Source organism: Lycium barbarum, chromosome 6 (assembly GCF_019175385.1).
Source record: "Lycium barbarum isolate Lr01 chromosome 6, ASM1917538v2, whole genome shotgun sequence".
NCBI lineage: Eukaryota > Viridiplantae > Streptophyta > Magnoliopsida > Solanales > Solanaceae > Lycium > Lycium barbarum.
The window spans coordinates 107,968,226-108,089,686 of record NC_083342.1 but is presented as its reverse complement, the minus strand read 5'-3'; the positions used below and the strand labels follow the sequence as shown (position 1 = coordinate 108,089,686).

The 121,461-nt window shown below is 35.3% G+C and overlaps 5 protein-coding genes and 1 non-coding gene across 12 annotated transcripts; 2 read left to right on the top strand and 4 right to left on the bottom strand.

Moving 5' to 3' along the window:
• Positions 1-9,539: 9,539 nt before the first annotated feature.
• LOC132645336 (protein ENDOSPERM DEFECTIVE 1-like) lies at positions 9,540-12,527 on the bottom strand. The gene is made up of 2 exons (XM_060362270.1): positions 12,364-12,527; positions 9,540-11,635 (listed from the first exon to the last, which is right to left on the bottom strand). Exon 2 carries the CDS (start codon positions 11,604-11,606, stop codon positions 9,840-9,842), a length of 1,767 nt encoding a protein of 588 aa, XP_060218253.1. The 5' UTR covers positions 11,607-11,635; positions 12,364-12,527; the 3' UTR covers positions 9,540-9,839.
• Positions 12,528-17,854: 5,327 nt separating this feature from the next.
• LOC132645334 (protein FAR1-RELATED SEQUENCE 3-like) lies at positions 17,855-33,773 on the bottom strand. Of its 3 annotated transcripts, none has more exons than XM_060362269.1 (6): positions 33,530-33,773; positions 26,932-29,270; positions 26,698-26,781; positions 26,385-26,534; positions 25,359-25,469; positions 17,855-18,228 (listed from the first exon to the last, which is right to left on the bottom strand). In XM_060362269.1, the coding sequence occupies exons 2-5, from the start codon at positions 29,155-29,157 to the stop codon at positions 25,359-25,361; spliced, it is 2,571 nt and encodes an 856-aa protein (XP_060218252.1). In that variant the 5' UTR covers positions 29,158-29,270; positions 33,530-33,773; the 3' UTR covers positions 17,855-18,228. The 3 variants fall into 3 exon arrangements, with proteins under 3 accessions (XP_060218252.1, XP_060218250.1, XP_060218251.1); XM_060362267.1 differs by having other exon boundaries at positions 25,355-25,469; positions 33,530-33,772; XM_060362268.1 differs by having other exon boundaries at positions 25,355-25,469; positions 26,932-29,224; positions 33,530-33,772.
• Positions 33,774-52,075: 18,302 nt separating this feature from the next.
• LOC132645333 (AP2-like ethylene-responsive transcription factor At1g16060) lies at positions 52,076-57,365 on the bottom strand. 2 transcript variants are annotated; one of them, XM_060362265.1, is made up of 6 exons: positions 56,830-57,365; positions 56,534-56,616; positions 55,777-55,865; positions 55,416-55,540; positions 54,895-54,971; positions 52,076-52,983 (listed from the first exon to the last, which is right to left on the bottom strand). In XM_060362265.1, exons 1-6 carry the CDS (start codon positions 57,060-57,062, stop codon positions 52,262-52,264), a joined length of 1,329 nt encoding a protein of 442 aa, XP_060218248.1. In that variant the 5' UTR covers positions 57,063-57,365; the 3' UTR covers positions 52,076-52,261. The 2 variants fall into 2 exon arrangements, with proteins under 2 accessions (XP_060218248.1, XP_060218249.1); XM_060362266.1 differs by lacking the exons at positions 56,534-56,616; positions 56,830-57,365 and adding an exon at positions 56,259-56,502.
• A 27,760-nt stretch (positions 57,366-85,125) lies between these two features.
• Positions 85,126-94,784, top strand: LOC132645332 (proline--tRNA ligase, chloroplastic/mitochondrial). 2 transcript variants are annotated; one of them, XM_060362264.1, is made up of 11 exons: positions 85,126-85,479; positions 86,206-86,262; positions 87,244-87,354; positions 87,949-88,035; positions 88,129-88,267; positions 88,388-88,527; positions 90,163-90,300; positions 90,630-90,791; positions 91,153-91,352; positions 94,034-94,117; positions 94,229-94,784. In XM_060362264.1, exons 1-11 carry the CDS (start codon positions 85,189-85,191, stop codon positions 94,368-94,370), a joined length of 1,551 nt encoding a protein of 516 aa, XP_060218247.1. In that variant the 5' UTR covers positions 85,126-85,188; the 3' UTR covers positions 94,371-94,784. The 2 variants fall into 2 exon arrangements, with proteins under 2 accessions (XP_060218247.1, XP_060218246.1); XM_060362263.1 differs by having other exon boundaries at positions 85,128-85,479; positions 88,129-88,242; positions 88,321-88,527.
• On the top strand, positions 86,773-86,875 carry LOC132600906 (U6 spliceosomal RNA). The gene has a single exon (XR_009567369.1). It is a non-coding gene; the product is annotated as a U6 spliceosomal RNA (small nuclear RNA).
• Positions 94,785-95,181: 397 nt separating the features above from the next.
• Positions 95,182-110,543, bottom strand: LOC132645331 (uncharacterized). 3 transcript variants are annotated; one of them, XM_060362259.1, is made up of 8 exons: positions 110,119-110,541; positions 108,515-108,691; positions 108,328-108,426; positions 107,062-107,172; positions 106,205-106,336; positions 105,689-105,826; positions 104,534-104,743; positions 95,182-95,911 (listed from the first exon to the last, which is right to left on the bottom strand). In XM_060362259.1, the coding sequence occupies exons 1-8, from the start codon at positions 110,449-110,451 to the stop codon at positions 95,507-95,509; spliced, it is 1,605 nt and encodes a 534-aa protein (XP_060218242.1). In that variant the 5' UTR covers positions 110,452-110,541; the 3' UTR covers positions 95,182-95,506. The 3 variants fall into 3 exon arrangements, with proteins under 3 accessions (XP_060218242.1, XP_060218245.1, XP_060218244.1); XM_060362262.1 differs by having other exon boundaries at positions 108,328-108,421; positions 110,119-110,259; XM_060362261.1 differs by lacking the exon at positions 107,062-107,172 and having other exon boundaries at positions 110,119-110,543.
• Positions 110,544-121,461: the final 10,918 nt, after the last annotated feature.

The window sequence follows — 121,461 nt, the reverse complement described above, 5'->3', positions numbered from 1 at the left end:
GCGTGGAAAAGGTCGTGGCCCCAGTCGTGGTCATGGCCGTGGTCGAGGAAGAAATTTTAATCATGATAATCGTCTTGCACCAAATAATATCCTTCACCACTAGCAGTGTAAAAAAAAAGGATGAAAAGCATGAAGCCGTGCAAAAGAAAAATTCTGAAAATAAATGCTACCGATGTGGAGGAAAGGGACACTAGTCACGTACTTGTTGTATGCCAAAGCATCTAGTTGAGCTTTATCAAGCCTCCCTCGAAATGGCAAAAAAGAATGCTGAAGCAAATTTTATTTCTGAAGATAATGTTGAGCCCATGCATCTATTGGCAGATTTTTTGAACTCCCTGAATGAAAAATAGATCATCTGATCGGTGATGGATCTGTAATAACTTAGATATTTCCATCTATGTTGTTACTATTGGCTACTATAGTTCTGTTTCCATAGTTATGTAAATAAAGTTTATGTAATGCTTTGTTTAATAATAATATCTACTTTAATATTCACTTTGTCTATTCTTTCATTTTTAAAGAATATATGGAAATTCCTCAAATTTTCGTTTGGATCAATGACCAATCATGAAGATATTTGTGTGATTGATAGTTGAACAACACATGCCATATTCAACAATGAGAAATATTTTTCTCACTTGCTTAGGAAAAGTGGAAATGTTAGTACAATTTCTGATAATTCGAAATTGATTAAAGGCTCCGGAAGAGCAACTATATTTCTGCCTAAGGGAACGAAACTTGTTATAGAAGATGCATTATTCTCTTCTAAATCCCCAAAAAACTTGTTAAGTTTCAAAGATATCCACCGTAATGGGTATCACATTGAGTCATTAACTGAAATAAATAATGAATATGTTGGCATTATAAAGAATGTCTCCGGCCAGAAACATGTTTTGGAGAAATTACTAACTTCGTCTTTTGGCCTGTATTATGCAGAAATTAGTACAATTGAAGCATACTCGATTGTAAACTAGAGATTTAATGATTCAAGTACTTTTGTGCTTTGGCATGACCGAATAGGTCACCCTGGATCAATAATGATGAGATGAAATACTGAAAATTCAAATGGGCATCCACTTAAGAACCTGAAGATTCTTGAATGTAGTGAATTTTCATCTGCCCCTTGTTTTCAAGGTAAATTAATAGCTAAGGCATCACCAATGAAAGTTGACATTGAATCCCCTGCCTTTCTAAAACATATACATGGGGATATATGTGGTCCTAATAGACGCATCTTCAAGATGGTCTCATAGGTGCCCCTTATCGTCTCGCAACCTGGTGTTTGAGAAATTATTGGCACAAATAATACGCTTAAGGGCATAGTTCCCAGATTACCTCATTAAGGCTATACGCGTCGATAATTCCGGAGAATTTACATCCCAAGCTTTGGATTATTATTGTTTATCAGTTGAGATAAAAGTTGAACATCATGTAGCTCATGTTCATACCCAAAATGGCCTTGCTAAGTCATTTATTAAACGTCTACAATTAATAGCAAGACCACTACTTATGAAAACACGGTTCCCCACTACCGTTTGGGGTCATGCTATCCTACATGCAACATCTCTTATTCGTCTCAGACCGACTTATTATAATAAATACTCCCCGTCACAATTAGTATTTAGTCATGAATCAAATATTGCTCATCTCTGAATCTTTGATTGTGTTGTATATGTGCCAGTAGCACCACCACAACACATTAAAATGGGCCCCAAAGAAGGTTAGGAATATATGTTGGGTTTGAATCACCCTCTATTATTCACTACCTTGAGTCATTAACGGGAGATTTATTCACTGCTCGATTTGCAAATTGTCGATTTGATGAAACAAATTTTCCATAGTTAGGGGGAGAGAAAAAAGAATCAAAAGAGAAATTGCGTGGAAAGTTTCATCACTATCTCATTTTGATCCACGTGCCCCTATATGTGAACAGGAGATCTAGAAGATCATCCAATTGCAGAAAATAGCAAATCAAATGCCAGACGGATTTACTGATTTAAAAAGAATAACTAAGTCACATATCCCTACTGAGAATGTGCCTATCCGAATTGATGTCCTAAAGGGACAACCTACTAGTGTCATAGCATCTAAATCTCATACACGCCTGAAGCGTGGTAGGGCATTGGGTTCCAAGGATAAAAACTCTAGGAAAAAAAACACGAAAAATGATCAGAATGACATTATGAAAGAATATCACGAAGATATTCAAGATCTGATTAATCCTGATGCTCCTGAAGATATCAGGGAACCCGAGACTCAAGTGAATAAAGAACTATCATTAAGTTTTTCTGGTGATAGGATAGATTTGAAGCGATCGAAGATTATGGTGGATAATGTTTTTGCATATAATGTTGCACTGAATATTATGAAAGACATTGAGGATCAGGAACCTCAATCTGTTGAAGAATGTCGACGAAGATATGATTGGCCAAAATGGCAAGAGGCAGTTCAATCAAAATCGAATTCACTTGCTAAACATGAGGTTTTTGGACAAGTAGTCCAAACGCCTAACGGTGTAAAACTAGTTGGCCACAAACGGGTCTTTGTGCGGAAAAAGAATGAGAGAAATGAAATTGTGATATACAAGCCACGCCTTGTTGCATAAGGATTTTCTCAAAGACCCGGTATCGACTATGAAGAATCATATTCGCCCGTTATGAATGGCATAACATTTCAATATCTCATCAGTTTAGCTGTACATGAAAACCTTGAAATACATCTGATGCATGTGGTTACAACTTACCTTTATGGATTACTTGATAATGAAATTTATATGAAAATTCCTAAAGAGTTTAAAACGCCTGAAGCAATTAGTTCAAAGTCTCGGGAAATGTATTCAATCAAATTACAAAGATCATTATATGGTTTTAATAGAGGCTGTGCGTTCACCAAACAGTATATGAAGGACCTGGTTGTGTATCAGTTCCCTTATGCAGTGCAGTACAAGAATCAACACAAGAATTTTACGTGGAAAACTCCTTGCTCAAGGGATTAAAAATCACGACCTACCCCAATAGGATTTCAACTCCACTACCCGAGTAACTCAGGTTACAACTCTATTGCAAGCTAGAAGCTAACTCCCATAACCCCTCACCCTTACAATAACGCTTATGCAACCCTCACACTTGACTACCCCTAGCCAAACACACTAATACACCTAGACTCACTCCAGCCTCGTGTACCACTCAAGAGCTTGTGGAAGCAATCTTGAGAATTTAGAACACCTACACACAACTTTTTTTTATTGAAGAGTAGGTTTACAGTTTAAGCACAAAAGAACAAAGACTCAACAACCTAAGGACCTAAAACATCTTCAGTTCTGGACCTAGTCCTTCGGGTTGTTGAGGCTCTATTCTTGAGGAACACCTTGAAAGATGGAGACTTGCACTTTGTATGGAGCAATTTTTGGATTGTACAAGAATGAGTCTTCACTTGGAAGATGATGTCTTTATATGCACGGAGAGAGAGGGTGTAGAGATGATCACTCATGAAATCTGGACTGTTTATCAATCGGCCTTGCTGAGGTACTGCTGTACAGATGCGTTGTACTTTTCAGTAGCACACTTTACAGCTGTGAATTTGGACTTTCTGCTTCATTGATCAGAACCTTTATCTGGAGAAACATGGTTCCTCATCTATTCTTCGAACAAGTTGTAAATACTGGATACACTGTCAGTAGCTCTACAGCTGCATTATTGGCTGAGTAGGCTGGAGACCTGATCCCATCTGGTCCTTCTGAACATATCTGGTCTCTCACATATGAGCAAATCCTGCAGGCACCTGATCTTTCAAGGAACATGTTAGAATAGCAACATATGAGATATCATAAGGTTAACCAAACTCAGACAAGTGAACCTAATTGTATCTGGTTCCTTGGGGTTGTCATGTCATCAAAACATATCAGTTCTTATCAGTTTTAAAACAATCAGGGCACATGTGGTATAATTGCCTCAGCGAATACTTGATAAATAAAAGTTATATAAATGACGTCATTTGTCCATGTGTTTTAAATAAGAAAAAAAAAACAGACTTTGTTATACTTATTTTTTATGTTGATGACATAAACCTAATTGGATCTCCAAAATAGCTCCAAAAGGCGATTGAATATTTAAAGAAAGAATTTGAGATGAAAGATCTCGGAAAAACAAAACTTTGTCTTGGACTGCAAATTGAAAATTTAGCAAACGTGATCTTTATCCATCAATCTGCTTATACCGAAAAAGTTTTAAAACGATTTAACATGAACAATGTGCATCTGTTAAGTACTCCAATGGTTGTTCGCTCACTTGAAAAGAGAAAAGATCCGTTCTGACCTCAGGAAGAAAATGAAGTGCTTCTTGGTCCTGAAGTACCGTATCTTAGTGCAATTGGTGCGCTTATGTATCTTGCTAACGCTACAAGACCTGACATAGCATTATCTGTTAATTTGCTAGCAAGATATAGCTCTTCTCCTACACGAAGACATTGGAACAGAATTAAGCATACATTGCGATATCTGAAGGGAACTACCGATGCGGTTATGTTTTATGCTAAGAATGGTAGTGCAGATCTTGTTGGTTATGCACATGCAAGTTATTTATCTGATCCACGTAAAGTTCAATCTCAGACAGGCTACCTGTTTACATGCAAAGGTACTGCTATATCGTGGTGATCTACAAAGCAGACCATTGTTGCTACTTCTTCGAATCATGGTGAGATAATAGCTATTCAAGAAGCAAGTAGAGAATGTGTGTGGTTGAGAAAGAAAGATGTGATTTGAAGTATGATACAAAAATACCCACAGTATTATATGAACACAATGCTGCACGCATAGCTCAATTAAAAGGAGGCTTCATAAAAGGAGATAGAACGAAGCACATTTCACCAAAGTTATTATTCACACATGATCTCCAGAAGAATGGTGATATTAATGTGCAACAAATCCGTTCAAGTGACAATCCTGTAAGATTTGTTCACCAAATGTTTGCCAACTTCAACTCCTGAGAAGATGATATTCAAGATTGGAATGGGAAGACTCCGCCATCTTAATTTTGGTCTTCGTCAGGGGGAGTAAAATACGCGTTGTACTCTTTTCCCCTTATCTAAGGTTTTGTCTGATTGAATTTTCCTGTTAAAGTTTTTAATGTGGTTGCTCTCAAAGCGTATTACTAGATATGTGTACTATTTTTCCCAGTGGTTTTTTCCGAATAAGGTTTTAACGAGACACATCATCTAATTAATAAACATCCAAGGGGGAGTGTTGTAAATTGGATGTCCACCGCGTAAACTTGGATGGCAAGAAAACTTGGCCACCAAGTTTGCTTAGGCAACAAGGAGTTCCATTTTCCTCCTATAAATAATTCATTTGTAGAATGTTATATATACAATGAAATCTCTCATTAGTTAAAGGTTGAATAATATATCAATCTCTTTCTATGTAATTGTCTTTGGTGTATTTACTTTATAGCCTTTATTTTATAACAATTTCAATTAATTTGGGGTGTAGTTGAGCAGATCACTTACCGTAATAATCATATTTAGTTTAAGTACATATTTCATTTCATATACCTAATCTAAGAACTAGGTATTCTCGTCAAAATGCTTCGTGACTCAAAGGTTATAAGTTTAAATGAAGAAAGAAGAATTCTAAATTCTGCTATAGTTCTCTACTAAATAATGTTTTTCAGCATAAGAATTTTTTTATTGTTGGAGGCGAGCTATAAATTTCTGCTTCTTCCAAGAAACAGAAAATCATTTCTTTCAAGAAACAAATATTCTTCTCAAAATCTTATACTTACTAAACACTATTTCTCATTAGTTTAACCCATATATCTCTTAAATATAAATACAATCCTTACCTCCTCTTCCTTTTTTTTTTCTTTTCAATTAACTATATTTGTATTTGATCAAGAACATATATATATATATATATATATATATATATATATATATATATATATATATATATATATATATATATATATATATATATATATATATATTAAATTTTAACTAAATAGAAAGTTAATTAAAATCCTTTTTAGAAAAAGTATTTAAAATTATTTCTCTGGTTAAATAATACTAATGTAAAATGAACCTTAAGACATCTTTTCAACATTTACATTCAAAAATACTTTTTGAAAAGATTGGACAAACACAATCAGTTTATCAAATACTGAAAGAGGTAGTTCTCACATGAATTGACCAAGCACAAATTGCTTATCTCTAAAAATTCATTTCTTTTTTGACAAGTTATTTTAACAAAAGTGTTATCAAAATAAATTATTTTAAAAACTTGGTCAAATAGATTCTAAAGTTGTTGCTCACTCAAGCACTCGCAGAGTTAGGAGTCAATTGCGTTCAATTGAATCCCTTAGCCAGACATTTGTTTTGTGCAAAAAGTGTACAAATAAACTTTTCTTTTTGTTATATATGATTTTGGAATTCTTTTACGCAAGAAAAGGCTATATTGTCCGCCTTAGGTCAAAAGTTAAATTTTTTTAAGTATAACAATCCAGTAGTATTTTTTAAAATCGTTTATGTTCATTTCCAAATGAGTAAAAACTCAGTTATCTTTTAGGGCGTTGTTTTACCATATTAGCTTTCATGTGCCCATCTAGAATGCACCTTGTTTCCTCTAGAAAACACGATATAACAAGATTTGACCAAAGCAATGGCCATTGCTCTGCTGTTTCCATAATATTGTGTCAAGGGTTTACTATACACTATTACACGAGTCAAGCTAGTTAGTTAGCTTTGTCATGCCAGCAGTTAGTTACAGGTTGTTACTTTAGTTAGAAGCAGCTATCAGATTGATTCTCTATAAATCATTGTACAATACATTTATCAATTGAATATATTATATTTTCCTATTGAATTTTATTCTTCATCTTCTTTTCTTTTCATCCTTCGTAGTTTGTCCACTCGAGTTTCTCTGTAAAATTCCCGTCCAAATGCTAAAACCTCGAGTTCTTGTGAGAATCCCTGCATCTTGGATCCCTGCATCTTGGATAACATACACCGGGGAATTAAGTTCCCAGCAATTGTAGTGGTTACTACAACTCATTCCTCCATTTACTAGTCATTTCAATTCCATGCTTGACTCACTAATATTTTGACAGTTGTCCTCAACCTGGATCACAAATAATCCAATTCTTTCATGCTATTGGGTCGTTCCTCATTTTAACTTGGGTTATTTGCACGATTACCCTTCAAATGCATATGTCTTTAATTTTTGCCCTTCGCCTAATACCACGAGGTTTGGGGTTCGAACCCTGGCTCAGTAAAAAAAAAATCGTAAGACAGAGTTTTGTAGTAAAGTTAGGCCTATTCGGGCCAAAGTTAGGCTTCAGGCAGAGTTTTGAATGCAAAACTCTGCCTATAGAGTTTTGAATGCAAAACTCTACCTGCAGGCATTGTGAAATTCCTTCTTTTTTTTCTTTACTAAGCTGGGTTCGAATCCAGAACCTTGAGGTATTAGGCGAAGGACAAAAATTAAAGACCACCAATTTGAGGGACAAAAATTAAAGACCAGTGCTTTTGAGGGTCAATCCGCACAAAAAAATGTTTTAACTCATGGCCCAAGTACCTTTCAGCATCTAGCCCAATAGAATAATCAGAAATGGGCATGTTCACCGATCACCATAACATAAGTGGATATTCATATTTCTTAGCTTTCTCCATTTGAAACTTGTAATCTCCTAGAGTATACTCAACAACTCCTTAGTGCACATCTAGATGCCCACTTCATATGAACATGAACTTGATTTAGAAATCCAGTGATCTTTCACTTCACCAGATTATAGGTTCTTTTTCTCTGTTCCGTTGCCACAGAAAGTCCATCCTCTCCTCATCCATTCTCTTTTTCCGCCCTTTCTAGTCTAGGAGTTGAGAATAAAGAAATAGGTACTGTTTCTTCCAGTTTGCAAGTGTTCTTTCAAAAATTTCCAAAAGTTCTGCCCATATCATTTCTAACTTATAACTGGTCCCAAGTGGAACACAAAGGTATTTTGTTGGTAAGCTCCCAATATTATTGACTAGCTTTTGTGCCAAGTCTTGTATATTGCTAACTTCATTTGCTGGAAAAATGTAACTTTTTTCAGAAGGTCGATGCATTCTTCTATACTACAGTATTTATCATCATGTTAAGACCTTCAATGATCAATACACAAGCAAGAGATAAAAAATCTCTTTGTCTTCAGCCCACCTGGAACTAAGAAGAAACCGGCCAGGGGGATCCGTTGATCAAAAGCCAAAGAGGAAAACTTGAATATTGAAATGCAAATCTGATCCAATAAATTCATTTGCTCCCAACATCTATGTCTATAAGCATATTTAAAGAGAAATCCCCAATAAACATGACTATACACCTTTATGTCAAGTTTTACAAGAATGCTTGTTTTCCTCTGCCTCTTTTTCTGGTGTCTAGACATTAATTAAGTATTGCAGGAACATTAAAAATTTGTCCATCTGATAAAATGCATAAACTTTTGTTTTGTATCGACTTAAACAAACATCTATACAGTGGAAATGAGCCTCTGGACTTGATTGCCTTGTCAAAATGACCTCTGTCATAATAATGCAACTGAGTGCTTTACTCCAAAATGCAAGAAAAAAAAAACATTTGTTTGAGTCAATACAAAACAAAATTTATGCCATTTTATCTCGAAAAGGGAAATAGTAAAATGGGAGCATGTTACTGTCATAAGGAAACCAAATATTTGGGATGATTGTATGTGATCGTCCTACTAAAAGTATTCGATACGACTATCCTGATATACTTGAAGGTTGTTTGAATGCTGATTTGATGAATGATGAAACATCTATTTGAACTTCTAGAAAGAAAAAAATTCTCTTGTTTAACAAAAGGTCTAAGAAATCTGTTAAATATATTTTGTAATGTTGTCATAATCCGTGCCACTTCTATGCTCTGTGATAACGAGTTCATGTCTCAAACATAATGAAATGCCTAAACATATAAATTGAGACATGAGTATACAATGAATATAATAGGTGTAGCCATCATCACATAAGTTAGGTCAAAAAGAACAGTTTAGCAGATGAATTGACAATATCACTGCTAAATGACACTATCAACGTCCATGGGAACCCTGCCTTACTCAAGATAAGCATTAGTTTTAAGTTTCAAGGGTTAAAATTAAGTTAATTGAATAACTACTAATGGCACAAATGGTACTCGAGATCTCCTCCTGAGTAATGTCTAATTGCTTATTTAGTACGCACATATACTCAATGTCCTTATTCCACAGTGCTACACATCAAGTGTGGAGAAATCTTCAAGCAGATCCAAAAAAGATCCAAGAACATTTGAAAACAAAAAGAGAAAAAAAAAACACTGCTTTGGAGTTTGAGAGCCCTGTACTCTGAAGCTTGTAGTTGTTTAGATGCCTATTTTGCAACAAGAAACATTGACATGAAACAAATTCGCAGCAAGAAACATTGACATGAAACCATTTCGCAGCAAGATACATTGACATGAAACAATTGCTAGTTAACCACACACCCAATGTCATAGATAAATTTCGCACGGAGAAAGAATATTTCTAGTAAATGGATTGAGTATGTTCATTTGAGAGAAAACACCTCGTGAGTTGGAACTCATTTACAACGAGGTGTTCAAGACCCAAAGGCAGAACTTTATTATAATGTTGACAAATTTTACCTGTTACATAAACAAAACTCAAGAAAAAAAGTAGATATTCTCAAATCTGCACATGAAATTCCCGCTGATGCAAATGATAGTCTCCAAGATTCCAAAGAACTCCCCTTTATTGGCTGACAAACACCAATCTTAAAAGAATTCCCCCGAGTAGTGTTTTCCACAATAGTGACTAGAATCTTCATTCTTTCTGAACTTGATAAAGGCTGTTCCGATGCATTTGAAGCATCTGTCCCCTTAAACTCCATTCTGTCAGCTGTGAGATATATGTCTTTAATAATAAATCCCCACATTCCTCAACAAGAGCTTTCTCTGCACCACTCACCCTAGCTAGTTCAGAAATTAAACTTTCTGTTTCTTCTGCCTTTCGCATAAAGTTCTGAATTTGCAAACCTATCATTTCCATCACCTTTGTAGATGAACTAAGAGCCTCTCCCAACTCTCTTATGTCAACCTGAACTTCTGCGCCGATAGGAAGTCTAAGAGAGCAATTGCGCAAGGCATCAGTTGTACCAGACAGAGAAGTTGAGTAATCCTCTTCCAGGTTATCCCATTCCTGAAGACATGGTAATTGTGATTCAACAATAGTGGATAAAGCTTTGATCCTTCGCAAAAACCCAAGTTCAGCGCGTTTCTGGTAAACAGATTCGCGTAGATCTGACAACTGGTGTGCAAAGGAATAAAGTCTTCTCTCGCTATCCTGTCTTTGGGAGCGCATGGAGGCCTCAGCTTTGGCATTTGCAAATCGCCACTGAAGGTAATGATTGTAGAGCAACTTCAATGAATGCACATCTCCCTGATCGCTGAAGCCCTTCCTTCCTTTCCTTGCATCTGGTCCCAATTTATTGGAGGTTGGATGTGGAGGCAAGCAAAGACTCCCCATTTTGTAAGATGATCTAGAAGGGATGGAAGCAAGCATGTCATTTTGTTTAACAGTTTGCCAAACGGAGGAATTTTCATTGCCGGCTGTTGGCAAATGCAGTGAACGAGCGCAAGTAGATGAAGATTTATAAGAACTGCATTCATCAATTGTTCTACTGTTATTGTCTCTATTTCTCTCTGTAAGACATCTATCGATCTCGGACATAGACGACCTCATCGTTGATAGTGTCCGCGTCTTAATGCTCTGGGTGCAAACTGGAGAATTCGGGCATGAACTTCCCTTAGTAGTAGCAGTAGCACAAGAATCTACATCATGACTAGTCGAAACTTTTGAAAGCTTTCTGGAGATTAATGCTCCATCATCCTGAGACACCCTACAAGGATTTAAAGGTGTAGCAGTAGCCTCCCGCAATAGTTTATCAGCGGCACTGACTGCTCCTCCAGGGGTATTGGTTGGACAGTGACGGTGTGAAGACTGAGGAGTGAACTTATATCTCGACGGGACAACCCTAGCACCACCAGCCACGGTAGGTGTGTCAAGTCTTGAGGAGGTCTTGCTACTTTTTGATTGCAAAGCATCTGCAAGTTGTTGCTGATGTGATCTGGTGCCTCCATTTTCCTTGGAATTTTTAGTTTGCTTTCTCTGAGTGCAGACCGGAGAATTCGGGCATGAAGTGCTCTCAGTAGTAGCAGCAGCAGCACCACCATCTACAGCATTCCCTGTTGAAACTTTCGAGAGTTTTTTATGGACAATTGCTCCATCACCACTGGCCACTGAACAAGGATTTATAGGAGTACCAGTAACCTCCTGCAACAGTTTAGCAGCAGCACTGACCGATGCATATCCAGGATTACTTGTTGAACTAGAGCGGACTAAAGACTGAGGAGTTTGCCTATATCTAGACGGGATAATCCTAGCAGCACCTGTCATAGGGGTGTCAGGCCTCGAGGACATCTTACCACCCCTCGACTGAATAACATCTGGGAGCTGCTGTGGTTGTATTCTGGCGCCTCCATTTTCCTTCGAAACATCTACAGGTTGCTGCCTTCGCTGAACAGTGGACATTACTGCTTTGTAACTGAGGCAGCTTGATCCTATTGAAAAAATTGTAATCAGTATAATACTATAACATGAACAGATATATCAACAGATCATGCATATATGGATGCTTCTGCTCACTAAAATTAAGAAAATTGAAAATACCAAATACATCTTAATACAAAAATTACTAAACAGCAGCAACCGAAAGAAGCACTTGATATGCCAGACGATCCTGCAGACTAATGACAGGTTGCTACAGAAAAAATACATGAATCCACCTCAAATACCAATAAATTCCTCCAGATAATGCTGTCAAGCTTTAAAAAACTAGCCTTTAGGGCACGCACACACACACACACACACACACACACACACACACACATATATATATACACACCTTTAAGGTGCACTATGAATCAAATGATTTCAAATAACTAGATTTGAGTTAATTAGAAAATGAAACACATACTGCTGAAAACTCATACTCCATACAACAATAATACAGTTCTAATATTTTCTTTTTATGACCTTAATCTCTTATCCATATAGATTTTGACAAAAATATTAAGAAGAAATGTTTACTGCAGCGGAGTCATAATAATCAAATCGGTAGCCAAACAAAATGCACATGTGCATGTAAAAAATCACTAAAAACCCTATGAACAAATAAGAACCCAATTCAAATACTTCTATTCTACCCATTTACAAAACACTCAAACAAAAAATGGATTTGCATTATGTTGAAATTAATAAATTGCGGAGAAAGAAAAAAGGAACTTACTATTCTGAATGCAGCGTATAGAAGAAGTTTGAGTAACTAACTGCCCCTTCTTCTCCGACTAGGGTCAAATGAGGAATTTTGACAAAAAAAAACAAAGGACAGACAGAGTGATGGTATGTGAGAGGAAGTGAAACAGACAACATTAAACTGCTGTGATAAAAATAGCCGTTTGAAGAGAGTGAAATAACTAGCCGTTGGCGATATATCCGGCCGATAATAATGGACCAAAAGGGGTAAAATATCGCCCATTGGGTCCGGGCCCATTAGAAAGGAGCTTTGACTGAGATGGGCCTGGCTGGACAACAATAATTCCAAAAGGGTCATTCACACAAATGTCCCTACTTCGGGTGGTCTTCAATTTTTTCCCCTCAACTTGTGATTTTTTATTTTAACCTTTCAGCACTTTTCGCGCGACATAAGTTTATATTTTCGTATCATAATATCTCACAAGTTATGTCCGACACAACAAAACTTTCAAAACTCAACAAAAAAAAGATCAAAAACACATCAAGCTCAACAGAAACAGGCATGTTATTCAATTAAAAAAGGGACAACTATGTATATATACATCTTAAGGAGAAATATTTACGAAATGTGACGACAGTTTTATATTTACAAAAAAAAAACATTAAAAACCCTATACAAATCATGCTTTTCAAAAAAAAAAAAAATATATATATATATATTTTAAAATGTTTTTTTCGCTCAAAATTTTATGTATGAAGGTTGTATGAAATGTGTATATCTCGCTCAAGGCTTAAAAAGTTCGCTCAAAATTTGGTGTATGAAAACAGTATGACAAATGTATGAAATGTGTATATCTTGTTCAAGGCTTAAAAAATCCACTCAAAATTGTGTGTATGAAAACAGTATGAAATTTGTATCTCGCTCAAGTCTTAAAATTTCGCTCATATTTTCGTGTATAAAGTTCATGTTAGATTTCTGTAAAATTAATACAACAACAACAACATTGTATACAACTTTGATATAACATTTAAGACTTAAAATAATCGCTCCAATTTTTGTGTATCAAATGTGTATATCTTGCTCATGGCTTAAAAAGTTCGTTCAAATTTTATGTATGAAGAACGTATGAAATGTGTATATCTTGATCAAAGCTTAAACACTATGCTCAAAATTTTATGTATGAGAATGACATGAAATGTGTATATCTCGCTCAAGACTTAGAATTTCATTCACATTTTTTGTATATAAAATTCATATTAGGTTTCTGGAAAATTAATACAACTACAATAACATTGTAACAACTTTCATACAATATTCAAGTCTTAGTTTTCGCTCACAATTTTGTGTATGAAATTATATTAAAAATTTCGCTCACACATACACATTTCATTCATTTTTCATATACAAAAACTCGAGGTAATTTTTTAAGCCTCTTGAGCAAAAAAATAATAATAATTTTTTAATTTTTTTTTTTTTTTTTTGCTCAAAAGCTTAAAAAATATTTTTTTTTTAAAAATAAAAATATATATATATTTTCTGAAAAACAAAAAAACAGAAAATATATGAAAATCATCATGTTTCGTAATATATCGTTATGTTTTGTAAATAGGGAAAACTATCTATATATTTTGTAATAAACAGTCTTAAGTAGGTACCCTATATAATTTTCCCATTAAAAAATGATAAAGAGCATATGCCCCAAAAATCATAACTCCAGTTTCTGGGCACTACAACAAATTCTGAAAATACTATACAACTTATGCTGCATAACTTAATTCGTACAGAATTTATGCCAAGCGAAGCAAAAGTTTAGTTTCCGAAGATAAATGTTACAGAATTTATGTCGAGCGAAGCAGATCTAGATATTTTCATTAAATAAGCAGTAGGGACAAAAATTAAAGACCAGTGCGTTTGAAGGATAATCTGTGCAAAAACTTGTTCCAAAAAGTATTGAGCCCGGCTAGAATTGCGTTGGGCCTAGCTATAGTTTGTAGGAAAGTTCGACGGGCAATTTGCAGGATTGTCCTTCGCTGGGCGTGATCTTTAATTTTTGTCCCTCAAATTGGTGGTCTTTAACTTTTGCCCTTCGCTAAAAATTTCTTGATTTCAGGTTTGAACACCCACTCAGTCAAAAAATTTTAAAAAAATTCGCAAGGTAGAATTTGGATTCGCAAAGCAGAGTTCAAAACTCTGCCTTTTGCGATTCCAAACATCTGCTTTGCGATTTTTTTTTTATTATTGAGCTGGGGTTTGAACCCACAACCTCAGGGTATTAGGCGAAAGACAAAACTTAAAGACCACCAATTTGAAGGACAAAAATTAAAGACCACCCCAAATGAAGTCAATCCGAGCAAAAAAATGAATTTCGACGTTCATAGTTGCTTCTTCTTTTTCTCCTTTTTTCTTTTGACAAGTATTGAAATGTGTTTGATTTATTTCCGATTACAGTGTTTGATTTGAAAACAAACCCTATTTCTTTTGTTATTCAAATGAATCAAGTTATTTTCGAAATGTAGCTTCGTGCCTGTGGTTTACAATAATTTAGTTCATTTCTACTATATAGAAGAGTGGGTTTGGAGGTAGGATCGTCGATATGCCTATGTGCTTCTACGACATTAAATTCAACTCTGAGGGACATCTTTGGAATTTGATAGTTTGTCTGCTTTAGGCCTGTTGTATTCAATAGCATTATGTGTGTACTTTTTCCTATTTGGACGAAAATACAAACCATTTTAATCTGTTTGTCCGTATCCTCTTTAAAGAATTGTAGTCATGTACATCTTTCAAGAAATGTGAGTCCCAGAATTTTCATCTTCCACGGTAACTTCCAAAAATTGAGTATACTATAGATTCCTATTTATTTTTAGTTTAAAGAATTATTGCACACTATAATGGTATCCACTTTCTCATACCAATTCACTGATTTATTATATTTTACACATGATATCTTTATAATTACGGGGGAAGTCTATACAAATACAACATTTTAAAAACTAAATGCATCTATTTATTACATTTTAGTCGATCAATTTTTGTTTGGGGAAGGAAGGAGTTTTGTATTAAGCTGACATCAGAAGATGCAACACATGTTATCCATAAATTTCTAAAAAAAAAAAAAAGATGGAATATCCAATAAAACCGTTAGAAAACCAACGCAATAAGAGAAAGTGAGTACTTTGATCTACCAACAAAAAGATCTTCATGTGTGCTCGTGTGATATTCCCTCCATTTCAAAATAAGTGGTGCTTTTAGCATGGTTACATCCTTTACAAAATTACTCATTCCTAAAAAATAAGATATATTTTTACTAACTTACCCTTAAATACCTTGAAAAAGATGTAGCTCTTTAGTTTTAAATGAGTGTAAAATTGGAAGAACATCATTAATGCCTTCTTGATTATGTGAAATACAACTTATTTTGAAACAAAATGTATGTAAAACACCTCTTATTTTGAAACAAAATGAAAAGGTAAAAACATCACTTACTTTGAAATGAAGAGAATATCATTGAGCGCGTGCTTGCACGGGCTAATCCCATCTAGTTGTATTAAGAATTTAAGGTATGGATATTCGGTGCATCAATTAAAACACGCATTTGCATTTTAAAATGGGCAAAATGCGTTTTGGGCGTTCATGTTTTCAGCAAATTTCTTGGCTTATCTAATCATTTAACCAATCTAATTTTGGTTTCATTACCAATTTTGATTAAAATAATTAGTGTAATGTATTTATGATTATCAAAATTTTAATTATAGAAGACAAAGAACATCTTGTAGAGAAAATTAAATTGAAGCATACTAAATTACGAATTAAATAAACAAATAGAACTTCGATGCTACTTTGAAACGTGAAAATTTTATCTTAGCCCATACAACAATAAGAGATATAAATGCAAATAATTCTTAGAGATATTACAAATAGTTGCCACTTCCCGTGACACTAATACTTCATTGTTAATCCAGCCAAATGCCAGCTTACACTTTATGAAACCACAAACAGGGTAAATACTTATCCGTACCTGTTTTTGTACCAAAGTACCAAACCAAGCAATTATACATGACATTCATTTGATGATTTTATACGGACAAGATCAAATCAAACAGGTCTAAAATTAGCATCAATGTAGGTAATTCAAGATCCATCCTCAGATAATAAGGTTGAAATACATATTATAAGTGCAGCTCAAAATAGACTAAAGGTCAGATCAACTCAAACAGGTCTAAAATTAGTAGATAAATCAAGATCCATTTTCAGATAACAAGGTTAAAATTACATATTATAAGTGCAGCTCAAAATAGACAAAAGGCAAATCAACTCAACCCTTCAACCATTGACAACTGTCTTACATATCGTAAGTGCAGCTCAATACCAAATTAAATATAAGGCAAAAGTCATAGATAGCCCCCTAAATTTTGCCACATTTTCCTCTGGGGTACCTAAACCGAGGGTTGTACCTATTGGGTACCTAAACCAGTTCAAATTCGATCCCATTAGGTACCTTTTTCACAATAATCAACAAAATTAAGAGTGTATTACACTCTCCATGACGTGACAACTTTGTCAAATGAAAACGTGACACGTGGCAGTGGGCTCCATCATAATAATTAAAAAATAAATTATACAACCCCCCACTGGCCGCCGCACCACCACTGGCCGCCACACCACCACCCCCAACCACCGTCCCCCCACCCCACCAATAATTTATTCCCCTTTTCTTCTCTTATTTAGGCCTATCAATGTCTTTACAAGACCCACCAACCTTTAAAGTTCTTGCTAAATATAAGTTAACCAATGAAAGGTGAGATAAAAAAGAGAGTCATATTAATGGTGAATCCCCATTTTTTCCGGTGAATAAGATGGTAATGCTACTTTTCAGATCTAAAAAGGACAAAGAAAATGATGGTAAGAAATAACATCCAATTCACAAATTAATTTTATATAAATAATTAAAAGAAATGAAGTGTTATAATGAAGAAGAAGAAAAAAAAAAAAAGGAAGAAGAAGAAGAAGAGGAGGAGAACGTACAGAACATTTTGGGCGAAAGGGAAGGGGTGGGGTCAGGGGATAGACGCGCAGGGAGGGGGGGGGGGGCTTGGTGGGTTAGTTTTTTATTTATTTATCTATTAAATTTTATTTAAAAGAGGTAAAATTTTAATCAAAAAAAAAATTTAAGGAAAAAAGGGCTATCCACGCGCTCAACAAAAAGTGAACTCAATTGCTGCGCCACGTAGGCAAAAGGTACCCAATGGGATTGAATTTGGACTGGTTTAGTTACCCAATAGGTACAATCCTCGGTTTAGGTACCCCAGAAGAAAATGTGGCAAAATTTAAGGGCTATATATGACTTTTGCCTAAATATAATGATTCATAGAACAATAAGTTGCACAAAATTGGTACCAGACTTTTATCTACCAGACTTGACCTGCTTATTTACGTATTTCAGCCTCTTTGTCTTCGACAAAACAATAAAGAATGAAGAGGGAAGAAAACATGAAAAAGCGAAAACAGGAAAAAAGAAAAAAAATGATTACAATAAGAGATGTACCCCTCACACGTGGGATGGTGGGAGTAGTATTAACAAAGGCAGCTTACACAGGTATACAAATAATAGATTACACACACATACCTACCCTAAAAAAGAAAAAAATGATACTCCTAGTTATCTATCAATGAAACAGCAACTACTACTAACCTAAGATGATTACATTCTTTGTTGGGTCCTCCTTACAGACATGGACAACTAATTTTCCAGCATACAACTACATGGTAATTTGTGTCAACTACATAGAATAGTTAATAAGTGCAAACCAAAAATAGAGCAAACTGAGTGGCTGGTAGAGATAACTCAGCTGTGAATATGTGTTCTCTCTGCCTCCAGAAGCAATTTACAAGAAGTTCCTACATAATATGTGGCAAAAGACTGATTATTTTCATACATCAACAATAACACCTTATATGATGATGAGCAACACAACCAACAATTCGGCACTCTGGAGAGCGAGCAACTAACAAAAGAGATGTAGGGAAAAGAAGTCTAGCAATTTTCAAAGTTCCAATATCTCCAATTTGGTCTTTTAAATGGTTTTCTTCTCTGACTTACCATAGACCTGATTCTATCAAAGGATAGCCAAATCATGTTGGACAACACAAAATTGAATATGTGGAGTGAAGAAATAAAAGTGAAGATGATAATTGAGAATTGGTGATAAAAGAATAGAAGATATATCTATTTATAGGAGTGAGATACAATACACGTCTTATATTTAACCCATGAGGGACTGACTTCAAACTAACACTTGAGACTACTTTAACATTCTAATATGGCCCCTTAAACTCAAAATGGGTTACCATGTTGAGTTTGCTTGCTTTGTAAACATAATAAATTATTATTGCACGATCCCAATATATAAGAACAAAGGAGATATCAAAGTTGTGCGAACTACCTAGGCATCTTATGAATCATACGATGAAACTCTGGAAAAGAGTGATAGATTGTAAACTTAGGAACACTACAAGAATATAGAGGACCCCCTTGGATTCATGCCTCGTAGATCTACCATAGAGGCTATAAACTTGCTAAGAAGATTGATGAAGATTACCACGAAAAGAAGAAAGATCTATACATGGTATTAATTGAACTAAAGAAAGCATATGATAGAGTATCAAAAAAAGGTCCTTTGGTGGGTGTTGGAGAAGAAAGAAATCCATATAAAAATATAAGGGGTCGTTTGGTAAGGTGTATAAGAATAGTACTGAATAGCGTGTATTAGTAATGCATAAATTAGTTATGCTGAGATTGTTTTTTATCGACTGCTTGGTGTGGTGTATTAAAAATAACATGCATTGCATAATTTCTAAAAAAAAAAAAATTTGTTTACAAAAATACCCTCCACATTCTTTAGCTTTGAGGGACTTCAAAAGCAATTCTCTCTTTAACCATGCTTAAGCATGTATTAATAATCTTGGTATCGCTAATACCATGGTCTGCTTGTATTAGTTATACATAGGATAATACCAAATAGGGTGTATAACTAATAATCCCTCTGTCCCAATTTATGTGATACACTTTCCTTTTTAATCTGTCCCAAAAAGAATACATTTCTATATTTAGAAATAATTTAACTTAAAACTTTCCCTTTACCCTTAATGAAATGATTTACAGCCATACAATTATCTATTTTCAGTTCCTCTTAGATTTTCCTTTGATTACATTTGTTTAAATGTTTGGTTTGTGAAATTTGATTTTAAGAAAAGGGGCAATTTTTCAGCTTCTCTCTCCTCTCATCTCTCACCAACGGTAAGTTGCAGCTCCCCCCCAACCCCCACCCCACCCACCCCCCAACCAAGCCACCCCAAACGGCCACCGGCGACGACGACCACCACCACCACTGGTAATACGCTTCCGGTGAACAGTATTTCCCGGCAGAGAACAGCATTTCCGGTGGCAAACAGAGATTTCTCGGTGGTGAACAGGTTTTATTTACTTGGAGTTAGTCCCTCCAATAGCCCATTTCCAGTCTTTTAGCCTTATAAATTTTGCCTGCTCCGCCTAATTAAATACCTATTTCACTGCTTATAGACTATTGCTAACTTGTGCTTTAGTATTGATCCTTCGTTTGTCTTAGATTAACCTTTCACTAGCGTATATTTGCTTTACTGGCTTTGGTGAGGGATGGTAGACTAGGGTCATGTTCTCGTTGGGATCGGGGGCCAGGGTTGGGGGGGCTAAGGGGGTTGAGGGAGCTTCTAGGTTGAGAGTAGGGTCTTGGAATATTGAGACTTTATCGGGAAAATCCATAGAGTTAGTTAAGATTCTTAAGAAGAGGAGGATTAATATAGCTCGCGTCCAAGAGACTAAATGGGTAGGACCTAAAGCTAAAGAGGTGGACGGGTACAAGCTTTGGTTCTCGGGCAAGTCGAGGTATAGGAATGGGGTAGGGATCTTAGTAGATAGTGAGCTTAGAGATCAGGTGGTAGAGGTTAAGAGGATCAATGACAGGATGATGGCGATTAAGTTAGTCGTTGGAAGGTTCACCTTGAACATTATTAGTGCCTACGCGCCACAAGTGGGTTTGGACGAGGAGGTAAAAAGGCGTTTTTGGGAGGACTTGGACGAAGTGGTGGTAAGTATACTGCCTACTGAGAAGTTATTCATAGGAGGAGATTTCAATGGGCACATTGGGTCTGTTTCGAGGGGTTATGACGAGATGCATGGAGGATTTGGCTTCGGGGACAGGAATGGTGGAGGAGTCTCACTCCTAGATTTCGCAAAAGCTTTTGGATTGGTGGTAGCCAACTTGAGTTTTCCGAAGAAGGAGGAGCACTTGGTAACCTTCCGTAGCTCGGTGGCTGCGACGCAAATAGACTTTTTGCTTCTTAGAAAAGATGATAAAGGCCTTTGCAAGGACTGCAAGGTCATACCGAGTGAGAGTCTTACGACCCAACATAAGCTATTGGTGATGGATTTGGAGATAAGAAGGAAGAAGAAGAAGAGGGTCGTGGATGACCGACCGAGGATTAGGTGGGGAAGTTTGACTCTGTCTAGTGCCCTAGAGATGGGGAGAAGTTGATGGCTATGGGAGCGTGGGATAGTAGGGGGGATGTGAGCAGTATGTGGGATAGGAGGGCCAGTTGCATTAGGGAAGCAGCTAGAGAGGTATTGGGGGTCTCACGAGGCCGCCGTGGTGGGCACCGAGGGGATTGGTGGTGGAATGGAGAAGTCCAAGGGAAGGTAGAAGCAAAGAAGCAGGCATATGTGAAGTTGGTAGATAGCAAGGATGATGAAGAGAAGCGGACGAACAGGGAAAAGTATAAGATGGCGAGAAAGGAGGCGAAGTTGGCAGTTTCGGCGGCTAAAACGGCAGCCTTTGAACGCCTTTATGCAGAACTAGAGGACAAAGGTGGGGATAAGAAGCTATTTAAGCTCGCCAAGGCGAGAGAGAGGAAGGCACGCGACTTGGATCAAGTGAAGTGCATCAAGGATGAGGATGGCCAAGTGTTGGTACAGGAATCTCGCATTAGACAGAGATGACAGTCATACTTTCATGAACTCTTGAACGAAGGAGGGGACAGAGACATTGTGTTGGGAGACTTGGAGCACTCGGATAGGCGTCGCGACTTTGGATATTGTAGGAGTATAAAGGTTGAGGAGGTTAAGGGAGCTGTTCGTAGGATGCGCAGGGGAAGAGCGACCGGACCTGACGAGATTCCTGGGGAATTTTGGAAGAATGCAGGCAGGGTAGGCTTGGAGTGGCTGACTGGGTTGTTTAATGTCATTTTCAAGACAGCGAAGATGCCGGAAGAATGGAGGTGGAGTACAATGATTCCCGTGTACAAGAACAAGAGAGACATTCAAAGCTGCAACAACTATAGAGGTATCAAGCTGCTAAGTCACACTATGAAAGTGTGGGAAAGGGTGGTGGAAATGAGGGTGAGGAGAGGTGTGTCTATTTCAGAGAACCAGTTTGGATTCATGCCGGGGCGCTCGACTACAGAAGCCATTCATATTGTAAGGCGATTGGTGGAGCAGTATAGGGAGCGGAAGAGAGACTTGCACATGGTATTCATTGACCTAGAAAAGGCCTACGACAAAGTGCCAAGAGAGGTCCTATGGAGATGCTTGGAGGCTAAAGGTGTACCTGTGGTGTACATTAGAGCAATAAAGGACATGTATGATGAAGCTAAGACCAGGGTAAGGACGGTAGGAGGAGACTCAGAGCACTTCCCTGTTATGATGGGGTTGCATCAGGGATCAGCTCTTAGTCCGTTTCTATTCGCCCTGGTGATGGATGAATTGACGCGACAAATACAAGGTGAGGTGCCTTGGTGTATGTTGTTTGCGGATGACATAGTCCTGATTGACGAGACTCGCAACGGAGTTAACGATAAGCTGGAGGGCTGGAGACAGACGTTGGAGTCTAAAGGATTTAAATTGAGTAGGACCAAGACAGAGTACTTGGAGTGCAGGTTCAGTGGCCTACCGCATGAGGCTGACGAGGAAATGAGGCTCGGTACCCAGGCCATTCAAAAGAAAGGAAGTTTCAAGTATCTTGGGTCTATTATACAGGGAGATGGGGATATCGACGATGATGTTTCACATCGTATTGGTGCAGGGTGGATGAAATGGAGGCTCGCCTCCGGAGTGCTGTGTGATAAGAAAGTGCCACCAAAACTTAAAGGCAAGTTCTACAAAGTGGTGGTTAGACCGACTTTATTGTACGGGGCGGAGTGTTGGCCAGTCAAGAAATTTCACGTTCAGAAAATGAAAGTCGCGGAAATGCGAATGCTGCGGTTGATGTGTGGGCACACTAGGAGGGATAGAATTAGGAATGAAGATATCCGAGACAAGGTGGGAGTGGCATCGGTGGAGGACAAGATGCGGGAAGCGAGGCTGAGATGGTTTGGGCATGCGAAGAGGAGAGACACAGATGCTCCAGTGCGGAGGTGTGAGAGGTTGGCTATGGACGGTTTCAAGAGAGGCAAAGGGAGGCCGAAGAAGTATTGGGGAGAGGTGATTAGATAGGATATGACACAGTTTCAGCTCACCGAGGACATGACCTTAGATAGGAGGTTGTGGAGGACTCAGATTAGGATAAAAGGCTAGGTGGCTTATCCTTTCACCATAGTAGTTGTAGTTTTGCTCATTTATTTATTGCCATTTGATTTCTGCATTTGATTGCTGCTTATATTTGTTGGGCCGTTGTACTTTGGTTATCTTATTTATCTATAGTAGTTAATGCTCCTTTCTTTCCGAACTGTTCTACCATGACTTTCTCGCTTTTGTTATTCCTTGTTTTCATATTGTTTTCGATATGCTTGGTCCTATCTGACCTTTTGTCTTGTTTTCCTCTCTTGAGCCGAGGGTCTTTCGGAAACAGCCGCCCTACCTTTCAAGGTGGGGGTTAGGTCTGCGTACACTCTACCCTCCCCAGACCCCACATGGTGGGATTATACTGGGCTTGTTGTTGTTGTTGGGCAATTTTTCAGGTTTCTGTAGTCTAATAAAGTTTAGTACCTTCAAAAAGTTCGTGTCTTTTGTAAAGAGTAGTACTCAAGAGCTGTTAAATACATGTGGGAATAGGCTGGCATTGTTCTCTTCAAGTTGCTTATTCAAAAAGAGGTAAAATTTTGATGAGGTAAAAGAAGAAGAATGCCTCTTGGAAAGTTGGAGTAGGAATCATTTTTTTTTGTGTGTGTGTGTGTGTGTGTGTTTTGGTTTTCTAGTTCCACATAATTTATGATAAGCACAGGATGAAATTTGGAGGCAGTCATCATCAAATAAGCTTAAGACAAATCGAAATTGGGGTTATAGTTATAGGGTTCGGATAACCTCTGTATCCCACTATATCTTCTTATAATTTCTTTTGTTGTTTCAAGCAGAAGAAAGTGAACAAATAATTCATTCATCCTATCCAGGGGCGGAGGCAGAGGGTGCAAGGCAAAAAGTGTCAAAAGTCTTCCTTTCTTTCTTAAACTCCGTGACCAGTCGAACTATATCACATAAATTGGGACGGAGGGAGTACTTGTATTAGTTATACATAGGTTAAAAAGTATACCAAACAACGGATTAGTAATACCAAAGCTAATACATGTACTAATACATCCTACCAAACAAACCCTAAATGTCATAAAGAATATGGAAGAATGAGTCGTCACTAGTGTGAGGAGATATAGACTTCCCCACAACCGTGGTTTTACACCAATGATAGCATGAACCCGTATTTATTGACCCTAGTTATGGCCTAACTTACACAATACAAGATGATGTCCATGGTGTATGTTATTTGTTGATGATATGGTGCTAATTGACGAAGCTAGTGAGACAGATATTGCTAACAAAATATGCATTTTAAGATGGATGTGCGGTCACACAAGATTAGAACTGACCATATTTAACAGAAGGTGCAAGTAACACACTTTGAGGTTTGATTAATGAAAACGTTTACCTGATAATGCGTTAAAAGGGAGTGAGGTAGACCTAAGGTATTCTAACAGTATGATACTGGAATAAAGTCCAGGGAAAACCAGTATAAGTATCAAGTGGACAGAGTTACTTAGTCCCTGTATTTGTAGGAGAATGCAGGTATCCGGTGGAATAGTCGAGGTTTATGTAAGCTGGCCTTTACGAATGTACACCACTGTTATTAACATAAAGAAAAAGAAAATCAACCCCTTGCCTTCCCTTATGACCTCCCAGTTGTAGCACGAGCATCACCTAAAACTTTTCTAGAACATCTATGAGTTAAAATTGCTGAGAGTTTGAGAAGGACATTCCACATTAGTTGGGTTTTACGTGTAAAAAGGCGGGAGAGGAGGTCAATTATTTGTTGCTTCACTCACCCATTGCATATGAATTATGATTATGGTGTGTAGTGTGAATATGTGCAGATCCAATGGATTAGAGATATGCTAAATGGATGTTCATATATGGAGAAAAGAAAGGAAATAGTTCCTTTGGCAATTATTTGAACCACAGAGAAAAAACTCTTTCATTTTTGGATAAGGTAGTGTGAACTCTTTTGTTTTCTTGACACTTTTGGAGCACGTACAATATTCCTGTATTGAGGATTGAATGCTCTTTGCAAAGAATCACATTTCCGTACAAATTTCTCTGCTCTTCTTGTATACAGCTTTTATGCGAGGTTCTTCCCATCAAATTATTATAATTATTAACTTCATAAAGGTCTCGTGCTTAGCTCTCTAAAGAATGCTGCTGATTCATCAGTGACTCAGAACCAAGGTGCATTTCTTTTTCTTGTTTGACTCACATGGATCCTACATACTTTTTCCAACTCTACTGCAGAGACTACCTCTTTAGAAAAAACTCAGAAACTGAGCAAGCCTAGGAATTTAAAACCCAGAGGTTTTAGAATTATTAAAGGTTGATGTATGCAAGATATACAAAAGCAGAAAATATTAACACTATCCAGGTGACAGTTGCAATTTATTCGATTGCTCTTTCATATCTTAAATAAATCAATTGACACTTCTTATGACAAGAATAACAAGAGAAGTAGTATTTCACCTACTCAAAGTTGTTCACGAATGTAAGCCATCGATCTCAACATTGATCCTAGAGTATCCCTTGAAACTTGAAACTTCACTTCAGTCTCTCCGGTAGCTGTCTTAGTATCTTGAAGCTGTGAAGGAAAAGGATAAAAACTATCAGTTCGCATCTTAAAGGACAGTACATCACTGCAATCAACTGACATTTATCCTCTCAATCTACAAGGAGAAATGAGGTTCAAGGCTGGTAGACAATCAAGATGATCAGTTTTTCTAACTTTTACTTCACAAGGATCTAATTATCTCTTCACATTTAGTTTTTCAGTTGTCATGAATGTCACTTTGGAGAGTCATATCAGGGACTACTAAATAGCCGAGCTCAGCAGAGTGTTTCATCAGCATACATGGCCAAGCTATTGGTGCTTTTCACCTGAATATTATGAGATGATTATACACCACAAAAACTCTACCCAGAAGATCAAAGAGAAGAACAGGGAAGGGACAGAGGCCATTATTTCTTGCACGTGATAATTTCGGTATATTCACTTGTATGTTGAATAGGCAGGTGCCAGGTGATAGAATTGTCAAAACATCAAAAGAAAGAACCTCTCTTTCACTTGATAGAGAAATGGCATCGTCCACCGACTAGGGAAAAAAACCTAGAACAGCAAAGCATCCGGAAGCAATTGCAGTAAATTTAACTGTTACACAAGTTTGCCCAAGTGATTAAATTTACAGGAACAGAAAAGCACATTAAAGCTTAATCTTCTCTTCCTTTTTTTTTTTTTTTTTTTAATCAAAAAGCTTAATAAAGCTCATTTGATATACTAATGTTAATAGTAAGAGTAAGAGTAAGAGTGTCTTTGGAATGCCTCCCAAAGTAACTAATCAGAATGTGCATGTTGAATCAAGTTACTTTGCTCCAACTCTGACAAACTTGAAGTAATATAACTAAGATCATGTGAAGCAGAAAGAAAGAGTTCAACTGCTCCCCACTCTTTTAAAGCGATTCTGAAATAGGAAATAATCTCGAAGTTCATGATGCAAACCTTTAAATTAATAACAGCCACTCTATTTGCCGGCAGGGAAAGCTGTTGACTTATGTAAGCCATGGATTTCAGCATTGGCTCTAGAGTGGATCTTGTAACTCTAAACTGAACTTCTGTTTCCCCTGGTGGGTTCTTGCCATAATCTTGCAACTGAAAATCATGTAGAATATGTGCAATAAAATTTCACAAAGGAAATCATTATCTCATCAAATTTATTTCTCAATGGAGGAATAAAAATCGATTCAACTGTTTATCCGTATACAGCCAGAGTATGACCCAGAGGAGAAATCTTTTCTAAAACAATTATACACACCTTCAAATTGATGACAGCCACTTTACTTGCTGGACTCTTGTTTTCAATCACCCATGTCATAGACTTAAAACAAGTATAAACAACCTACATGAAACAAAATACGTGAAGGAGAGAAAAGGCAATAATTCATCTCCTTGGTAGATTCATGTATTGTACTATATATTCAAATACAGATCAAAAATGGAAAAATGTAAATATACAAATTACAAAAGAGGCAAGTTTTTGTTTTCATACCACATTATCAGCAAGGCCGCCATCATGATTTATAGCCACAGGTGTCATAGTGGGCTGATTTAAGTCACCAGTAGTTAAACCGCCAACATTAAGGTTAAAATGATGAGGCATTGTATCTTGCCAAGGCCATAAAGATGGTGCAGCATCAGAAGTAGCTGGAGTTCTTTTTATGCTCTCATCCTGAGTATTTTCACTTCCCTGTGACATAAGAGGTCTGGCAACATTTTTCGCAACAATAGAAATCTTCCTTAACCCGTCTCTCAGAGCACTAACCGCTGCATCATAGGTCTCTGCAGAAACTGCCCCTTCCTCTGCATATCTTAAAGCTTCCAGACATAAGTGGTTGAAACGTGAAGTAAGCGAATTAACTCCTTGCTTAACAATGACTTCATCCAATCCTTGTCCAACTTTTGCATTCCTTGTCCACCTCTTAAGTATATAATGGGATGGAACTGTGAGAACATTAGTCACTGTGAAGACGGTTAAAATGTGCCTACATAAGATGCCCGAATACTCAAACATCTGACAGCTGCAACTTGCTTTCATCTCGGCAAGATTCAACATTACAATGTATGCCTTGTCATCCTGTTCATATTTTGCAACCCTAAATTTGCTTAGAGTCTCGTCACCATCAATCTTATTGGCAGTGTGGGCGAAAGTTTCAACTAGTTCCTCTTGAAACTTTGCAAAAACTTTTCTGGTGAAGAGATTAGATGCTTGCTGTTCCATTGGAGATGGGGTCTTTAGCATTGGAGTGGTGCAATTTGTATCAAAATCAGATGCAATTTCCCTTTCAAGTGAACTTTCTAACGCTCTTTCATACTGCTTAAAGAACATTGGTAGAGTTGTCTGCTGATTCACATATCCATCAAAAAAGAAGGTTACACCCTGGTTGGAGGGAAGTGCAGCAAAGAAAGTATCTCGAAAATATACTGGAGCCCACTGGTTGCGAGCATTATATACAGCTTGAAGCCACTCATTTTTCCCGAGATCATATTTATCGAGTACAGAGGCCCAAGATGATTCGAAATCCTCAATTGTCTCAGAATAGTTAATGCAGCTATACAGCTCCCCATAAAAGGAAGGATGAGCCATATATACGTGAGCCAATCTTTCCTGCCCTTCTCGTAAGATATGCCACTTACAAATGCAATGACGAGTACCGGGTAATACTAGGTTGACTGCTGCCTTTATAGCTCTATCCTGGTCGGTTGTAATAGAAACTGGAGGGCGATTGTTCATTGAAGATAGCCAGGTCCGGAAAAGCCAAGTAAAGGAAGACTCAGACTCATCTAAGAGTAACCCACAGCCAAACAAAACCATTTGCCCGTGATGATTTACTCCTGTGAATGGAGCAAAAGGAACCTGGAATTGATTTGGTCTATACATTGTATCAAAAATAACAGCATCGCCAAAGTGACTATAAGCTACCCTTGATCTTGCATCAGCCCAAAAAGCATTCGTCATGCGGTTTTCATCATCAAGTTGAATAGCATAGTAGAAACCAGGATTTTCCGCTTGCATTTTCTTGAAATAGTCAAGAAGATTATGGGCATCTCTACCAAGAGTTCTCTTTCGGCTGCAAGGCTGAATAAACATTATTGGTATGACAGGACTAAAGTTCTTGGTCACACGATTTGACTCCATAGGAGAAGCATCCTTAACACCTTCATTAGAACTGACAAATACATGATTTCCATCCACCGGAACCATAACATCAGTTGGAGCTCGCGGTATCTCTCCAACAGTCTTGGAAGCACCAGCCAAATGTTTACGAGGTCGAAGGTAATGCACCTTGCTGGGATTCACTATTGAATGATTGTGATCCGCAACGAATTTAGTCACAACCCAACTATCTGAACTCTTCCTCTCTATGCGAAGCATAGCATTGCAACTCTCTATATTCTTCCTTCTGGAAACTTCTCTAGAACAAGAAAAGTCCCAACTAATGATAGGTCCATCAGGCTTAGCTCGGCTGTACTGACCAACATGTATGCTAAAGCCAACACGCCTAGCATATGCGTCAAAAAAATTCTTTGCTGCTTCTTCTGTTTGAAACTCCATCCCCACATATGGCTTCTCTTCCTCCTCATCAACCTCAATGATAGCATCTCTTTCAGTAAAATTGTCCGGCAACCCGTGTTTGAAATTCTGATTTTGTTCAGCAACTCTTTCCCCACTTTTTTGTCTCTTCTGCCCTTCTATGTCAATCACTTCGATATTCATCTTGCTGGGGGACTGACATTGACAAATCAATCTATTTCTTCTCGGTCAAAACATCGCCTTGCCATCTCTTATAAAATAGAAACGAACAATAGGTGGCCTTAACATCATATGAACTGGAACAAGGTAACCAGTGACTCAATATTTTATATTAAGAAATAAAAGAACAAGACAACACTCCAGTTTTAGACACATGAACATACTCCTTCCTCAAAACTTTAAATGGAAATGTTTATATCAATAATGTTTAGGATAAAGACAAGAAAAACTCATACTATTGTATATTCCCAGACACCAGAAAGCAGAAACGTGATACGAATCTCCCATAGTACCAAACGAAAAAGAAAAAAGAGAAAAGCTCTTAATGAAACTGTGTGTTAACAACATATAAGTGTACTCTTACACAGGGGTTTTGAGTTACGAGAAATATCGGAAGTTTCCTAATTCTTGGAATTCTATTATAATAACATAATCATTAAGAATATTCACACAATATTCTTAATGATTCTTTCACTATATCATCTTTCACTCTTCTCCTTCCTTCCTTTCTTCGCATCTCACTTTACTATGACTTCTTACCTTCTTTTTCTTTCTCTAGTACAGAATGAGCCTTGAAGCTAATCGGAGGATTTTACACTTTTCACTATATTAGTGTATTTCAGTTTCTCTTTGCAATGCTTGTTTTTCATTATTAATAAGATTCATTTTATATTTCGATTCCAATCTTTAGTATGAAACTTTTTTCGAGTTAAAGTCGTAACAAGTGATATCAGAGCTTCCTTCCTGGCAACTTCACTAACAATGGAAGTGGCTGACGGAATAAGATCGAAACGAGTGGAGATTCAACTCTAGGCTTGTATCAGAGAATAATAGAAGGACTTATGAGTTGTATAGAAATATAGGAGGAACCAAGATATTGTTTCATAAACTGTTAGAAAGAAGAGGGATCAACTTAAAATCCTGGAGAGTCATCATTTAGGTAAACCATGATGAGGATATGTTAATGTGAAGGCCCAAAAGAGTAAACTGTTAGAGGCAACACATCCTTTCAGAACTCCTTTGAGCTTACTTTTCCAAGCTCCAACCTGATATTTCCATACTTAACGAAGAGGGACCAAACTTGGCTACAAAATGCGAGAGATATTTCCAGTTGTATGAAATCCATCATTCACAGCAGAAATTGGAGATAGTTACACAACACTTAACTGGTACGGCTGAATCTGATTCTATTCCAGTTAAATAAAGGTCAACTAAATGCATGTACGAAGGTCAACTAAATTCCAGCATTATCACTGGAAGTATGTATGTAGGAAGTTTAGGTATGCAGTTCTGGTTCTCTGATTAAAAATTTAAAAAGTGAGCCAGTGAGAGTTAGTTCCAGCAAAACCTGAAGAGCTTAAGGCCTGAGCTTTGATTAGGACTCCTACTAAACTGAAGACAACTTCTTATCTAATGTTATTGAAAACCCTTCAGAGGAAATCGAGTATAAGATTATGCTGCAGCTTCCAAACGAGCTGTCAAGTAGGTTATACAACAGCAAAGACTGATAGAGGCAGTTTATAACAAGAGCAAGGCTCTGAGGCTAAGCTAAGGGAGGCTTTCCACTTGCGGGTTATCTCTCCTGTGTGGTTTGCGAGCTAGTGCACAGGAGCTGGGTGTACCCCGTGCGCACCCAAAGGGTAGCGGCAGCGGGTTCCCATGTCATCCAAAAAAAAAAAGGGAGGCTTTCCACTGAATTTTGGACAAACTAATCTAACCTCCAAGATAATAACAGCTCAACAAGCTAATATGGGGCCAATATAAAGAGTAAACATCGGGGGCAAATCTAGAAGGGTTCACATCATGGGTCCTGTTACAAATGTGAGGACAGATATCTTCTATGTCGTCAAAGCAAGACAAGACAACTTAATGAACTGAATGCTGAAATAAAAGAAAAGAGAGACTCTGTGCAAGAAGCAATGGGATTAAAGAAATGAAGATTGGGGCCACTAGCCTTAATTTTGGGTCGGTACTGCAATACCTAACACAATTAGACTGGTCAAGAAGAAACCTCTGACTATATGGACGCGAGAATACACATAGCTTCTTTGACTGTCGATCAACCAAGGAGGTCGGGTGGGTTATTTTTTTTGGTAAAGTAATAAAATTTCATTAGTAAAGCATCAAGAAGATGCAAGGTTACAGATAGGTGAAAAGCTGCTTCAAACAGAAACATGAAGCAAACTCAGCAAAAACTTGTAGAAAAGCAATCTAAAGATAGTCCATCTCTACCGAACTAGAGAAAGGGAGCTAACAAAATCTAGAAAGTTACCCACACTGTTTACAGGAGCAAAAAAATGCCAACTATAAAGAGTAGCTAAACACCTAGACTTTAGGGAGCAAATAGGAGTTGAGATTCCTTCAAAGCATCTACTGTTTCTCTCCTTCCATAGGTTCCAAAAAATTACTGCTGGAATCATTCTCCAAATTCTTTTAATGGATTTGTCAACTCTCCAGAGTATCCAGCTAGCGTAGGCATCTTTGATGTTGAAAGGCATTGCCCATTGGAGACCAAGCATAGAGTAGAAGAAATACCAGAGTCTAGCTGCTGCAGGGCAGTGCAAAAATAGATGGTTGACACTTTCATTGGCCTGCTTGCACATGGCACACATGTTAACGACGATTACACCTCTCCTCCTAAGATTGTCTTGTGTTAGGCATGCTTCCTTCAGTGCAGTCCAAATGAAGCAAGTAACTCTGAGAGGCTGTCTGGTTCTCCATACAAGCTTCCAAGGCCAAACCTCTAAAAGGCTATTTTGGGAGCTCCAATTGTAACATTCCTTCACAGTGAAAATCTTTTCCTTAGAATTGCCCCAGAGGATTTTGTCCCGAGATTCAGCCACCAGAATACATTGTTCCAATCTTTGTAACAGAGAAAGAAAATCATCAACTTCGGGTGGGTTATTTAAGACGTTATACCATAAGAGTAACCATAGTTGATGGAACTGTATCTGCTGGTAACTCCTACATGAGACACCATTGCAGGTGACAGATTTAAAAGGAGGATCCAAAGTCAGGAGTTTGAAAATCATGTGAGAATTATCAAGGATGAGGGTGTTGTATGGTGCTAGGGGTGGACAAGAAAAAGGTTCATAACCGAAGGACCTTTGAATTTACACTGAAAGATGCAGGTGGAAGATAAGGGTAAGAAAGTGCATTTGAAAGGCATACAAAAACAAGAGGATTTCAGTCCATAAGGTCTCTGCTAAAAGTCAACTACTAAGAAAAATACAAGTTATTCTGACATATGAACATCACTATTTGTCTTAAGCGTGCTTGGGTGAGAGTAGTACTAGGATGGGTGAACCCCTGGGAAGTCCTCGTGTTGCATCCCTCCTTTCTTGATAAAAAAATAAAAAATGAACATCACTATTTGTCTTGGCTTTTGCAGATGCTACCACGAAGATTGGTTATATACACAATCAATATCCATAATATGTGGCATAGCTATGACTTTGAGGTCAAGGTCATAATATGGAGCAACAAGAAATATCTGATATGATGATATCTCTCTCCACCTTCTTTCTCTCTTCTCTCCTTCCTTCCTTCCTTCCTTCCATCTGTTGTCCTTCTTCCTTCAATTGCATCACCTTATTTTCTCTTTCTTATGCAAGAGGAGCTTCGAAACTATAATTGAGGATATAGTGAAGATCATATTCCTTTTGTTCTCTTTTATTTCAATTACTTATGTTAATCTTTGCTCATTGTTAAAGAGAATTGCTCCATCAATTCAATTCTAACGTCATAACAGTTTACAGTTTCTTACGTAGTTTCTACATGTACACTTACATATATAATTATAAAATATTATTTCAAGGAGAGAAAAAAGAAGAAGAATCAAAGAGTCAAATCCAGAAGTAACCTAAAAATTAGATGGTTTGGGCCCCATACTCCAAACCACATTAGTCATTTGTGGATGGAAAGTAGTATTACAAGATCAAAACACCATACAATTTTTAACATAGCAATATCTTCAAGTTCCAAAAAAAGGCAGAAACATTCAGAAAAATGCATAATGGTTAATGAATATGTTTAAAACCATGAGGTCTCAAGTTCAAATCCCAGCGTGGGCTAAGTTTTGGTGGACAAAGATGGCTGTTACTTGGGTTGGGCACAAGCTGGCCCGGACACCACAATTATCAAAATAATAATAATAAGCACCCAGTGCATCATAGTTTGTTGCTCAAGAACAAAAATTGGTAGCAAAACCAGTAATAAACAGATGGGGGGGGGGGGGGGGGGAGGATTTAAAAACTATGCAATTAGGGTAAAAGGTTAGAAGTGAATGCAATTAGTATATATATAGGTAGCTAATTGAGGGTTAAATCATATAAACCTGAAATTGAGTTCCAAAGAGCTTCTTGATAGACTGATAGTGCGTCCAAAATTCTTGACTCTGCGCTCCCGCGCGCGGGCGTGCTGGGTTTATTATTTAACGGGACTGTGGTCCGGTGGGTCTGGGCTATAGCTGAAATCAAACCAAGAAACTTTTTTTCTCGTCTCTTCTTTTTTTCTTTGTTGGCTAGTTTTCACTTTCCAATTGTATATTGTATATTACTCTATGTTTTTGTGTTATGATTATTTTAGTAGTATTTATTGTATTGTATAATCTATTAAGTTCATGGTTATGTAACAATTAATTTGATTTAGTGGAGTATATAGTTAGGTTATTTTACCATTTTGCCCTTAGTTCTATTTAATAATCTCAATATCCATTTACCTAATGTTTTTTTTTTTTAAATACCAAATTTGAGCATTCTTATTCATTTTCCAGCAAAAAGTTACACATTGGCTTGAGGGGGTTGTACTTTTTACAGCCAACTCCGATTATAGATGATTTGAACTTAGTCTAACCCAGTAAGATGAAGCCAATGTTGCAGGTACACAAGTTACCTATGCATAAAACTACTTGAAGATCACCAAAAATTCGCACTATTCATTCTTGTCATTTCCTTTTTCTCAATCGATACTTTTTAAATCATTAGTCTCTATATACTTTTTCTCGATTGATATTTTTTTAATAGGTTGCATGTGTATCCTATGCTATTCAGTACAAACGTTTTATTGATATTTATAGCTGCATACATAATTACATACATACATATAGATAGATTAATGTAAATTGTATAAAAAGAAAGAGGCTATACACACATACATACATAGATTTATACAATTTTAATTTTCTTTTGCCCAACAACTAATATAGTAGTTTCATGTCCAAAACATTTGGTGTAGCTGTTTAATTTTGAGTGGTAATATAAAAAATGTATATATAATTTTGAAATCTCCAAATAATACTCAATAGTAATTTGGTGCAAAAGATCCATGAAGCCTTTTTCTAAAACAACAACAATTCAAGCTCCACATTTTCTTGCTAATTCTTCAACCTCTACGTCCTTTTTGCACAGTTTCATAAGGACTTTTTCCTCAATGCGTGGGATGGTTGAAGTTGATTTGCATAAACCTACTCCAAAATAGATTGCCTCGACAAATCATCCATCCATATTGTTGTATATATCTCTGAAAGTTTTGGAAGGTTAAATTAGTTGTTCAAGCATCGAATAGAAAAAATGATCGTCGAATTTATAATTGATAACGAACAATTTGATAACAAAATTCTAAAGGAAAATAAAGAAAAGGGAAAAATCTAATTGGCCATATCTAAAAGAAAAGCTCTCGTTGATCCATGAAAGTCAATAGTGACAGTGTAATGTACTTGTAAAAATGAAATGAAAATACTCTAAAGAAAAAAGAATTTGACTCGAAATAGAACTCTTTATTGATTCAGCGGAAAGGTTACAAGTGAATTAACAAAGAATGACTCCATAACCATAAGCTTCAATGGGCTTGTAATGATAGAAGAAGAAGAAGAAGAAGAAGAAGAAGAAGAAGAAGAAGAAGAAAGAGGAAGAGGAGGAGGAGGTAGATTGAGAGAAAAAAAGAATTTCCAAATGATTCTTTAATGCCTTCCATTCACATTTTCCCTCTATTTATAGCGATGAGAGGGTGATGACATGTCACTTCCGCTCACGTGACTTTTAATTAACCACGTGCCTCTTAATCAATTCAGATCATAACATTCCTTCCCCCCTTGAAATCAACCTTGTCCTCAAGGTTTTTTAGCAATGAAATAGCCAGCACTTTATTTGAAGATCTCAACAAGTTGGTCCACTACTAGTTTACTTGAAAGAGGGATTGCACAGTAGTTTGTTATCTGTTAGTCTAATTCACTCATTCCTTTAGTGGTTGCTTCCTGTGAAATGTCTACACCCACCAAGATCAAAAATAAAAAATTGTCTTAGTAATTGTTGTCTACTCAATGCTGCTTCTTGTATCAAAATTGCCCTGCATATAAATGTTCAGATCAGTCTGCTCAATGTGGCTTGTTGTATCAAAAAGGCCCCGCTTATAAATGTTCTGACCAGTCATGCTAGGTGCTATTTCAATGTGACAGTTTGTGCAATTTAAATGTCCATGTGCTGTTTCACGAGATGACATTTCCCAAGCTCGCCTTATGAACATCCCACTACCACTATATTGCCAATATTCGATGTTTCAGAATGTTGATCTCGTGTAACTACCACCCTGTTAACAAACTCAAGGACTACAAACAGTACCTGCCAAAATATTTTCTGAACTGACCTCTTACCTCCTTTGCTGTGCATTTTCATGAACTCATGCATTTGGAACATCAAGTATAGAAGTACCACACCTTGCCCCATAATACATTAGCTGATAGTTCATTGCCTGGGTCCATAAGGTTGTAAGTAACAACAAATTATCCCACCAAATGATAGCGGGCATTATGCAACTAAGAATGAAAACAAGTGGTATTGAATTAAGTTCCTTAGAAAATTGTTTAAGCATAACCAGTTGTTCCTAATGCAAGGTAGACCTATTGTTGGTTCTACGAGCACTTGGCCAACAAGTTAGAGCCACTCTTTTGTCCGCATGAACCTGTCACGATTCAGTCGGAGGGCCATGACGGGTACCCGGAGCTAACCTACCGAGCACCACAAAGCATACATACATCTCATATCTATACCTGAGTGGGCTATTGTGATAGCTAATAAATCTCATAATCTGTAGGGACACAAGCCCGAAAGAGCTATATATGTATGTGTGTATATATATACAAGCCGACAAGGCGGTCAAAATGATATAACAAAATATGGACCGGGAAAGTCATAGAACATATAACTGTGCATATCTGTCTACGAGCTTTTACTGGAGTACATAACATAATAAATAACATAATAAGAACGGGACAGGACTGTCACACCCCGAACCATGGCCTGGGCGAAACACGGCACTCGGTGCCTTACTGCATGTGACCAAGTGAACCACATGGCTTGCTGAATCATCATGAGGCATAACATGCGCGGAATATAACGTGAATGCATGATGAGCCTTTATAAAACGTAATAAGTCATAATACTTAATAAAAATACTTGTTTAAACATTAGTGCGGAAATAACATGAATGAGCCAAAATGGCTATACGACTCCGAATGTCTGACATAACATAACTGACTTGTCTAGTATATGAAACCTCTATCACGAGTCTGACTGGAAAACATACTTATTGGGACAAGGCCCCCAACATACCTCAGATGCATAACTAATCATAAAACAAAAAGTTGACTAAACCCTGAATGAGATGGGGCTCACCAATAAGCAGATAGGAATGATGTCCTATTGAGCAGATGTAAATCAGTACCTGCATCGTGAAATGCAGGCCCCCGGGCAGTAGAAAGGGGATGTCAACACAATGAATGTACTGGTATGTAAAGCAACTGAATGAAATAACATGGGACATGGGATAACATGATAAGAATTGAAACTGGACATGAACATGAGCATGAGCATGGATACATACATACATATATACATACATACATATATATATTCTGCCTTTTTTTGGAACTTGAAGATATTGCTATGTTAAAAATTGTATGGTGTTTTGATCTTGTAATACTGCTTTCCATCCACAAATGACTAATGTGGTTTGGAGTATAGGGCCCAAACCATCTAATTTTTAGGTTACTTCTGGATTTGACTCATTGATTCTTCTTTTTTTTTCTCCTTGAAATAATATTTTATAATTATATATGTAAGTGTATATGTAGAAACTACATAACAAACTGTTAACTGTTAAGACCTTAGCATGAAATCAGTTTCATGCAGAAGAATTGAATTGATAGAGCAATTCTCTTTAACAATGAGCAAAGATTAACATAAGTAATTGAAATAAAAGAGAACAAAAGGAATATGATCTTCACTATATCCTCAATTATAGTTTTGAAGCTTCTCTTGCATAAAAAAAAAGAAAAGAAGATGATGCAATTGAAGGAAGAAGGAAAACAAAAGGAATGAAGGAGAGAGATACCATCATATCAGATATTTCTTGTTGCTCCATATTATGACCTTGACCTCAAAGTCATAGTTGTGCCACATATTATGGATATTGATTATGTATACATACATACATATATAACCCCCCCCCCCCCCCCCCTATCGCTTGCTCTGATACCAAAAATGATGTAGACTCAGGCATGAGTTTTGATTCGGTTGCTCTACACAATTTGGACACCTAGATCAATTAATGGAGAAAAATAATGATAGAACCAAGTCAAAAGAGACGGCTGAAGACATTAGTTGAAACAATAATAATAGCAAGAAGACAAAATTAAAAAGAAGATGTTACAGAGAACGAAGACTTTAGTGGAAGCACATTTCAAAAAGGAAAAAGAAGACTTTAGTGGAATAAGACAATGACATTTTAAGAAAAAAAAAAGAAGACTTTTTAGTGGAAGCAATACGACAAAGACATCTCAGAAAAAGAAGACTAATGAGACAACTCAGCAAACGAACAAAAATATAAAGTATCTTTTGAAAAGTTTCACGTGACGATGGGGCCCCAAGAGCACCCGGCTGAACTCAAAAGATTCTAGAATCCAGATTATTAAAAAAAAAACGTAAAAATTGGGAGATAGACAGAAAATAAGAAATATACCTACATGATAAGAGGAATCAAGGAGTGAGGGAGTACCGAGTAGGATTGTTTAAAATATTTTGAAACAAAAAATATAACCCCCCTATCACCTTGGTATCAGAGCGTCTAGCTCTAATACCAAATCCAGATTATTAAAAAAAAAAACGTAAAAATTGGGAGATAGGTAGAAAATAAGAAATATACCTACACGAGAAGAGGAATCAAGGAGTGAGGAAGTACCGAGTAGGATTGTTTATAATATTTGCTAAAAATCACTCTATATATTTCTATCCATATTGAAACAAAAAATATAACCCCCCCCCCCCCCCCCCCATCACTTTGGTATCAGAGCAAGAAGATTTTCGGGCCTAAACCTATATTCTAAACTATATTTTAGACTGTATTTTATGAGACGGCCATTCTCTGCATGAAAGAGAAGACAAACTCCTATGCCTGTTTATAGACAATGTTATATGAGACAACATAGTTTTACTAAATATATAAGTCATAATTATCGTATGATATATTTAACTCGAAAAAAGACTTACAAATTTTAGAAAAACAAGAAAGTTTTTAACTGAATATTGTAGATATATAGATATAGTCCATCGCGAAGACTCGCATGATAATATAACAATACTAAGTTTAAGAAATAACCTTAATTGAGAAATATATTTCACCAACGACGAGATAGTTAGAACCGAAGATCGTATTCGACATCTAGAACAAAAAGTAAAATTTATCCCATTAGGGTAATGCAAGATAACTATTTAGAGGTAAAACAAGAGTTAGAAAGACTGTACCCAGAATATATCAGACTAAGTAATACTAAAAAGAATCAGTTAAGATTACAAGAATTAATAGATATAATATCAAGATTAGAAAATAAATTATTAGGACATATAAGATCTAGGAAATACTCTCAAAAGCAGATCCAGAAGCGATTTAAGCCATACTAGTTATCTTTATATGAAAACACAACCCTTTGTTAGACAAATAACTATAAACTATTGGTATTTATATAGAGACATAGAGAAAAGAAGAGAATATAGAAAGGTTGAAAAGGCCCTAAGTGCATATTTAGAAGTAATAAATACAGAAACTTTGTCATCCCTAATAGAAATTTGTCACGCCCCGAACCTGGGTCTGGACGTAACACGGCACCCGGTGCCTGACTGCATGTGACCGAGCGAACTAATTGGCTGGCTGAATCAACATGTGATATCAAAAACATAACTGAATGTGGAAACAACTAAACACATGCTGATATACTAAAGGTCTGACTGAAATCGTAATGCAAAAATACTTAGACAATCTTAAATATGTGAACGTAGCCAACATGACTTAAACCAAAACAACTAAACAACTGCCAACAAGACTAACATAATAAATATTTGACTGTCTGAACTGTGTCTATGAAGCCTCTAAGAATACTGAATAATAGAGCTGTCTATAAACTGAAATAACTAGATAGCTGACAACGCCCCGAAGGAATTTGGGGCTCACCAGTAGCTGATACGTGCACTCCTAAAGAGCTGAGTCGTCAACCTGTATATCGTTGCCTGCATCGCGAGATGCAGGCCCCCAAGCAATAAAAGGGACATCAGCACATTTGAATTGTACTGGTATGTAAAGCAACTGAAGCAATAAAATACTGGAACTGAAACTGAAACTGATAACTGTAACTGTAATAGCAAGGAAGTAGAGATATGAATACCCCCTGCTCTGTACCTGAATCATCTGTGTTTGTATATGTGGGGCCTCAGCCCAATAATAAATGCACGCTATGGCCTCGGCCTAGTATTGCGTCAGTCAATGGCCTCGGTCATGTATACGTATACACAAGATTGTGCTGTGCCCTTGGGCAAAATCACATATGTTTAATTATGGTTAATTAATAAGGACTGAGACCATAATAACAATGAATAATGCTTAGCTGAAATAGACATGTTGGACTAAATTGAAAACACTGACTGTTTCTGAGCATACTGAATTTCTAGACTGAGACTCATGTGGTAACAATACATAAGTCTATAAAGATTACGTGCTGACTTCATGATATTCAAATTGACAATCATGAACGGATTCTGTAACTGCAACCCTAGAAGATAACAGTTCTATATCATATCATGAAACTAGGGCTAAACTATAGTTTGAGTCAAATTACTGACAAGTATGAAGAATGAGGCGTATGGAGAATCATGAACATTCCCTAACGTAGATAGTTAGCCTCACATACCTTAATTCAAGCCTTTGAGTGTAATACAATGTTCGTCAACCCTTTCAACTTTCATCTATATCAATACAAGTCAAAGGGATTCTATATTAGCAATAATATCCATGCTTTTAGTCATCTAAGCATTTTATCAAATACTTAGTGGGCATAAAGCTCTACAATCTCCATTGATGGTGATTTCTTCACCCAACTCCCATTCTATTACTTCTATGTGATTCTACAATCTCAATTGGGTGTAATTAACATCATTCTCCATCACCCATATGATTATAACAATCTCAAGTCAACAATAAAAAACCCTACTATAGTTCGTGTAATTCTCTTTACTAAACCCATTTACTATTCTCCCAAGAACTCATCAATTCACTATTATGAATGATTAGAGTGTAGAAGCATTACCTTTTGACGTTCAATCCTCTTGAATTCGAGTTCTAGGGTTTCCACGCCCAACAATAATGTTCCACTCACAACTCTATCGATTAGAAGGGTTTACTCAAGTTAGAAAGAGATTAGGGACTTGAATTCAATCTAGAATCATGATAAAACTTACCTTGGAGGGTTCTTGAGGCTTGGTACTTGTTCCCTCTGACTTTAGGGTGATTTTTCGTGACTAGGGGTGTTAGGGAAATAAACCCCAAGCTTAAATATAACTTAAAACGCGAAATCCCGATTTTTGACCCGAAACCGGACCTGTTATGTGATGGGCCCACGATGCACATGCAGCGCATGACCCCCTGCAGGTCAATATTCAGAGAGGGGGTTTTTGTGCGATCGGTGCGCGGCGGGGGGGCCAGCGCACGCGCCCTGCGCCTTCACAATGGACCTGTATTGGTTCTGCACAGTATTCGGTAAAATGGACATAACTTCTTGTACAGAGCTCTGTTTGGGCTCCACAATATACAGTTGGAAAGATATTTCAAAGGGATACAACTTTCATGTTTTAAGTTTCCTCAAATTCCGAACGGATTTTCACTAAATTTTACTGGAAGGCAGACGTATCGAAAACTTAGCCGATTCTATAGAATTTTAAGCGCCTTACTATTAGCCATATTGAGATGGTCATATATCCTTGCTCCAATCTCTGATTGGCCTGGTCCTTGTATCGTTAGAAAGGTAATTCTACGTACTTCAACTTTTATTGAGGGTAATTTCCCAAATTCCCAACTAATCAAGGAGTTTTGGCTGCCCGAAATAGGCCTATCAACCATTTTCGCAAAACGTTCAAACCTTCAGTTTTCCCACTAAAACTCTAATGATACGAGTCTAACCTTAGTTCTAAGATACGGGGTGTAACAATTATCCAACAGAGGCTCAAAGTAAAGAGATAAGGGAATCCTTCCACTACCCAACACAAGTTTTTCCTAGCTTAACCTAAACTCCATAGAAGGAGAACTACATTCAAATGAGTTTCTTTATCAATCCACAATTCAGGAATGAAAATAGGCTATGGCAAGCTTATATAATTTTGCCTTTCATTCCTAGCCATATTTGTCATAACTACTAAGCTTGCAATTGTAACCACATATCAAATGTTTGGGCTTCTTTAAGAGGCAAGTTTTGGGTCTTGGACTCTTGGGCTCTGGAACTCTTCCTCCATGCTATTTTCCATAGCTTGAAAGCCCTCCAATGATTTTCCTCAAGTGCTTCCATAGCTTCATCCTCTATGAACTAGGCTTGTAAAGCTTGAAAGTCCTTGACTTGGCTTCTAATACAAGATCTCGAGGAAAGTTGAGCACTTGAGGCATCCAATATCATATCAAACTTGCTCACATATCGTAGGTTAAGTCTCCACTTCCCGGCATTTTATTTGCGGTAAAAAGAAATAAACAAAAGTTCTTCTTCCCATGTTCAGGACATTACAACATTTAAGGTCTTCCGAAGGAAGAGTGACACGATGATTAAATTAGGCACAATGATGAAACCCAAAAAAAAAAAAAAAAAAAAAAAAAAAAAAAAAAAAAAGAACCAATACAAATAAAAAATCAAGTTCCGAAATTATAAACTCAACCTATGAATAATTCATAAAGCAACTTGCAAGAATTAATGATAAATAAGCTAAACTCTTTAGAAATTATATGAACATACTCTCAACAATCTTCTGTACAAAACTTTCTTCTGCCAAAGGATTTTGTAAATACAGTCAAACCTCTCTATAAGGGCAACATTTGTTCGAAATTTCACGGCTACTATTATGTATGTATACTGACATTTAATGTTTAAATCTCATTTAGCTGGTATAAAAAGAAGCTACGCAAAAAAAAAAAATTGTACTTTTTATGTTACATATAAACGAAAGCAATATACTTGTAATTTAAAATTTCAATGGATTTTCATATCTCGTTAATTAAAAATTGAAAATACTAATAAATTACTCGTAAATTGATAACTAGTTGTACCAATACCAATAAAAAATTAAAATCTAAGGAACACATGCATTTAAACTTAATTAAAAATTTAATATTTCAAATTTGACATAAGAATTTTACAATTGTATGTTGTTTCGTAAATTCGAGTCTCTTAGTGATAATATAAAACTTGAATTGACAAAGAATTTTGTCCAAACTTTCAACAAAAGGGAACTCAATAATTCCCTAAAAGGTTGTCTAAGAGCTTAACAGTTGACTCTTCTATCTCACTTCAAGTAACAATTGACTCTTAACATTAGCTCTTTATTTTTACACATATTACAAAATATTATTACACAATATTTGAGTATGACTGTTATAAAGAGGTAATTTTACAAAGAGTGTACCGCTATAATGAATGTCACTGTTGTTATAGGTAGAATGTTGTTATAGAGAAATAAAATATAACATGAAAGGTCGGTTCTGGAGAAAATCAGACCGTTATAGTGAAATATTGTTATAACGAATGACAATTATAGATAGGTTCTTCTAAGTTGGAAGGAAATAATGGTTGTAGTGGCACCCTAGTAGTAGGCCTGCATATAGTATTCTTTGTGGCTATAGAATAATTGGCATGCATATACTGATATACATATTACTTTTAATATAGATTAATGATAAGTAATGGTGCTTTTAATGAGAGTAAATAGAAAAATATTGGCAAAGAAGCTAAGCTGCATCGGGAAAGGAAAGATGAAAGTTCATGAAAAAACTGTTACTCTCTCCGTCCATTTTTGCCTGTCATGTATTGACTTGACACACCTCTAAGGAGTCATAAAGAGAATGACAGTTTTACTATATCACTCCTAATTATTATTAAGTCACATAACAATTAAAATCAATCAAACATACTTTAAAAGTTATGTAGCTATTAACAATCCCTTAAAGTTTCCAAAATAAAAATTAATAATAAGGATAAAATAGGTATGAAATGGTAAGTTATCTCTTGATTTTTAAAACTGAACAAGTAAGAATAAATATCTATATTTAGTATACATGACCAGGGGCGGATCTATGTAGAAGGTTGGGGATGCCACGGCACCCGCACGTCTCGGTTGAAACTTTGTTTATATATTTATATATATATAAGAAAACGGTTAAGTAATAAGCATGCCACCCGGTGTAGCAAGAGGGCGTTTGGTGCCACTGGCAATGGGTCAAATATTCAGTCTGAAGGGCGGGAGTTCGAATCTTGCTTGATGCGTGTGTCTTGCTCTTTTTCTTTTTTCAATTACAAAGCCTCTTCCTTTCATTTCTCTACTTCTTTATTTTCTTTTTCTCTTTCTTTAATTTCTCTTAACTTGCTCTTCTTTATTAATCCCAGTTAACCTTTTTTTATTTTATTTTTTATTTTTTGGTTTAATTAAATTTTAAGTTTTTCTATTCTTTCTTTAAGTACTAGTCACTGGGTACAATTGTTGCACGTTTACCTCAGATAATAAGTACTATTTTTTTTTTAAAATCACATTAATATTAAGAAAATAAGTTTGATAGTAAAATATAAATTTAAAAAAAAAAGTTCAAATTTTTTAAATGATGAATGTTGATTATATCATATCTTTGAAATTTTAAAATTTTTTATTTTTATTTTTTAATCTTTCACCAAAGTCCGAGCTAAATAAAGATTACTAGGCGGAGGCTACAATCCTTAATTTTCAACTATATGTGTGTAAAAACACGCAGTAGGCAATGAAGTATGAATAAATTGAGATAATGATAGTAGATGGTTTACCGATTTCTAATGTAGAAAATCTTTTTTTTTCCGCAAGGTTTTAGATAATAATGCTACTTGTCTGTGCAAAAAAAAAAAAGGGACTGCTTTGGAATCTTTTTGTTACACCTCGGAAAATTTTCCGTTCATGCACAGTGAATTGACTGAAGAAGGGCATGATGCATATGATGTTTTGATAAGTAAGAAATAATATTTAATGATTCTAAATGAGATTTCAAAGCCATTGGAGGTAGGAGACGAAAGTTGTTAAGGAAAGCAAGGTATATGTTGTGTATCGGGAAATAATTTCGAGTATCGAATTAATGATGGCTTAATGACATTTTGGAGAAGAGTTATAATGTCCCTTATATTGGTAATGAAGTGTTAAGTAAGTGTCAAGAACGACCCATAAGCCAAATATGGGCATAAGCCATCCAAAAGGGCGAGTTAAGGAAAACATTTTCGGATGATCTGATTAGGAGGGGCGAAAACGCTATTATAAAGTTGGAAGAGCTTTCTAACCATAGGTCGTGGGACCTCACAGCTTATCGGGATAAAAAGTTATGGGCATTATACGACAGACTGTCTGAGCAGAGAAGTTCTACGGACCATTTGACGGTCCGTAGAAATTTTTGACGAACCGTAAAACATTTTTACGGTCCGTAAAATGGACCCAGACCAGCGTAAAACGGTCACAGAAACTCATATTTTGCTGGGCAATTTTACGGTCCATTTTGACGGTCCGTCAAACAGTTTGACGGTCCGTAAAAATGGGCGTAGAGTTGCCCGAAGGATCAGATTTCAAGCTTTTAAAAAGAGGACCCAAGTTCATAAATTCATTTCATTTTCCACACCACTTCTCTCTAAGAACCCTCTAGAACCCTCTCAACATTTCATCCACAAGAAAAATCAAATGGAACCAAGATTAACAACATCAAATTCATGAACCCAAGTGTGTGAAACTCAAGTAGGATTCATCTTCTTCAAGAAAATCCTAAGGAAGGTGAAAAAGGGTTTTGGTGATAAAGGGAGGATTCAACTCTAAGCTTGTTCCACCATCATCTAAGGTATGTTTCATGGTTTTATTGTGCTATTTAAGGTATTGTAAAGCTAAGATGCTTGGATTGTAGAAAAACATGGAAAATGAGTTTTGGAAGGATGAGTAGTGTCACTATTGAATGGTAGTTGAATGAAACCATGAACGTTGATATGTTGTGATCATGAGTATGCTATAAATGATGTTTAGACCATGAAATGAGTGTGATGTATGAGAAAAATGTGACGATAAGCTAAAACCACTAAATGTGGAGAAATTGGAGGAAATTGGTGGATTTTGCTAAATGTATATAAATGATGATTGTTGGTTTCTATATTACGATTATGGTTGCGAATGTTTGAGAGCTGAAACAGAATATGGGAAAAGTAGTAGAAACAAAGGAAATGCTGCCCAATTTTCCCTAAAAATAGCAGTCTGTTCTTATAATTGCTTAGCTAATGACGGCATGAATTCTCTTGAAGGTATACATGAGTGCATCATAGGGGAAGCAAGCAAGCGATAAGAATAGTAAACGTCAAAGGTATGTGAGGCTAGTCTTTTATTTCTATGGCATGAATCCGATGGTATGATTCTCCTTTCTTTACATGAATTCTTTATATATATACCCCAGAAAGTCAAGAGTCTATGATCATGAATAGCTATATGAGATAAGAGATATGCTATGAGTACAATGATGATAAGCTTGAGTCTAAAGATTCTAGAGTTCATGCTATGACGCTCCTATAACGCTAATGATGTCGTATGTTGTATACACTCACCTTATGTATTGTCCCTTCAAGGTAAGGTAGAACATTATTAAGTTACAGATGTCTGTTGTGGCATACACTCACCTTATACACTACTTCCTTCATGGTGAGGCAGAATACTTATAGATGTCCATAATAAAGTCGGGGGATCACGACCCTACGTCACCCCGACAAAGTATAGTTGTCCTTGAGTTCTCATGCATGTATTACGATGAGTATATAATGATGAGCATATTATGATGATGATATTACACCGCTCCTATATGGACGGGCAGACATACACACCACTATAGTGGGCAGCTTATACCCCGGACGCGGGAGGCCTGGACGCAGGCTATGATTATCACACCGATCCGATATGGACGGGCAACTTATACATTATCACACCGTACCTATATGGACGGGCAACTTATACATTATTGCATACATGAGATGATGATGATTATGAGTAAGTCAGCATGTGCTATTTCTTCTATAAGTTACAGTCATATACAGTTGCGTCCTTATTGATGCTTCATTCATCTCATCGACGTATTTTCATTGTTATGCCTCTCATACTCAGTACAATGTTCGTACTGACGTCCGTTTTCTTTGGACGCTGTGTTCATGCCCACAGGTAGACAGGGAGGTGAGCCTGATTCAGACTCATAGGAGCTGGCAGCTGATTTGAGAGCACTCCATTGTTCGGAGGTGCTTATGATTATCTTTTTGTATATATGTATTTTGGGCATGACGGGGTCTTGTCCCGTCCTTATGTTTAGCACTCCAGTAGAGGCTCGTAGATACGCAGTGTGGGTTAGATGGTCTCACGAGATGCTATTTAGTATAAATGTTAATTTGATGGCCAAGAGGTATATATATAAGTATTTATGTTTTATATGGAATATGATTTTCCTAAGATTTGAGTATAAAAGTGATAAAAGAGCATTAAATGAGTATGATGAGACATAGAACGATTGGTGCTCGGTAGTTAGCCCCGGGTACCCGTCGCGGCCCCTAGTCGGGTCGTGACACTTTTATCTCAGGATATTTAAAAGAGAACATAATTAACTAAACAAATCTGGATATTCGATAAATTGGTCTAATATTTATCGAAAAGATGCATCCAAACTGAAGCCCATAAACAAACCGACCCTTTAATCCTAGTGTGGCACCCGGAACGTTCAAATCTTAGATCTGCCTCTGTACATGACAAGTAAAAATGGACAAAAAAAGTACTACATAAGTCATTCGAGGGTAAGTACTCGGGAAATTAATGAGTAACTTTTACTTTTAATATATCACATAAAAGTAACTAAGTAGAAATTAAGTATCCCCCTCTTCACCATCCTAAGGTCCCCTTCCCCCTTAACTCCTAAAAAAACCTAAATTTTGTGTCTTTTTTCTTCTTCTTTTGCTGTTCTTTTTTATTATAATTTGTTGTATGTGAAAGGAAAGGAATAGGTAGAATATATTGGGAGGAAGCGCGCGGTAGATTAAGGCCCCGTTTGTCCATAAAAATTATTCACTTTATTCTGGATTTTTTTTCACTTTTTTCCGGAATCAGCGTTTGGCTATGAAAATTCCGAATACAACTTGAAGTTGTATTCCGGAATACCAAAAACTCAAAAAACTTGTTTTTCAAATTTTTTCACTTTTTTACAATTACATTTCACCAAAAACTACAATTTCAAAAACTATGGCCAAACACAATTCCAACTCCAACTCCAAAATTCCAAAAAAAAATGATTTTTTTTTTGGTATCTATGGATAAATGGAGGCTAAAATATTTCTGCCAAAATTGATATTTTGATAGAGTATGACTTTTTTATATGGGTCAAAATTTGAAATGGGGGAGAAAAAAGAAAAGAAAACTTAAAGGTGGATATAAAACTAAGAAGAAGGAGGAGGAGGAGGAGGAGGAGGAGAAAAGGAGGAAGAAAAGGAAGAGGACGAAGAGAAGAGGAGGAGAAGGAGGAGGAGGAAGAAAAGAGGCGGACGAGAATCATCAAGAGGTACAGTCAGACCTCTCTATAACGGCATTCGCATATAATAGCACCTCTCTATAACAACCAAATTTTTTCGGAACCGATTTTTTATGTTATATTTTGCTTCTATATAACAACATTTCATCTATAACGGCAACATCCAACTTCATAACAATACACTCTTTGTAAAATTATCCCCCGTATAACAGCTATATTCTTTTTTTGGTAATATAATAATTAACCATCTTCATAAAAATAAAATATCTACGATTGCTAATAATAAGTGTAGAGATTTTGACCAATTAATACACTATTTATGACAAAAAATATCATATGAATATATATATTTTCATCATTAAAAGATTTCCCCTCGTTATACAAAGTGTGATTATGCTTAGAATTTGAAAATTAAAAATGAAAAATTAGATTTTATGCATCTTTTTTGCCTATAATAGCGAAATATTATTTAAATGCCAATGCTGTTATAGGTGTATAACAACTATTCTCTATAACAGCCAATTTTTTTTGGACCCAACGGTGCTGTTATAGAGAGGTTTGACTGTATAATTAATAATAAGCATATTAAATTATAGAGAATTAAATATGATTAAATAGTTCCTTTTTCACCAACACTCCAGTGCCCTTCCCTTAAGGCCAATTTTTTTTAATTGTTGTCTCCTCTTCTTCTTCTTCTTCTTCTTCTTCTTCTTGTCTTTTTTAGACGGATAGGATATATTGGGAGAAAGCGGTAGATTGTCCTCGGAACATTTTCCAAAAAAACTTTTTCCAACAAAGGTGGTGCTTTTTTATCATCGATGATCGATTTTCGACGGCTGGACATAGAATTGATAGGAAAGACAAAATATAATGAAGAGAGGGAAAAATAAAAATAAAAGAATGAAGAAAAAGTGAAAGAACGAATCTAATGATGTTGAAAAATATCAACTTTTTCCCATCTCTCTCTCTCCATTCGAGAGAGTGTCTGGGTACGAGGTTCCCGTATAATTAAAAGTTGTATGAATTAAAGAGGACCCTTTTGTACTTTGAAGAATATTCAAAAAAAGTGTTAGGACCTCCGAATGGCGATAGATATTCGTCATTTATGGAGTAGTAATAGGATGACGACACGATTCTGCTGGTTCTTGGAGGAGAGGCAGAGGATGATGTGGCCAATAGTGATGAAGCATGAGTCAAGGGAAATGACCTTGACCATGCTCATATTCTTGTGAACTTTTCAGTATGCCTGAATTGTCACATTTAATGTAAAGATTGTCCAGTGTCGCTTTTTCTGCCACTACTATTAACTCTAAATGGCGACATATATGCGTCATTTATTGAGGAGGAATGGGATGATGACACTACTCTGCTGGTTCTTGGAGGAGAGAAAGAGGATGATGTGGCCAATAGTGATGAAGCACGAGTCGTGGGAAATGACCTTGGCCAGGTTCATATTTTCGTGATCTTTTCAATGTGCCTGAATTGTCGCATTTAATGTAAAGATTGCCTAGTGTCGCTTTTTCTGTCGCTAGTATTACCTCCGAATGGCGACAAATACGTGTCATTTATTAAGGAGGAATGGTATGACGAAACAACTCTGTCGGTTGTTGGAGGAGAGAAAGAGGATGATGTGGCCAATAGTGATGAAGCACGAGTCGAGGGAAATGACCTTGACCATGTTCATATTCTCGTGATCTTTTCAATATGCCTGAATTGTCGCATTTAATGTAAAGATTGCCTTGTCGCTTTTTCTGCCGCTACTATTACCTCTGAATAGCGACATATACGCGTCATTTATTAAGGAGGAATGGGATGATGACATAACTTTGCTGGTTCTTGGAGGAGAGAAAGAGGATGGTGTGGCCAATAGTGATGAAGCACGAGTCGTGGGAAATGACCTTGACCAGGTTCATATTTTCGTAATCTTTTCAATGTGCTTGAATTGTCGCATTTAATGCAAAGATTTCCCAGTGTCGCCTTTTCTGCTGCTACTATTACCTCCGAATGGCGACAAATACGTGTCATTTATTGAGGAGGAATGGTATGACAACACAACTCTGCCCGTTCTTGGAGGAGAGAAACAGTATGATGTGGCCAATAGTGATGAAGCACGAGTCGAGAGAAATGACCTTGACCAGGTTCAAATTTTCGTGATCTTTTAAATATGTCGAATTGTCGCATTTAATGCAAAGATTGCCTAGTGTCGCTAATTCTACCGCTACTATTACCTCCGAATGGCGACATATATATGTCATTTATTGAGGAGGAATGGGATGACGACACAACTTTCTTGGTTGTTGGAGGAAAGGCAGAGGTTGATGTGGCCAATACTGACGAAGCACGAGTCGAGGGAAATGACCTTGACCAGGTTCGTATATTCGTGATCTTTTCAATATGCCTGAATTATCGCATCTAATGCAAAGATTGCCTAGTGTCGCTCTTTCTGCCACTACTATTACCTCTGAATAGCGACATATATGCGCCATTTATTGAGGACGAATGGGATGATGACACAACTCTGCTGGTTATTGAAGGAAAGACATAGGATGATATGACCAATAGTGATGAAGCGCGAGTCGAGGGAAATGACCTTGACCACGTTCAGATTTTTGTGATCTGTTGAATATGCATGTATTGTTGCATTTAATGCAAAGATTGCCTAGTGTCGCTCTTTTTACCGCTACTATAAATGCAGATAAATATAACTTAATATAACAGGAAGTTACGAATGCGGATAAATAAATTTTGCACTTTCTGCCGCTGGTATTAATGCGTATAAATACAAATTACTGTTATAGGAAATTATGAATGATATGTGTGGATGCGCCAGCAACGAGGTGTGAGAGGTTGACCATAGCAGGAGTTAGGAGAAGTAGAGGTAAGAACTGGGGGTAGGTGATTAGATAGATATGGAACAACCTCAGCTTACTGAGGACATGACCTTGGATAAGAAGGTGTGGAGGTCGCGGATTAGGCTAGAAGGTTAGTAGGTAGTGAAGTGTTGTCGCTCTTTTTGTGGGAGAGGCAAGGGCTAGCCTCCTTTCTGCTTCTCCTTACTAGTAGTATTAGTTAGTAATTGCGTAGTTTCTTTATTTCAATGTATGTTACTGTTTGTTGCTTCATTTGCTTTGTGTCTTGCTATTTTGCTATCATATTTTCTTGCTACCATACTTCGAATGCTTTTCTTTTATTTCGAGTCGAGGGTTTACCGGAAAGAGTCTCTCTACCCCACAAAGGTAGAGAAAGGTAAGGTCTGCGTATATCCTATTTGTGGGACTGATGTAAGGACCAGATCCTATGATTGACGGCAAAAGTTTCCAAAAAAGAGGTCCATTTCCTACACGAAAAAGTGATCGGATTTAGATTGGGTTTAGGGTCTTTTGCAACCTATATATACAAGGCTTTCCTGCATCCTTGTAAATACATCTTTCATTGAATAATAAGGGGATTTAATGTATTTAAATCCTGTATATGTAAAGTGAGGGTGTCAATGATCTTAGGTTGTGCCATTTCCCATGAAGGTCGTGTTCGATATCAACTGCCTATTATTTGAGTCATCATCTTTAAAACTCAACAAGCAAATTTTTTGAAATTCCTTTACTCATCTAAAAGAAATTATTTGATTTTTCCATGACCCTTAATTCTTCATTCAAAGTGAATAATCCAATACAACTAATAAGAATATTATCAATAATGCAATATGATGACTGAGAAATAACATTACCAATGCACGAAAAAGCAAGCAGGGCTGGGATATCAACAGGCAAAATGAAACCAAAACAGTTTGCTAAGCAACATTTCAGCTAAACTGCAGGAGTTCATATTTGGTAAAGAAACTAATTAAAACACGGTACAAGGGCTTCTGCTTGTGTCCCTATATCTAGGAAAGATTAAAAAGGCATCTAAAACTAGTTCCTATTGAACTTATAATTCATTTCAACACCAAGCTGAGTTCTTACATTGCCGAAGATGCCAAACCTCCAACATCTTTCATGTCGCTAGAAATGGATGGCGTTCTTGACACGGATGACGATGAAGTAGGAGAATTCGACGGATTCTTCCTCACTTCCTCGTTATTAGCTTCAATCATGTCGATGATCATGCTGTCAGAGAATACGTCCAGGTTGAACTCATTCTCACTTGATTCCTCATAGAAATTAAAGTCAAAGCTGCTGTTGTTGAAAAGATCCATCAAGTCCGATGGTTTGTCAAGAGAGAAGTCGGGAATTGGGAAGGAATCAAATGTATCGTCCAAGTACATGTTCCATGGGTTGTCATCTTCCTCCTCGCGGTCCTTCGCCTTTAATTTATCAGCAGCAGAGTCCACCGAAGGGGCAAACTCCAACTTCAAAACTTTTGGTTGAGTCACTTCATCAGAATCAAGTGGACGCGTAAACTCTAACTTTGGTACTCCTATCGGTTCTGCAGCTAATTCTTCTTGCTGAAAACTCAGTTGGTTCTCTTCTTGTTGAAGAGCTAGTTGATGTTGTTCAATTACCTCATTTGATTGCACTTCAGCAGAGGACTCTGTGTTTTCCTCCTTTGTTAGCATATCCGGTTCACGGAGTTTCCTCAACTTGTCTGCATATCTGCTGATGTCGAAGTTGGTTACTGCATTAGGCCCTCTGTACTCAATTGCTGCCATATCATATGCTGCTGCTGCTTCCTCTTGAGTGCCTTCAGCAAGAAGAGAAGTATATAACAAGTAATTTCAAGATTTAGCTTCTCCACACAGTTCATTCCAGATAATATTACCATCATCTATTCAAAACAATTGGCAGATACACAAAGCGTATTTTGCATTTTGCATTGTCCAAGTACCAACGCCATCATCAAGTGAAGCAATTAGTAACAAGGAAACTGATGAATCTTAAATAACCTAAGTAAAAGTGACAATATAAATGCTCTAGATTGCCCTTACTCGTTCTCTTTGGTTAGTAAATATGCTCTAGATTGCACTTACTCGCTCGTAAAAAGCAACAAACTATGCCTCAGTTACAAGCAGATTGGGGTAAGGTCTACGTACACCCTGCCCTCCCAAACCCCACTTATATGTTGTTGTTGTTGTTGTTGTTGTTGCAAGCAAGATGGGATTATATTAGTACTTATTTTGAAAACAACACAAGCAATGTCAAACAAACTCTTTTCGAATGATTATATTATTACTTGTTCAACCCATCAATGTTAATGTTTTTCTTGATAAGGGGCACTTCCCCATTTAATGAACCCCTATGGGGCGAATGATTCAAGTTCGAGTTAGTCGGACCAATGAGTTCCAGATACCGAATGGTTATACTTAAAAAGATAGACATGTTTTTTCTTCTAATGATTTGTTCTTTTATTTTTGAGGGTGCATTGATGAAGAAAAGGAATAAAATGGCAAGGTGCTTTTTTTCTTTTTTCTTTTAGACATTGTACCTTATATATCACCTAAAGTGAAAGAGCATAGTCATAAATGATCAAGGATGATGTGGGTTTTTGCAGCCTTGTTCAACTGACTGATGAGGGTTAGTAGTTCTTTTGGAGTGTAATAGTTGGAGATGAGGATGATGAGACAGTATGCATCAATCCAAAGGCATAATTGTCTACAGAGACTACACTTAAATTATTCATCCCATTAAGCATGAATCAAGGGTCTGACAATGTCACGAGCCAAGATCTAATACAGTCACATTAAAGAAAATCAAGATATTTACTTATCTTAAACAACTATTCAAACTCTCACACATACTAGAGTAATTAATATCTCCCACTTAAACCAATTATAGAGCATCTTACATCATTCTGGTAATTTCATAAAAATTCAAAATTGGCTCAATTGAATTGCCGAATGGAGCAACTTGCCGCTAAAAGGCAATATAATTTTATATCCATATAAAAATATTTTTAGTTTAAGGTGAGCCCCACATGACTCAAGGCCATGTTCAATTTACTTAATATAGGATGTCGGACCCATTGAAAGAGAAATTTGGTCAGAACCGGCCAAAACCCAGGTTAAGCTTTGCTTGTTCATGAGTAACTAGGATCATATTTTAGTAGCAATTATTGATTAATTTTTCTAGTTTAGTCAAACATAAACCACATAACAAAAATGGGTAAGGTCTTAACCCACTAAGAAAAATATAGGGGAATATTTTCAGTTTTTATAAAGTTGGAACAGAAAGTTTTAACTTTTTGTACGGTCCATAAAGATCTGCACAAATATTTAAAATTTGGACCACCTCAGCCTTTTAACTTTGATCTCAGTAAATAATATAAAACACCAATGATCATGTGCCATGTCAGCTTTAATCCTGTTGAATCTATTTGATTTATGTTAGACATGCAAAAGTGTAAAATCTTTCCCAAGTATTAAATCTCCTACATTAATAAAAAAGAATCGGACACTATAAGGGTAGTGTGAGGAGTTGGGATCAAACTGTATTTGTTTTTGATAATTGAATAAAACAAATCTTTATTTTCCTTCTCCCTTTTTTATAAAAGGAAAAAAGCAAACAAACTTGCCGATTGAGAAACTAGTACTCGAAATAAACAAACTAACCACTCAATAAGGTGCAAAATGAAAGAGATATTAAGATAGAGACTTACTGTAAGTTCCCAAATAGAGATACTTATTCCCAAACACCCGTCCAATACGTGCTTCCCATCGACCATTATGGTGGTGCCTGTCAAAATCAAAATTTCCAAATATAACGTGTCAAATTCGCATTTTATCCGATAATAAAGGGGTTGTTTTTTCTCAAAATGCACGGTCTCTCTAAGTAGAATGGTCAATTATTTGAATCTTTAATCACGCTATCACATTACATTTTTCATCATTGCTAGATATGCACCTAAACTCACAGCCCACAAATAGACAGTGAATCCAAATGGGTCCCACTGAAAAACAATGTCCCAGTAGGTCCCACACTTAAATAAACCAGTTATGTTACAAAAGCATGAAAATCCACAAAAATTGTTGACTTCCACTTAAAATGTACCGACCTTGTACTTATAAAAAATTAAATTTGCATGTCTTTTTGTCCTCTTTTTTTTCCTTTTCTAAAAAATGTGTTTTAGACTTTTATTAATATAAAAGCTAATTTAGTAATTTTGGAAATAATTAATACCTTGCAACGCCACGATATTTGGAAACACCCCTAGAGAATCCACTGCTCATTCGCCTTAATGAAGCCAAGTACTCTTCCTTTGATAGCCTCTGCATTTCTTCAAGCTCTTTGCTGTATGTTTCCATCTGCATTGTTTTATTGTACGTCACTATTCAAATGTTGTACAGTAATCTTATTTGTCCATATAGGGTTGGTTATTTTTTGGTCACTTTGCTCCCTTTTTTTACTCCCAGAAAGACAACATTTCTATGAAAACCCCCCCTAATTTTTTTGGTTTTACATGAAAAATAGTTTTAAAAAATCTGTAAATTGTTTTTAAAACAAAAGGAATTTATTGAGAAAAAAGTAAGAATTTAAGTACCGGAAAATTAAGTGTAGTTGCGGGACCCCAGTACTTAAGAGCCGCAAGATCATAAGTTCTGGCAGCAGCTTCTTCACTATCATAAGCTCCTGCATTCAATTGCAAATTGAAAATGACATTTAAAAAAGTAGCAAAAAAATTGTCTTTTATTTATTTAAAAAAGAGTTTTTTATTAGAAAAAAAAAACAGTAAAACAAGTAAAATAATTTTCAGGACAGTTTATGCATAAAGGGAGTTGTACAACATTTGTACATAAAAGTTTTGTTATTAGAAAAGAAAAAAAAAAGTCAAACAAGTAAAACAATTTTCAGGACAGTTTCTGCATAAAGGGTGTTGTACTTCGTGCAAAAACACTTGTACATAACAGTTTTTTTATTAGAAAAAACAGTCAAACAAGTAAAATAATTTTCATGACAGTTGATGCATAAAGGATGTTGTACATCATGCAAAAAACACTTGTATATAAGAGGATTGGTGCTTACCCAAATAAACTAAGCAGCAAAGAGGCGTTTTTGTTAACGTTGCAAGTGACAGAGAGGAGATCATCACAAGAACCAACAAAGAACAAAGTCAGATTAAGGAGAGTAAAAAAATGATTAAATTAACAGAAATGAAATTAAAAGTAAAAAATTACTTTAATAGTAAAAAATTACTGTAGATCTCCTTGATTAAAATTCATTTTTTTGAATCCACAGAATAAATAAAAAATTAAACAAAAGGAAAGAAAGATAAGGAGAAGAAAAAAAAGAGCATTCACTTTGTCGTCCTTTCTTGTTCTGAATGCTATTCCAAGTACTCTTGTCCCATAGGTGAGCTTCATATCTTCCTGTCCATCTATGCCTGTAAAAACAACACACACACACACAAAAAAAAAAAAAAAAAATCACAACTTTAATTAACAAAAAAATAATTAATTTTTTTATCACTCATTTCTTCATGCATGCAAGAAAAAAGAAAAACCCAGCTCAAAAATCAAATTTTGATTTTTGGAGTTTCACATAAAACACCTTGAATGTGTGTGTTACTATGTGAATTTAAAAAAAAAAAACATACCTTGTTACACCTCTGTAAATGGAGCTTCTTCTTGGAGATGAATTATTAATTGGAGAATCAGCATTTAGAATTCTCTTAGCTCTAGCAGCACGTTTGGGCCTGGGCTTTGAAATTGAATTGGGCTTTGGTTTCAGTTTTTGCTTCTCTGTTTCTTCATGGATTTGTTCAATGCATGAAGATGATGAAGAAGAAGAGGAGCAACAAAAAGAAGGAGATGGAGGAGATTTCTTCATAACTTTTTTTGCCCAGAAAAAAAAACCCAATAAAATAAAAATTCAACCTTTTTTTTTTTTTTTGGCAATGTGGGTGTTTCTGGGTATTGAATTTCGTGGATTTTAGAGATTGGGTTGGTGTTAAGAATCAAGAAAAATAGAAAGAGAGTCTCTTTCTTTCTTCTTCTTTCTTTCACTCTTTCTTCTTTGCTTTACTGGTAAACCAAAGTGGTTTACCAAATTAAGAAGTGACAGAGGAGGAATACAAGAATTGCATTTGGGTTGGAATGGAGTTATAAGCTGAACAACACCCACCCACCCACTATGACTTTGGGGGGTGGGGGAGAGGAGTGGGGGCTGGAGTAAGTTAACCCCATGTAGTTAACTTGGGTTAATTTAAACTTGAGTTAATTAATCGTTTTTAACACTTGGCTGAATGCAAGTTCAGACTTCAGTTCAGAGGCCATGATGCTGTTATAACCAATTGGCCTTTCTTTCACTACTTTCTCAATGGGAATCTTCATTTAAAAAAAATTAGTGAAAAAAACCACAAAATAATTTCTCGGCACACTCCTTAAAGAGCAATTAATAAAATGATAATTTAATTATATATTAATCTCTAATTATTCTAAATCATCTAAATAATTAAAATCAATCAAATATACTTTAAAAATTGTACAGTCACTAATAATTTCTTGAAGTTTCCAACCCAATTCCAACATAATGTCACCTTAGAAAGAAAAATATTTTCCCAAAATAAGTCTTACCTTAGGTATTCAAGATAAAAATTGGCAAATATTTTCAATTATGCCTTTAGCGTCAAAGAAGTAGTCTTCTTTAATATTGCTCAATTCTAACAAAAACATCTAATTAGTATGGATAGTTTAGTAAACTCCTTCTTAATGAGCTGTTTTTTTGCTAAGGTTATACTTATTTTGGGATGAAGGGAGTAAATAAGAGTAAAACAGGTGTAAAATGGTAATTTTTTCTTTAATTTTTCAAATTGAACAAATAAAAATGCACACCTATGTTTAGTACAGTGGACAAACATAAACGAACGGAGGAAATACAATTTAATTTTTAATTTTTTTGACTTAGCGTCTAAACTTGTGGTGTTGTCAGTGAAGAATTGTGTCTTCTTCTACATACAGAGAAGGGGATGGACGCGTGGTGTGAACTATGAAGGGGACAGAGGGAGGGGGTGTTTTAATTGTGGAAGCTTATAAATATGACATTGCTTTTTGTAATTAATTACGAGGCAAACCACTGTGGAGTAGAAAAAACTAAAAAAGCTAGCAGGAATGGCGACGAAGCAGCATTTGTCTGGATTCACTTTGGCTGTGTGAAAGGGTCTTCCAAGTGTTCAATCTCATAGCTGTATCCATGCAAATTAATTTTTTTTTTTTTTTTAAATTAATTGTAAATAAAAAGAAACATGAAGAAAAAGCTATGAAAGAGGATGAGAAGAAGGGGACCTTTTGATATTTTTTTAAACAAAAATATCTGAAGGAAAATAATATTGCAAAATTTGAGGAAATTATAATATTTTTTTGAACGGATTGCCCTTCAAAGGCACTGTTCTTTCTTTTTTTGCCCCTCAAATTGTTGGTCTTTAATTTTTGTCTTTCGTCTAAAAATTTATGGGTTCCGGATCGAACTCCTGCTCAGTCAAAAGTTTAAAAAAAAATTGCAAGGCAGAGCTTTGGATTCAAGGTAGAGTTTTGCAGGCAAATTTTTTCTTGCGAGTCCCAACTCTGCTTTGCAATTTTTTTTTTTTTAATGTTTAACTGAGAGAGATTCAAACCCAAAACCTTGAATTTTTATGTGAAGGACAATGATTAAAGATCACCTCGGCATAAGGGAAATCGTGCAAATTGCCAAATTATAATCCAAATGGACCTGAGTAAGTAATAAAGATGAAATAAAGTTACTCTTGGACTTAAGGATCATTTGGATTAAATTTCCTCAAATTTTGCAATATTATTTTCCTCAGAGATTTTTGTTTTAAAAAAAAAATCAAAAAGTCCCCTTCTTCTCATCCTCTTTCATGGCTTTTTCTTAATTTTTCTTTTTATTTACAATTAATTTTCAAAAAAAGTTAATTTCCACGGACACAGCTATGAAATTGAACACTTGTAAGCCCTTTCACACTAAAGCTTCTTCGTCACATTACTCTCTCCATATTCATCTCGGAAGGAAAATAATATTTGAAATGATCCCTCAAGTCTAAATTATCCTTATTTATCATTTGATCTCAATTGATTAGTCTATTTTTCAGCACATTAATCTCTCTCCGTATTTATTAAGTGTAAAGATGGAAACTAATACACCCATTCACTTTTACTTGTCCATTTTACTAAAAGTAAATTTTTATTTTTACTTGCCAATTTTAGTATATAAAGAAAAAGATAATTTCTTTTTCTTGTTTTAGCTTTAGCATTAACTACTCATTCCAAATTAGTTTTCAAGTCTATTAAGACTATACACCAATTAATATGAGTATCATGGTAAAATATGCACTTCATAGGGTGTGGACAGTTAAAAGTGAACGGAGAGTAGTTAATTATACTTAAGAAAATTGACAACTATTTGTGGATAACTACTATCTCCAGGATTGACTCGTCCATTTTGCAATGTGTAGGATATTTCGATACACTCTCGAGTGGGTCTGAGTGATTTTCGATCAATAGCAAAGAATGTGATTGTGAATGAAATATGGAAATTGAAGAATTAAGATAAAGGCATGTTTGATCTCGAATTGGAAGGAGTACGGTGCATCTTCAGAAAAGGAAAGGATTTGAATTCGAAGCAACGAAATTACTTGAGACAGGTGTGAATTATGGTGGCGTTATCTTGCATCATTCAGATTGGGTGTAATTGTTAAGTATGTTGTAAGAAGGGAGTCTACGGAATTTGACTAAGTGTTATGACGAAGTGCTATGGGGTTTTGCGATTCGAGCCTGGTGAGGTGCTAATTTTAGGTTACTGACGTGATAAAATTGATGGGAAGGCGGCTTGCATTGTACCAAGATGGTTAATTTCATAGCATTCTTAAATGAATGGGCTAGAGTTGATTAACAAGATGAAATCTTGAAATCTCTTTAGTTTGAAATTTAAAGTCATATTTTTGTGGAGAGACTGTGTTCGTGATAATAGATTATGTCGAAGCATTGACGACTGGATATTATGGGTGAGTATTTCAAATATTAAAGATTTGGGAGTATTGGTGCGTGGTAAGGCACATGAATTGCAAGATTTGATACTTTTGGATTTGCTAAGCGTAAAAAGGTATTACATTCAGAGATTCAATAGTTGTGAAGGGGGAGTACGAGGCTGCAGGCATTAAGTCGAGGCATTCAGAGTGGTGAACGAGTTAAGAGAAAGCATAAGAAGAGGATTCAATGTATTTAGATCCTTCTGAATTCTATCAGTTAAGTGTATCGGGTGTGAGTTGAAAAACAAGAAGATTCAAAGTCATAAGGTATAGTTCCTCAATACTAAGTTAATGACTTGGATAGAATTCAGTTTTACAGTCAGGAATGACAGCACATGGTTGAGTATTCATGAGGAAAAGATTAGAATCAGTCACCACAAACTTATGAAAGGTCTATAATTTATTTTGTAAGGGTTAGGAGTTAATTCAGGTGACCGTTGGTGACATTCAGGGAGTTGTGTACTTTGCACTGTTCATGTAGTGATGGGTGGCTTATGGATAGATTTCCAAAAAAATGTATGGCTATTGAAGTAACCCTGTAACATCCTAAATTTATTATTGGCATTTAAATAATCTTGCTCTTGTAGTAAATATTTTTTATTATTATTCTTAAGTTTAATATTTTAGTTTTGTTTGGAAAAAATGCCTTAGGTGAATCCCACATCGGTTTAGGCGAATCCCATATCGGTTGGGGAGGAGAACGAAGAGTGTTTTATAAGTGATTGGATACCTCTCCCTTGTAGAACCATTTTAAAACCGTGAGGGGCGAAGTGTCACGCCCCGAACCATGGCCTGAGCGTAACACGGCACTCGGTGCCTAACTGCATGTGACCGAGCGAACCACATGGCTTGCTGAACCATCATGAGGCACACATGAGCGGAAATATAACGTGAAGTACATGATGAGCTTTTATAAAATATGGTAAGTCATAATATTAAACATAAATACTTGATTAAGTCGTGAATGCGGACAATATCATAAATGAGTCAAACCGGCTAACCAACTTTGGAAGTCTAACATGACACTTGTCTTGTCTATGAAACCTCTAACATGAGTCTGAAAAACACGTAACACACTCGCTGGGACAAGGCCCCCAGCATACCTTTAGATGCAAAACTAGATAAAGAAGGATAATGCCTAAACCCCGAATGATATTGGGCTCACCAATAAGCTGGTACGTGCAGATCCTAATGAGCAGAAGCGTCGTCCTGTAAATCTGTACCTGCATCGTGAAATGCAGGCCCCCGGGCAATAAAAGGGGGCGTCAGCACATTGAATGTACTGGTATGTAAAGCAACTGAAAGAAATAACATGGGACATGAAATAACATGATAAGAATTGAAACTGAAAACCTGAACATGAACATGAGCATGAGCATATATAAGCAAAACATAATAAGTAGGGAGAGCATTTTATAAACTGACATATAATATCACCATGTGGGTACGTGGAGTCTGGTACCTCGCCGGACCAGCAGAGCCCTCATACCTTTCCAGGGTATAAGGTGGTAACGTGCCTGATGGATCCATTCAGTGTAAAATTAAGGTATCGTCCTAACTGGGCGGAGCGATCCTTGTCCTACGGTGACTACGTAGTTTCTGGCTATCTGAGCCTTTTCAGTAATTCGTGCAACTCCCAAAAACATGAACATAATATAGTTGGCTAAGAAGCCCATGATTTTCGTGAATTAACTTGTACCTGTCTTGTAATCATGATTTCACGAAATAACTTGCAAACATGGTTTCATGAAATAACTTGTAAACATGGTTTCATGAAATAACTCGGATTTAGTATGTATGTATCTTGTATCATAGCATGAAAGTAATTATATAATATAGTTGCATGAAAACTTGTAGACATGTAGGGTATTTATGAAATAATCATTTTTATTTAAAAACATGCATGCAAGAACCCATGGAATACGAGATATGGGTTTTCATGGATTACAGACTGATTCTCAATAATCATATGGAGTTATTAAGAACACAATGATAGAATCATAGCAATTCATACATAATATAATCATGGACATGGACCTAGGGTTATCATGAGCATAGTATAGAATAGAAGCCCTAGTTTTGTAAAGTTTCATACTTTATGGATTAGGAGGCGTGGGGAAGAACAATGATGTTCCCACACGTAGATAGTAACTCTACAAACCTGGTAATGCCTCAAACTTGAATTAAAGACTCTAACTTTGCCGAGGATTTTTAAAATCTTGAATTCTTGAACCTTGAGATGGGTTTTCTTGAAAACCCTAGTTTATGAACAATGATTTCTTGCTTAGATTACAAGGATATATATATATATATATATATATATATATATATATATATATATATATATATATATATATATATATATATATTAGAATTGACTTGGAGTGATTAGAAGGGTTTACTCAAATTAGAAAGAGATTAGGGACTTGAATTCAACCTAGAATCATGATAAAACTTACCTTGTAGGGTTCTTGAGGCTTGGGACTTGTTCTTCCTGACTTTAGGGTAAGTTTTTGTGACTAGGGGTGTTAGGGAAATAAACCCTAAGTTTAAATATAACTTAAAACGCGAAATCCCGACTTTTGACCCGAACCCGACTTGTTACGCGATGGGTCGGCGATGCAGGGCCATCGTGCAACATTCTGCAGGTTGATACTCAGAGTTGCGCAATCGGCCCGCGATGCGGGGCCATCGCACGCGCCCCATGTGTCGATTCTATGTAGTGTTCGGTAAAATGGTCATAACTTCTTGTACAGAGCTCTGTTTGGGCTGCATAATATACCATTGGAAAGCTATTTCAAAGAGCTATAACTTTTATGTTTTAGGTTTTCTCAAATTCCTAATGGATCTTCACGAAATTTTACTGGAAGGCAGACGTATCGAAAACTTAGCCGATTCTATAGAATTTCAAGTGCCTTACAATTATCCATATTTAGACGATCATATATCCTTGCTCCGGCCTCTAATTGGCCTGGTCCTTATATTGTTATAAAGGTATTTCTACGTACTACAACTTTCATTAAGGGTACTTTTCCAAATTCCCAACTAATCAAGGAGTTATGGCTGCCCGAAATAGGCCTATCAACCATTTTCAGAAAACGTTCAAACCTTCAGTTTTCCACTAGAACTCTAACGATACGGGGTGTTACACGAAGGCTCTAAAGCAAACAATTTCTACAAGCGGTGGCCTGGGCTGTTACAGTTGATAACAGAGCTGGTGCCGGGCCGGTGTTGGGGCAAACCTCAGCGAGGATCCTGAGTCCCAAGGGGGGTGAGTGTAAGGCTTGCCTTAAGCGAATCCCACATCGGTTTAAGCGAATCCCACATCGGTTAGGGGGGGGGGGGGGGAGAACGAAGAGTGCTTTATAAGTGCTTCGATACCTCTCCCTTCTAGACGCGTTTTAAAACCATAAGGGGCGAAGGCTCCAAAGCGGACAATTTCTACAAGCGGTGGCCTGGGCTATTACAAACCCATTTTCCAACATTGATAAATTTTACAGTTCAGAATAAACGTATGGCACTGTTATAGAGTCTCATTAAAGTATGTAAGTGGGTTTGATGTTATTTTTCTGATGGCAACTATTCGCAAAGTTCTAATAGTTTAACGGTATTTGGTGATATATAGAAGAGGTACAAATGATTCTGGGAAGTCTTTAGGGTGATGAGTTGATTTTCTACAGATTTATTACAACAAGGTAATCTATAAGGCAATGCGCATAGCATGTTGTTTGAAGATTTAAGAGGAATTGAATGGAGGGTTTTTACTCAGTAGCATCAGCTTGATGAAACGAAACTAACAGATTTAGAATTAGCACAATCGATCTTGGTTAAGGCCAGTTGTTGACGAAAATGCTTAGAATTGGCTCAGAACAAACATAAATTCTTTTCTGGTTAAAGGTAGTCATGATTTAGACTTGCGGTGTGTGACAACGTGTTTTCTACGGATTCTTGGTACTAAAGGCGACTTTGGAAGGTGAGCAGAATGTAGAATCAGAATATTTCACTGGTACAAGTTTGGTAATGGATTGTAGCTACAACTAAATTATTGTGGTGCCTACGAGGGAATTTGTGGAATCAATCAATTTCGTTCAAAGGTATGGCTATAATCAAAATCAGGTAATTTTGGGTATGGAAAAATGGAAATTTGGATCTTTGAACTAAGTTAAAGGAAGTTTTGACTGACAAAGTGAACCAGGGGTGCGATCGAAGTAATTCTTCCCTGTGAGGCTTGTATGAGGTTCATAATGAAGATGTTTTGGTTGCGTTCGTACTTTTATTTACTGGTCGAGGACAAACGTGTGTTTAAGTGGTAGATGATGTAACGACCCGTTTGGTCGTTCTGAGATTTTGGAATCTTTTTCCCCAAAATATCCTTCCCATAGTTTCATCTTAATGTTTATGACTTGTGGGAATAGATGGAGCAGTTTCTAAGGCAATCGGTGAGTTTCGGGTCAATTTATAAAAAATGAAAGTTTTTAAATTAAGGAAATTAGTTAGTCTGAACAAATTCAAAATCATAGTTAAATGCGTTTTTTTCGAATTTTTGTCGATTCCGTTAGATCTGGAATGTGATTTATGACTTAGTCGAGTCACTGGTTCGGGTCTCGAGGGATTCGAGTGTGATTTGGGTCATTGGTTAAGAAACTAGTTGAGTTAAGAATTTGGAGTTTACCACAGTCAACATCGGGTCAAAAACTACATTTTTTGGTGTTTTGTACGTTCGAGCAGGTTCGTAGCGTATTTTATGATTATAATGCAAAATATGGTTTGTGTCTGGGAGGTTCTGGATGAGTTCCGGGTGCTAAAACTAATATTTTGCAATTGATGAATTTTCTGTTGTGACCATTCTGAAATTACCAATTATGTCCCTAAGCTCGTCCTTAAATTTCAGACATCCTTTAAAACTTCAAACATCATATCTATCTCATTTTAAAGCCAAATTGGGTGATTCAAAAGGCTATCTTGGTGGAAGGATTATGTTTGGCTTGTCAAAGGTGAGTTTCGTGATCATATAACATCAGATTTGGGTTGGTACAACAGCTGCATTTTTTTGCACTTGTTTTGGGATTTAGTCACTTTTTATCACAAGTTTAAGAGCCCTGATTGAGGCGATTTTAGAGGAATTCTTCTCCTATTTTCCTTGGGGGTAAGAACCTAAACCTTAGTTCATGGTACTCCATCGAATTCTTACATTATTTAGAGTTGATTTCATGGTTGGGTGTTGAAATTTTGGGGAGTTTTACCCAATGTTGGATTTTTGGGAAAATAAGAAATTGAAGGTCAAGTTGAAGTTTTTTTGACTTGATTTTCTAGATTTAAGTCTATTGGTACAAACTATTATGAAAGGAAAATTCAGATTTGGTCGCCGGAGTTCGGGGTCACTTTTTGGGATAAGTTAAAATTATGAATTTCATCAAATTGGAAATCGAATTGAGCTTGGTTTTGAGTCATTTTCTATATTTAGACTCTATTGGTTATGGTTAGATCGATTAATAATAAAATGACAGTTTTGTCGTTGTGGTTTCGGAGTTACAATTTTGGGTTCCGATAAAAATAGGCAATATGAGTATCGTTATACTCGTTTAACCTCGTTAAGTACTATTTTGCTAGATTGAACTTTGGATACGGTATAGCTTCGAGAAGACCTAATCTTCGCTCGGATCGAGATTTGAAGCATTTCAAGGCGATTTGAAAAGAAAGGGCTCGTATTGACGGTTTCGTGACACCTGTACGGATTTCAAGGTAGGTTATGGTTTACTCTTAAAACTCCGATTGGAGGGCGTATATAGCATATCCATACTGAAGGGGTGGAAGGCGTGAAAGGGGGTCCTACAATTGTGATTGAGATGAATACTTGTGTGGGCACGATGTACGTGTAAAGGTAGTGTACAGTGATAAATTATTAGTTGTGGGCATTGATACGCGGAAATCTAGGACCTGGTTACGTGCTGGTAGATGATATCATATTTTATGAACTTGTCAATATTTGTCTTCTATGTGCAATGTGCATCCCTTCTTACGTGATAAATTCTCATATTCTCTTATTACGTGAGGCCAACGGGCATGGTGGGAACATTATAAGCTATCTGTCACGCCCCAAGCCTGGGAGGCGTGGCCGACACCCGGTGCCTTACTTGAACCCGAGCGTACCATCTGTAACTCTGAACTCTGGATATACAAACCAACAATCTGGGGCGACAAGGGATAGCTAAGACATGAGGAAAATGATGACAATATAAACAAGAGAACTCTATAATATACTATTTTCTTATACGATCGCTCGACTCTTTCTTATTATAGATTAATGTTGATGAAAGGAAAGGAATAGCCTTTACATACCTTAGCATCAAGCTCTTACTATTTTCAGGGACAATCTCCTCTACGCTTCGATCTACAATGAACAATAATAACACTAGCGTCAAGGTATGAATGATACCACACTCATATATCGAGCGACAAGTTTGTTCTACAATAAATTGACAGCATCTCCCCTGTTTCTTTCACCTCCCTCAAGGTCACAACATCAACAATAACATTCCACCATTAATTTATATATTCATCACCTCAACAACACAAGAGCATCCCAATAAAATAATATAACAATATCTAACTAAGGGAATCTAGTATACAACATATCGAGCGACAAGCTCGACTCATAATCGTCATAGCACTCATCTACACTTTTCCATCATCAACTTAACATCAACAATATCACACATCATATACAAGCTCATTCTTCATACTTACAACCACAACATCTTAAGAACGACTTAAAACAATTCAACATGATACGACAACCCAATTACGATTTTCACCGGTATATTCTATGTTCTAGCTCACATAGCTTAGCTATTACTTGGATTCACTAAAACACAAATGAAGGATGTGAAATCTTACCTCAAAACAATAGCAACAATGCCTAACCCAAGCTTACTTCTCCTTGAAGAATCCTTTTAAATCCAAGCAAATAGGAGGAAAGAAGTAAGACAATCTCTATGAAAATTTAGGGGGTGAAATCACGTTATAAAATCTTAGATCTTGGTGGGCTGGTATGGGAACCTTTAGAGAGTATTTAGCAGTGTTTTGGGTCTGAGTTAGGCGAGAACATGAGTCAAAATGAAGTAGAACTGCATTAAATAAGATCTGAAAAGTTTCCGCCGCCTTAAGTGGGTCCAAAAGGAGCTGCCTGCATAGTCTCGCGAAGACGGAAATATCTCTCTACTCCGACATTGTATCGATGAATGGTTTAATGCATTGGAAACTATACTCATAGACCTTCGATCTGGTGGATAGATCACCCCTTAACTCCAAGTACATTGGGAGAAAATCTCAGTGACATCTAACCCAAATTTCAATGAACTTATGAACATAACTTGCAACAACTTTTGCCGACTTTTGTTTTACAGCTCGCTTGACTTCAAAACTTAACATATGATTATTAAAAACTACCAACACTTTAAAAGACGACATCCTTATCATATTAAGCACTTCTAGTTTTACTCCAAAAGTAGGGGTTATAACATATTCAGTTCGTTTAAACTCCAACCTTCACGATACTTCCTTAACACTTGTTTTAACCCATCATTATCGTTGTAAATATTCTTAACCACTCCAGATCATATTGATTTGCTTACGACGAATTCTTACATGTAATTAATGTAATAGTATCTGCTTCTTGTATTATGATATTGTGCATGTTGTGGTCATTCATACTTATATGCTTGTTGGAATGAGTCACATAAAGAGATACGAGTTGGTCTTTTAAGGCCGAAAAAAATATAAGAGTGGTGTGCTCACAGTCCGATGGAAAATAGTTATAGGCAATATGGTATGGTTCTAATAATTCAATGAGAAATGGTTCGGGGGGTATAGTGAAAAGTCACAGTCTGATGGGAAATGGTTCTGGGCGATATAGTGACGGGTATATAGACCTTGCGATTCCCCCATGGGTTATGACTATACAGCATGACTTATAGCATATGTGTACCGAGATTTATTATTAGCTAGTGCATTCATTCATTCATTCTTCTACTGTTCTATTTGTGATATATGCCTACTTGTGGTTGTTACTTGAAATATGACTCCCTTTTCCATATCTGGTAGGTATATCCGTTCTGGTTATGTGTGCTCATGTGTTCAGTCTTTATATAATATATGCGTTGTTTCCTTTATTGTCGGCCTATAATAGATATGGAGTACTAATGGTTGTACTCATAGTACACTTTTCTACACTTTGTGCAGATACAAACCCATGTACCAATTTCAGGCCCCATGGCTGATCTCAAGGCTATCCTTTAGAGTTTTTTTAGGGTGGACTACTTGTCGGCCTGCAACCTTGGATCTCTTCTTATGATGTTCTGTCTATCTCACATTCTACAGAGAGTTATCCATTTCGGTCCTTTGGGACTCGTATTTTATTGTTAAAAAGTTCTTGTACGATTTAGACCAGGTTTTGGGATTGTAACGACTAAGTTCTCTTTTGCACATTTGTATATATTGAAGACTAGCTGAATGAGACTTTAGTGTACTTGTTTTCTTCCTCATTTTCATTTCAAATGATTTGACAACTTGAGGATGATTCGCTTACCGAGGGGATAGTGCAGGTGCCATCATGAACCGTGATTTGGGTAGTGACAAAGTGTTTCTTTTTGTTGTTTTAAAATTGGAATCATTCTAAATAACTTGTGAATCCTTTTGTTAATTTTTCCTTGTAAATGATGAAAAATGAAGAGAAAAAGGTAGGAAGAAAAATAAAGTAATGAAATCATAAATGATTTTTTTAGTGATTTGATGCTTTTACTTAAGCTAGTTTTTAAGCACGTGTGTTGCACATGAATGTCGAGTTTTGTAGCACGATATTGCAAATAATATAAATACAAATAAGAGATAATTTTGGGTAAATAATAATATATTTGAAGAAATAAGATATAAGTTTCTTTAAATGACTATTGTGCATCGTGGAATGGTTATTTATATGTCGAAGTCAAGATGATAAGATATCGTCTGAATATACAAAGATGCACAATCAAAGTTTATATATACATGTGGTTTTTTTTCTTAATTACTTTGATTTATAAGGTGTAAATATATAAAGAAGCATATCTTATCTACTATTTCCTTATAAACGATATTATTCCAGTTGTATATTCAACCCGTTCGCCCCAATCAATAAATGTAGAAAATTTGTTATGCTAGAGTATAGCTCATGTGTTGACATGTGTTCACAGTGGTTGCATTAGATTTTGTGAAGTTATTTACTAGGACGCCTATCAGACTAAAGCTGTAGTCGTTAAAGGTTTATACCGACGACCTCCAATGTAAAGGCTAAAACCAAACAAATAGAGTAATAGCCATAGAGAAAGAGCAGTAAGAGAACCGATCTAATCGAAAACACAAAATGGACTACATAATATAACGGAAAGTATAACTCAAATTTGACACAAAAAATGAAGAAAATATAAACACAAAATGGACTACATAATGCAACGGAAAGTATAACTCATTTCATTCAAGGATTATAAAAAAATAAAAATAAAAAATAAAAACAAATAGGAAATTGCAGTCTCTTTGTAATTCTACAGAACCACTTATTTGCAGCGCAACCCTTGTGAAAGTGAAACCAAACTTAGGAGCTAGAAATTTACAGTATTACGATCTAGCAAAAAAGGAGCTCAAATCTACTACTCAACATGCAACCATACACAACATTGAAGATGCAGTGAAATACAGCCCAAACAACAACAATCACAGAAAGAACAAAAGAGAAAGGATAGAGATTTCACCTGAATAAGACCTCACGAAACACAAAAAAAAAAAAAAAAAAAAAAAAAAAAGGAAACTTTGATAGAATTGAGAAATTCACAAGACAGGAACCTTATTAATATGATTTTGGCTAAGATGAGCAACGATCTAAAACAGCGGAGCTCCAATTCAGTAGCAACAACTAAATCGCCATGGCAGTGATGAAGGACACTACATTTGAATGGAAGGAAATACAAGATCATATGCAGTTGAATGTGAGGAGGATGATCAAAAAATCGCAACATCGGAGCTCAGATCAACAAATTTACTAGTCTATTATTTCGAGAACAATGAGAAAAATAGTAGATGACCGAGACTATCAATAAAATATATCAATTGTTTCTTTTTGTTATATTAAAATTTAAATAATAACTTGTGAATGCTTTTATTGCAATGTTTTCCTTGTAAATGATGAAAAATGAAAATAAAAAATGGTAGAAAGGAAAATAAAGCAATGATAACGATTTTATATTGATTGGCTGCTTCTACTTAGACTCATTTCTCGCACTTGTGTTGCACGTGAATGGTGAGTTATAGAACGGGATATTGCAAATAATATTAATATTATTAAAATGTGAGGAGGATGAGCAAAAATCACAACGTCGTAGCTCAGATTAACAATAGTAGAGATCAATTTCTCCAAATTTTCTTTCTGAAATTGCCAAAGAGGATAGACCGACGAGCTTCTCGATGTTTTCAACAAAATTGGGGCTTTACAAATTTTACTTTCCTATTTACGTTTTTTGCATTCTTTATTTATTTATGTTTGACCCTCATTTTTTCTGATAATATAAAATAACCCCTCAGGTTTTTTTTCTTTTAAATAAATAGTGGAATTAACAAATTAACACTAGATAACAAGAAAAACAGGAAGGTACACAAAAGAAAATTATAAGGAACGAATTTGTTTCGTTGAAGAATTTAATAAATAGACTGAGAATAGAATCTCTTCACAAGTAAAGTTTTGGGTTCACCCAAATCCTCATTTGCTTAGGAGAAACACATGAAGATACCGTGATATCAAATATAATAGAGATGGTAAAATAAGTACGAGATAAGAAGAAAATAACCATAAGGAAATTATAAGAAAATGAAGGAGAGTACATACGATATGGAGAACAAAGGAGTTGCAAAATTATTGAACTTTTAACAAATGTATAGATTCTTAACATCAAGTGGTGACTTCCCAGCTATCTTGAATAAAAGACCACGTGTTGAGCTATTAGTATAAAGAGTCGGCACTTTAAAACTTCTGAAGTGGCAGCAGAAATCTAACTGTTAAATGGCCAGTTTAGCAACAGAATCAAGCATGACGAGCATCAGCTGCCTGCCAAGCGATTTCTATATATTAGTGAAGTGATTTAAGTTGAAAGATTGAAACACAAATTTTGTATCCCAATTTTTTTTCTATTGTTGATATTTTCGAGTCTCTTTCACTTTTCGCACATCTTTTCAATAAATTTACTAGTCTATTATTTCGAGAACAATGAGAAAAATAGTAGATGACCGAGACTATCAATAAAATATATCAAGTGTTTCTTTTTGTTATTTTAAAATTAAAATAATAACTTGTGAATGCTTTTATTGCAAGAAGATTTCGTTGTAAATGATGAAAAATGGAAAGAAAAAAATGGTAGAAAGGAAAATAAAGCAATAAATCTTAAACTATTCTGTATTGATTGGTTGTTTCTACTTAGACTAGTTTCTCGCACTTGCGTTGCACGTGAATGGTGAGTTATGTGACGGGATATTGCAAACAATATTAATAGTATTAAAATATAATTTGAGTAAACAATACTAGATGTGAAAAAATAAAATATAAATTTCTTTGGATGATTATTGTGCATCGTGGAATGGTAATTTGTATGTCGAAGTCAAGATGATTGGAATACAGTCTGAATTTAAGAAGGTAAACAATCAAGTTTATTTAGATACATACAAGATCGTATGCAGCTGAATGTGATGAGGATGAGCAAAAATCACGATATCTGAGCATAGATTAACAACAGTAGAGATCCATTTCTCCAAATTTCTTTTTGAAATCAACCAAAGAGGATAGATCGATGAGCTTCTCGATGTTTTCAACAAAATTGGGGCTTTACAAATTTTTCTTTCCTATTTACGTTTTTTGCATTCTTTATTTATTTATGTTGGACTCTCATTTTTCTGATAATATAAAATAACCCCTCGTTTTTTTTTCTTTTAAAAAAATAGTGGAATTAACAAATTAACAGTAGATAACGAGAGAAATAGGAAGGTACACAAAAGAAAATTATAATGGAAAGAATTTGTTTCGTTGAAGAATTTAATAAATAGATTGAGAATAAAATCTCTTCCAAGTAAAACTTTAGATTCACCCAAATCCTTATTTGCTTAAGAGAAACATGTGAAGATACCGTGATATCAAATATAATAGAGATAGTAAAAGAAGTACGAGATAAGAAGAAAATAATCATAAGTAAATTTACAAAAAAAAATAAGAAAATGAAGGAAAGTACATGCGATATGGAGAACAAAGGAGTTGCAAAATTATTGAACTTTTCAAAAAATGTATAAATTCATTACATCAACTGGTGACTTCAGCTGCTTAGAATAAAAGATAATGTGTTGGGCTATTGGTATAAAGAGTCGGCACTTTAAAACTTCTGAAGTGGCAGTAGAAATCTAACTGTTAAATGGCCAGTTTAGCAACAGAATCAGGCATGACGAGCATCAACTGCCCCTCAAGCAATTTCTATATATTAGTAAAGTTATTTAAGTTGAAAGATTGAATCACAAATTTTGTACCCCAATTTTTTTTAGTTGTTGATATCTTTGAGTCTCTTACACTTTTCACACATGTTTTCAATAAATTTACTATTCTATTATTTCGAGAACAATGAGAAAAATAGTAGATGACCGAGACTATCAATAAAATATATCAAGTGTTTCTTTTTGTTATATTAAAATTAAAATCATTCTATATAACTTGTGAATACTTTTATTGCAAGAAGTTTTCGTTGTAAATGATGAAAAATGGAAAGAAAAAATAGTAGAAAGGAAAAGAAAGCAATGAATTCATAAATGATTTTGTATTGATTGGCTGCTGATAAGTTGGTAGCCTTCAAGGGTAAAGGTACATGAACAACCATTTGATCTTCATCAAAATCGGCATTTTTACCAATTTATCTCTACTTTAAGCTTAGATTTTTGTTATGTTTGATTGAGAAAATAGTGCAGTTAATTTAGTTTACTCCTATTTTACAAGTTTATGTGATTTAGAAGTGATCGAAAAATAAATCAAGTGAAAACAAGTTAAAAGTGGCTAAAAGTGCAAATATGGCCAGATATGTAAATCTGAAAATTGGGCCTGTGTTGGACATATTTTGATTGGAAAATTGTGCAATTATATAAGGAAGACTTAGGAGTGAAATCACTTTCATCTTTAGCCATTCTTTGAAGTGGAGGAACAAGAAGCTACACCTAGCGTTTGAAGATTTGGAGAACTCAATGAAAATTTCATTACCCATTCTTCAACTCTTGCTTTATTGTATATCTAAGTGTGTATCACTTTATTCCGTCACTTTAATCTTGTTTATGCAAAAATTCATATGTTAAAGTTTGGATTAAATCTCTTGTTTTGCTTATGTAGTAAACAATTTTTATCTATAATGAAGTGTGTTAATGTTTCTCTATTTACTCTTCAAGCTTTAATGTCATTTAGTGGTTGCAAACATTAAGTGTGTCATTTTACCTTGGCTTTGCTGGGAAAAGGAAGTAAGGGTTAGGCAAAGAGTAAACATCAAGGATTTGGGGCTTTAAACCTCATCTAATAACTTGAGCTCAGAAGAGGATAGTTAACTTGAGGTTAAATTGATCGTGCTTAATATCATACTCTAAGGCTTGAAAAAAACTTAGAGTGAAATTCATTGATTTAGTTGGAAGACTTTCAATGAGATTTTAAAAATCATTATCTATTAACATAAACTCGCTCTTAGTTGTAAAACTGTAAAATACATTGGATCATTACTTAAGAGTATTTTCTCTTGTTTTCCTTTGCTTTTGTGGCTATTGATCACTTTACCCGCTTTCTAGGTTAGTTTTGTCTTTGTTAGTTTTTAAATCAAAAAACAATATTGAAAATGTGTTTGGCTTAACTTAGTTGTTGATAAATCCTTAACTTTCTTAATCGCCTTTATATTGTTCTTTGTGGGATCGACCCCAACTCATAATTGGGTAAATTATATTGTGACGACCGTGTACACTTTCTCTTTGAGGAGTGGATTTGGACGTTATCAGCTGCTTCTACTTAGACTAGTCTCTCGCACTGGCGTTGCACGTGAAAGGTGAGTTATGGAACAGGCTATTGCAAATAATATTAATATTATTAAAATATAATTTGAGTAAATAATACTAGATATGAAAAAATAAAATATAAGTGTCTTTGGATGATTATTGTGCATCGTGGAATGGTAATTTATATGTTGAAGTCAAGATGATTGGATATAGTCTAAATTTACAAAGATGAACAATTAAAGTTTATTTAGATACATGAAACTTTTTTCTTAATTAATTTGATATTATGAGGTGCAAATATATAATGAAGCATATCTCGTCTAATATTTTCTTATAGGGCAATATTCCTGTTGTATGTTCTTTTCATCCCAAAAAATAATTATAGAAAATTCGTTCTTCAGGAGTATTGCTCATGTATTGACTCTTATTCACAGTGGCCTGCCCTCTATATATGATCTTTATACTTAAGTAAACTTGAAAATGCGGTGTATTTCACAAGCCTTTGCTATTTTTAAGAAAATGGAACTATATTTTAACACGACGAATATCACAATTATGAAAATATAGAATGTCAAATCTAAAATTTTACTGATTATATATAACTACATTAACAAAAGTTATACCTATTCTAATGTATATAATATTTAAATGTGAATGGATAACTGAAAATGGATAAACTTAAAATTTTACCCATTATATATAGTTATACTAGTGGCATTTGGCACGTGCCCATAACTAAGATCAAAAGTTGAATTTGTAATTACTTTTTTTCCTGCTCTTTGTGGCATTAAATTATTGAAAGACTAGTTCTCCATTTTCCCAAACTCTTAAAAACTAAAGACTTGCCAAATATTTAAATTGCACAAAAATATTTTAAAATTGAACAAAAATTCTTTTTTCTCCTTTATGATGCAATTCAAGCTGCCTCGAGGCCATTTACGAGGAGCCAAGCCAAAAACTTTCAAGCCTTGCGAGGGACTGTTCATGAAGAGGGACGTACGACATACGTTGATGCCTCCCCGTGGATTTCAAGAGTTGATGACTGCATGAGAGGACGAAACGGTGAAGGAAGGAAGCGAAGACACCACCTGGGGCTCGTAGATGATGTCGCATGTGGTGCTTGTGAGCCATGGATAAAACGCAAGAAGATTCAACGGACAGATAGGATTCTGAGCATGTTAACCTGAGTTTCACAGGTGTTGCGTATAGATTCAACCTGCGTTTCACAAGTTTTGCAGCGATGGTGCCGGTCTTACGTTTTTGGATATTTTTGCAAACTTGAGAACCACTTTAAGGCCTCTTATGTAATAACTTAGCCTAGAGCTATAAATAGATAGTTTAGGTCATTTCATTCCTTAGATTATCTCGAATATTATTGACTATACTCTTGTATGAGTTTTAAGAGCTTGATGAAGCTTGTGATTGAACCTTGTTTGAGAGGTGGATTGTAAGGGAATCTAATTCCCTTGAGGTTTGCTTAGGAGTTAGGTGCTTTGTTGGATTCCATTGATCGAAGGTTTTGCATATCATAAGATCCATAGTTTTCTTTCAATTCTCCACTTGTGTTTATCTTTATCCTTTTAATTTTTGTTAGTTTCGTTTCCGCATTTTAATATTGTATCACTTTACATATTTTTTTTACCTTCAAACAAATACATGATTTAAAATCTCTTTTTTTTTTAACAACATCCAATATACTATAACGTTTTCTTCCAAAAAGAAGAAAAATAGTTTGGTTCTAGTGACATCAATTATATATGCTATATTTATTCTTTTGCTGAGATTTTAATGAGGTTACTATAAAAAATATTACTTGTAAATAAATAAAATAAAATTTATACTTACTAATGTTTGTAGATGTTAATTTCAAGTATATCAAAAAGATGAAGAAAATTAATTACTTTTCTTAATATAATTAGACTTTCCTTTTACTTTATAAAAATCTATGTGATGAAAAAATGACATTTTTTCGTTTTGTTAATTTAGTGAACATTATTTTTATAAAATGTATATTTTAATTATTTTTCAAACACAAATGAAGATTAAATGCTTCGTATTTTATTTAACCATATTTTCCCGTGGAGGAAATAAGATCTCTTAGCCTTTTACAATTTGAATAGAACAAAATGATTTTTTTAGATTTCTTATGTGTAAAAATAAAGATCTCTTGTAAAAGGTTCATAAAACTAAAAAAAGTTTGTGAAGGGTTAAATAACCATTTCTCCCTTTCTATGCTGACAAATATAGCTAATAAACGTACAAACCAACACAACATGCCTATGAAAACATTCAAATTTTAATATTTTTAACAAGTGATTTAGATAAAAAAAAAAAAATTAGGTAACATTATCTAATTCAAATGAAGACTAATTTTATCCGTCGAATCTCAAAGTTTCACACTAAACAATCAAAAAGCTGTTAATTAGAGAAATTTTAATTTTTTTGTGCAATACATGTCTTAATTAAGGTAACTGCAAATATGATGTATTCTCCCATTCTAATTATGCATAGTGACGTATTTCTTTAGTTCACATCATCACAATTCACAATTTCTTAAGCATTTTATGAGGACCTTAAAAAGTTTTAAATTTACCAAGATTGGATGTGACACCTTTAATAAAGAAATAAAGTAGGAGTAAAAATAAAGCATACGAAGAAGTTATAGTACATGTCATATAACCTCCAAAAAAGTTAATCTAAGGGATTTTGTATCACCAAAAAAAGGCTTGAAAGTGCCTTGATATTTTTATATTACCCTATAGATGATGAAATAATAAAAGACAAATATATGGACAAACTTGAAAGAGACGACTTTTAGTTGGTAACCCTCAATTGTAATGTAACCCAGCATTGTCTTAAAATTAGATTGACCCTTATTATGTATAGTAATTAACACAAGTTTATATCTACTCTTAATACATACAGAATGAATAATTATTTTATGATTACTCATGGATGAAGAATATCACATTCTTACTGATACGACCACATATTTCTGTAAGCACTACGTTTTATGAATAACAAATTTGAGTTGTCGAGTAGAATAACTACTATTATTCTTTTAAAATAGTACGGGAGGTTCAAACAAAACTTTAACCAACTATATTACATTAATAGAATAATCTAGGTTACTTGTTTTTTATTTTATTTTAAGAAAGTGATAATTACCTTGTAAATAAAATTAATTTAAATATATAATGATAAAATATTTAGCAATCAAATGGTGATTATTCTGTGCAATAAATTAATGACAGTTCAAAGGAATATATGCACGTGCCGAGAAATTAGTTACTTAGATAAATTGCATTCATTTCCCTCTAACTTCATTAAATTGAACTCATTTTGTCAATTCCTGATAAGTTACCAATTCAGCTCCTACTAATTCTAGTTTCCGTCCTAAAATTTTCCATCCCAATTCGTTTTAAGAGGTTGAAGCCAAAATAAAAAAGAAGTTAAACAAAAAAAAGAAAAAGACAATTCCAGTAACTGATTTTGTCTCCTATGTTATCTTTCTTGTCTTTGTTATTTTTGTCCAATTATCTTTTTCTTCCTATTCGGTTACCTCTTTTTTTGTAATCTTTCTTGTCTTTGTTTTGTTGGTCCTTTATTTTTTTCTTTCTAGTCGGTTACCTCTTCTTTGTAATCTTTCTTGTCTTTGTTTTTTTGGTCCTTGTTTTTTCTTTCTATTGAGTTGCCTCTTCATAATTGCATTGGTGTAAGAAGTATCATAGTGTCAAAAAACTTCTGTATAACGATGACATATATCTATGTTGGCAGGAAGGAAGATTGTTTGGCATTTCACCAACAAAGACAGGAATAGTCTTCGAACTTTTTTGATTTCTCATTCACTATATGATATTTGTTTTGGAATTTGATTAATTCAGGTTTACAACCTATAACATGGATCGATCCAGCATAAACTCGTGAGTTTATCCGAATAAGGTAATTTTGATTCAGACCTTGTATATATGTTAAAAATTTATTAAATAAATACAAAGAATTGAACTCATTAAGTATGTTGTATTAAAGTTCTGAACTCGATTAATGTTCTAGTTTGAATTTGTCTATGCATGGAAGTCCTATTTCGCGAATATTAAAGCAGTGTTTATTAAAAGCAATTTTATTCCTAGAACTCCAACGGGACACCTTTAATTAAGAATACAGCGTCGGACTTAAGCGACACGAATCTGAATTAGTTGGGGTTCAGATGTGAATATCGAACACCGGGTAAAAAACAAAAATAAATTGTCACATGGAATTATGCATACTCAACAAAGAAATCTCGTTTGAGTAAATATACATTGTATAGTCAGAGAAAGAAATTTTAAATATATTAATTGTAAACTTTCATACTTCTAAGTATAGTTTATTTTGAAATATTTAAGAAAAATTAATAGGGCTTAAAGTCCTCCCAGTAAAACAACCCCCTGTGCCTCCAGTTTTAAAGGTGTGACATATGTTCGATGAAATGAAATTGACTATCCATGTGATTTGACTTCACTTTGACATTTTTCTGTCACAATGCTTAAGTTTTACCACGCATGCGTGATGCGACACCTAATCAGATGTCGCGAATTTTTTTAAGAAATGACTTCGTTAGATTAAGTTATCATTTTATTAGGTATAACTTTGATGTAGACACACATCACAAGCGTAATATTGATCGGAAAAACCCCCATAGCATTAATGTATACAAATATACAATAATATTGCAACTTGTAATGCTCAAGTTACACATATATTTGGACCAATTTTTTAACCCATAAAGTAACTGTTATTTAAATTAATACCCTTGAACAAATCTAAGTCATACTTTTATATAAAGTGGATAGGTTAAAATCTTCATAAACTATTATTGTTTTGCGAGTTTCTTATCTAAATTATTGAGCGTTCACAGAACCGTCATAAACTCATGTTAAAATATCTCCTGGAGGATTATGGCATGCTGCATGAATATAACACTCTAAAAGTTCTTCCAAAAAGTTCCAATGACAGTAAACGTGAAAAGAATTTGAGTGGATAGATTAAAACTCCACATAAACTATTACTATTTTACGAATTTCATACCTAAACTATTGGGTGTCTATCCCGAACTACCATGAACTTAGTGTGCTGGGTGGACTCATTTTAAAACTTTTTCCACCTCCCACGTGTCTCTCAGTAAGTATCCCAAACATTTTGCCACATCATTGAGGGATTTTTCAATCTAAAGGATTTTTTTTAAAATTCAATAATTTAGGCAAGAAACTCGCAATATGATGATCATTTAGGTGAGTTTTAACCTATTCTCTCTTATATATAACTAGTCTCTATGTACGTATCTCGCACATAAGCCCCAACCATAATATTAAGATTTCAGTCTTAGCATGATCTCAATTAAATTTATAATTTTCTTACTGAAACTAACTATTCTTCAATGATTTAATAAATGATAAACTAAAACCGATATAAATAATCTACAAAAATGATATAATCAATATAAGGTTTGTATTCTATAAATATTTTCCCCCGACTCATCTTTTTTAGGTCCATCTACTAAAAACAGTCTTCCTTTTTCAGGATCGACACGTTACAATATAATCTTAAAAATATGTATTTGTTCAGAATTTAGCATTAACGAAGTATTTAGAATCTTAAGCATGTATTTTTATAGACCTTTTAGCGCTTACCATGTTTTAGGCGGACCAATAGTCAGGTACAACAGCATGCCGGAAATGTAGTGCCAAAGCCCAAAATTCCTAACCCTCCAGAATTCCTAATATTGATGAAGTTATTGCTCTTTGAGAAAAATCAAATCAAATTGATATATCATTGTTTTACGAATAAAAAGCAAAGTGGATTACTATTAGGAGTCCATAAGAATTCATGTTAGTCAACATTTTAGTTAAATTCGAAGTCTACCATTAGGCAAAGTCTAGATATTACTATTTTATACAATATGGTTTTTTTTAAACTAATCTAGCTTTTTAAGGGCATAAATGTCGATCAATATTCTGGTCGGTTGAAATAAGTTGCAATAAGTTTCAAACAAATTATTATTATTTCCTTGTATTTGTTATGTGACTTTTATTACTGTAAATATATAACTCCATATCGAGTAAAATTCTTGGTGATCACTATTAATTTTATTGAAAATTTAATTACAATATTTAACTTTGAAATCTGAAAAAAACTACAGTCTCCAACCTTGGAGTCTGCTTCCAACAATTTGATTACAAATAGTCTTACTGAAAGGAGTCTCTGAGACTTCCTATATTTACGGATTTGCCTTTTATAAGATTTTGATTACGAATAGTCTTACACCATTTTATATTTTGATTTGGACTATACAAGTAATGAAGTAATTTACGTTTTTGTACATTAATTTTATAGTGTTGTGTAAATAATTAAAGGCATAAAAGTCATCAATATTTAAAGAATATTTTTGTCGTTCAACATTTAGCGAAAATTATTCGTGCTTTTAATATATGTAGATGTAGATAGATAGATAGAAATGTTTCTATGTAATGATTTTCCACCCTTAATTACCATATATTACGTTAATCTTGCATCCTTACTTCATATTTATCGGTAATATAATTCCATAAATAGTCCAAAATACCATATTACTACTATATATATAAGGGAGGATCCAAGTTTTTGTAGTTCTATCATCATTCTTAGAGCAATGAGGTTGTTATTTTTTGCTTGCATGTTTTCATTTTTCTCATTCATTTTCTCATGACAATTCCCACTTAGGACTTTGTAATTGGACTAAATTTAAACCATATATAATAACTTTTTGTGAATATCTTGTTGTCCCTTATTAGATTACTCCTTCCATTTTTTTTTACATGTTCCTTATATTAATTTTTTATTTATTTGTCTATGTTAGCAAATCACAAAAGATTTATTAATTTCTTTCTATACTACTCTTATCATTAAGTAACTACATAATTACTCGGTCTCAAATATCTGTCGTGGTTACTAAAAATAGTTATCTCAAATTATATGTCGTTTTAGAAGTTGAAGGCACAATTAATCCTTTTTTCTCATTTTACCCTTGATAGAATTTTGTCATTAATGAAGATGACACATAAATAAATAAACATTTAATGAGAGAGATTATAGCTTAGACATAACTAAGGTAAAGTAGTCAAATAACCCTCGTAATTATAATTTCTTAAGGAGCTTGTAAAATAAAAAAGCGACAGATATAATTTGAGACGGAGGAAGCATATAACCTAGACATAACTAGGGGTAAAGTAGCAAAATACCTCTCCTAATTATAATTTCTTAAGGGTCTTGTAAAACAAAAAAAAAACCGACAGATAATTTGAGACGAAGGGAGTAGTAGTCAAACTTACCTCAACTTATTTGAATAGTTGAGGTCAAAAAATGGAATAGCTCATAGTTGACGTGTGTTTTGTTAAAATTGTTGGTGATAGTTCAGGTAGAAAACTCGCACACATGATAGTTCACGTAGGAAACTCGCGGAAAAGTGATAGCTCAGGTGTGTTTTTGACCATAATCTGTTATTATTATACATTTTGATAAAATTCATGTAACTTTGGAGTCACAATTTCATTTCCAATTAAAACATTTATAAGGTCTTACTAATTAATTATGATAGTACCCCATATTCTTCTCTTTGGGTGTGTTCGGTATGAAGAAAATATTTTTCAGGGAAATTGTTGTTTTAACGATATTTTCCAGGATAACAAGTGCGTTGCTTACTTAATTTCTTATCTTCCGTACGTAAGCAAAAATATTATGCTAAAATCATTTGTCTATACCCTAGACAAGTACTATGGGAGGTGGGGGTGGGAATGTGGGGTGGTGGTTGGTGGGGATGGGAGCTACAATGGTGAGAGTGAAGATGTGGTGTATTGGAAGGTGGACAAGAAACAATGAATGTGAAACCCAATTACGGAACTTGATTTTCCTACATCTATTAGGAAAGTCATTTTTCTAGAAAAAATGTTTTTCAAGAATTTTGAAATGAAAAATTGATTATTTTTTTAAAAAAAATATTTCCCTTCATACCGAACACACACTTTATTTGTTTTAAACCTCCAAAGTTTTGCTTCTTTAGTGAATATCGAATTTTGTGTCCCTTTGTATTTGCCAACTGTCCTTCCAAACTTCCTTCCTTATAAATAATTTATTCTTTAAAAATTATTCAATTATGTGACTGAAAAACTTTAATAATTATGCAGACTTACCAACAAGACATAATTAACGTGTTGCTGGATTAATTTAATTATGCAATCCAAAAATATAACATAAATTAGAATATTTGTAAATGATATTTATTATGTTCCAGGCCCCATGCAACTAGTTTCCTATATAATTAAGGGAAAAAAATACACATATTTACATAATTAAAGGTTAACTAGGTTTAGTTAGATATTAATTAGAATCAGAATTTATCAATAACCGAGAAACTAAAAATGCTATTAACCCAAAAATCTACTATACCTAACTTAGAGAAGAAAAAGAAAAAAACCCAAAAATTGGCAATTCCCCGATCAGAGTTGTTCCAAAATTTCCTTCATCCCCCTATAGAAATTAAGGATATTTTTTTGAGTCCCAAAAATAAAATAAAAAAGAAGCAAAATTCCTCATCTCAAGGCCTAATAATCCCTAAAGTATATACTGGATAATTTTGTTTCATAGTTCTCGTCAAATCTAACAAACTAAGATCAGTAAATATTTGACGTAGTCTATTAGTGTCAATTTTTAACAAACTTAGTGTCAATTTTTAGCAAACTTAAATGATCAAAATTGTTGGATACATGCATAAAAGACTATTTTGAACCTAAAGTCAAACGTAGGGGACCATTTGTGTCGTTTTCTTCAAATTTCCTCATCTAAACGCCTAATAATCCCCTAAGTATGCCCTGTATAATTTTTTTTCATTGCTCTCGTCAAATTTAACAAACTAAGTTCAGTAAATATTTGACGTAGTCTATTAGTGTCAATTTTTAGTAAACTTAAAGAATCAAAACTGTATAATACATACATAAAAGACTATTTTGAACCTAAACTCAAACCTAGGGGACCATTTGTGTCATTTTCTTCAAATTTCCTCATCTAAACGCCTAATAATCCCCTAAGTATGCACTGTATAATTTTTTTTTCCATAGTTTTCGTCAAATCTAACAAACTAATTTTAGTCAATATTTGACGTAGTCTATTAGTGTCAATTTTTAGCAAACTTAAAGAATCAAAACTGTTGAATACATACCTAAAAGACTATTTTGAACCTAAACTCAAACCTATGGACCAGTTCTGTCATTTTCTTCAAATTTCCTCATCTAAATGTCACACCCCGAACCATGGCCTGGGCGTAACACGGCACTCTGTGCCTGACTACATGTGACCGAGCGAACCACATGACTTGCTGAATCAACATGAGGCATGAACTGAATGCGGAATATAACTTTAAAACATGGATAGTCTGAATAACATGAGTTATCATAATACTAATGAAAATATTGTTTAAACATGATGCGGAAATAATATGAAAATATAATAAATCCTGAGCCAATACTGGCTACACGACTCTGAACATCTGACATGACATAACCGACTAGTCTATGAAACCTCTGACATGAGTCAGACTGCTAAACTGTTTATCGGGACAAGGCCCCCGGCATATCTTAACTGCATAACTGACATGAAATAAATAAAGATAATGCGCCAAATGAAATGAGGCTCGCCCTAGTTTATTATGAGCTTTCGTATAATCATGGAAGAACATGGCGTGGGGGAAGAATAATGATGTTCCCACACCTAGATAGAAACCCTACATACCTATAAACGCTCCAAAACTCATAATAGAATTCCAAAAGCTTAAACCTTGAGCCTTGAGATGGGTTTTCTTGAAAACCCTAGGTTAGGAACAATGATTTCCTAATTAGATTACATAAATACATGTTAGAATTGACTTGGAAGGGCTTGGAATGGCTCACCTTAATGTCTTGGATTGATGGGAGAAGAGGAACTTCGTTCTAGGGCTTGAAGGAATGAAAAATAGAATTAGAAGACTGAACTGGTGTATTTATACTTAACTGCGTCGGGAGAAATACAGACTAATAAATATAGTCCGTATTTTGAGATAAGGTCCGTATTTATGGACGGTATTTTATCATGACACAAAACAGAGTGTCGAGGCTGAATTTTTCACAAAATACGGACCGTATTTTAGTAGACAGTTTTGTGACCCTTCAGTAAAACGGTCATAACTTTTTGTACAGATGTGTATTGGACCTTTGTAATATACCGTTGGAATGGTATTTCAAAGGTCTATAACTTTCATCGAGGAAGTTTTCCCAAATTCCCAATTAATAAAGGGATTATAGTCGCTTGAAGTAAGACCTTGTGTAAACTCACTTGAAAACATGCTCCGTATAGTGGCTTCCAATTTTGCTTTGTCCAAAAACTCTTTTTATGACTTGATTAGTTTTCAAAACACTTCCTATACTAATCATATTAGTTCCATTATACTCCCATCTTACGAGTCGAACTCTAGTCCGAAAGCACGAGGTGTTACACTAAAGACCTAATAATCCCCCAAGTATACACTGTATAATTTTTTTTTTCATAGTTCTCATCAAATCTAACAAATTAAGTTGAGCAAATATTTGACAGAGTCTATTAGTGTCAATTTTTAGCAAACTTAAAGGATCAAAATTGTTATATACATACCTAAAAAAAAGACTATTTTGAACCTAAACTCAAACCAAAGGGACCTTTTTTTTTTTTTTTTTTTTTTTTTCATTTTCTCCAAAATTCCTCATCTAAAGGCCTACTAATCCTTTGGCTAGAAAAAGAGAGAAAAAAAAAGGGAGTCCATTCACAAAGAAATTCGAAATGGGGGCTCTAAGGCTACCCGCTTTAACTTCATTCTTCACTGTCAGGTCGCCGGCGCCGGCGATAAAACAGCGGCTCCGTTTACCTCTCCGGCGACCTTTCTCCACGGCCGAGAAAGTGGTGGGTGCAGTTGTTGATAAAGAGAAAGAGAGAGTGATAACACCACGTTCAGAGGATTTTAATGCTTGGTATTTGGATGTAATTGCTAATGCCGAGCTTGCTGACTATGGTCCTGTTCGTGGTACTATGGTTATTAGACCCTATGGTTATGCTATCTGGGAAGCTATACAGGTACCCCAATATTATCCCTGCTTTCCCTTTTACATGAACATGGTAATATTACTCTATGAATGCTAAATACTCCCCCGTCCCAATTTAAGTATTTTAGTTTTAAGCTTGCCACGTAGGATATTTGAATTATCAAAGATGCACTTTTTTTTTTTTTTGGTGACAGAACAAAGAAAAGTAAGACACTTAAATAATCGGGACAGAGGGAGTAATTCTTATTCTTTATCACTAAGACCATTCTCTTGTAATTTTTAATTTTTGAAATTGTGGGTTTGTAGTAATTCTAAGGTTTTTAGGTGTGTAAAGATTTAATTTTTAAAAGATTAGGATTTAATGCCCGAGATGAATTCAAAACTTTAGAGGGTTTGAACCTTATAACTGGAAGCCTATTATTGTTCATTTGCAAGAACAAAAAAATAAATAAAGGAATTTCGTCAATGTGTTTGTATTAAAACAGTTTTGGAGTACCCCGAGCATGTTCTTCTTTTCTTGCCAACAGGGTCAGGGAATTCTTGCATTTGCTTCAATTCCGAGTACTTTTATAGTTTTTGAGTATGTAAAGTTTGCATATTTGGAAAATAAGGAACTAATGTCCAACATGAATTGAAAATTAGACGGTTCGATCTTATTATGAAGCCCCATTGTTCATTTTGGAACTTCTTTCTTTTCTCTCTGTTTTTTTGGTTGAACATAGTTTTGATTGGGTTTGTTAATTGTTGATTGGTGCAGGAGTACATGAATGTGAAGTTTAAAGAAACTGGACACAGTAATATGTACTTCCCGCAGGTGGAGTTATTCTTTCAACCTGTGGAGTCCTCTTCTTTTGACATTTTGTTCTCCTTGTGAATTAGAATTTCATTAATTAGTAACTATGAGTGTGACCTGAAAATTAATGTTTTGTGGGTTATACTAGGAGTTGTCTGTTGGTTGATGTATGAGTTATTATGTATCTTGTAAATGATGAAATTTGTGGGCTTTTCCTTGCAAATTCATCTGCTTTGAAAAAATCATGTTTTCAAGTTAGATTCATTTTTGGGGTTAGCATGTACATGTGTCATTAAGTAATGTATCTTTTGCCTTAATTCATAAAGTACACGAGCATAGTGGACCTGCAAAGACGAAATTGGCTTATGGTTTTCATCATGTTGATAACATTGCCACAAATCTGAGTTGCTTTTTTTCTTCTTTTTTTAGTGTGTTGACAGTGCCATTATTATTAGTGAAGGTTTTCTGTTAAAAGAGGTAGCACTAGAGTTGGGAAAAAGAAATGATGATATTACATATAAAAAGAATATATGATAATATTATGACATCCGAAAAATTGGAACGATATAGAGAAAATTAGCATGGGCTCTGCACAAGGATGACACGCACAAATCGAGAAATGGTCCAAATTTTTCTTGATAAAAAAAAAAGAAGTAAATATGATAATATTATTTATGGCACCAACAGATGCTCCCCTTTGTGGTGCCAAACATATTATCACTTTTGCTCTTACATGTTGCTATCATCTTTTTCACTCAGTTATTGCACAAATTTGATATTTTTTCTTTGTAGCTCAATATAGTATACCAAAGTTTAAAGGTGATTTTTCCTTAGGATGACTTGTTCAACTTTGTCAACGGAGACTGCTATGGCAGTTCAACATGACTTCTCAATTTTTCTTTTGATTACCCAAGTTCAAATTTATTAATATTGCGATTTTATTGGATATTTTGCTTGCTGTTTTAGTCTAATAATGTGCCGTTCATGCAATTATTATTTCAGTTTATACCGTATTCCTTCATTGAGAAAGAAGCTAGTCATGTTGAGGGTTTCAGTCCAGAATTAGCTCTTGTTACTGTTGGAGGAGGAAAAGAACTTGAAGAAAAGCTTGTGGTAAGTATCACTGCCCTTTATCATGTTTATTTACCTTTCTGCTCCTTGTTGACATCCCTCGTATAGTGTACTAGTAAAATTGTGTGCGCGCTTTTAGGGATCATTTGATCCTTGTAACGCAATAAAAGGGATTGGAGGAGAGTGGGAAAGGAAAAAATATGTGCTGGTAAATTACAAATACGGCCCTCATTGTCAAAAAAGAAAATTACAAATACGACCCTTACCTAGTCAATGAAAAATTGCAAATACCCCACCTTTTGGAGATGTAGCTGATTTGGTCCATCTAGATCAAGAAAATAAATTCCTCCATTCTTGAATCATGAACAACGTTCTCATTTTGAGAAATATTATCTTTTAGAAATAAAGCTATGTTACTCGGACTCTTCAAAAATGGACACGGGTGCGTGTTGGATCCTCCAAAAGTAGTGCATTTTTGAAGGATCCGACACGGGTGCGGCATCATTTTTGGAGAGTCCGAGCAACATAGAAATAAAGAAAACGTAATTTTAGATACATCCTCTTTAATGCTGGCTGTGTTTCAACATTATGATCTGAATATGGGTTTGATCTTCTATCTTTTTGAGGTTCTGGCAGGTCCGACCTACTAGTGAAACAATTGTGAATCATATGTTTACTCAATGGATTCATAGTTACCGTGACCTTCCTCTCATGATCAACCAGGTTCTTCCAATTATATCCTTCATTTTTACTGTGTTACCTCTAAGAAGTGAGACTATTCTGATTCTCATATTATCTCATTTGATGTATTTTCAGTGGGCAAATGTCACGAGATGGGAGATGCGAACCAAACCATTTATTAGGACACTTGAATTTCTTTGGCAGGAGGGCCATACTGCCCACGCTACTGCAGAAGAGGCAGAAGAAGAGGTCTTTATCTTGTTTCATCTGCAGAGTATTCTCCAGTTAGAGTTTTTATATAACACATTGCTACTTACTGTACTTCAGGCAATGCAGATGATCGATGTATATACAAAATTTGCTTATGAACAAGCTGCAATACCTGTTATTGCAGGTCGGAAATCGAGGGTGGAGACGTTTGCCGGTGCTTCAACGACCTATACAATTGAAGCAATGATGGGAGATAGGAAGGCTTTACAGGCGGGCACAAGCCACAACCTTGGTCAGAATTTTTCCCGTGCATTTGGAACACAGGTAAATTTGGAATGTAACAATATAAATATGTTGACAATTGCCTTCAATCGAACTATTTATGATACTTTGTAGTGAATTCTCATACTTTAAGTACCATTTCAGTTTTTATATTGAGTGAGTTATCTCGTGTTGCTGTTAAACATGTTTGAAGATCAGCAGTCAGACATGGTTGGGTTGGCCAAGGGTCGTGATCTCTAACTGTTAGGATGAGTTAGTAGTGAACTTCTGTGTAGTTTTAAATGATTGAGCCAAGAGATTTAATATACATTATAGCCAAGTTTCGTTCCAAAAATCAGATATCAAAGAGTATGTAGCCAATACAGTCATGTCCCTTGTCTTGGCTTTCACTTATGATTCACCTGTTACAACTCCTGTTTCCTCCAAATTTCATGGCTTGTTTCCTCCAAGATTACAGAATTTTTTCTAAGCACAAATCATACAAGTGTCAAAATTACTAACTCTTATGCTCAAGTCTCCATTTTCCACTTCTAAGAATTAAAGTCAACATGGCAGCACTGACAGAGCTGGACCCACATGGTAAGGAGGGAGGGCACGTGCACTCGGTAACTTCGGGAAATTTTTTGTATATATATGTGATATACCTTAAAAAATTAGTATATATATATAATTGTGCACTCCTATCAACATAAGAGCATTTGGTGCATTGGCTGAAGCCTTTGCTTCCCACAGCGCAAACCCAGGATCGATTCCCCAGATAGTGCTCTCCCTTGGATATTTTTTTGTTAATAATCCATTGCACCGGATATTGTGCTTTTACCCCAAAAAATTAGTATGCACAAATGAGATATCCAGGATCGATCCTGCAACCATTCGTATGGTTTGCACAACTTTCACCACTGATCTACCACTATAAGTTGGTTCAATAGTGTTAACGTCTAGGTATTAGATCTCAGTCGTCATTGGTCGTTTAGCTAGCGTCTATGTTAAGACTTAAGATAATGGTGCCCCCGCGGTCTTCAAATCTTGGGTCCGCCTCTGAGTACTGATTGGTGCAAACTAAAGTGACAAGTAAATGATAAAACTTAGAGATGCTTACTCGTGCAATTCCTTATTGATGACTAGCAAAACCCTGGCCCACTCGTTTTCTCTTGGTGACATTCTGTAGGATTTGTGTTTTGGATTCCTCTGTGTGATTTCCTGTGATTCCTTTTCAAAGTCCAATTTTTCCTTTTCCATTTTTCTTATTACCATGCTGTCCGTGCCAATTTGCGCACACCGTGACTAGTTCCACGGGTTACATGCTACCTTCCAATAGCATAGGTACCAGGTAACTCTGTCCTCAAGGCTTGAACAAATGGGAAGAATCACCTAGTATTTGTGACATTGCTCCTTTACGACTTCTTTGGGATCTAAACACTTCATCTTTCTCATAGTTGGGTGGATAGGGTGACTTTTGCTAAATTTCAACTGCATATAGGAGCTCAAAATTTGTGTGAGAATTTTCTGAGCCAACCCATGACATCACTCTTACCATGCGACAACTCATGTATAGGATGCAAATGTTTTGAAATACTGAAATTTTTGTTTTGGTCCTATAATTATTTTGCTTGAAGCGTCTATCACCGTCTATGTTTAAGGGTTATCTTTAGTATAACGGTTTTAATGTTTAAACAGTTCACAGATGAAAATGGGCAACGACAACATGTCTGGCAAACATCATGGGCAATTAGCACTCGTTTTGTGGGAGGTATCATCATGACACATGGGGATGACGCTGGTTTACTGCTGCCCCCGAGGCTGGCACCTTTGCAGGTTCCTAAAACTTCTTTTTAATTGGTTAATTTTCATATCTAGCAAGTTTTGAGTAACCTTCTCAAGTTGTGTGACATCTTCATCTACTTGTTGGGTGACGGAATTAAAGATTTTGATTGTGGATCACCATGCTCCAGTAGTATGACAATAATAGGAAATTCTGCTGTATACCCTGCTCTGTGTTCTATTTTGGATTGCTAGCTGCTTATTTCTTCCGTTATCTTGTCTATTAATGCATTGTCTACTAATGCATATAAAGGCATTCTGTAGATAGCAATTTCGACTCGTGGCTCATGGTGATCGAATATTTTCTTGTTGAATGCTCCCAGGTCGTTATTGTCCCAATATGGAAGAAGGACAATGAGAAGACAGGAGTTCTGACTGCTTCATCATCTGTGAAAGAAACTTTACAAGCTGCAGGGATAAAAGTGAAGATTGATGACACTGATCAGAGAACACCGGGGTGGAAATTCAACTTCTATGAAATGAAGGTGTGTATTCACCTATAGAAATTCAGAAGTTACAAGAGAAGGACCTAAAGTTCAGAGCAAATGACTACCAAAATAAAACTAAGAGAACATGCATTTTACTGTTTCATCAAGTAAATAGCTAGGTGTTTTAGTCACCGGCAATTCTAAAATGCTTGCGGTTGTAGGCCTTAGTTTCTGATGAAATTTCTCTTCCTTGGATGAAGTTCTTTGTCTAGTTCTGACAGTGTTCTTGGATTAAGATGATATAATCTGTGCTGAAAGTTGGTGTACATGGTTCTAGGCTTTATCAGCCATCATGACTAGGGCCAACTATGAATTGTTTATTTGATAATGCCCTGTAATACACCTTCCTCCTATGTAGGGAGTCCCTCTGAGGATTGAAATTGGCCCGCGAGATGTTTCAAGTGGAACTGTGGTCATCTCTAGAAGAGATGTTCCTGGAAAGCAAGGTAAAGTTTTTGGAATATCCATGGAGCCTTCAGCGCTGGTGGCTTACGTCAAAGACAAGTTGAATGAGGTCCAATCATCGCTTTTGGAAAGGGCAACCACTTTTCGTGATAGGTAAGTTCTAACCATTTTGTTATTTTGCTGTCAATACAATGAATTGATGAACTGCATTTTCTGCTGTAAACTTTTTCTTCCATTCGTCTTTTATTTGATGATAACTTGTAGTGGACACATTTCCTTTAGAACTTGTACCATTAGTTGGACGACCTTCTACAAGTTATGATTTATTCTCATCAAACCTGTGACATAGATAAGATTGGCGAGATCGTTCAAACCCATTTTGAACCCATTGGTCCCAGTATCATAGGTGACCAAACAGCTGCCCCCCAATTACTACACCAACCTCCTATAATAACTCCATAAACTACCATTCCATCTATCATATCAGTCGAGTCGATCCGATTCGCTCTTATCTATAGATAAGGCAAGATAGAACTTATGACCTCGCGGATGGAGAGGGATTCGAACCCCAAATATTTCACAAAATACTTCGGTTTTCAAGACCGTCTCAGTAAATTTCCTTTAGAGCCTTGTACCATTACTTGGATGACCTTATACAAGTTGTGCTTTTTTTTTTTTTTCACTACATTTTTTTTAGAAACTTGTATAATTGGATGACTTGTACAAGTTTTGTTATGTTAGCACAGACAAGATGTTTGGCTATGTTGGAGCAAGGTGGATGTCTCGAGGCGTGAGGCATCACCTTGTAGGATTTCTAATTTTGTCGGTACTTGAAAAGAACTATAAAAATGCAATAAAAGATATGTATGTAGGAGTGGTCACAACTGTGAGAATAGTTGAAAAAGGTAGAGTAATTTTCCGTAACGATGGGATTATAACTGAGATTTAAAAGCTCATACTTATTTGTCTCTGTTATAGATGAGCTAACCAATAGAGGGAAGCCAGGTGCACTAAGCATTCAGGTTTAGCAGGGTCCGGGGAAAGGCCGCACCCCAAGGGTGTGATGTAGACATTAGTGGCTGCATCCACGGCTCGAACCTGTGACCTTTAGGTCACACGGAGACAACTTTACCGTTGCTCCGAGGCTCCCCTTCGGATGAGCTAACCAATAGTATACATGAAATTGCTACGGTGCATGTTTTGCATTTGATATTGTGTTGATTGGCGAAACAAAACTAACAAGAGAGTCAATTATGAAATTTGGAACTATAAAAAACTAATGCAATAGGTTTTAGGATAAGTAGAAGTAAGACAATATATGCACACGAGATTAGCCCTATAAGAAGATTCCAAAATGAGATTACACGGTCATATGCTGTCTAAACGCAACCAGTTCAAATATCTAAGCTCAATCTTCTAGATATTATAGATGTATCTCTTGCAATTATAATAGGATGTCTGAACTTTTTCTTTTGAAAATAGAAATGGCTAAGATGGAAGTGCTATGGCAGTGTTATGTGATAGGAAAGGCAAGTTCTATGAAATGGTTGTAAGACAAGCAATATGGGAGTATGTGAGACTTCTAAGCCAAGCATGTCCACAAGATATAAGTCATAGAAACGCGGATATTAAGCAAAATTGGACGCAGTTAGAAATGAGAACATGTAAGTAGCACACGTAGAGGTAAAACTGAGAGAAGGTCATTTAAAAGTTTTGACGACATAAACCTCTATATGCACCACTTTGCAGGTGCCACACTATGATTGGAGAAGGTAAACGAGGACGACACAGACATAAAATCATATTGAGGGAAATTGTCTCAGAAGACCTATAGTCTCCCATAGTTAGTGTGGGCTTAGCTAAGGATAGCAAATGAGATGATACCAAGTGTAGCTAGACACAGTTGTACACTTACATTTGGTCTTGTGTTTGCCTAAGTCTCTTTATTTTAGTTAGACTTGTATGTCCTTGTAGGAGCAAGTGAGATTTAGAGAAGTTCTAGTTTCAGAGGTTTCCTGAGGAAGAGGGCTAGGGTTGTATCTCTTTATTTATCACAGAAAAAATGTCTAGGGCCATGGAAAGAAAATTTGACCCAAATTACTAGAAATGTCATGGGCGAAAACAAGAGAACTTACTCCAATGAAGCACGTGTCTGTCCTAAAAGTATGCCAACAAAGATAAATGAAAAAATTTATAATACCAGTTTCCAAAAAGAAAGATAAATGAAAATTCCTCAGTGTAATTCCTCGGAGGTCTTTCGGAAACAGCCGTCCTACCTTGGTAGGAGTCAGGTCTGCGTACACTCTACCCTCCCCAGACCCTACGATGTGGGATTTCACTGGGTTGTTGTTGTTGTTGTTAATAGCTCTAGGACCAGGTTGCTTAATGTAAGATGAACATCTATTTTGCCTCTAAAAACATCGAAGATCGATGCCCTGTGACTAAGCTCGAAAATACAAGCTGAAATTTGAACACTTAATCAATGTAAAAAATTCAGATCGATAATTCTAAGTTTGCAACTCATTAATAGATTCCAATATAGTTTTTGCGGATAGAATCAATTCTGTCTTCTGTATGCAAGTTATGCGAACCTTAACAAGCTTTTGAGCATGTTAGTTGTTTAAGTGAAAATCAACCTTCATAAAGATTTTTGCTAGTTATCAAAGTTCAAGCTCAATGATCACAGGTATGCGGAATATAAAATGTGTAATGTACAGTTACCTTTCAAAGATTTACGCATCACCATTTGCTTTAGTGTTTGTGTTTCATGCGTCTCTTTGTGTTGGATATTGAGATTCTTTCTGATTTTCTGTTGCCCAATCATATCATTCCAGTAACATTGTGGATGTGTATTCCTATAATGAGCTTAAGGAGGCAATAGCTCAAGGAAAATGGGCGAGAGGGCCTTGGTCAGCTGGGTAAACCTCTTCTTATACTTTTTCTTTTGTATCTGGTGTTTATGGTTCCTTCCTTGTATATTTTGTCGGTGATCTGGGACTGACGTGTTTGATGCCATGCTCAAAAAACAGTGACGAGGAAGAATTGAAGGTGAAAGAAGAAACTGGGGCAACCATTAGATGTTTCCCTTTTGAGCAGCCTGAGGGACCAAAGAAGTGCTTGATGACAGGCAATTCAGCAGATGAAGTTGCAATATTTGCCAAATCTTATTAGCAGCTTCTGTAATTTCTTCTGCTGTGCATGGTGATTCTTGCTAAATTGCATCAATAGAATTTTTTCGTTTTAGTTTGAGATTTAGTTTGAGTTTGAGATTCAGCAGATGAAGTTGCAATATTTGCCAAATCTTATTAGCAGCTTCTGTAATTTCTTCTGCTGTGCGTGGTGATTCTTGCTAAATTGCATCAATAGAATTTTTTCGTTTTAGTTTGAGATTCAGTTAGACTTCCATAGTTATCTTCCATAGTTATTGTTTTTCGGTCATTTTCAAATGGCACTACTAAGATCTGCAAGAATGCAAGAAGGAAAATGTCCGCCAAAAGCTACGAAGTCATGTTGTAAACTCATTATGTTAGAAAACCACGCATCACATAAAATTGTTGCTGCCATCAAGCAACAAAATTATTTCTATTCAGTTCTGTTTGGTGTTTTGAGACGTGACCACCAACGATAAGGATAAAGTGTAATTGCATCCTTTCTGCATACTAAATGTAAAACTCAAAACTATCAACTAATTGGGTGATTTTGCTGTTCAACTGTTGCAACACTAGCTTTTACGACTTCACTATAATATGATTAAACTAAGTTAACAATGGTGTTAAAAGAACTGCCAACTGTAAGTTGACGAGGTGAAGCAGCTTACTCTATTTTATATTGTCCATTAAATTAAAGCGTGCTAATGCATGCTTGAGTGATGCTTCGGGGGAGGGGTATTCAAGGGAAAAAGGGGGAAATCATCCAAAAGAAGTTTGAGGTAATTCTCGTGAATATTGGAAGGCACAGATATAAAAGATAATAATAATGAAAATAATAAAACGCTAAACACCTAGGGCTCAAAGTTTCTTGTCATGTAAATTCCAGAGGAATAATTAGAGATAAAAGAAAATAAGATGTTGAAATATAATCTCCAAATGAACCTATTTACAACCAGAAGCTGCGGGGTGTTAAAAAAATGTACAAATCGCTATCTTCGACCTTCCAATCATTTTACCTAAAGTTTCTTCTTTCTTTCTCCGATCATTCTACAGTAACTTTTAACTCTTCAAAAAGCTAAATACATTTTTTGACAAAAAGAAGTAACAACAAAAGCAGGACCCTCAAAGAATGGGGAAAAAAGGCCACAGGATTCCTCCTCATGTAAAACCAAATGGGAAACACATAATTGGAAGACCTCCATGGCACAGGTGCAGACCTCCAGATTCTATCCTGTTTCTTGAGACTACCCTGCCAAAAAGTAAGCTTTCGGTATGACCTTGCAATTTATATCCCTTTGCATCATAAAAGGCTCTGGTAGTGTCCGAGTTGAACACATCTTTCTTTGTATCTGTCTCAAAATGCTTAATGTAACTCCTCAAGTCCTCCTGAGTCTGATTGCTTTCTGGTGATCTCTGACCAAAAGAGAACGGGATTCGTTGTCCCCTCACTGGAACACTGCCTATTTGCTTGACTTGATATAGTAGAGGTTCATCATTGTAGCTGTTAGCTGTTAAACTTGAATCTTCATGACTATCGGTGTGCTGAATGTGGCTGGCCATTATCTGTTAGAAGGAAATCAACTTTAGGTATGACCAAACTGTAATCCGCCATCACCATTCTTCACTGTATTTTAAGATGCTGTTGTGTGAATATGACTAAGGGTAGGGGAAGAAGAAAAAGAGAGTATCAATTCATAGGTTCATGACCATATGAGTTTTCATGAAATTCAAGGTTGCTTCGTCGGCTCGCTTAAGATGATGAACAAACAAGTGAAATAGGGCCTAGACATTCCAATTCAATACATAATTTGCTAGTCTAGACCTGGGAATGCTAGAGCTTGCTGCCAAAGGAGGCTAGTTGAGTTTATTGTAAATGCATCAAGATTCATACTTTACAAACAAGGCTTATGGAGGTGGCATATTGAATATCTCACAAGCTCACCATATCTGCAACCTATGTGAAATAAAATTAACTGAAAATGAACAAAAAGGGACAGTTTCAATGGAAGTTGTATCTCCATTTACACAAGAGGCAGGATATAATCTAGGGAGGCTAATAAAACTGAATTTGCAAAGCAATAATAGGTGATCGTCCAGTTTCTATGCAACCTCAATCCCATTAGGGGTCTACAATTTTATTTTTTTGAATGAGAAGAAACGTTCTTGATTTGGATTTATGAGGGGTCTACAAAATTCTTCTTTGATAACTGAGAAATTTCCAAGGACCAATGACGTATGGTTTACAACTTGGAGGAACAAGGGTCCGCCCCTTTACCCTTCTCCACTTATATACGAGCGTTTCGTCTATGGCAGAGTTCGAACTTGTGATCTAACCCACACATCACACCTTGTACTCTTACCGCTAGAACAAAGCCCATGAGGGGTTTATAAATTTGAGAAGTGTTATGAAATATAGAGTATGGATGTCCACTACACAAATATAATGCCTCTTCCATTATCTTAATGGTTCTTCCATTATCTCATATATTAAATGAGATGTTTATTGTTATCCTTTTGTATGCCTATATGTAGCACTATAAATAGAGGCATAAGTTTTCATATTGAAGTGATTTGAACACATTTTGAAGAAATAAGAAGTTTCTTCTCTATTGTTCTACATATATTTCTTACTTTAGTTTATAGTTCTATAACACGTTATCAGCACGAGACTCTGCCATCTCAAGCAAATACTTTAAAAGCCTCGAAGGTATTGACTTACTTTTTTTCTTAACTAATGGCAAATCTTACTAAACGTGAATTTGTAGCCTTAGATATATCCGGCAATAGCTATATTTCTTGGATTCTTGATGCCGAGATTCACCTTAATGCGATGGGTCTGGCAGACACCATCAAAGATAAAAATGAGGCATCAAACCAAGACCGTGCCAAGGCAATGATATTCCTCCGCCATCACCTTGATGATGACTTGAAAATGGAATATCTCACTGTTAAAGATCCTCTTACTCTGTGGAATAATTTAAAAGATAGATATGACCACCTGAAGATGGTCATACTTCCACAGGCACGTTTTGATTGGCTCCATTTAAGGCTACAAGATTTTAAATCTGTTAAGGCATATAATTCTGTCATGTTTAAAATTATTTCTCAGTTGAAATTATGTGGTGAAAATATCACTGATCATGATATGCTGGAGAAAACATTCTCCACTTTTCCTGCCTCGAGTATGCTCCTGCAGCAGCAATACCGAGAGATGAAGTTCAAGAAATATTCTGATCTAATCTCACATCTTCTAGTGGCTGAACAACATAATGAATTATTAATAAAAAATCATGAAAGCTGACCGACCCACTGGTACTGCCCCATTCCCTGAAGTAAATGAGGCAAGTTTTTGCCATTCTAGGCGTGGAAGAGGTCGTGGCCCCAGTCGTGGTCGAGGAAGGAATTTTAATCATAATTCTCGTCTTGCACCAAATAATACCCTTCACCACCAGCAGTGTAAAAGGAAGGATGAAAAGCATGAAGCTGTGCAAAAGAAAAATTCAAAAAATAAATGCTTCCGATGTGGAGGAAAGGGGCACTGGTCACGTACCTGTCGTACGCCAAAGCACCTAGTTAAGCTGTATTAAGCCTCCCTCAAAAAGGCAGAAAAGAATGCCGAAGCAAATTTTATTTCTGAAGATAATGTTGAGCCCATGCATCTAGATGTGGCAGATTTCTTTGAGCTCCCTGAAGGAAAAATAGATCATCTGATCGGTGATGAATCTGTAATAGTTTAGATATTTTCATCCATGTTGTCACTATTAGCTATAATAGTTATGTTTCCATAGTTATGTAAATAAAGTTTGTGTAATGCTTTGTATAATAATAATAATATCTACTTTCATGTTCACTTTGTCTATTCTTTCATCTTGAAGAATCTATGGAAATTCCTCAAATTTTATTTGGATCAATGACCAATCATGAAGATATTTGTGTGATTGATAGTGGAACATGAACAACGCATGCCATATTCAAAGATGAGAAATACTTTTCTCACTTGCATAGAAAAAGGGGAAATATTAATACAATTTCTGGCAATTCGAAATTGATTGAAGGCTCCGGAAGAGCTACTATATTTCTACCTAAGGGAACGAAAATTGTTATAGAAGATGCATTATTCTCTTCTAAATCCCCAAGAAACTTGTTAAGTTTCAAAGAAATCCGCCGTAATGGGTATCACGCTGAGACATTAAACGAAATAAATGATGAATATCTTGCCATTACAAAGAATGTCTCCGGCCAGAAATATGTTTTGGAGAAATTACCAACTTTGTCTTCTGGTCTGTATTATGCAAAAATTAGTACAATTGAAGCACACTCGATCGTAAACCAGAAGTTTAATGATTCAAGTACTTTTGTGCTTTGGCATGACCGAATAGGTCACCCCGGATCAATAATGATGAGACGAATTATTGAAAATTCAAATGGGCATCCACTTAAGGACTTGAAGATTCTTGAAAGTGGTGAATTTTCATGTGCCGCTTGTTATCAGGGTAAATTGATAGCTAAGCCATCACCAATGAAAGTTGACATTGAATCCCCTGCCTTTTTAGAACGTATACATGGGGATATATGTGGACCTATTCATCCACCTTGTGGGTCATTCAGCTATTTTATGGTCCTAATAGACGCATCTTCAAGATGGTCTCATATGTGCCTCCTATCGTCTCGCAACCTTGCGTTTGCAAAATTATTGGCACAAATAATACGCTTAAGGGCACAGTTTCTGGATTATCCCATTAAGGCTATACGCCTCGATAATGCCGGAGAATTTACGTCTCAATCTTTTGATGATTATTGTTTATCAGTTGGGATAAAAGTTGAACATCCTGTAGCACATGTTCATACCCAAAATGGCCTTGCTGAGTCATTTATTAAACGACTACAATTGATAGCAAGACTATTACTTATGAAAACACGGTTGCCCACTACTATCTGGGGTCATGCTATCTTATATGCAGCATCTCTTATTCGTCTCAGACCGACTCATTATAATAAATACTCCCCGTCACAATTAGTATTTGGTCATGAACCAAATATTGCTCATCTCCGAATCTTTGGCTGTGTTGTACATGTTCCACTATCAATCACACAAATATCTTCATGATTGGTCATTGATCCAAATAAAATTTGAGGAATTTCCATAGATTCTTCAAGATGAAAGAATAGACAAAGTGAAATGAAAGTAGATATTATTATTATTATACAAAGCATTACACAAACTTTATTTACATAACTATGGAAACATAACTATTATAGCTAATAGTGACAACATGGATGAAAATATCTAAACTATTACAGATTCATCACCGATCAGATGATCTATTTTTCCTTCAGGGAGCTCAAAGAAATCTGCCACATCTAGATGCATGGGCTCAACATTATCTTCAGAAATAAAATTTGCTTCGGCATTCTTTTCTGCCTTTTTTAGGGAGGTTTGATACAGCTTAACTAGGTGCTTTGGCGTACGACAGGTACGTGACCAGTGCCCCTTTCCTCCACATCGGAAGCATTTATTTTTTGAATTTTTCTTTTGCACAGCTTCATGCTTTTCATCCTTCCTTTTACACTGCTGGTGGTGAAGGGTATTATTTGGTGCAAGACGAGAATTATGATTAAAATTCCTTCCTCGACCACGACTGGGGCCACGACCTCTTCCACGCCTAGAATGGCGAAAATTTGCCTCATTCACTTCAGGGAATGGGGCAGTACCAGTGGGTCGGTCGGCTTTCATGATTTTTTATTAATAATTCATTATGTTGTTCAGCCACTAGAAGATGTGAGATTAGATCAGAATATTTCTTGAACTTCATCTCTCGGTATTGCTGCTGCAGGAGCATACTCGAGGCAGGAAAAGTGGAGAATGTTTTCTCCAGCATATCATGATCAGTGATATTTTCACCACATAATTTCAACTGAGAAATAATTTTAAACATGGCAGAATTATATGCCTTAACAGATTTAAAATCTTGTAGCCTTAAATGGAGCCAATCAAAACGTGCCTGTGGAAGTATGACCATCTTCAGGTGGTCATATCTATCTTTTAAATTATTCCACAGAGTAAGAGGATCTTTAACAGTGAGATATTCCATTTTCAAGTCATCATCAAGGTGATGGCGGAGGAATATCATTGCCTTGGCACGGTCTTGGTTTGATGCCTCATTTTTATCTTTGATGGTGTCTGCCAGACCCATCGCATTAAGGTGAATCTCGGCATCAAGAATCCAAGACATATAGCTATTGCCGGATATATCTAAGGCTACAAATTCACGTTTAGTAAGATTTGCCATTAGTTAAGAAAAAAAGTAAGTCAATACCTTCGAGGCTTTTAAAGTATTTGCTTGAGATGGCAGAGTCTCGTGCTGATAACGTGTTATAGAACAATAAACTAAAGTAAGAAATATATGTAGAACAATAGAGAAGAAACTTCTTATTTCTTCAAAATGTGTTCAAATCACTTCAATATGAAAACTTATGCCTCTATTTATAGTGCTACATATAGGCATACAAAAGGATAACAATAAACATCTCATTTAATATATGAGATAATGGAAGAACCATTAAGATGGTGGAAGAACCATTAAGATAGTGAAAGATAATGGAAGAGGCATTATATTTGTGTAGTGGACATCCATACTCTATATTTCATAACACTCGCCCTTGGATGTCCATAGATGATGTGCATTGTTAAAACCTTACTAGGAAAAACCCTGTGGGAAAAAGTCTTAGTGAAGGAAAAAGAATACACATATCTAGTAATACGCTTTGAGAGTTGCCTCATTAAAAATCTTACCAAGAAAAACCCAATGGGACAAAACCTTGGTTAAGGGAAAAAGAGTACAACACGTGTTTCACTCCCCTGACGAAGACCAAAATTCAAATGTCGGAGTCTTCGCATTCGCCATGTTGCACAAGGATTCTCTCAACGACCCGGTATCGACTATGAAGAAACATATTCACCCGTTATGGATGGCATAACATTTCGATATCTCATCAGTTTAGCTATACATGAAAACCTTGAAATACATCTGATGGATGTGGTTACAGCTTACCTTTATGGCTCACTTGATAATGAAATTTATATGAAAATCCCTGAAGGATTTAAAATGCCTGAAGCAATTAGCTCAAAAGTCTCGGGAGATGTATTCAATCAGATTACAAAGATCGTTGTATGGTCTAAAACAATCAGGGCGCATGTGGTACAATCGCCTCAGTGAGTACTTGGTAAATGAAGGTTATATAAATGATGCCATTTGTCCATGTGTTTTTATTAAGAAAACAAAATCAGAATTCGTTATAATTGCTGTTTATATTGATGACATAAACCTAATTGGAACTCCAGAAGAGCTCCAAAAGGCGATTGAATATTTAAAGAAAGAATTTGAGATAAAAGATCTGGGAAAAACAAAACTTTGTCTTGGTTTGCAGATTGAACATTTGACAGATGGGATCTTTATCCATCAATCTGCTTATACCGAAAAGTTTTACAACGATTTTACATGGACAATGCGCATCCTTTAATTACTCCAATGGTTGTTCGCTCACTTGAAGTGAGTAAAGATCCGTTTCGACCTCAAGAAGAAAATGAAGAGCTTCTTGGTCCTGAAGTACCATATCTTAGTGCAATTGGTGCACTTATGTATCTTGCTAACACTACAAGACCTGACATAGCGTTCTCTGTTAATTTGCTAGCAAGATATAGCTCTTCTCCTACACGAAGACATTGGAAAGGAGTTAAGCATATATTGCGATATCTGAAAGGAACTAGCGATATGGGTCTGTTTTATACTAACAAAGGTAGTACAGATCTTGTTGGTTATGCAGATGCAGGTTATTTATCTGATCCACATAAAGCTCGATCTCAAACAGGCTATCTGTTTACATGCTGAGGTACTGCTATATCATGGCGATCAGCAGTCCATTGTTGCTACTTCTTCAAATCATGCTGAGATAATAGCTATTCATGAAGCAAGTAGAGAATGTGTGTGGTTGAGATCAGTGATACATTTCATCAGAGAAAGATGTGGCTTGAAGTGTGATACAAAAATACCCACAGTATTATATGAAGATAATGCTGCATGCATAGCTCAATTAAAAGGAGGTTTCATAAAAGGAGATAGAACGAAGCACATTTCACCAAAGTTATTCTTCACACATGATCTCCAGAAGAATGGTGATATTGATGTGCAACAAATCCGTTCAAGTGACAATCCTGCAGATTTGTTCACCAAATCTTTACCAACTTCAACTCTTGAGAAGATGATATTCAAGATTGGAATGCGAAGACTCCGACATCTGAATTTTGGTCTTCGTCAGGGGAGTGAAATACGTGTTGTACTCTTTTTCCCTTAACCAAGGTTTTGTCCCATTGGGTTTTTCTTGGTAAGGTTTTTAATGAGGCAGCTCTCAAAGCGTATTACTAGATATGTGTACTCTTTTTCCTTCACTAGAACTTTTTCCCACAGGGTTTTTCCTAGTAAGGTTTTAACAATGCACATCATCTATGGACATCCAAGGGGGAGTGTTATGAAATATAGAGTATGGATGTCCACTACACAAATATAATGCCTCTTCCATTATCTGCCACCATCTTAATGGTTCTTCCATTATCTCCCACCATCTTAATGGTTCTTCCATTATCTCATATATTAAATGAGATGTTTATTGTTATCCTTTTGTATGCCTATATGTAGCACTATAAATAGAGGCATAAGTTTTCATATTGAAGTGATTTGAACACATTTTGAAGAAATAAGAACTTTCTTCTCTCTTGTTCTACATATATTTCTTACTTTAGTTTATTGTTCTATAACAAGAAGAATATTTTTGAATCTCCAAGATGATTACATCAGTCAATCTTTCCATGGTACAAGCAGCAGAGTAAAATACTATCATGCCTTAAATGTTCCTTTTTTAGTCCTAATAAAGAAGTATTCTCACGTAAATCATAGTGTGCATCCCGTATCAATCTTGACCCGTTAAAACTATATTCTCATCTGTCTTTCTATTTCATTATTCAACTTTAAGAATATCACCGTAAATTTGACTAAACACTTTACAGCTTTTACAATATCTCGCCTCACTTTGTTTTAGACACTACTTCATTTCGTATAATACTGATGATTTCTCTTTCAAGGGTTCCGCCCCATAAATAGTATGGAAAGCTTTAGTTGCGCAGCTGATCCCGTCAGAACGAGAGACCCCATGTTATACTAGCATCTCTTTTGGTTCGTAGGCTTGGATCAATAAAAGCTTGAGTTCTTATCTGTTCTCATTTTAGAATAATGCGGGAGAAATAATCGCGGTCTAGTGCTTTATCCTGCGCCTTTTGATTGCCTCTCAAACTTCCTCTATATTGTTAACTGATGTGCCTGTTTAGCATCTCTTTTTCAATAAATTCTTTCCTTCATCCAAAACAAAACTATATAATACTCCCTCTGTTCTCTTCTCAACCTAATCTATTGATCATCAGAATGCAAGACATGTCTGCAGAATTGCAGGTACACTAAACAATACACCCTCCCTGGCATTTTTTTATGGCATTATTTCCTTATTACTCTATTCCAAACCATTCTTCATTTTAAAATAATTTAACTAAAAACTTCCCATTTTACCCTTAGTGTGACATTCCTTTATAGCCACAGAAATCTCATGGCATGTTTAAGACCATAAGTTCCAAAAGTTTTCCTTCTTAAACTTCATGCCCAGTCAAACTATGCCACATCAATTGAAACGGAGGAACGTATAGTAAGGCAAAACAACATAACACACTAACATAAATGACGTCAACTCTACTTCCACCAATTGCAGATAGAACCTATAACCAGCAACGATAGGGCATCTATTGAAGGACTTGTTGGGCATCAACATAGAGTCTTTCAGTTTTAGTCGCTTGCAGTCTAAACTACTAGGGTAATTATATAAGTTATTAAGATGACTTTAGTAGTCAAAATGAACAAGAAAATACATATGTGTTGACTGTCGATACCCAAGGAAGCAATAATATACTGATCACCTCAGGAGCATATGAGGAGTAGTCCACCACACAGACAGCACCCTTTCAACGAATCAGTAAAAAACCAGTGTTTCAATTATTTAAAGATCAGATGATTTTGATGCTGAATAATGAAGTTAAAACCTTTGTCAGATCGAGAGAGGAACCTGTTTGTAGTTGGAGTAACTTACCGGGAAAGACGTAGAAATAGCGCTTGGACTCCCTAGTAGGACAGGAGGGGTTACACCAGTTGTAGTAGTAGCTCCAACAGAGCTGTGAGATGGGTATTCTGGTGCTGAGAAGTCAGAGCTATCAAAAGTTGATATGGATACACATTCATCGAAGTATGTCAGTGCTTCTTCAGTAAGACGTTTTGACATTTTTTTCCTCTCATTACTTCTCTGCAGTGAAAATATAAGGACAAAGAGTGTAAGCATACCTAGTAAGAGGTCCAAAAATTATGGCACAGAAGACTCATTCTAAATTGTTCAGATTCCAATGCCATGAATTCAAGCTGGCATTAAGTAATTGCCGAAGTTGAATGGCAAGAAAGATGAAAGAAAGTAACAAAAGGACATGACAAAGCAACTTCATATCATTTTATCTTGTATGTGTAATACTTGCACCCTCTGGTGGATGCAATCACTTCTAATCTAGTCTTGTTCTGTATAACTGCACATCCATCTAAAAATTCACATTTCTACACCACATCTTGTGGATAAGTTGAGCCTTCTGGCAAACATAGACCCGAACGGGTGTCACAGTTTTATAGAACTCGCATTTCACTTTGGTAAATGATTTCTTATCGCAGCAGTCCTTTAGCACTACTCCATTTTAGCCATCTTCTTTTAATTCCATATGCTCTTCATCCAGAAAAAAAAGGAGGGGGGAAATATTGAATAAGGAAATATTAAAAGGTATCTATGCAACCACGAGATTGTAGTTGGATCTCGAAATACAGGATCCAGAAACCAAAAAAGAATGTAAGGAATGAACAAGGATATTCTTGTACGAAGAGGTCACTCTCTAGAGGTAAAAAAGAAGAAAAGACGAAAAGGCCAGCCACTCCCTTAATCTCAAGCCAGAGGATGAAAAAGAGAACTCTGATGCACCTATTTCTACATATACTGCTGCATACACACTGTCACTGCTACTAATAGTTCAGTTTTCTCTCATAGCATCCAGGATGCCCTGGAAAACCACTAAAATTGCAGCTAAATAAACAAGTCTACCACCTTATATGCTACATCAACAGGACATGGATATAGCTTAAATTTTGCACTTTCCTTTTTCCTGTATTCTATTAAAGTTGGAGATGGAGAAGGCAAAACACAGAGAAAACCTACTTTTCTTCCTGCACGAGATCTCTGAGGAGGTGGGGGCTTTGGATCAGACAGTATCTCCTTGAGAATCCTACTTATCTCCTGGCCTCGATGCTCTTCAACGGCCAGATCTGATCGAAGTTTTCTAGCCCGCTCTTCAGACTGCAAATTTTATGTAACAGCGAACTTCAGCAATGGATGATAACGAAATAGAAAGAGAAAAATATGATTACAATTATAACACTGACATACTCCACATGCAGAAGCCTAAAATAAAATGTACTCCCCAAACAGACCTCTAAAGGACCCCAAGAAAACAGAATCCTTTTAAGTATGTATTCAAGCTTTTTGGCATTAGGAACCATGATATCAGCATATTCTTTAGTTTTATCCCTATCGCCAACCGGGAAACTAGCAAAAACTAATAAGTCAAACAGCACAAAACTGGTGTACTTTCACTTGTAACAATAGATACAGAAGCCCCATATAAGAATGGCCAAAAGAATTATCCCTCTACCAATCTTCAATGAAAGAAATCACCTCATCAAGTTTTCTGGCATATTCCCTTCTAATGTCTGAAACTAATTCAACAGCCTCAGGGTTGAACAATTTAGGTGGGATATCAGCAACATTAGCAGTTGTAAGAGCATTAACATTGTTCCTTCGGATAGCCTAAAATAAACGCAAAATAAGAAAATATGTAAGAGAGACAACTTTTTAGGGCATGCATAAAAACAGTATATGCTTAAGCTGAAAATAGATTAATCTTTACCCCAGGAAAAAAAAATTGAAGATACATTAATAACAATATTTCCATGACCAACATGGACAATGAAAACCAGACATCCTTCCGCAGACAAAAAAAAAAAAATCACCTTTCACAAGTCTTTTGATATCCATTATCTGTATTTATCAAAATCCATGTGCATATTTGTATCAATTACCAAAATGACTTAAAAGGACACAAGCATATTCATATTAATGACCAAAATGATTAAATAGCCACACACATATGCATATTAATGACCAAAATGGATTAAAGAGCAACATGCATAATCAAAGTAATAACTCTGAGGATCCTCACAAAAATAAGACTCACATCCTTGCAGAATCAAACTTGTAAGACGCCACTTATCAAAAAAGCAAAGTATTTGAAAAGCGTTAACCAAATATCCTCAAATAGGTCAGCTAAAATTACCAACTGTCTCTAATTAAATCTTTAAAAAGGGGCACACGGCAAAAGTGAAGCAGGAGGTGTAAATAATTCTTTAAAGCTATACACTAATTTCCTAAGGCTTAACGCATAGACAGACCCTCAAACTTGTTATATACCATCAGATACCAGGACACTTACTAGAGGCAATTATTCTTGTATCCATGATACCATTTGAACTTACATCTTCAAGGTCAGTCTGAATATCAGAAATAGCACGCCTCACTTCGGAACGAACAGTCTCATATATTCCGCTAGTAGCAGTATTAGCACCCCACTGGTCGCTTCGAACTGACTGAAATATAATTAAGATACAAAACCATGTTACAGAGTTTCTACAGAAATGGAGGGAATCAAGGTTTTTGTTCCTTAACTATTCAGCCTCTGACAATTTTATTCCGTGGTTTCTGAAGTTCCTATCCTAGTCCCCCAATTATATCACATTACAAGTTTGTTTCCACGGAACTAAGTCAAACATCATCAAATTTTAGTAGAGAATGATTTTTACTTTTCAATTGGTAGATATATAAATATAGTTCATTCAATACAAGTGAAAATGAAACTGTTGAATATTCTCGGGCAAATGAACTAGAACCACAAAAATTTCAGTATCAAGATTTTTGTTTTTCCGGATCATATAGGTGTATAATCAACATATAGCATAAGCAGTTAAGGAGTGCTGAATAAATTTCTAAACTTAATGTCATTAGATAAAAACTTGTTTGTCTTTAACCAATAGTCAATGTAAAATGAAAAAAAAATGTGAAAATCCACTTCCAGCTGCCTCGCTTTCAACTGATGGAGACTTCAACAAACCCACCTGCAACCCCCTCAAACCTCGTGAACCCAAAAAACCTACCTTCTCCTAGCAAACTAGTAAAATCCATCCATCCATCTCCACAACCCCTTCCCCCAACACATCACCATCTCTAAGTCTACCGCCAGGGCTCCCAACTCTAGCATAAACTAGTGACCTCTTTTCCTAATTTGCTTTTCTTAATCAAGAGCATACCCGCCTACAGAAAATACCAAGCATGAAAGTTAGGAGAGAGACGTGACCCCGTGTATAGTGCAAGTTGTTTCTTCACATCTTACTTCCTCCTTCATCTTTTTCAGCTTGGAATTTGAAAAGCCAAAAGCAGGTAAAAGTAGTTCTTCCAACAATTTTAAAGCTTTTTGGATTGGTCAAAAGAGAAAGAGTAACCAGAGGAAAAATTCCGCTGGCGGAATAGAAGAATGGGAATTGAGAAATACGAAGACAAATATACCAGACATTCAATTGTTGGAGAACAAATAATATACTTCCTTGCAAGAAATGTCACGCTCAGTTCTGTTTGACGTGCGCTATAAACATACTCTCTAAACAGTGTTGAGCAAGAGAGGTGATTATTACATGGTTAGATAGTAGTTAGATAGACAGAAGTACAATATGCTCTAAACAAGAACTCACCTTCATTTGCTCACAAACAGCTTTTATGGTCTTCTCTTCGGCTTCTGACAAAGAACATGTTGAAACTCCATCTTCCCAATTTGAAATATGCAGACTACTCTGGAAAAGAAAACGATATCTGAGATCATAACTGCGGCCTAAAATATTTGAAAATAGTTATTATGCTACCACACAAAATAACACTCACAGCAGAATCATCTTCAGAATATTCAGTGACTTGATTATGCCTCGTTGCTCCTGGTAAGCTCTTGGCCTGACTGCTTCTATCAGTGTCATCTCTAACTAAATTGCAATTTTTGGAACTGTTAGCTACCTTTTTCGATGAAACTCTCTGGATGGTGTTTGATTGTAGCTCCTTTTCACTCTAAGATCATATCAAATTTAAAGTAAGAATATAGCACGTAAAAAAGCGCAACCTGAATACGATTCTGACATACTAAAAAAATAAGAAAATGTAAAAGCAAATGTGATATAGCACAGATCACACATATATAGTAGATAACTTCAACATACATGTTCGGTTTCTGTAATAAATACAACTCAACAACAACAACATACCCAGTATAGTCTCGCCAGTGGGGTTTGGGGAGGGTGAGGTGTACACAAACCTTACCCCGACCTTTGTTAGGTAGAGAGGTTGTTTCCGATAGACCCTCGGTTCAAGAAAGTCATTTTTCATAACATGGTTTGAAAGAAGTGCAAGAATAAAAAGCTATTATGAAATTCTTGAAGAAAGAAAAGTACTGACAGTATAAATATTAAAGATAACCGAAGTAAAAGAAACAACATCGAAGAATAAGATAATGCTAGCATACTGATAATAGCTCATCATATATAATACCCTTTTCAGAGCAAACAGCATAATTCTTTTACTACTTAAAATTTAGAAAGCAGTTAGCACGCTATATTTTTTCCTGTGATTGTCAAATTCAACTATTATGAATAATATCCATATACGTTTGTGAAGCAGACTGAATAGCATCTATATAGAAACTACTCAATCACATCCAATAGTAATAATAGTTCACCAAGTCCTTGCCAGTTTGCTACTTTCACCGAAAGTGATGCGCATCAATCATACTACGAGCATATGCCAAGGTGGAAGACTATCTGTTCAAATTCTCTCTTCATCTACTTTCTCTGTCAATTTCAATCAGCAGTAAATCATCCAAAGACGATTTAAAATTTCGACACACAATGACATGTTAAGTGTCAACATAAACTATACTTCCAGCTTAGACATAACATTTCAGATTCACCTACTACCTCCAAACTCCAAAGTCAAACTACCATTCCATACTAAAACAGAATAAATGATAAAAGGAAAAATCAAAATTTGCACAATCTAATACTCTAAATCACAGTTAAGTATATTTCGAAGTCACAACTACCATATTTTACATCAAATAATTGCTTAAATATTATTTATAACCAAAACAATAATTATTCGATAGCATTTTAATCCTAGTTTACTTTTGTTTCCCAAATGTCAAAGGATATATGAGAAATATCACTCCAAAAACTGGTCAAAATTGATCCAAAAAAACAAATTTTGCACAATCTATACTCTAAATCACAATTCACTGTATTCTGAAGTCATATACATCAAATAATTGCTTAAATATTATTTATAACCAAAACAATAATTATTCGATAGCATTTTTTATCCTAGTTTACTTTTGTTTTCCAAATGTTCAATGATATGCTCGAAATATCACTCCAAAAACAGATCAAATTGATTAAAAAGACAACTACTTCCAAAATTGAAGAACAAAACATGAAATTACAAACCTCATAAGCAGATCCATAATGTCCTCTCGAAACAGTACGACCTCGAACCCTAGAAACACTTCTTCCAATCCCATTTTTAACACCTCTCGTAACAGTCCTTCCCCTCTCTTCACTTCTCCTATTAACACCTAAATTATTCTCCTTTTCTTTTACTTTATTATCGGTACAGAATAGAGGATTATCGCATTTATTAGAGAATTCCGAATCAATGTCGATTCTGGAAATTGCGCTTACACTTAAGGAACGCTTTCGTATAAGAGAAGGAGCTTTCGATGATGTGGAGTTTGTGGTTGTTCCTCTACGTGAAGTTGATTTGAAAGCTGATGTTGCCATTTTTGCCAAATTGTCACGAGTTTTTTGTGAAGGCTTTTAATGAAAATGAAGAATGTTTTTGGAGAGAAAGCGGAAATTACGAGAAAATGATTAAAGGTTGAGGTAAAGACAAATGATTTATTCGCCTTTCTAAAGTGGCGCGTTGACCAACCGAGTAAGAAGAATTGAGGTAACGTTAATTGAAAATTAATTTGTGTTTAGACATGAGATTATTAATTTAAGAGAATGAGTTCACACGTGGCATAAACATCTTCAGCTCCATTTTTCTTACTACTCTAACAATATCAATCAAGCAGCATTTTACTCCTTCGGTCTTATCTGTCTTCTCTTTTTATTTTATGTGTTCCTTAAAGAAATATTAATTAGGAGAGATATTTGGATAACTTTACTTTTATTATTGTTTTTAAATTGTAAATTTTTTTTATTAAATATTTATTCTATTTATGTGTTATTTCTATTAATGATAAAATTTTACTAAAAATATAATGAGGGGAAAATAGTTGATTGTGTCTTTAATTTCTAAAACGATAAATAATTTGATACAACTATTTTAATAATCACGATAGATAATTGGGACGGAGGGAATAAGGTTTACGCCCCGACCTGTGGACCATACTAACTCATCATCGGGTTGACGAATTTTTGGTAAACACAGTAAGTAAATGTATAATTTAAGTTATTGATCGTACTATATTAAAAAATTTAATTGATAATTAGTGTTAAATACTATATCGTGTTATTTATAAAAAGGTTTTTACAGGCTTTAAATTATGATATACAGTCAAACCTCTCTATAACAGTATAGTTGTGTCCGAAATTTTTCAGCTAACATAGAGAATGACTGTTATACACCTATAACAGCATTGACATTTAAATAATACTTCGCTGTTATAGACAAAAAGATCCATAAAATCAAATTTTTATTTTTAATTGTCAAATTCTAAGCTTAACCACACTTTGTATAATGGATGGAAATTATTTAATGATGAAAATATATATTAATATGATATTTTTTTGTCATAAATAGAAAACTAGAAAGGATTTCCTAACATACATTAATCACAAGACAAAAGAAAAGGGAAAAGTAATTCCTAACTAACATTAACCACAACACAAAAGACATTTTTCCAAGCACTGCCTACCTAACATCAAGCACAAAACTAAACCATTCAACTTCAAAAATACAAGAAACACTAAGGCAATTGGTCATGACAAGTTGAAGCATTTCCTCGCATTAACCAACTGATCCAACTAGCAAAACAAAACAAGATACAAAATGTGAAAATCAAATTAGAGCTAAAGTTGTTGATACCCTTCTTTTTTGATTTTATCTCTTTTGCATTTTCAATTTCGCCCAGATTAATCACACTTGATTGTTCTTCCATCTCCTTCATTTTCATATCACTTGAGACAGATTGTTCTTCCATTTCAATCTCTTTCAACATCTCGGCAATTTCGGAACTTCCACATCCTTCTTCCATCTCCTTAATTTTCTTCTCCTTTGAAGCTAATTCTCCATGCATCTCCTTCATTTTGTTCACCAACTTTGGAATAATGTATTTCGATCTTTCATCAACTTTGGAAAGATCCCTCCATTGAAAAAATTTACACTTCTTCGAACCATAGTAGGGGCAAGACCAATATCTTCTTCCGGGATTGTTGTCGGACCAGGAAGTCTTCAATGGGAGCAACACACCATGATTGCATCGCACCTCCGCATTCAACATTGGATCTTCATTGTCCATACAAAGCTTATTCAAATCCAATCTTGTTTCTTCCATAGCTAACCCGAATTTTTAATCAGAAATTTGGGGAAAGAAATTGTAAGAATCCAATCTTGAGTAAGAATTGAAACATAAAGAGAAGAAATTTACCACAAAATTTGGGGAAGAACTCAATGTGGAAGAAGAGAACAAGATCTAACCGTTTGTGGGGATTTGATATTGGATTTGGGGAATTAAAAACGTTATTTGGACGGCCATGTAGCAAATATACACTGGTCCATATAGTTTTTATCATCTCTTACGCGCTGAAGGAGAGTAGCTTCACTTGCTAGTCTAGGTCACCGTTTGAAAGCGTAAATAATACACAAAAAATAAGTCCAGGGGGGTCATAGGACCCCCGCAAAGTTGAGGTGTGTTATGACAATTAGTCATAGTTTGAGTGTGTTTTGAATACTTTTCCCTAAATTTTATATCTTACACTAACCCATCATCTCAGTCAAGTACTTACTGATGTTACAGTCAGTAATCTGAAAACTCATAATTTACGTAGAGTCACGCCTGGGACACTGTGATACCACACCCACAATTCCCTTCTCTCATAAAAAGAATGGCTTCAGTTTCACTGACACTTTAACTTTTGGCGGGAATTCATTTATTGATCCCCCCCTCCCTCCCGAGATCTGAATTATAAAAAACTACATTTACCACTTTATTACTTTTTTTTTACCTCCATCCATTTTATGTGGTGATGTTTGATAACGAAGTTTAAGAAAGAAAAAAAAATTACAACTCTTGATCTAATATTTGTATGACTGTAAATCATCTCATGAAAGGTAAAGGGGTAAGGTTAATTCAATTATTTATATCAATCTATATTTATATTTATATTATATTAAAAGTGGAAGCCCCTTAATCAAAAATTGAATTACTAAAATACTCTTTTAATTAAATTAGGCTGAAGATCCCTTTTGTAGTGACTACTCAAGTCGCCCCCTCTGGCTCATTTTTGTTTAGACACTTTGTAAACTCTCATGCTCCCTGTACTTTTGATATCTGAATACAATACATATAACTTTTTATATATATATATATATAATTAAGTTAAAAATATACTTGAAAATAAAAAGTATACAATCTATATGACATGCACTACACTTATAAGCATAGGTATATATGAAACATATATATATTATATATATTATAATTTAATAATATACACACACACATACATATACATAACATATATAAATATAATTAAGTTAAAAATATACTTGAAATAAAAAGTATACAATCTCTATGACATATAATACACTTATAAGCATAGGTATATATGACCGGCCCCGGTTAACTTTCAAGATAACCGGCCCCAGTTAACTGGCAACCGGTAGCCATGGCCGATTTTTTGACCGGCAACTGGCCGGTTGAGCCAATCGGTGCTGGAATCGGGCGGGGTTACCCGATTGACATGTTTACGCCTACTTAACCAATAATTGCGACCACGAGAAAAAATCTTGATTATAGCCGGTCCAACAAAGGCCTAGAACAAGTCAACAGTAGCACTAGCATAATTATGCAGTCGTAAAAGCCTAAAAAGGGTCTACAATCACAGTCCTGACATGTTAAAAACACAAATTTCATAATTTGATTAATTCAAACACACGTTTGCTTTATTACACCATTAGTTGTGAAAAGGTGTAAAAGTAAATTGGTGGATTATAAAATGACTTTAGTGCGTAATGAGAGTCAATAAGTCTTAATCTACCAATTTAAATCAACTGGGTCAGTCAAATAATGATTAATTAATTTACAACTTGAGAATTTGAGATCATTGAACGACAAAATCTTTTTGCAAAAACAAACGAACTCGCTGCTATGGTTATTAGCTGGATGGTTTGTTGTTGTATTAAATAATATTTCATTCCTTCGCTTTTATTTGTTTAATAAATATACTCAAAATAATTTTCTTTATCTATCCACTTTAACAAATTAAGAGAAAATTAATTAATTTTTTAAAATTTAACTTTTGTTGTTGAATATTGAGTAACTATTTCAAACTTATTAGAATACTAGTAGCAAATTTAGATTTTCTATATAATGAATACTTTAATAAAATAGAAATACTTAATGGTTTTTGTAATAAAAAGGTGATAAAATTACTAGACAAGTCAAAAGAAACGCAATGAATACTACCGGACTAATAGTAAACAGTCTGCGGGTTGGATGGATACTCAAATATTTTAACTATTTCGACAAAACTATTTTTTTACTCTCTTCCTAGCATTTATTGGATTATGACATACTATAGCTTCGTGATGCCAACGAGGGCATTATTTGATGATCAATCTGGTCGTTAATTGTGTCCACCCTCACATTTTCACAGGTGCATTAATCATTATTCTTCTACAGCTATTTTTTTTATGGCCGCCAGCACAATATATAGTTTAGTAAGAACAAAATATAGTAATTTTTTTGTCCCCATTTATGTGACATGCTTTAAGTATTAATTTATCTCAAATAAAATATGATTTTGAAATATTTAAAAATAATTAACTTTAATATTTCTATTTTACTCCTAGTGAGGTCATATGTATACTAAAAATATCTCTCTCTTTTACTTGTCCATTTTAATAAATCAATAGATATTTAGCCTTTTTTTTTTTGTTAATTTTATGCTAATCATAAATAACTAGATTATTTTTTTGTAATTTGATTAATTTACACACACTTTTGCTTATTATACCATTAGTTGTGAAAAGATGCAAAGTAAATTGGTGAATTATAAAATGACTTTAGTGCGTAATGGGAGTCAATAAGTCTTAATCTACCAATTTAAATCAACTGGGTCAGTCAAATAATGATTAATTAATCTACCACTTGAGAACTAATCATTATTTCCTCTTCAAAACACCAATGTGAAAGACAAAATGATTACCAATTGTAATTTATTCACGTTATACGGTAGGACACCATCTCATCTACTTATTGTGTTTGCTTTCCTAATGCTTCTGCAAAAAGAACAAGACACTTATTTTTAACAACACCACTATTGCATAATTAATCTTTCTCTTTAGAAAAAATTAACTATGCTTTGGGACATAAAGTGAAACAAGACACGAACAACACCTTTACAATTTAAGGTGGTATTTATTTGACCAAATTTGAGAAGCCGCAGAAATGAAGAAATAAAAAAAAAGAATTGTCGGGATGATTCTCTTCCCCGACTTTTTTTTATTCAATCCATTATCCAGGATCCACTAATCCGTGATAATGAGGGGTTGGGCAAGACCCATACCTGTCGAGATATTCTTCCCCGATAATATATGTTATTCAAGGAAGAAAAGAAAAGGTAGATTAGAAACAACTAAACTCTAGAGTTTGATATCAGTACAAGATTAAATCGTAAAAATGGTGTGGATTAGCTATTTTTCGGTTCTGTAGTTGAGAAATAGTTGAAATTTGTAAAGTAACTGAAATATAGCTACTAAGCGGAACAAGATTTGGACAAAATTACACCCTAATAATCATCATATTATCCCCAAACTTCACTTGTGGGATTACACTGGGTATATATTATTGTAATCATCATGTTTGTGTGAACACGTTCTACTTTTATATCTTAATTGGACTATCTCAAGTTAACAATCGACTACGTACTAAAACCAACCATATTTTATTTTAAAAAAGCGTTTAGCACTAAGAAGTATAGGTACTTTTCTGAAATCTTTATATATATTCTGACAACTCATCACCAGTAACGATTTTGTACCTCTAAATGACAACTAAATAACCCACAAAAATATTTGCTAGTGAATACCAGGTCAGTTTAGTTTCTTTGTTCTTTACCACTTGCGAACTTTTAGTTTAGATGCAGAGCAAATTCTCTTAATTTTTTTATATTCTCTTCAAAACACTAATGCGAAAAGACTGAATGATTATCAATTGTAATTTATTCGCGTTACACTGTAGGGCACCATCCCATCTATTTTATTGCGTTTGCTTTCCTAATCCCTCTGCCGAAAGAACGAGACGTTTATTTCTAACAACACCACTACTGCATAATTAATCCTTCTTTTTTAAGAAAAAATTAACTCTGCTTTGGGACATGAAGTCAAACAAGGCACGAATAACACCTTTACAATTTAAGGTGGTATTTAGTATAACCCTTGAAGAGCTCACGAGTGAATAGAATATTGTTAGTGATGCATCTCCCCTCAATGAAAGAAGACTGGATCCACCAATTATGTCACCAATCACCCCTTTTATCCTACCGGTCATAGTTTTAGCAATAATCTTGTACAGAGTTGAGCAACATGCAGTGGGTCTGAAATTTTTCACCCGGGTTGGAGTGGTCACTTTTGGAACCAAGGTAATGGCAGTCTTTTTAAGGGCTTTGAGCAGCTTCCCACTGTCAAAGAATTTCATTACAGTTGCTATCACATTTTCTTAGACTGCATGCCACTAGTTGGTAAATAATTCTATAGGAAAACCATGTATTCCTGGTGCCTTTTCTTTGGGCATGTATTTGATAACATTCATGATCACTGCCTTTGTCACATCTCTAATCAAGTCATCTTGATGTTGTCTAGTCAAACATACTCCCTTTTTAACAACTTCTGCATTGGGACATGGGAGAATAGATCCAGCCTCACCCATAAGTTGGGTTAAGAATTTAACAAATTCTGCCTCCACAAGTACTGGATTAGTCAGTTTTATTCCACTATCATTGTAAACAGAAGTAATCGAATTCTTGCTAGTTATTTAAAGAAGATAAAGGGTGTGAGTTCACATGAGGCATAAACATCTTCAGCTCCATTTTTCTTAACCTCCATACAATATCAATCACGTGCATTTTAAGGTTTATGCCCTGACCTATGGAACATACCAACTCATCATCGGGTGATGAGGTTTCGATAAATATAACACATAAGTGTAATTTAAGTTATTGTTTGTCATATATTAAATTCTCTTAGTTAATAATTAATTTTAAATATTATATCGTGTTTAATTCACAAAGATTTTTAATGGACTTTAAGGTATGATACACAAATTAGGAACGCGTATAAAGCCCCAGTTAGATACAATCTTCTTGAATCTTTTGGAAATATCCTATCAAGAGATTCTTTGTTGCTAGTATGGACTATGTTTTTATTTTTATTTTTATTTTTGAATATACATCAAATCATCTTTTATTTGAAAACCTTGTTAGATATTAGATGCTCTTTAAATCTTTCTAATGTGACAAGTTTTATACTTTGAACTTGAGGCTTTCATCAGCTTAGTGGACTGACTATAATTGAACTGATTTTGCGTGTATATTATAGTCTCGTGGAACACTAGAAAGAATCTGCCTAGCAAGTTGGATGATATCAGAAGAGATAGATTAAGACAATCACCATTTGTGGAAAAAATTTCTGAAGTGTGAGTTACGCATGGTTCATTCTTTAAGTCTATTTCTCATATAAAATGAGAAAGTTTATGAAGTGCGTGACTACCTGTTCTCATAATTGGTTCAATTACTTCAAAATTAATTTATTAACTCAACCATTTCTATATATCTTAATCATATTTTATGATTGTATAGATTTCATTGAAAATTTATACTAAACTTTTTATTGCATTAGTCCAACTTGAAACATTGTCAATTTACCGTTTATTGCTATTTTCTCACTTGACTTAATTAAGCAATAGTTGGACGCGTACAAGGCCCAAGTTAGATATAGTCTTCTTGAATTACTTCTAGATTTTAAGAACAAGAACAAAGAGACCTATGTGGATTGGGGATGAGACATGGGATAAACTTGTTTTCTATCGCTTCACTAATGCTCTTTAGAGAAAAAAAATATCGTCTACCAAGGCCACTTGAACATCTAACAAGAGTGATTCTTTGCATATTGGAGATTCTAGTACAATGATTATATATCATCAACGACTTTTCTGTTGGTAATTTAAGTAATTTTTTATAACTTATCGAAAACTTTTTCTCAATAAGTTGTAATTAACATCATCGTCATTCCAGTTGATTCCACTCAGTGGCATACGCAGGATTTTTTATAAGCAATGCTGATATTTAAAGAAGTAAAAACATAAATAAATTACTATAATGACATCATAGTTTAAAAAAATAAATTTTAGCTGAATTACAAATTAAAATATCAATTTAGATAGACTTTAGATAAATTCATAAAATTCAAATCCAAAAGAAAACGACGAATGTTTTCCAGAAATTTCAACTAGAAACAAAAATGATTTTTTTTTACATTTGAAAGAACAACACACAACAATTTTATTCTCCAAAAAATACAAAGTATAAAAGAAAAATGAGTAATTTTTTCAAAGTTAGAGTTTTAAGTTGCTTGAGTAATCCAATTTAATATAAATTATTTATTGACTGCTACGATCATATGCTCCTTGTTAGGTAAAGAGTCACAGGTTCCGACTTGGTTTAGATATTGTTAGGTAAACAGCCGATTGAAAAATATAATATTGGTAATTTTGTAAATAGAATGAAGGTGGCTCAGTTGGATGAGTTTCACTCTTTTAAGCAAGTTTCGGTTCAAGTCTCTTTGGCTTCTTTATTTTTAAAACAAGCCAAAAAAAAAAAAAAACAGAAATATGCTGAAAATAGTGATCGAACACAAGACCTCAAGGGTGCTACTGAGGCGCCACACCAATGAGCTACAGAAGCTGTAATGCTAAGCTTTGTCATATCTCTAATATTTAGATTGATACTTCCTGCTGCATAGCATTATTCATATTCCTATATAAATAAATAAAATCCCATGGGTGTCGGATGACACCCTTAGATACATATGGGTCTGCCCCTGATTCCACTGTTAAATTTCTAAAAGAGTTCCTCAAAATCTTTATTAACAGTCGTCGATAATCTTTTCCAACGATCTATTATTGACAAATAGACCACCCAAAAGTCGTTGAGAACATGAATTCTTTGAAGACTTTCCAAGGGATTTTTTGGTCAAAATTTCCATTAATCTGGTTTTGTAAAAAAATATCAAACGTTTTTAAACATACAATTAACGAAGCCAAATTCAATATAACTACGGGAAAGCACCCTTTTCGCTCCTCAGAATTTATGCTTCATCGAATTGTTTGAACTATAATGTATATAACTAACTTCATGTTTTGATTCTTATAAACATTTGGAAGGCAGGAAATTAGTTGTCCATTTAAGTGGCATCACCTTTGTACTAACTTGTTTTAATGTTAAACTAGCCACTTCTATTTCTTGATATTCTGCTTCCAAAGATCACACAAAAGTAGAGCAATATAGGAAAGCAAAAAGCACATCTACTGGTGATGTGACTTGCAGCATTTAGCTCCTATAGGAGCAAAAGAATTAAGGTGCCAACAACCAACTTATACACAGCTAGGGAAAAAACCTAGTTAGGCTGCTAAGAATTAAATACATCTTCTTGGATTGTTTGCGATGTTTACGTTATGTATCATTGTTTTCATTAGGTGAAGAGATTGAGTCACTTGTATGTACACGTAATTAGTGCACTTTTACTTAGTATAATTATCAATATATATATACTTGTCAGTCACTAATATTACTTAAGAAAATCACTAATACACTTTTACTTAATGAGATTATCAATTTATAAATTGATCAATCATTAACATTTACGGAATTAGAAATTGCATCCGTAGACAAGGTGGGTGTTAAGTAACGGATACAATTTTCAAAAGTGGTTGTAAAAGAAGAACCCCTGCTATTTCCCTTCCCCCATATCCAACATTCGTTTGAATTCTCAGCATTTCTTATTCTTCCAAAGTCTTAATATATACTCAGCTTCATCTTCCACTGATGCAATTTCTCCTTCCGTATCATTCCACAACACAAGTTCTAGGGACCTACCACCGGGATTATGCTCCATCAACTCTTTTAACGTAGTTACCATCGCTTGATACACTTTATCACCACAGTCAATCTTTGGACCCTTCAATTTTGCATCATCTTCATTAACTACTTCCTGAGAAATCAAAAGTAAATAAAAATTGGAGTTGAAAATAAAGATGAAAATGTAACCATGCATGTATGATTAGAAAAGAATTACAATATACACATAGCATATATAGTTAAAAGTGCACGCACAACACACATGTGTATACCTCCCAAGTTTCACCCTTTTGGATAAACACGTATAGATTTCAGTTTAAATCCCTCAAATTAGTCTCCTGCAAGGAATATAGTTCATTTGCTTTCGCTGCTACTTCTTTGTTGTTAGAGTTGTAAAATGTTTCCGCAAAAGCATGAAATGATTTTTTATCGAGTTTCCCCATTAATTTGGCGCGGATAGAACCAACTGGTCTCTCCTTTAGACCTTTGATTAGTTCTTTTCAAGTCTTGTATCTGGTCATTTGCAAGTTTAATCTTTGTAAGGTAAACTTGTTGCAGCTCTTCCATATGTTCAATTGATTCTTGAGCATCCTCTTCTCCTTATAGGGATTAAGATATTCTTCTAATTCCATGCTTCTCGTGATCACTTCGAGGGAACCTTTCAAGTGATCAATTTGCAACTTTAATGATTGGTGATCAACACATTTTGCTTCCAACTCCTTATCAAGTTGTTCACTCTTTCTCTTTTCATCTTCAATACTTTTCTCCATATACCTTCGCTCTTGATCCACTATTAACAGCTCTGCAACCACTTTAAACAGCTCCTCAACCTTCCTCTGCTCCAACCTTTCTCTTGCTTTCATCTTTTTTTTCTCAAGCTCAACCTTTGTTTGCTCACTGTCATTAACTGCTTTACGTTTTCTTAGTTCTTCTTCCATATTCTAAATTTTTCGCTGCTCACTCTCATTATCTGCTTGTAGTTTTCTAATTTTTTTTCTACTTGTAGGTCATTAATTCTTCCTCTTGCATCACAACTTTTATTTGAGCTTCGAATTGCCTTTGACTTTGCTCCCTTTCCAGCAGTGCATGCTTTAGGGTGAAGCTGATAAAGCAAAGGCTTTAGGCCCCAAAATTTTTAAGGCCCCATTTTTCACTATTATAGGTTTATAAATTAGTTTTTGAAAAAAATGAGTATTTTAAAGTAAGCAAACATTTTTTTAGTTCAAAAATAAAAAGAAAATTTTAAAATAGATTTGAACAGTTCGAAACATATGAAAAGTTATTATTAGTGTTATCCAGAAACCGGTTGATAAAAACAACAATGTGTACATTTCACGCACGATAATCGTATTGGCCATATTCCAACTAAATATATCTCACGAGATGCACGTGTCACGCACTAGATGCACACGTGAGAGCTAGTTTTAT

Bases quoted from the DNA above. Each gene is read 5' to 3' on its own strand.
- LOC132645336 (XM_060362270.1), bottom strand. From the start codon at position 11,606: ATGTCCACTGTTCAGCGAAGGCAGCAACCTGTAGATGTTTCGAAGGAA.
- LOC132645334 (XM_060362269.1), bottom strand. From the start codon at position 29,157: ATGAATATCGAAGTGATTGACATAGAAGGGCAGAAGAGACAAAAAAGT. The intron at 26,535-26,697 runs GTGTGTATAATT...CATGATTTTCAG, and splicing joins TGGCTGTCATCAATTTGAAG to TTGCAAGATTATGGCAAGAA. The intron at 25,470-26,384 runs GTTTGCATCATG...TTTCCTTCACAG, and splicing joins TGGCTGTTATTAATTTAAAG to CTTCAAGATACTAAGACAGC.
- LOC132645333 (XM_060362265.1), bottom strand. From the start codon at position 57,062: ATGAAGAAATCTCCTCCATCTCCTTCTTTTTGTTGCTCCTCTTCTTCT. The intron at 55,541-55,776 runs GTACTTAAATTC...AAAACAATGCAG, and splicing joins CAACTACACTTAATTTTCCG to ATGGAAACATACAGCAAAGA. The intron at 54,972-55,415 runs GTATTAATTATT...TGATTTTGACAG, and splicing joins AAATATCGTGGCGTTGCAAG to GCACCACCATAATGGTCGAT.
- LOC132645332 (XM_060362263.1), top strand. From the start codon at position 85,189: ATGGGGGCTCTAAGGCTACCCGCTTTAACTTCATTCTTCACTGTCAGG. The intron at 88,243-88,320 runs GTCTTTATCTTG...ACTGTACTTCAG, and splicing joins CAGAAGAGGCAGAAGAAGAG to GCAATGCAGATGATCGATGT. The intron at 90,301-90,629 runs GTTCCTAAAACT...GAATGCTCCCAG, and splicing joins CGAGGCTGGCACCTTTGCAG to GTCGTTATTGTCCCAATATG.
- LOC132645331 (XM_060362259.1), bottom strand. From the start codon at position 110,451: ATGGCAACATCAGCTTTCAAATCAACTTCACGTAGAGGAACAACCACA. The intron at 108,427-108,514 runs GTGAGTGTTATT...TTTCTTTTCCAG, and splicing joins ATTCTGAAGATGATTCTGCT to AGTAGTCTGCATATTTCAAA. The intron at 95,912-104,533 runs GTAAGTTACTCC...TCCTTCTAACAG, and splicing joins CTATTTCTACGTCTTTCCCG to ATAATGGCCAGCCACATTCA.